Here is a 144,179-nt window from a genome sequence, read left to right as displayed (position 1 = left end):
CAAGAATAAAAAATATTATTTTTTAATTTATAAGTAACATTACTCATTTAAGAATCATGATTTATTTTTAAGCAATTTCATATATTAAGTTATTACACTCCTATAAAAGTTATTATAAATATCATTACTTATTAATAAGATACATTACAAACGTTCTTTATTAAACATGTTCTAATGTTCATAATTATCGTAATTATCTTCCAAAAAAAATTTATCTTAATTATAAAAAATTCTTATCTTATATAAAATATATTCAAACTAATTATAAAAAAAATTCTCTTAATTATTAATTTAATTATAAAATTATTTTACAAAAATTATTCAATTGAAAATATTATGCATTATTTTAACTTTAACTATATATAATATCATTACTTTTAGTTATTATTGCTCGTGAGATATATTTTTTCTCATACAATAGCATACAAAAATTAAACATATTGTTTATTAAGTTGATTTTAACCGTGCATTTGTGAAAAATATTTAAAGAAATCAATTCTTAAAAAAATGTTTAAATTAATATTTAATTATCAAATTACACAATAAAAAATGTTAATGCTAACAATTTAAGTTTTCACTCAACTTTAAAAGTCTAAAAAGCTATTATAAAATGAGAAGTGTTTTTCTTTTTTGTTTCATTATTTATCATCACAATTTTTGGACAATTTAGTATCTCATTCATAAGTATATCAAATTAGTGACGTAACATACAAAATTTTAGTCTCAAATTCAAAATTTTCTTAATATAAACTACATGATAAGTTAATTTTATTCGAGTCATGTAAGATTATTTTTAATTATAACTGCTTATATAAAATTCAAAATTATTAGTTAAATAATCATGTGGCAGTTTACTTATGTAACATGTATCATGCTTTTGAAGTCTAATATATATATAAATAAATAGATAAATAAATAAATAAACATAGAATAAATTATAAATTATAAATTATTGTAACAAAAGTAAAGTAGGGTTGTTGTTCTAGATACTTCATTTCATATCGAAAGGGTTTCTCCAAAAATGAAATCGAGTGAACCACCACCGTCTGATTAAATCAAACGGACCATTCATTCCCACCAAAATTTTCACAACTCTTAAGCGTCGTGCACATTCGCCACTTACCCCTTATCCCTCTCTCGACTCTCACCATGGCCACTGTCCTCAGAACCCCCACTTTCCGGCCACCGCCTCCGCCGCGCGCCGCCAAGTCGCCGAAACCCTCGCGCGTAGCCGTTGCGTCTTTCAGCCAAACCACTGCCTCCAGGAGAGCACCCTCGCCCCTCTCCTCCATGCGGTTCCCTGTCGTCCCCTCTCCGCGGTTCGCCAAGTTCGTTCCCTTCGCCTTCAACGGCGACACCGATTCCCCGCAAGTTCAGGAACCGGAGGTTCAGGTTCTGGTGAGACACACTCTCTCTGCCTAATGCTTTTATCTTTTTTTAATTAATTGTTCATTACCTGAGGAATTGGAACCGTTTTGAATTCAGGTTCTGAATTAAATTTGTGTCGAATTTTAGTGTTCTACGCTTTGTTAGGTAAAATGGATGCATTGAAAAATGGTTATGTTATTGATTTTGTGCTGTAAAATCAAGTGGATGTGAGAGTGTGAGGGGTGTGTTTTAAGATTCTGCATGAATTAGACACATGGCCATTGGCCAATGCACTCCTTATAACGACTTTGCAATTTACATGAGTTAGACACATATGGCCATTGGTCAATTCATTACTTATAATGGCCTTGCAATTGTTCCCCTTGACGTTACTTTTGATGTTGAGGTAGACCTATCTTTTGGGGTTGACTCAATTTTAATCTAAACATGCGGTTTTAACTTGGGGAGTTCTTGAACTCTTGCATGTTGATTTGTTTGGGCCAACTAAAACAAGTAAACAAGTGTTGGAGGAAACAGATATGGTTTGGTTATTGTGGATGACTGCTCAAAGCAATTATCTGCTTCCTTCTAAAGTATATTATCAGTTTAGTCTTGTGGCAAACTTTTGGTTATATTCACATGTGGTCATCTCAGTCGCATGATCTTTCTCCCCTCTCTAACATCTCTCAATTTGATCAAGATTCGAGACCACTTATCTCAGCTTTGCAATCTCGACTTTGACTTGGGGTTCTGCCTTCCATCCCTTCTTGCATTGCAGTTTATAGGGCCGGCCCAATACATAGTTAAGCCTAAAGTAAATCATAAAGTAGAGTTTTTTTTTTTTTTTTTTAATTAATAATAATAAAAAGTTTTAAATATGGGTCTTGAAAAAATTAATTATATTGTATACTTTTTAGAGATGAACCTTTTAGAGTGAGTTTTTTTTTTTTGCACCATTTTAGACTTTAGAGTGAGTTCTTGAGAACACAAAAAGTGGTTTTTCAGTTATAGGCCTTGAAATAATTATATAAATATTAATGCAAAATATTTTTTTTTTTGAAGGGGACCCAAAGCTGGCCCTGCAGTTTACCCAGAACCCTTTCTCTTACTTGCACATTTATGTTTTGTTCTCTATCAAAGGAGTTTCTTGCCTGCTTTTGTGCTCTACGTTCTGTCCTCTGACTCCATTCTTTTTCAGCCACAACCTCTCTATCTTTTATTTTATTTTTATTTTTTTATTTTTAAATTTTCCCTAAAACTCATGACTTGGGTTCTTCTGGCCTTTATTCGAGATATTTTCTCTGCTGTCTTTTATTGTATTCTTTGATTTTTATGCTACATTTGCATTCTGTTATTTTTTTTCATAATTATTTGACTGATTTTAATTGATTTTTAGTGATATTATATTATTATATGTATTAGCTAATTATACTATCATTTATCATATTGTGTTTAAATATATTTTTATATTTTAGGTAGTAAGTATCTTATGATGTGTAATAATCCAACATTTTATGATCTTTCAGCTGTCTCTATATCAAGTAGGATCTCGATTTTGACAACATTGTGCAAATCTCCTGTGACTCCTAATTTAAGAGACATTATATATGTAAAGCCATAGTTAATGTTTTTTACTACTACTTACTCTTTATGATGGAGTCTGTATTTATCATTAAAGGATTTTGGGCTCCATACTACTTTTTTTTTTTTTTTTTTTTTTTTTCTGGTTTAGATTTTCTCCCCCTACTTGTATAACCTTTTCTGAGTATGATTTCACCCTTGATGAATACATATTTATGTTTGCTTTTTGAATTTTGATTGACTCTAATAAAGGAAATAGCAGGGTTCAAGAATATGAAGTTTAAGTATTAGTTCCTTGTCCTATCCCAATTTTCTGATTCACTATTGTAACAGGACCCTTCAGATGGTGCTGTTGATGTAAAGGACAGTGCGAGTGATAATGAGGTTAGTGATGCTGGTGAAACACCTGTTTCACCTTTCTTAGCGTTACTTCAATTGTACAAAGAAGCATTAGCTAATAATGATGAAGTCAAAATTGCTGAGTTGGAATCGTCATTAAAATCTATTGAAGATGATAAAATAGAACTTGAAGGGAAAATAGCTTCTTTATCTGAGGAGTTAACTATAGAAAAGGATCGGATTCTAAGAATTAGTGCCGACTTTGACAATTTTCGGAAGAGGACGGAGAGAGATCGCCTGTCACTAGTCACAAATACTCAGGGTGAAGTTGTGGAGAGTTTGTTGCCTGTATTGGATAATTTTGAGAGAGCAAAGACCCAGATTAAGGTGGAGACAGAGGCAGAGGAGAAAATAAACAACAGCTATCAAAGCATATATAAACAGTTCATTGAAATTCTAACCTCACTTGGAGTTGAACCAGTGGAGACAGTTGGAACACCCTTCGATCCAATGGTAAGTTAATCAGCATTCAGCAATTTCAATTTGTACAATTGTAGTAAAATTCAAGTATATCTAATATTCAAGTAAAAGAATTTTGTTATCATGGAGGTGATGGTGTTCTATTAAAAAATGAAACTAATAAATTCAAGTTTAATTAAAGGTTGGAATTGCACCAAACATTTTATATTACATTGTCTTTGTATAAACAGATATGACGTTTTGTTGTAAACCAACCAGTATATTTGTCAAATTTGTTGGTTGGCATTTTTCTCTCAAGTTTTGTTCAACTTCTGTAATATAATTTATGTTGTCTTTGGATTATTGTAATATTGGTTTTAGATTTTTTTATGTATATACCATGAAAAATATCTTCTTCCTTTTTTTAAAAAATTATTTTTGGTATGGTCCCAACCTTTCATTTCATTTTTTTTATGGCATAATGCTGTGTCATCTATGATTGATGCAGGCACGCAAACCTGTTGGCTCGAAATTCAATCATGTCATTGATGAAGTTTTTCAAACACTTTATCAAGCTTGTTCAGGTTTCCTGAAGACCTTGACACGCTTTTAACCCAAAGCATTTCTTGATTGTTTCGAGCCAACTTGGTGAGTTTAAAACTGCATCACAAAATGTAATGGAAAAAAAAGGCTTCTTCATCACATTGTGTTGGAAAATCTCAGCACATAATCTTAGTTATAGAATTACTTTCTGTTGGTTGCTTGTAAGATACTTTATCTCGAATTTGAGTCAGCTCTACAGCCTTCAATGAATTAATGAAGCACCAGAATCATGAGGTCTTTTTTCTTAAAATGTTATTTAGTAGTTTTTGAAGGTATGGGATATTGATAGTCTTGAGCAGAAGTTTTCCTGATAAATTGCATTTTTATTTTACTTGTAAAAGCTACATGAAGCAATTATGCGTGAAGATTCTGATGAATATGAGGATGGCATCATAATTCAAGAATTCAGAAAGGGTTTTAAACTAGGTGACCGTCTCTTGCGTCCATCAATGGTGAAGGTATCAGCTGGTCCTGGACCAGCAAAGCCTGAACAAGAAGCACCGCAAGAAGAACAAGCCAAAACTGAAAATTCTGAGGACAGTGTAGAGAACGAGGGTGTCACTGAAACAGAGTCTGCTTGAAAGGTCAAAACTTTTGCCTGCTTTCAGTTTTGCTACAGTATATCAATTTGAATCTCCAGGAACATAATGTCTTTTGCCTAGGAAATATTCCACCCACGTTTCCCTTATTGGAAAATTAGTATTATGAGATTTTGAATTATATTTTTAGATTATTATGGCCTTTTATAACTTTCGTAGAGATGGCTAAATTTTCAGAGGTACCATTTTCCTGAATGGAAGAGTAAGTTGCAATTGATCAAGTGCTTAGCACCTGGAATTAGGTTTTTATAATGACATCATTTCTTCATCGTATTGCACATTACAAATGGAAGAATATTTCATAATGTATTCTTTGGTCGGGCAAGATGCATTGCTGCGTTATGTACTCTTCAGTGCTATTCAGATGGTTATTTGATTGTTCTTTGGTTCTTCGCAAACTTTATAAAGATAATATTGCCCATTAGTTTTCCACTTGACATTAATAACCAGGACATATGGGCATTATTATGTTATTATGGAATTTTAGGAGGAAGCATAATGTACTTTTGATTACGTTTTTCACATTAATAGATTATTACTGCGTGTTTGATTTAGTTTTTTTTTAAAAAAAAAAAACAATCGCGTTATTTGTCAGTTTTCTGAGTAAAAGTGGTTATTTCTCTAGATTTAAGTTGAACTAAGCTTTATTAGCTGCTAAGTTATAAGCTATTTGTTTATACCAACGTATTGTTGGTTTTGGATCAAGTCAAATTGAATTATTTTTATGGTTTATGAACATGGTATAATCATTTAAAATTAATAATTAAAGATTAATTTACGTTTGAAAATTGTGATTTTTATTTATTAAATATTATTTTAATATATATAGTGACGGATTCAAAAATTTTAGATAATAAAGATAATATTTATTTATATATTTTATAGTATTAAAAATTTTACATATAATTTTTAAAAGTATAAATATATATTATAATTATTTTTTACAAATTTATATATCTACGATTACGATTAAGGATGAAAATAAATTAGGTCAGATTATGTTATATTATAATTTAGTAGGTTTAAACTTAATTTTTTTTAAATACATGTTTTAAATATGACTTATTTATCTATTATAGATAGTTTTTAAATGTTTGGTTTGAACTACAATCTTAAAAATATATTTTATAATAATTTAATATTAATAAAAATATAAAAGTAAGTATGTTAAATTATATAAAAATTTAATTTAATTTATATATGATATAAACATATTTTTATATCTAATATAATTTTGGATAATAATTTATTTCAAAATATATTTTATAATAAAAATTCTTAATGAAATATAAATTTTTTAATATTTCTTATTTTGAATTTTTTAGTTAACGTATATAATCTTACAATTTTTTATTATTTTGATTTTTTTAATTAATGTATACATAAATAAAAAGTACAAAAGGTAAATATATATGTTGCAAATTTTATTATATCAAAAATTAAACTTTTTAAAAAAATTAATTCGTTATTAAAGAATATTCTTTATCATATGTAAAAATAAATCTCCATCGAAAGTTTAATAAATATGAACAATTCTTTTAAATTTATATTTTATTCATATGATAATTTAAATATATATTTATGTTATTAGAATATAATATTTATTTTGAAAAAAATATATTATTTTTTATAAAAAAAAATGTGTGTAAAATGGTAGGGGAGGCAAGTGTCCCACTTTCTTACACATAGATCCGTCACTGTATATATATGAGGAGTTATAATTATATCGGTATAACTTTTATTAAGTATTACATCGCTTAATAATTTTATATTGAAAGTTCATATCTTTTAGATTATATATACGAAACTTTATATTAATTCAAAATAATTTAATACTTCATTTTTATAAAATAAAATTGATGTAATATATTTATTTTAAAATATACTAAAATATGAATATTTTAATTATTTTTAAGTTATTTACTTTACACGTGTATATTTCAAAATATCTTTCATTTTATCGGTATCAACAACCTAAAATTGCAGCACCCACCTGAAAATTGTATGCCACCAACAACCCAAAAATTCAACATGAAAAGAGTAACCGAATGTACAAACCATATTAAACAATCACACAGTAAATACGCAGATCTTTCCACACCACCATCATTGCATTGGGAAATCCAAGGAAAGCATCCATTTTCATATCAGTACTCGGTAGGCATGAGCATCGGTCGGCCACGGTCGGTTTCGGACCAAAATTCCTAAAATCATCCGAAACCGATTAAGAAAAATCAGGGGTCATTTCCGACCGACGAAGAACTCAGATTTTGGCGGGTTCAATCCGTGCAGGTTACGGGTTCATCGGATGGATTTATCGGTTTGAGAAGCTTCCTCGTCGCCATTCTTTGCCAGTCTCTGTCGCTGCTTCATTTGGGGGAAATCACGGAGTTTCAGATCTCCGCATCACCACCTTCATCAACCAGAACAGGAAGTTTCTCAGCAGCGGTAGCCATGGAAGAAGAAGAAAGAAGCAGAAGAAAGAAGACGAAGTGAAGAAGAAGAATAAAGAACAGTGTGAAGAAGAAGAAGAAAGAAGCAGAAGAAAGAAGATGGAGTGAAAAAGAAGAAGAAAGAAGACGGAACGAAGAAGAAGAAGAAAGAAGACGAAGTAAAAATGGAGAAAATAAACGGTGAAGACGAAGGTGAAGAAGAAGAAGATAAACGGTCGGATTCGGGTACATCGGATGAGAAAATTCCAACACCGAATCCGACCGTTCAAAACCGTTTGAACCCGAAATTTGCTTCAAAAAAAATCCGATATACCTAAGAATCAATCCGCCTCACCCAATCTGATCATCGGTTTGGCCGGTTTCGGATCGGCCGGAAATTTTTGCACAGGCCTAGTACTGGGGACATACTCAGTCACAGATCTCTTGATTATTTGAAAAACTGAAAATATCTTTTATCTAGTATCAACCTAACGTATTATTAAGTCTAAAATAAATTTTAAAGTAAAAATTTAAAATTAATAATATCTTTTAATAAATAATTTTTTTTTTTAAATATAAATCTTAAAAAATAATTATATTTATATATTTTTTGAGATAAATATTTTAAAATGAGATTTTAAAAATAAAAAAGTGATTTAAGTTATAAAACTAAAAAAAAAAAATATAAATGTTAATATAAATTTTTTTTTTAAAAAAAAAGCCTAAAGTGAGAATTTATTTACCTCACCGTGTCTTCACCGCATACAACGACAAAAAAATTGTAAAATCAACTCAAATGAACTCCCACAACTGGAAAACTACTGATGACAATGGCTGCATCACCTTTTACCAATCACTCCCCCCATTAAATTACCCAATAATCATAACCATCTAACTATTTTATATAATAGCATAATTGTAAATTAATTCCATAAAATAATAAATCTATGATATATATTATTTAAAAATAGATGAATCATTTAAGGGATATTTTTATTTGATGCATCATGGATGAAGTACTTATCAAAGTGTTTCATGTTAGAATTTTCTTATAAAATGCTCACATATCACTTACAAGAGAAATACTAGGAATTACTTTCAAATTCACTCTTTTAAACAAATTCTTTTTAATTGATTGAAATTTATTGAGAAAAAAAAGTTGATAGCACACATTCAATTTGGTCCCCACTATATTTAAATGGTTTAATTTAGTTTTCTAATTTAAAAAAATGTTTAATATTATTCTTCTGTTTAAATTGACATTAACAACAATAATAAAAATTGACATAAGGGTAATATTGAACAATATTTGAAAATTAAAGGGTCAAATTAAATCATTTAAAAATAATAAGACCAAATTAAATTTTTATAAATTGAACAATATTTAAAAATTAGAGAATTAAATTGAACAAAAATTTATCTAATATTTTTTTGGTAAAAATAAATTTGAACTTTATTTTATCTATCTAATAATTTATTTTATTAGATAACTTCTTTATTATTTTTTAATTTTAAATACTCAATTTGTTGTTATTCATGATCTCATTAAGGTAAGTAAAAGAAAATTCAAATTTATCTAGACAAAAATATTAGATAAATTTTTATTCAATTTGATCTACTATGTTTAAAATATTCAATTTAGTTCTATTATTTTTAACATGTTCAATTTAGCCCGTTAATTTTCAAAAAAATATTAAATATAGTTTTTATTTTATTTTATTTTATTAATGTTGTTCAGTCAATTTAGATGAAAAAACAACATTAAACATATTTTAAAAATTAAAGAACTAAATTGAACCTTTTAAAAATAATGAAATGAAATGAAATTTTAAAAATAAAATAGAAAAATTAAAAATATAATTTAACTTAGATTCTAACCGATAAAGGAGTCAGAGTGTATATATAAAAGAATTGTGTTTCTAGAGCTCTTCTTACTAACAATTATATAAGTATAATTATTAAAGTTAATTTTTTAAAATGAAGTCTTATATTTAAATTTTATAAATAAAATAATTATTAAAATAACACTGTTAAAATAGCCCGATAAAGATTTATCGGCTACAAAGTTGATAATACACTTTACTAGTATAGTTAAAAAACTAGAACATTGGGCCCATCTTGTCCATCTATCGGGCCTCAGTGATCTGGGCCCCAAGGCCCATTTGTTATATGAAGCTTGTGGCTATTATTTATGATTTATGTGGTTCTGTATATATTCAATTGATTCAACCTCTGATCCCAACCTATAATTTGTTAAGACAAAACAAAGCGTTTCCTGAATTTCTAATTGCCTCTTCCCCATGCTATAATTTGATTCAACGTCCTTCTCTGCACCATTACCTCAAAATGTGAGACATCAAACATGTTTCACGTGTTCATAGCCGAGGGAGGTGTACGTTTACATAATGATGAAGGGGTACAAACTTATTCAATGATGATTTGGAGGACAATTCAAATAATGCTTTGGTCACAGAGGATTTAGGGGATGACGCAAATCTCATGGAAGTGACTATGTCCTTGAGATGGGGAGGTACATGTCTCACAAGTGGAGATGGCCCCATTAACCTTTGGGCTACAATATTATTATATTTTATCTCCTGATTGCTTTAGGGATTTATTTTTCACGACGAACGAAAGGTGAAGAAAGTTCATGTTTGTTTTCGCTGATTTGCACCGAAAGAAAAGCGAAGAAAAGCGGGAGAACGTTCTCGCGAAGTTGTGAAGAAAAGAGATGAAAACCACGTAAGAAATGAGAAAACCCGATAATATCCCTGCCCCAAAGGTTGAAAAGAGATGAAGAATGGAGGCACATAATCGATTATGCATGGCAGATACTCGATTATGGGTTGACATAATACATAACCGATTATAGTGGCATATTTTTGCTTCCAGGCAAGCCCAGAACGGGTCGTTCCAAAATTGGAACGAGCCGTTCCAAACTACTAAAACAAGGGTAATTTAATATCCTAGAACGGGCTGTTCCCAAACTGGAACGGGCCGTTCCAAACTACTAAATTAGCTTAAAAACTCTAATTGAGAACGGGCCGTTCCAAATTGGCTGTTATGAGTAAAAACGATGTTAGAAAATATAATTATAATAATATATTTTGTTATTATTATTTATTATTATAAATATTATTATTATTATTATCATTATTATTAATATTATTATTATTTATTATAATTATTGTGACACCCTTACTACCCCTAGCACATATATAAATAAATCTTGTAAATAAATTAAAGAATAAAATATTCAACGTTGGTAAAATGGTTCACATAAAACCTTCGTAAATAACTAAAATAATTAAAAATAAAATTTAGAAAGTAAAACTTGAGAGTTTACAAATTGCTTTCAAAAGAGAAGTTATAACTCTAAATACATATAAAAATTTATCCTAGAATTCTCTGCCCCGATGTCACAATATCAGAGCACAGTCACAACTCAACGGTTGACATTCTAGATGTCACTCAAAGCTGAATCTTCCTCACCTAAAACATCCACAAATTATACGATGAGAAAAGAAAACATTTATATATAAAACACACAAGGAAATCCACAACATCATTTCATCATAACTGGGAATGTTATTTACAAGCATTTCTATAAATATATCATCATTCTATCAATCATTCATCTTCACATCTCAATTCACAATTATACCAATCCATCACAATCCACACAAATCTTACAATTAACACTATGGCAAGGCAACGTCACATCTGACACAAGTGATACGGGTTAATTGCCTCACTCATCCCACACCATGCCAGGGGCATGCTCGTCCTCGTAGCATCACTTACCCAAGGTTCGTCTCATCCCTGGTCATTAGTGTGAGGAACCACAGTCACATTACGATCCACACAAGTCTTGCAATCAACCCTATGCCAGGGCTGCCATATTTGACATAAGTGATGCATGTTAATTGCCTCACACATCCCACACTATGTCAGGGGCACGCTCGTCCTTAAAGCATCACTACTCAAGGTTCGTCTCATCCCTGGTCATTAGTGTGAGGAACCACAATCACAATCATAATCATATCCACACAACATCTCATCTCATATCTCAATTCCATATGACATACACAATTCCATATCACATACACAACAAATAACTCCAACAAAATAAGGTTTACACACCCCTCAAGCAATTCACATCTAGATCATCAATTCTTATCAATTAACATAACAATAACCTTCATAAATTAATAAAATAATCAATAGAATTATCAATTTAATATAATTTTAACATAAACGGTAAAATCCCCAATTATTTCAAAACCTAACTCACAGACACTTTTCCTACAATTTCGTTTTCTCTCCCAAATCATCATTCTTACAAATTAAATATATATTTCTAATCCTCAATACATACAGAATCTAATGGTATCATTAATTCCTCAAACAGAAATAATCTAATTTTTCCAAAACCTAACTTACAGGAACTTTTCTATAATTTCGTTCTCTCTCCTAGAGCATCATTCTTACATATTAAATATATATTCATAATCCTAAATTCATACAGAATTACATAAGACTAATAATTCTCCAAACAGAAATAATTATAAAATTACTCATAATCCTAAGGGACTCTTCCTCTACCTAATTTCTCCATGTAATTCTACATATAAATAATTCCATTTTCCCCCGTACCTAGATAAACAGTAGTTGAAACTAAAACAGAGATCTCTTGGTCTCTTCCTCTAAGTGCCCCTTAATCTTCAGAGAGTGTAGAAGGGAAAGAAGAGAATGTAGAAGAAAGAAGTCAGAACTGAAAAATATGATTTTAGGAGTGCCAGAGCACTCAATTTTTAGGCATCAGGATTCGCGGAACGGCCCGTTCTGAAATCTCACGTCATGTATAAAATTCACATCCAGAACGGCCCGTTCTAAAACCAGAACGGTCCGTTCTGGGGTTTGCATTAAAACTCTCAACGGTCATAATTTGGAACGGCCTGTTCTGAAACCGGAACGACCCGTTCTCAATAAGGTTTAAAAGCCATTTTTGAAATCTGGAACGGCCCGTTCCAGCTGGGAACGGCCCGTTCCCAACTAAGAATCATAGACAAATTTTATGATTTGGAACGGCCCGTTCCAAATATAGAACGGCCCGTTCCGAGCTACCAAAAGTAGGTCTATTTAGTAATTTGGAACGGCCCGTTCCGGGCTACTCTAAACCACCTTAATTGGGCTCTTGACCTAGTGAAAATTGGGCTCTCAAACAATCTGTGAAAATTGGGCTGTTACAATTATTATCATTATTATTATTATGATTCTTATTATTTTTCTAATATTTATTATTATTATTATTATCATTATTTATTATTTTTTTAATAAATTATACCTATTAATATAATTTTATTGTAATTATTATTATTTACAATAAATAATATTCTACTTATTCTTAATCTAAGGGTAAAAGTGTAAATTATATATTTATCTATTAAATTTTTTATTTTTATCTATCACATCAATCAATTTCTACACAAATTTTCACAAACTTTCCACTCACTTTTCACTATCTTTTCCTTAATCCAAACAACCTCACTTTCCACTCTATTTCTCTTCAAATCTTTCCTTTTTCACTGTCCCAAATTCATCCTCCAATCCGAACACAACCTTAAAAATTTTAATATTATAAGTCAAGAGAGAAAAATTCTCTATGATGGATTCCTCTCATTTTATAAGACTACTGTCAACTGTTCTTAAATTTTATTTGATAGAAACATTATAGATATAAATTAGTTTTTAAAAAATTAATAATATTTGAATAAGGTCCAATATTTTATAAGACACATATCTTACATTTTTTATATCTTATTTAATATAACCGGATAAGATATATAAGTTTATTAATAAGAAAAATAACAAGATCTAATTTTATCTCAAAGATAAGATATATGAATTTTATGTATTAGATATCCTTTATATTGGTTGAATTTGTATTGTTTGTGTGACGACTTTGCATAAACATAAGAAAAAGTGTCCTTTCAATAGCGAAAGGTGATAACCCTTCCAAATCTAAAAAAAAAAAAAGAAGACTAAAGATAAAACTAAATACGCCATTTATTAAGAAAGGATATCTCTATCTCTTTCATATCTCCAGAGAGTGACATATGACACTCCTTAGATAGAGAAAGGTGAAAACTCTTTGAATCTCCAAAAGAATGTATGCCAAAAAATTAAGATTAAAAGCTCATATCTCATTAAAAAAATAATAATAAAATAAGGAATGTGTGCTTCCTTAATTTCTTTATATATGCAAGTAAAGTTTGAATCTAAGGTAACAGTCTTAAGGGTGTTACATTATCAATTTGTTACCTCCCTTTACAAACCAAGTAAAGAATCCATGCTTTTTCTTTTTCTCATTTCTCCTACTTTAAAATTCGTTCCCATGTCTCTTCCAAACACGTTAAAATAAAGAATAAGGTAGCATTTTTTTTTATCAAACTCAAATTATAGAATCTGTTATGGATGTCTAAGTTTTTTTTTCCCTACACATATGGCATTGTGGCTAAGATCCTCACGCATCTCTAGGTGAATTATTTTCGCACGCAACATGTTTTGTCATTGCAGTCTGAATAGACTTTAGTCAAGAAAAATAATCATTATGTTATATATATATATATATATATATATATATATATATTTGGGTTTAATCAGAAAATGAAAATATACATCTGTATACAAAATAATATATATTAATATAAAATTTACTATGTTTTCTAAAAAGTGCATTATTCTATTTTCTCAACATCTAATCTTGGGTATTATTTGTGTGATTAAAATAATTTTATAAGAGTCTCCAACTTTAATTTCTTAAACGGTTGATATTTATTATACATGTGCGGATACGTATAATTTTCTTTTGACTTTCCCAAATATCATTTATCAGTTAGTTTGTATATTTGTGTGTGTGAACATAGTAAAATACTAGTGTTTATTAAATTATATTTTGTGTGTGTGTGAACATAATAAAATATTAGCATTTCTACTTGCTAATGAAATGTAAATATGATGAATTGTTTGATTCTTTATCGAATAATCTTTGTTGGAGATCGTAAGTATAGATAAGATAAGTATTCTCTTCTTAATAATTTATTGGCTTAATTGCGTTTTTATTATTTAAGTATTGTAATTGTGTAATTTTGATCCTTAAAATTTTAATTAGATAATTTTAGTCTATAAAGGATTGCAATTGTGTGATTTTGGTCCTTCAATTTTTAATTAAATAATTTTAGTCCCTCAAATATCATAATTGTGCGATTTTAGTCTTTCTTATTGAAAATTTAATATTTTTAATATATATATATATATAATATTTTAAAATTATACAATTATTTGTCTATTCAAGTTAATGCATATTATAATTTTTTTCGATGTATCAAATGATATATATTTATTTTTAATAAATAAATAAAATTTATATATTATTTTTATAATATTACTGGTAAATTAATATCAATAATATTATTAGTATATTTATAAATAAACTAATAATTTGATAAATATATATTATTATATCTTAATATACTTTTACAAAAATATAAGTATATTAATTAGAAATATACATATCTTTTCTTATATATATATTTTTGTAAAAATATATTAATATATACTAAGTCATATTTATCATATTATTAGTTTATCTATAAATATACTAAAAATATTATTGATATTAATTTATCAATAATATTAAAATACAAATAATATATAAATTTTATTTATTTAGTAGTACATTTGATATATTAACAAAATTTATAATATACGTTAACTTAAATAAGCAAACAATTGTATAATTTTAAAATATTATATATATATATATATATCTATATATATATATATCTATATATATATCTATATATATATATATATTTTTTTTTTTAAAATTACTAAATTTTTAATGAAAAAGACTAAAATCGCACAATTATAATAGTTGAGGGACTAAAACTCTCAATTAAAAATTAAAGGATTAAAATCACACAATTACAATCTTTTAAGGACTAAAATTACTCAATTAAAATCTTAAGGATCAAAATTGCACAATTACAATACTTGAGAGATCAAAAATACAATTAAGCCTAATCTATTTTATACTTAAAGTAAAAATTCAAATCTTAGACATCTTAATAAAGAAACACAAGTTGTTGTTATTTATATCAACCAATATTTGTTTGATATTTTTTTTTTCTTCATAATTTGCTACACTATAATATTTTATCTATTATTTGTTATAATTGATAAATGATCCAGTTTATTAGATAGATTTGGTTCACATTCATTAGTACAATTAATTTTCAACTGTTTTACTTAAGAGTAGTAGTTTTATGTTTTGCATGATTTTTCTATTTAACTTCCTTTTTTTTCTTCTCTTTTTCTACTGCATTCTTGTTTTGGATAAATACATTGATTGAAATGGCTATAGTTATAGTGTTATTCTATCAAATATTTATTATATTTTATCACATCTTATATATATTTGTGTAAATTTTGAGGGGTAATAGAAAAACTTGATACTTGACTTTTGATTTCCTTTAATACTTTAGAAATAAGTGTCACCAAAATCCTAGAAGAATGAGACACTTTCCAGTTCTGAAATGTCAAAACCAGAATATTTCTGCAAATTTAGCAGAAATATTTACAATCTGTTTGATGAGGAAATTTACCTCAGCACTTTAGCAATCTGCATCATCTTCTTTTACTTTAATTTGTCTACTTTTCAATGTGACTGTGAGAGGGAGCTAATTGTTTAAAAAGATATGATCCACATTTACAAAATACATCAGGTACGTGCTAAACCTGATTTTTTCTACACACTATAAAGACCTATTTTCGCTTGAAAGTTGAAGTTTCTTTATGAGTATTCTCATCCACTGAAATATTAGAAGAAGAAAAAGGTCTTTTCTCCTGAAATGAGACCCTGGGTTGTTGTAGAAGAAATGCTTATAGAATAATCTGATAAGAAATTTTTTTATTTATAAGTTTTACTTCAACTTTACAATACTATATAACTAGTCGATTGACCTATAAAAATAAATTTTTACTTTAATTCTAAAAATAAATACAATGAATAAAACCTTGTCGTATGACTCTTTTTCTCAACCTTGTTGTGGTATAGATTTTTCATTAATTCATCAAGTGGATTTTAATGTCTTCCCCACAATTGCATATAGGAAAATGATTTTGCATGCATGGTCACTGTTTCTTTCCTCACATATTTAACCTCTTATATTTGTTTCAAAAAGGAAAAATGGATACTATAATTTAGAATTTAATTAATTTAAATAAACTCACATTATAATTTTTATGTTAATATTTAATTATAAATTATTATATATAATAATGTTGTTAAATTGTATATCTGTTCATGCTTACAACTTGTCGGAAGCCTCTAAACCAAACCAAACCAGAGTCAGCCTCAACAACGTATAAGCTTTTATGGTTGCAGCTACAACGTACGTATAAGTTGATGTGTATGAATTGGTTACACTCATTTAAATGGATATTTTTTCTCTAATCGTGTCCATAATTCCCCTGGTAAGAGAAAGATATACATAAATATTTGAAATGGTTAAAAATGTTTAAGACTCATTCTTATTTTGTGTATATCTCTCTTACTGAAAAATTTTCGATACCAGAGAGAAAACACAACCTTTAATGATGATTGTTTCCTTCCTACTAACCTCGTAGGTGAGATTTGAAGTTCAGTCCACTAACCCAGTTGGTTCACACAATTGAACTGAACAATTTTGAATGATCGGTTGATAATAAAAAGTTATTAAATGGATCTGAATTGCATGATATTTAACTAATTTTCTGTATAATTGAATATTATTAATTTTTCCGTAAATTTAAAAGTTGACTTGAATACATCTTATATAGAAATAAACTATGAACACTATAATCCTCCACTACTTCATAATTTTATTTTAGTTTATATTGACGATTTTATTCGGTGGGTCGTAATCCTCGTCGTCTGTCTTGCCATATTTCAACGAAAACAATTATGGGATCACGTTCTACTACATTAATTTCCACCATATACAGTGGAAGAACAATTTTTTTTTTTTCATTTAGGAAAAAGTGTGTGAATTTTTCATATAAGAGTTACGATAAAAATAAAAATAAAAATGACGTGACTTGTAAAAGTCAAATGCACAAAAAAATTTACCACAAAAAATTAATCAAATATCTAATACTGTTATAATTAGGTACATATAAAAGATTAATCCTAATATTTTTATGCACACGAAAAAAAAAAAGTGATGTCACAAGTGAGGATTAAAATTTCAATTTAACCATTTTGTTTATTTATTTATATTTTGATATTATCAAGTTGAGAATCAACTCTTCTTTTATCACGAATAAAATAACATCATTTTATTCAAGATTATTAATACAATTAGGAACAACCTCAAAAATATAAATATTAGAGTACAATCTTAATGTCCAACTAAGAGCATGAGCGACTCACTTATGAAATTTATCATTTATCTTTGTTAGACACTCAATATTTACATACATATATATACTTCTTCTTATAGGTATGATTTTGGTCATTTTCAAAAGATCTCATATTAATGGAGATTATTTGTATTTTATAAACTTTTATTTCTTCTCATGATCTAATTAATAATATGAGACTTTGTTTGTATCCCCAATATACCTCCTTTCAAATAAAAGACTATGTTTTAATCTCCCCTTTAGTGAAAATCCTTTCATATTCAAGTATTCAATGTTAGTCCTTAAAACTTTAGTCATACTTGTTAATTTTAGATACTTGCACCGTCGTTAACTCACATCAATGAGACATTGACCTCTACATTGTTAGGAAGACTTTTCACACAAGGGATCTCACACTTGGATCCATTGTTTTCCATTGCCAAATACTCATTCGAGACTTTGAGCTAGTCATTGGATCAAAACCATCTTTGTACCACTATAAGACACTTGGGATTCACACACACGTCTCCACATTAGTATGATATTGTCCACTTTAGATTTAAACCTTCATGGTTTTACTTTTGATCATCCCCAAAAGGATTCATAAAAAAGGAAACCATGTGTGTTTTATAAACCTTTTATGGAGAAAAGATAGACATTAAAAAAGGAGTTGAATAATGTCAATAAAAAATTTACAGTTTTTCAAGTAGTGAATTAGTAATGCTAATAGTGAAGAGTGTTAGAGAAAAGGTAGATGAAACACACAATAATTTTATATTGATTTGTCTTAACTACTGAGACTACGTCCAATTTTTAATCCAATTAGATTGAGTTCTACTATCTTAAATAAGATACAAGTATTTTTTTCAACCATCCACTTCTTACTTAAACCTAAGTATTCTTTAAATTGTCTCTTCAAACAATCTATCCAAGTATTCTTTTAATACAAAGTCTCTCTAGGCTTTAATATCGAATATTTTTGTATGAGTTAATCACCTATACTACCAGAGTAAATTTTTTTTACACTGGCAACCAATTATATCTCTTAATTGTGTCATGTCACTGTTAAAGTGACATGACACAATTAAGAGATAATTGGTTGCTAGTATAAAAAAACTTTACACTAGCAGTGTATAGGTGATTAACTCATTTTTTATAGTCAAACCTCTTCATGTTCAAACAACAAGTATTCTTTTACAAGAAAACCTCTTTACCCTCAAACAAATATTCTTTTACAAACAAATCTCTCTAAGTTCAAACCCAATAACTTAGAGTTATTAAGGTTTACAAGTTGTTTTGTCTTCTTACCAGGACGTGATACAACAATAAGTACAAAGAAATTTTACAGAAAGAATGATAAAAAGTCCTAAAAATATTTCTTCAAAATTTCATCAAGAAATAGTCATGAAGCTTCTTATATAGTAACCCAGATGAAGATGACCATTGCAAAATCTTAAGCATTCCTCACAAGCTTACCTAGTCTAGCTTGGTTACAAGTTTCTTGAAGTGAAAAGTGTTTGTTGATGCATTAAATATTTGCATTAATTGCATTTTACCAAATTGTCACTTCTTATTTGATCAAGGAGACCACTTGTTAGCTTTAGGATATTAAACGAACTATCTAAGGTGTGTGTCAACAAAGAGCAAATTTTACATCGACTTTTGTTGACTTTCTTTGTAATTTCAAATATCTGTTTGTCCTTGTTTCTCGTCCAAAGCATGACTTTATTCACTTTAATAGATTTGCGAGTTTTAATGAGTTTCTTAATTTGATTTGTTAAGGAATTAGTTTAGACGTACAATTAGTAGTCATTATTCATTATAAATGCTATGCATATAAGACTTTTTGAAGTTAGATTGTATCCTTCATTTGATGACACATTGTCTGTCTAACATTTTGCGTCTTATGCTTCGTTTGATTTGTATTTTGTAAGAATATGTTGTCTTATAAAAATGTTTTGCTTATCATTAAAACTTGAAAGTTTGAGGGATTTAATATCGTCTTTTTTACTTAACACCTTTGTTTCTTTTCATGATCCAATGATATAAAACTTTGTTTGTATGGAGACTATATGTGCTATAAACCTTTATTTCTCTTCATATTCCAATGATGTGAAACTTTGTTTATATCCTAACAAACCTCCCCTTAAACAAAGGACCATAGTTTAACCTCCTGCTCAACGAATGTGTTTTTTCATCTACAACTATTCAATGGGTGGCCCTTAGGGGATGTTTGATACATGAAAAGTTTTTACTTTCTTGAGAATTTGACATCGAGAATGTTAGCTTTTTGCATTTGGTTTATTATTTAAAAAATAACATTCTTAGGAAACATTATTTATTGGAAATATTTTTGCATGGTTTCGCACAAAATTATTCCTATGGGGAAATGAAAAACTAACTTTTCTAAGGTAAAAATAACATTTTAATATGGTAAAAATGTTAAAATGTCATGTTATTTTATTTACTTATTTAATGCAGTAAAAATCCTTGATACCCGAGTAACATTTAAAAACATTCCTAGAAATATTTATGATTAATCAAATAGAGTTTTATGATTTATAGAAATCATGATTCCCAATATTTATTATGTGAAAAAATTTGTCATATATACCAAATGTCCGATTAAAGCTTTAACCACTCGACATAATAGATCTCACACTAGATACATCGCCTATTATTACCAAATACTTGTCCAAGACTTTAAGTTGGTCACTTCATTGAAAGTATCAACTTTAATACCAACAACATCTAAATTTGACACACACGTCTCAACATTAGTATGTTGTTCACTTTAATTCTAAACTCTCATGATTTTATTTTTGGTTCTCTCAAGAAATTTCATACTAATGGAAACTATGAGTGTTTTATAAATCTTTATTTATTTTTTCATAATTCAATGATACAAGACTTTATTTATATTCCAACAACTTCAATATATAATACAATAAAAATTAATAAAAAAAATAGACTAATGTAAAATTATTTCAGTTTAATTAGTAATATTAAATTTAAATTTGGAATACATAATTATATTAAATATATATTCAAGGGAGAAAACTTTGTTGCTCTATTATAACATTTTATCCAACTTGAAAAATGGTCTCTCGTAAAAAAAAATTTGTAGAAAAAAAAATAAAGATGGAAAATTATTTACATATAAAGGATATATAGTCTGCCACACATAATTAATGAGATTTCTAGTGTTTGGACATTGGAACAACAATGATGAAACCTTTGTAAATTCTAGTGTGTTGTTTTGTTGGAGCTGACACCACAGACGAATCTTTCCTACTCCATTGACTATTGCTTTAAAAGTTCTTAGCTGAAATTACATTCAAAATAGAAAGAAGAAAGCTTTTTCCTTTCCCTTCTCGTTAGTCTCACTCAGTGCTCCTGTGCTCGACCCCTCCATTACCTTACTTTAATTATGAACTTCCTTTTGTTGAATTTCCTTTAATTTTACAAAATATTCTTCTTATTTGTTTTCTTGCAACAGGTCTCTCTCGTGACAGAAACTATTTTCCTTCACATGGTAAGGGTTTCCAAATTTAGTCATTCTTAATTTCTTTTGGATCTTTTAACTTCAATTATGTATGATTTTAGTCAAATAAACTTTTCTCAAATCAAATTAAATCTTATAACTTTTTTTTTCCTTCTAAATATTATATAAATGACGACGGAGATTAATTTAGATTCTCTCGTACATCAATTCTAATTCCTTTATTTTAATAACTTAGTTTTCTTTTATCTCATATACTAAATCTTCACATATTAAATTAATTAATTAATTAATTTACATACTTCAATCTCACATCCTATAAAATTTATGATTTTTTAAAATATTTAATTTTCTAAAATAAACCAAAATGTCACAAGTAGAATTAGAAATGTCACTTTTTAAAGTATACTTTTAAGATTTATTATTTATAATCAATTTTAAAAGTTCCGCATCTCTTTTATAATTTTATTGTACTCTCTTCTTCTCATTCTCCTTTTTTTTTTTTTTTTTTTTTTTATTCTTATGCAATTCTTCTCTTAAAGTGTGATCATTCTCTTTCCTTTTTTTATTCTTATGCAATTCTTCTCTCAAAGTGTGATCATTCTCTTTTATTTTTATTTTTTATTCTTATGCAATTCTTCTCTTAAAGTGTGATCATATTATTCTTTATGACAAAATATCAAACACTTTACAAATATACGTATATATATATATATACGTATGTATAATTTTTAAAATAATTATTATAAAAATCAATAAATTTATTATTACTTCTTTAGGCCATAATTTTTTATCTTTTAGACTTTTTTCATTCCAAAATTTTGGATATTATACATATTTTAAGTGATATTAACTACTTTCTTTACATATATTCTTATTTGACAATTAATATTACTATTCATAATTATCAGTTCTCGTACTTAACATATTTTAATATATTAAATAAAAGTATCTTAAACTTAACATATTAATATTAAATATTTTTTTATAAAGAATATAAAAATATTTTAAACATAAAAATTATGAAGAGAAAAAAATAGTACAATATAATTGTGATTGAATTACTGTTACATTGTGGATAAATTACTATTAAACTCTAAAAATTAAAAAAGAAGATGATTTGGTCCATTCATCGAATAATTATAGAGATGAAAGTTGATCATGAATGACGTAAGACAAAGAGGTTTACACATAGAAAACACAAATATTAAATGTTTAGGAATGGAAACATTGCAAATTGCAGCACGTCTGTTGAAAGCCTTCATATTGGAATGTCACGTTGCCCTGTCATTGTAAGTAGACGACATAAGCATATTAATGTTGTGTAGAACTGAAAGACAAACCTTTGATTCTCTTCCTCTGTCGTCACAAGTCCCATTATTAGTTCTTGCCCTTTTCTTTCTTTCCAAATTTGCCCTTTTCTAGTTCTCCATAACAACCAAATTATTCATCTTCATAACTTTTTAATCTAAGCACTATCATTTCTAGTAGTAAAACTGAGATAATATATGAAGTCTTAAATTTAAATCTTTTTCTAAGACGTTATTGTTAGTGTAAAAGAAACATTATGTGTTTTTTTAAAATTTTAAAAAAATAATAATAATAGAATTATCTGTTAGATGAAAAGGTTTTGAGTGGTACACAAAAAATAGAAAATTATTCTTACATATAGATATAGATAATTTTTAGGGATAATGAAAGTAAATTTTAAAATTTCAAAACAGTCATTGTTAGTTTACCAATCACTTGATATATATCTTATTACGTCTGTCAATGTGTTTGTTTTTCCACGAAACTTTTCCTACATTTTCCAAAACGAAAGGAAAGTGATGTCTGATTGGCATTACTTGGAAACAAGTATCGTAGACACTAAAATATCATGGTTAACAAAAATTTTAAAGAATGAAAATAAAATAATGAATAGAAAGTATATCCTTTCCTTAAAAGAAAATATGTGCCAGGTATTATTAATAATATACTACTTGTTTTCTCACAAAATCATAAAAAAAATAATCACATTCTAATTTATGTAAGTAAAATATTTGTTGATATTTAAATTTACTAGCATTAGGTGGTTTAAATCTTGAAATGCATTGCATTGAAATCTAAGAATGAAGACATTACAGTCAATACTGAAACTTTAGGTATATTAAATACTATATCTGTCAATTTAAACTCAGGAATATCATATATATATATAACACAGAAGAATAGAACATTATATCTTTGTTGATCTTTGTGAACACGCCGTATGCTTTATTGTCTCCTTGTGGCTATCTCATTTGCTTTGATCTCTATCTTCGTCTTCCACGAACTTTTTTATTATTACTTCTTTTCAGATTAAACTGACACATAACTTTGATTTTATTATTACAACAATGATTATAAAAATAAGACTTTATATACATTATCTAAATTTTCTACTATTAACTGGACTATAGTAGGTTTGAGTTAAAGGAGTTGGATCCCTTAAACATGTTTTAATCGTAATATTTATGTGTATGAGAAAAAACATGTTAGGAGAGATCATATCCTTATGTTCACATATATATCTTTTTTTTCTTCTATTTAGTTATATAATAATGACATTAAAATTAAATTAGAAACTTTGTATACATCTAAATCATTTATTATTAGATCAATTTTAGTGATTTTAATATTTACATATTTGAGAAATTAGATGTCTAGAAAAATAAAAATATAATAGAGAAATAATATTTTTTTATAACAAAAATGATACGAATATATTTTATGTGCTATTGCTAAAATTTACAGGAAATTAAAATTTTTTTGTTACTCTTGTCATTTAATTAATCTTGTTAATTAATTATAGTTTTCAATCAATTTTATGTTCTTAAACAAAATGAAGAAAATATTATAAAGGTGTGTTTAGAAAGTATATTTCTATAACACTCAGTGTATGAGTTTTGAAAACAAAAAAGGATAAAAAAAAAAAAAAATTAAGCCTGCCAATGGTGATGTTTGTATTGGCTATGTACCCGGTTAGGGATATAATATAGTATTTTAATTCCTCAACTACTGTTGAAAAGGTTGTAATTGTCCTTCCTGTTAAACTATTTTGCATATTAAGATGTTGAGAAGGTTTAAATATATTTTTAATTTTTTAAATTTAAAATATTATTTTTAATTTTATAATTTATAAAAATTTTGTTCTAGTTTATATGTTTAAGTTTTGTTAAAAAAAATTATCAAATATTATCACATAAAATTTACCTAGTAATGATAAATATATCACATTAAATTCAACTGATATTATATAATTATTTTAGTTTATCACTTTCAAATATTTTATTAGTTACTTAAAGGATTAAAATAATTTTTTTTTAATTATAAAACTAAAAATTAATATTAAATTTAAAGAACTAAAAATAAATTAATATTGAATTTAAAGGAATAAAATCATATTTAAATATAATTAAAATATTTGTCCATACGAGTCCTTTTCTTTCCTCAAAAATAAGGATATTGTAACGTCTTTTATAAAAATAAAAAAAGTGGAGTCTAGTCAAAAGACAAAGTATAGAAGGGTGAGGAAGATAAATTTATTAATAATACAATGTAGCAGGCATGCAGGTTCATGGCTTGTTGTCCCTATGTGTATCATTATGGAACAAATCAGTGTCTAGGACAAAAGCTCTTAACTCTCCGTCCCCTTTCAATTTTTTTTTTAAAAAAATTATAAGCACGATATCTCAAAAGTAATAATAAAAAATAATTTGTGTTCATGGAATATAACCCGCGTCAGTGAAACATTATTTTAACGCTACCTCTTTGGCTCTTTGATCAGTTTAAGTTAATTGTTGGATGTTGATTCATTTATCTTTCTTGTTCATAACTTTTTCTTTCATCGATGCATTAATTTATTGGTGTTGAAGGGACAATGATTAGGTTATTTATATGACCTATTGTAATATGTGAATCATTTGCATCTTATATCAATAAAACATTGGCAGCTCCATAGTAGTAGCAGAAGGAAAATGGGAGAAGAGCTAAAGAAGAAGCTTTTGCATCAGCGGAACAATTCTTTGGTGAGTGATGTTGGAGAAGAAGAGTCACTAGGAAAAAGGGCATGGGAAGAAAGCAAGAAGATGTGGGTGGTAGCAGGTCCTGCCATATTCACAAGGTTTTCAACGTTTGGAATCACTGTGGTTACTCAATCCTTCATTGGTCATATTGGTTCAACTGAACTAGCTGCTTATGCTCTTGTCATCACTGTCTTAGTCAGGTTTGCAAATGGTGTATTGGTAAGTGTTTCTCTACATTTAATCTCTCTCTTTCTTCACTTTCAACTTTTAAAAAACACCTTCCAACTTCAGTTTCAGTTCCAAGATCAAGGTTTCTGGAACCACAATTGTGCTCATATCAGTTATATTTGTGCGCAATTTAAAATCTTCTTTAGTTCTGTTTAGTTGACTAGTTATATCTAGCATGTGAAATATAAAAATTTTCAATTGAAAATTGTAGATTGGTATGGCAAGTGCATTGGAAACTCTTTGTGGACAAGCATATGGGGCAAAAAGATATGACATGCTTGGAGTGTATCTTCAAAGATCTTGGATAGTGTTGTTCATGACCTCAATACTTCTTCTTCCTATTTACATCTTCACCACTCCATTGTTAGAGGCTCTAGGCCAAGAAAAAAGTATTGCTCAAGTAGCAGGAAGCATTTCTCTGTGGGCAATAGGAGTGATATTTTCTTTTTCTGTGTCATTCACCTGCCAAATGTTCCTACAAGCACAGAGTAAGAACAAGATTATAGCCTACCTTGCAGCAGTTTCAATTTCAATTCACGTTTTGCTGTCATGGCTTTTAACTGTTAAGTTCAAGTTTGGGCTCAATGGAGCAATGACATCAACACTCTTGGCATATTGGATTCCAAACTTGGGCCAGCTTTTGTATATCATGAAAAAATGCCCTGACACATGGAAAGGTTTCACATTCTTGGCCTTCAAAGATCTTTGTCCTGTTATCAAGCTTTCAGTCTCTTCTGGAGCTATGTTATGGTAAGAATTTAATCATCAATTTTTAAGACTATAACTTGTGACTTGTGAGTAACCAGGTCCTTTTGCTGTTGCTAAACCAGGATCTCATCCTTAACAATATACCAATTTGTGATTTTTTTTTAACTGTCAAGAGTAAATAAGTTTTGGTTACTGCTTTTTTTAAGTGGTGTCTAATAAATCACTTATCAATTTTCTCAAAGTTTTCAAAGGACACAACTTCTGAGTTGCAGAAAAACCAAGGAAGAGTACAATTACTGTAGAGAAAAAGTATGTCCTCTTTCAATCACAAATTATCATATATAGGACAAATTTGTTAAATTTCATAATAATCACTCTAAAAATCACGTTGAAAATGATTTCTAATAGATTAAAAATATATATTTTTTGTTTCTATAATTCAGTTTTAGTAAAGAAATAGGACTAATATAAAGCTATATATGGTTCCTTTTACAGTCTTGAGATATGGTACAACACAGTTTTGATTCTTCTAACAGGCAACATGAAAAATGCGGAAGTTTCCATTGATGCTCTTGCCATTTGGTAACTACATCTCATTCTTTGTTCTTGCTTTCTTTTTTGGGACCATGCAGTACTATATCTTGTTCTTACTTTTACTTCTAAATTTCGTATTAATCTGTTTTTTTTTTTTTTTAATGAAAGCATTTTATATTTTTGCAGCCTCAACATCAATGGGTGGGAAATGATGGTGGCCCTTGGTTTCTTTGCTGCAGCAGGGTACTTCTTTTTTCACAATCTCATTTAATAGAAAATATCTGAGAAATTAAAAAAGCAATGAAGTTGTGATGTTCTTTTTAAAGATATGGAGATTGATGCAAAGCATAAACTATTTTTCCTTTACAATAAATAAAATAATATAAATCATACAATATTTTTTATTTTTCGTAACAAATAATTCTTACACATTCACCTTTTCTCTTTGTATCATTCTCACCAAGTGTCAATTAGTTTCTAACCATTCATTTTTGTATCAATATTTTCACCCCTCTTTTTCTATCTCCCGTACAACTTGTTGTAAAAAAAGTCAAGAAAAAGATGGTAGACACTAGTAACATGAAGTGAATTCGAAACATAAAATCACATTATATAAAATATATTTTTATTTTATCAATCGATATGACATTTAATATTATAATCTTATTTATTAATATTGTAAAATACTACTTAAAACATTAAAAAATACAAACATAAATAATAAAAAAATTATCACTAAGTCAAATCTTAAATTTATCAAAGGGCACAATTTATAAATTAATCATGTCACTTTCAACATTACAAATTCAACAAAATGTATTCTAATTATTACAGTCGACACCACAACAACACTAATATGAAATCAATATAGTTAACTTTCATGAATGAAAAACCTCACAACGAAACAAATAAAAAACTTGAATTTCATTTGTATACGTTGTCTCTAAATGAATGGGCATATTCCATTTAAAAAGGTATTTTGAATGGGTTACTTATCCTTTTTTTTTTTTTTTATCTTTCATTGGTAGTCCAAATATGATAACACAAAATAATAATAATAATAATAATAATAATAATTATTATTATTATTATTATTAATTAGATGGATCGATTTGATTTGGTTGTTGAAAATTAAAATTTGAAATTTGAATCGAAGTAATTGCATTTCTAACTTTTAAACGTGAACTCATTTGATAATTCAAATTGACCTAAATTTTTTTTTATTTGAATTAAATTCAATTCATTAGATCATCATATTTATAATCACCTCTATTAAATTGTAGTTAATATTTGAAAGAATAAAGTGTAATTTCTTCAAAAATAATTTCTTCCATGAAATGTCGAGGCAAAATAATTTTTTCCATGATATGTTGAGGCTTAATAATTTGCTCTATTGGTTTTAAATATAATATTATCTTTTAATATTGATTTCTAGTCATCATGTTTGAGACTTCAGTATCCCAATTACTTCAACAAAGAAATAGAGAATTAATGATTGGGTGTATTTTGATTATTTTGCAGTGTTCGGGTGGCAAATGAGCTTGGAAGAGGAAGTGCAAAGGCTGCAAAATTTTCCATTCTGATTTCAGTTATCACATCATTTTTCATTGGTTTCATACTATTCTTGGTGTTCCTATTTCTGAGGGAAAAACTTGCCTACATTTTCACAACAAACCCTCATGTGGCTGAAGCAGTCGGCGATTTATCACCTTTGCTCTCAATTTCCATCTTGTTGAACAGTGTTCAACCTGTGCTCTCAGGTATTCTATACTTATTATTATTATTATTATTATTATTACGTCTTTAACTTTTGGGTTCATGCAATGAACAAAACTGACTAGTAATGTTATATTAGTAGAATAAGCACATGCAATGCAATGCAGATGATAACGTTATTTATTTTAGAATCTTATATGAAATGGATATTTCTAATTATTTTAGGAAAATAAAAATATTTCATAATTTTTTTATTTATAATTAAGATTTACATATTCTTGTATACGATATAGGTGTTTCTGTGGGAGCTGGGTGGCAAAGCGTTGTAGCATATGTAAACATAGGATGTTATTACCTTATTGGTATTCCTGTTGGACTGATGCTTGATAAACTTCTCCATTTGCAAGTCAAGGTAATTGATTTATATCTTTTGGAATAATGTATATGTCATCGTATAAATCTTATATCACTGAATCATTTTACATTTAAAGTAATAAAGTTGATAAATCAGGGTCTGTAAGCATGACACAATAATTTCTTGTAGATGCCTTCTCGTATATATATAATAATGTCTTTGACCAAGTGTGCAAATGATGTATATGTCACTTTTGCAGGGTATTTGGATTGGAATGTTGTTTGGAACATTTGTTCAAACCGTGATGCTTATTACAATCACATTTAAAACTGATTGGGACAAACAGGTAATAATTAATCTATTTATAGTGTTGGCACTGTGCTTGTGAAATTGATTTTCCAAGTTTAAGGGAAGATGTTATTAAAATTATATGTGAATGTTACAGGTAGAGATAGCTCGAAATCGTGTTAACAAATGGGCAGTGGTGGAGAACCAAGAATCAAACAATAGATCAAGTGGATCTAGCTAAACGTTATATCTACCATTTCACATTTTATCATCTGTGTAAAACACCATCCCAATCACACTTGGGTAATGCACTATTCCCATCATTGAAATGTATGATTGACATTTTGGTTCACAAAAGAATAAAAGAATTAAAAAAAATCTTTGAAAATGTAAAATGTTATTTATTTTAGTTTAAAATTCCAAAAACAAAAGTGGCTTAAATAATAATATTAATGTATATTTAAATATTAAAATAATAATAAATAATTACTTTAAAGATTTAAACAAAATAATTAGAACTTTCAATGATTAATGTACCGAGGACATGTATTTTAAGAGATTCAACTGGTTTTTTAGTATTGGTTTATTTAAATTTAAAAATATATATTTTCTTTCCTCAAGTAACACTAATTGATCCAGCTAGCTAGTTGTTGAGACTTCGATGGTTCGTATGGCCTCTTGGATTTTTGTGTTGATGATAGTGGGAGTTAGGGATGACAAATAAACTCGTACTCGTATAGGTAATATCTGAACCTGTCCCGATTTTGACGAGGAATATCCGGTTTGATCGGGTACAAGTACGGGTACGGGTAAAACTCGATAAATTAAATCGGTTACGGGTACGGGTATGGGTATATACATACCCGTCCCGTACCCGTACCCGTACCAGATTTAATTACATTAAAAAAATTTAATATTTTATTATGTGTAATTATTTATTATAATATGAAATATTTATAATTTTGTAATTATTAAGAAATCTCTTGATTAAAATATGAGATAAAGAAATAATCTAATTATAATTATAATATAATAGAAAAATAATTTTAAAATATTATATATTTTTTTTGCAAAAAAAATAATTTTTTACGGGTACGAGTACGGGTACGGGTACGGGTACGGGTATACCCGATACCCGATAGAGACAGGAATGAGGATGAAAATCACATACCCGATGGGTACGGGTACGGGAATGATTTTATGTCGCGGAGACGGGGACAGGTATCATAAAACCCGTACTCGACCCGCTCCGTTGTCATCCCTAGTGGGAGTTGAGGTGTTGGTTCAGAGCATTTATGTAGATGGATACCACATGTAAACATGTAAATGTACACTACAAGAAATATTACATAAGCTATAGTAACATACAAACAGTATCATTATAGGTACAATATATGTAGGTATATGTCTATTTGACATATAATTACACACAATTTTAATGTTGATTTTGAATGAAATTTAACAATATATTTTATATGTTACTATAGCCTATACCTACACTTTTTAATAATATATCAACATATATTGTAATTATTGCGTAAATAAAATTAATTTTTAGTGATATATAGTGTCACCAAGGACGGAGCCAAGGGGGGACCTACGGGTGCCACGGCCCCCCCAACAATTTTAATTTTTTTTTATATACATATATATTACTATATGGCACCCCCTATTTTTAATATAAACTCATATGTATAATTAAATGAATAACCCAAATTTATTTTTTTATTCAACTTTTGGACTTCTGGTACGGCCTGCTATGTGGTATCACTTTGGAATTTTTTTTTTTAAAAAAAATGTAGCGCCTCATTTGATCATTCCAATTCTCGGCCCCCCAGTATTGAAATCCTGGCTCCGTCCCTGAGTGTCACTATAAAGTGTGTGTCACTATATGACAATTTTTTTGTAATATTCAAGTTCTCAAATTAGTATATGAATAAACAAAATAATATGTGAAAAAATTGCATGTATATATATAGGTAGGGATGGCAATGGGACCCCATGGGGGCGGGTAATAATAAACTCGTCCCCGCCCCGCTAGATGAAAATTAGCCTCATACCCACCCCATATCCGCGCAAGTATCCATTAGGCGGGTATCCATGAATTTTTTGAATACCCACGGATATCCATGGATATTTATAAATTTTTTAAGAAATTAAAAAATTATATTACAAATAATTTTAAGTTTATATTTAATGTCATTGAAATATTAAAAAAATTCAATGTTAATTTTGAACTTGTATTTAACGTTAATTTTGTTAAAATAATAATAAAAATGCAAGATAATCAATAACTTAAAATACATCAATCTCATAAGTAAGTGAAAGTCTCATGTTACATAGCTACAATTATTCAATCTCATAATTTCAAACGAAAGTAAACAACTAAAAATACATAAATCTTATTGGCCCAATCAAAGATAGAAAATTAATCAAATTACATCCAACATAATTCTATAACATGCTTAACACATGTTGGTAACTTCATCAACCTCACTTTTGTAAGAAAATAAGATGAGAGAGTGTAGTTTTAGAGTTATGTGGTACAAGGATAATTAGGATATTTAAAAAATATTATTAAACGGGTATCCGCGGGTATGGATATCATCATACCCGCCCCTGCCCCGTTTATAAACGGGTAAAAAATTATCCGTCCCCATTATTTGCGGGTATCCAATTAGCCTATCTATTTATTATCCGTAGCGGGTTTTACCCGCAGATACCCGCGAGTGCGAGTATTTTTGCCATCCCTATATATAGGGCTAATTGACCATAGTGGGGTTCTTTTAAAAATATTTTACGCAAATGGGACTGTTTTGTAACTAATTACACCTTTGGGGCTGTTTATAACGGTGTCGCTATGGCCCATAGCGACACCCATGACACGTGGCATTTTTTTTTTGCTTAGGTTGGACTGGAATGAGCTACACCAGTGTCGCTATAAGTTGGGCCAGCACACTTGATGGACTAACAAAAGCAATGTAGCCCATAGCGACACTGTGTAAGAAAAAAATAAAAATAAAAAACGAAAACAATAGAAATATAAAATAAAAATAATAAATTGAGTTATTTATTATATATTTATAAAAATAAAATTAAGTTTTTTAAAAATGTATTTTAAAATTAAATTATGTGACTTTTTTAAAAGAGGCGCTATGGGCCATAGCGACTTGGTGTCGCTATGGGCCATAACGTCAAACATTTTGTATAATTTTTTTTTTGCAAATATTGACGTTTTATTTTTAAATTTTCATTTTTATATTTTTAATTAAAAGTACACAAATAAAATAATTTAAATAAATTTATATTATTATGTTAAATTTAAAAAAACTAGAGAAAAAATAAGTAAATAAAATAAAAACGAAAAAATTGGAAAATAGGTGTCGCGATGTATCATTTTTGTATATTATTTATTTTTTAAATATTAACATTTCATTTTAAAAACGTAATTTTTATATTTTTAATTAAAAATAAATAATTGTGTAGTTTAAAGAAAATTTATTGTTTAAGTGTATTAATAATTTTTTTATATGTAAATTTAAAAAAACTGGGCAAAAAATAAGTAATTAAAAAAAAAAATTAAAAATTAGTGTCGCTGCCCAAAGCGACACCATTTTTGTATATTATTTATTTTTTAAATATTAACATTTCATTTTAAAAACTTAATTTTTATATTTTTAATTAAATAAGTACAGAAATAATCAAATTTAATTAAATTTATATTTTCAGTATTTTGTTTAATATAATTAAATATATATTTTCAGTAATTTGTTAATAAATTTAATTAAAAATAATTGATTGTGTAGTTTAAAGAAAATTTATTGTTTAAGTGTATTAATAATTTTTTTATATGTAAATTTAAAAAAAAAACTGGGCAAAAAATAAGTAATTAAAAAAAAGAAATTAAAAAATTAAATATTAGTGTCGTTATGGGCAGCGACACCTTCTTTGTTTTATTTTTATTTTATAACTAAATAATTACACAGAATCAAATTATAAAATCTAAAATTTAAATAAAATCATTTTTTAAATAAATTACTTAAAATGATATAGCCTATAGCGACTTCACATTAATCACACAAAAAAACAAATATTTAAATATAACTAAATAAATTGCAGAAAATAATAAAAATTAAAAAATCTAAAACACAAAATACCTCGTATGAAGATGAATATATCCCGAAAAAAACACCAACAACCTGAAACAATTAAAATATATTGTTACATACACAATTTTAAAAAAAATATATAAATTATAGAAAAATAAAAAACTAGAAAACAAAACTTACAAAAGCAAATTCGATGGGGGAGAGGAGGGGACCAACAACGAAGGTGAAAATGCTTATATATAGGGTAACTTTTTTTTTTTACTGTGCCAATGCCACGTGTCAATTGAGTTCCTAAACTCACATGCAATCAAACAACCTACATTCTAACTTCTCTCACTTGAAGATTGGCTCCGAACAACCAAGAATTTGAGAAAAATAATTTCCTCCCAAAGCTCCACTCGCGAAATTCAATCCTCCCAAAACCAGCTTTCTAGCCCAAATTTCAAGAAAAGACAGAAGAAGTTAGTGACCTAGAGAAGAAGAAGAATTAACTAGAGAAATTTGGGAGAGAAAGGAGCTCACGGACCCAGATTCCTTCTCTCTAAAACTTTTCTCAATATTTTCTTTTAGAATGAGCTTATGAGCCTCCCTTCTTAGAAAAAAAACCTTATATACTCTCCTCTCTGATGTAACAGCCCAAAATCGCTGGCCAGAGGCCCAATTGAGTGCCCGGAATGGGCCGTTTCAAAAGTGAAACGGGCCGTTCCAGAATAAGAAAAATTCCCAAAATTGGAGAAGCAGAACGGGTCGTTCTGGTTTGGAGAACGGGCCGTTCTGGTTTGGAGAACGGGCCGCTCTGGTGGGAGAACGGGCTGTTCTGCTGGTTTTGAGAACGGGTCGTTCCAGTTGAGAATTTTGCGTAGTTTCGAAGGGTCCAGAACGGCCGTTCCACTTTTGGAACGGGCCGTTCCGGTAGGTGAGCCTGAAATCCTATAAATAGCGCCCATCACCTCTCATTTTCACACATCTCTCATTCTCTCTTCTTATTCTCTACTGTTCTCTCTTCTTTTCCTCTTCTTCTCTCTGAAGACCAAGGGGCATTTAGAGGAGGAGACCAAGAGATTCCTGTTTTAGTTCAACTGTTGTTTATCCAGGTACGGGAAAAAAGAGAATTATTTATATGTAGAGTTACATGAGGGAATCGGGTAGAGGAAGAGCCCTTAAGATTATGATTAATTTTATAATTATTTATGTTTGGAGAATTGTTGGTTTTATGTGATTCTGTATGAATTTAGGATTATGAATATATATTTTATTTGAAAAAATGATGCTCTGGGAGAGAGAACGAAATTATATAAAAGTGTCTGTGAGCTAGGTTTTGGAACAATTGGGGGTTTTACCGTTATGTTGAAATTATATTAAATTGGTAATTCCATTGATTATTATATTAATTTATGAATATAATTGTTATATTACTCGTTAAGAATTGATGATCTAGATGTGAATTGCTTGAGGGGTGTGTAAACCCTTATTTTGTTAGACTTATCTGTTGTGTATATGATATGGAATTGAGCTATGAGATGAGATGTTGTATGGATGTGATTATGATTGTGATCGTGGTGCCTCACATCAATGACTAGGGATGGCACGGCCCCTGGGTAAGTGATGCTACAGGGAGGGCGTGACCCTGGCATGGTGTGGGATGAGTAAGACAATTAACACGTATCACTTATGTCAAATATGACAGCCCTGGCATAGGGTTAATTGCAAGAGATTGTGTGGATTGTGATGTGATTGTGGTTCCTCACATCAATGACTAGGGATGGCACGGCCCCTGGGTAAGTGATGCTACAGGGAGGGCGTGACCCTGGCATGGTGTGGGATGAGTGAGGCAATTAACCCGTATCACTTATGTCAGTTGTGGCGTGGTCTTGGCATAGTATTAATTGTAAGATTTGTGTGGATTGTGATGGATTGATGTAATTGAGATGTGAAGATGTTGAATGATTGATAAATTATATATATATAAATGCTTGTAAATATTTCATTAATGAATAATGATGAGATTATGTTGTGTCTTCCTTATGTACTTTACATATAGATGTTTTCTTTTTTCACCGTGCAATTTATGGATGTTTTAGGTGAGGAAGGTCTGGCTACGAGTGACATCTAGAATGCCAACGGTTGAATTGTGGGGATGCTCTGATATTGTGACATCGGGGCAGAAGATTTTTAGAACATAGGTTTTTATATGGATTTGGAATTGTAATTATTATTTTTAAAAATAATTTGTAAATTCTTGTGTTTCATTTTTATTATTGTGGTTATTGAAGAATAATTTTAAAGATTCTCATGTGAACCCTTTTACCAAAATTGAAAAAGTTTATTTGTAAGTTTTCATTATTATAATATATGTGTTGGGGTAGTAAGGGTGTCACATCTGACATTCACTAAGCTCTGAACCAACATACTATGTTACAAGTAACATCAATTAAATAATATATTAATTTAACATATATACATAATTAGTAGTATATAATAAAAATATTATTTTATTTAAATTTTTATAAAAATATTACATTAACTATATGAATTAAATAATATCTTAACACTTGTATTTGATTTTATTATACTTATATATATTATTTTTATTTTAATATGTAGCTTTAAAAATATTTTATAAAGATAGAAATGAAAATATTTTTTTAAAAAAATATATATAGTTAAATTTAATTTTAGTAAAAATTATAATAATTTTTAAAATAATAATTAAACATATTAAGGGAAAGATTGGTTTTCCAGGTATGATTTCACTGTTAAACATATAAGTGAAAATGTAACATACTTAAATTTTTAAGGAGAAAAATATTTATAAGAAGGAAGGGTGGAGGGGATGTTAGTGTAAAGGATGTTTTAGTAAAATTTTTTTTTTTTTTGATAACAGAAGTCAACGGAACTTTAACAAGAAATTTAAAAAAATAGGTGAAGTGTTATACATTAAAATCTATTGAAGAAGAGGACTTGAAGAAGAGGACTGTAATTTTTAACCTAACAATGGAAGATAGTATAATATTTATATCTCTCAAAAAAAGAGAAATATAATTTACTCGTAATATTAATATTGGTTTATTGTTGTTTATAAATTAATAGTAATTATTATATTCTTTATTATTTTTTAACCGATAATTTAATCAAATGTAACCTATAATAAATTTTTTAATATATATACACATAATAACTAAATATAAATTTAAGTTATCAATGTCAGTTATTTTGTAATGATTTCATATATAATATAAATTTAAGTTATCAATGTCAGTTATTTTGTAATGATTTCATATATAATATAAATTTTGTAGAGTATGAAGACGTGTATTTTTTCTAATATTTAATTTGAAAGATAAATTATAGTTGCCAAAAATATTATTAAAACATCCAATTATTATATAAGTGGATGAGATGTATCATCTAATTTATTATTCTTTTTTTATTCATGTACGACTTTTAGCAAAATTATAATTGTGGTTAAAAATGTTTTTTTTTCCTTAGAATTAGTAATAATTACACTGTATTTACTGTTTTTTATGATTAACTTTTTAATAAAATTCAATCTCTTGATTTTTATTAATATAACAATTAATATATATTAATTTACGTACTAACTAATTACAATTTTCAAATTATTAAATAATTATACTAAACATAATCTATTGTAACTATAATTTTATAAAAAAATTAATATATATATATATAATAATAATAATAATAATTACATATAATTTTAAATTCTAAATTTTAATTATTTTACAATAATTTCGTTTACAATAGAAATTTTGTAAAGTGAAGATGTGCATTTTTTTTTTCTAATTCTTAATTTGAAAGATAAAATATAATTGTCAAAAATATTATTACAACATCCAATTATTACATGAGTGGACTAGATGTCTACATTGTCTAATTTTATTATTATTATTTTATTCATATACTAATTGTAATATTGTATGTTTTTACTAATTTCTCCTACCTCAATTCTTTTTTATTTTGAGGTAAGCAAAGCTAGATTTGTATATCTTGTTGAATTATTCGAGTTGCATGTTGATTAACTTCCATAAATTTGTGGCTGTGTTGGTTGAATTTGATTGAACGATTTAAGTTGGGGTTTTTATTTCTTATGATGCATGTGAAGAGAATATAATGATTTGATCATTATTGCTGCTAAAAATGAGTTGTTGATGTTGTGTAGTTATGTTTTCTTGAAATGCATGTTGGATTTTTTGAGTTTCAGGTACACATTGAGTCAATTTGTGAATATTTAAAAGTGTAAAATTCACATCATCCTAGGTGTGCCTTCATGGCACTAAGCATGACTTAATCAAAGGCCTTCTATTTTACTCACACCGAACATAAGATTGATGATGTCGGGTATGAAGAGAAAGAATTGTCTTCAACTTGGTCATGATAGATGTTCAATTGAATGGTGACATGCGTACGAAGAGAGAATCATCTTTGCTTGAATTGACGTCAGACACCAAAGGAGTGATGTCGAACATGAGTCAGGTAGAGCTCTCTACCTGAAATGAGGTCAAGAGTGGACTTTATCACACCAGGCGAGCATCTAGTTTCCCCATCTCATTCGCACCAAACGCGGGTCAAATAGCACCAGGTGTGGATGATGTAAGGAGTCCTTTGTCTCAATGGCGCCAGGCGCAAAGTGAATGGCATCAGGCATGGACTTCTTTGTGGAAACTTGTCGGTTGAATGATTAAATGGTGAACATGAATAGGTTAATTGAATCTAATACATGTTGTATGATGATTAAGTTGTATGATATGTTGTATATTTATGTATGTTGTTGAATCTTAATACATTGGTGTAGTATAATGTATATAGATGATAAAATAGTTGAAAGTTGAGTTGAGTTAAGATGTATTTTTTCAGTTGAGTAGTTGTGTTGAGAATGCCTAAGACATGATGTTGAAACTTATGTTGATTAACTTAGAACTAGATGAGAGGTTGTTGACTATCCCTGATAAGTGCTATGATTTCATTAAGTTTATGGCCTAATTTGAAGCACTTATATCAATTTTCCTTGCTTTAATCTTCTTTTTAACTCAAAACATATCTAAATTGTTAAGTGATCACATTTTGTCTTTGAATCATGTTTTTAGGTAAGTTACAAGTATTTGATTGTTGTTTTGTAGTTAGGAGAAAACTAGGAAAGAAGAAAGGAAGCCAAGGACAAAGTGGTGAACTCAAAGTAGAAGGAATTTTTTGTTAAGTCTCCAAGCCAAGCCTCAGATCCACGCTTAGCCTCAACTTGGTAGAGAATCACTAGAACAAACTTCAATCCTCAAGCTGAGTGTGGAATTGGCCCTGAGCATGAGAGTCCCAGAACATCATTTCTTTCCAGACCTATCATTCATGCTTAGCGTGGCATCTCACGCTTAGCGTGAATTGTGTTGACATGTAATTATTCACATAAGACAAAATCTTTTATGACCTAAAAAAGAATTTTGAGGACAAAAGTGGGAGGAATCATTCTTGGAGTCTGTGTGGCGACTGGAGAGCTCTAGAACCTTCAAGATCAAGCTTCTTCCTTTCTTCATCATTGTCGCCACCCGCCGAAACGGACCTTGGCATTCGCGACGATGGTCGGACTCTTTTTAAGGTTTTGAAAAGTGGTGGATTGTTAGAACGACTTATTCTCAAACTGAGACCTTGTCGAACTAACAATTTTATTAAAATGGTTCACCAATCCATGTTAACCCCAAGCGGGACCCTCCATGGATTAGTGGTTTTCGTAAAAGGTAGGGTTCTTGGAGTCGCCACCAATGTTTTACTCAAAACATTGGAAAAAGATTTAAGGCAATTGATTTTATAAATCAACCTTGGCCATTACAACCAGAGTTGGGTAAGGGAGTCGGTTACGTGCGGGGAAGGTGTTAGCACCCCACAACGCCCCATTAGGGTTCCCTATGACGGATTATTTTATAAATAACAGTGTAAAATTACTAAATTACCCCTATTTATTAGAAACGATTATAAATTAAATATCTACATGATGACAATATTAAATATGCGACAATCAGAAAGCAATAAAAGAAGGGATTTTAAGAAAAACCTCTTGAAGCGTGCTTTTATATATCTAAACAGATGTTAGGAGGCTTTTTGGCGCTCCCTCCCACTACACACTCGCTCGCTCCTTCCCTAAAAATTAATCTTTACTATGGAAATCAAAAAGATTTCCCTTCGACTAGTTCGAATTCTCAAGCTAAATGCTCAGAACTCAAGAACTTCGTCGGATCGGCTCTCGGAGAGATTCCTAGGGCAGAACACTGCTCAAAAACCCCAGAATACTCAAGGAGAGAGTCCAAGAAGTGTGAAAAAGTGTAGAATGACGTCCAAATGACGTCTTATTTATAGGGGTGAGGCGCAGTACGGCCCCTGGTGTCAATACGGCCCGTATTGAAGTTTTGAACTTCAATACGGCCGTATTGAATTCAATACGGCCGTATTGAGTTTCAAAAACATCAATACGGCCGTATTGGTTTCAGTACGGCCGTATTGCAGTTCAAAAACGCAATACGGGCCGTACTGAGCTCCAAAGAGGCCGTATTGAGCTCCACTCCTCTCACTTTCTTATTTTTAGCTACTCTAAGACCTCTAAACCTACAGATAGTCATCCTATGGTCTTCTAGGAGTCTTTCTGTTGACTTCCCTTCGATCTTTGAGAGTCTTCGAGTCTTATTTCCGACCCGGACAATTTTAGGGGTCTACAGCTGCCCCCCCTTTACTTAGTCAAACGGCTTTTTGGTGTACCGGTTGACAAGTAAAGGAGTTGACCCAATTGTTCGGGGAACAGGCCACCCTTCCGACTTGTAGTGTCTTCAGGTGGGAAAACTGTTGAGTAGCCTCTCCAGGTTGAGTATTAGTCGTCGCCTCTCCAGGCTCGTTGCATACCTCGGTGTTTCTGACAACCTCAGTAGCGTGAGTTTGCCCTCTCCAGGGTCTGCATGCCTCCATGTTTCTGACGATGTTGGCAGCTGCATACCTCCGTGTTTCTGACGACGGGGTAGCTGAGTACCGCCTCTCCAGGCTCGTGCATACCTCGGTGTTTTTGACAACCTCGGTAGCTGCATACCTCCGTGTTTCTGACGACGGGGTAGCTGAGTACCGCCTCTCCAGGCTCGTGCATACCTCGGTGTTTCTGACAACCTCGGTAGCTGCATACCTCCGTGTTTCTGATGACGGGGTAGCTGAGTATTAGTCGTCGCCTCTCCAGGCTCGTGCATACCTCGGTGTTTCTGACAACCTCGGTAGCGTGAGGTTGCCCTCTCCAGGGATTTGTGATGATTTTGTCTCCACAGTCCACGATGCTGCTTCGACGATTGTTTTTGATTTTGATGCCGCTGAGGGCTGGATAACGCAGGGATCCGTCTAGGGGATGTGCAGTTATTTCATAAGTTCTTGTGTCCCAACTTTCCATTGCGTAGTTGGTACCCACTGGGAATTTCTGATTCCTTGGGGATGCAGACACAAAGATGCTCTTTCTGATGTGAGCGGTGCCTTATGATTGGCTGACGTCCTTTCGACGTTGGTGGAGTATCCCGGTTATCCTTATTCGGGTGACTCTTTTTGATTTTCTGGTTTTATTGCCTCTGCGTAGGCTGTTATCCACTGGGGGATTCTGTCGTATGATTTTGACTGGCCTCTTCTGTTAGGCGGATTATCTTGACGTTCGTTATGTGGTTGAATACCAAATTCCGCTTGGGGAATGGGTATTGATCTTTTTGGATTTTCTCTGAAAGAATGTCTCTGAGTAGGCGAATGAGGATTTGAGGACTTTATGTATCCCAGAGTATTATTTAGAAAGCCTCTTCAGGCTTAGCTTCACTCGTCGCTTGAGTTGGAAAGCTATCTTCCACTGAGGAAGTCAGAGTCCTTTGACTCGGATATTCTGTTTGGATGATCATGCTTCCATTGGGGAATTTTGCTGATCTTGCTTTGATAGCTCTTACTGGGGATTCGACCCAAGAGTGCGAGCTGAGAAGTCTCTGGGGAGTATTATTTCGACAAGCCTCTCCAGGCTCAGTTATTCTGTACAATTGGGGAGTATTATTTCGGCAAGCCTCTCCAGGCTCAGTTATTCTGTATGATGAGGGAGTATTATTTCGGCAAGCCTCTCTAGGCTCAGTTATTCTGTATGATGACGGAGTATTATTTCGGCAAGCCTCTCCAGGCTCAGTTATTCTGTACAATTTGTTGATTTTCTGTTCAGCCCAAGAATGCAAGCTGAGATGTTTCTTGGGGAGTATTATTTCGGCAAGCCTCTCCAGGCTCAGTTATTCTGTATGATGCGGGAGTATTATTTCGGCAAGCCTCTCCAGGCTCAATTATTCTGTATATTTGTTGGATTTTCTGAATTTTGCCTTTTTTCGTTGATTTCGGCTTTTTCTGTATTTTTGCTTTTTTTGTTGATTTTTGGCTTTTTCTGTACGGAAGGATCTCAAACACACTCACATATGAAGTATGCAGAGGAATGAAGATGTTGTGATGAATGAGAATGGACCAATACGGGCCGTATTGAATTCAATACGCCCGTATTGGTGTGGATGTTATGGCCAATGCTGCCGTATTCATTTCGGTACGCCCGTATTGAGTTGAAAATTTGTTCATAACCCTGATTTTAGTACGGGTGTACTGAACATGGTACGGGCGCATTGTTTTTTCTGAAGTTTATATTTTTTTGTTTTTTTGTTTTTTTGTTTTTTTGTTTTTTTTGTTTTTTTGTTTGTTTTTTTCAATAAACAGAAAATAAGTGATCTTCCAGTACACCTATCATCTGTATGCATGTATGTGGTATGATGCACCTAATTCTATTTGATTCATCTTTCAAAAGAATTAACCGATGCGTTTCTCTGTTTGGATTTTTGCCATTCCTCTAGACGGGCTGTGCGCTGCCGATTTCTATAACCGAGGAATGATGCGTGTTATATTGAGATTGGTGTCATCAACCCAGTGATTCTTCCATTCCTTTAGAAGACATGTCAACCCTCCTATTGATCACTATATCTCCATGTTTCCACTAGATTATCCTAAAATCGTTTGGGACAAGAGAGAAAAGAAAGGAAAGATATTTTTGTTCTGAAGTTTGTGTTTTAGAGGGGATTTATTTTTTCAAAAATGGTTTTTGTAAGAATGGTTGGCCAAGGTAGGCTTATGTGTTTAGGCTTGTTTGATTAAACACTTATGAAGTTAAGAAAATCTTGTTATTGACGTTGTGATTTGACAACTTAGATAGCTTTCCTTGAACCTTTCTTTTTGAATTCGGTTCATGGTACCATCATGGGTTTCTTTTGTTTTTTGATTGTCCTTATTTTTGCCTAAAACACCATTTTGTGGCATTTTAGCGGACTTTTGTTTTTGTTCATTTTTGCAACCCTAACTTTTGCCTAGGTCACCCTTTCGTGGGATTCCTAGCGGGTCTTTTGCTCTTATTTTTGCGCAGCCCCCTTTTTGGGTTTCCTGCCGAGCTTCTTTTATTTTAAAGGATTTCTTTTTATCCATGATGGCACTTGTCGAGGCCAAGGGAAGGTGCTCCAAGTTGTCACACACACTTCCACATAAAAATGATGTGGGTTTATTATTATTAAGATGATTTTAACCTCATTCATGTTTATTCAAACAGGGTTTAAAATAATGCGGTTTAGAAATTTATTGTAAGCAAGAAGAGAAGCAGTAAGAAATAATAAAGAATGATTTTATTATAATCATAATGGAAACATGTGCCCTATCGAGGCTCGGGGGTCGGGCTGTCCCCGAGGAGTAATCTCTAATAGTCATCAGGTCTATACATCCCTATCGGAAGGAGAAGAGCACTTGATGACGACGACCGGCCTTGACGCTTGTGAACCGGCCTTCCTAAAGATCTGGCTTAAAGAACGTCGAGGAGGATCTTGGTTCCTCTTCGTCCTTTGATCTTTAATAGGGTTGTATCCTAACCCTTGTTTCCCCGGATTATCCTTGATAACGGGTAGCTCGGGAATTCCTTGGGAATCCTTGCCAAGTCCTTGTCCTGGCAAGTATCCGTTCTTGGTGAGCATGGAGGCTACCTTTTTCATTTCTCGGGGAAATGTTTCGACATTGGCAATCTCCAATGCTTGGAAGGCGGTTTCTAAAGCTTCCTCTGCTGCATCCACGTAAGGTATGGTGGATGGCTTACTGATGAGTATGTCATCTTCAGCTTGTACAGTCACCAGCTTGTCACCCACTATGAATTTGACTTTCTGGTGGAGCGTAGAAGGAACAACTTTCGTATCATGAATCCAAGGTCGGCCGAGGAGACAGCTGTATGCGGGAGTAATGTCCATCACTTGAAATTCGACGTTGAAGATGGTGGGTCCAATTTGGATTGGGAGATTGACTTCTCCCACCACTTCTCTTTTAGAACCGCCGAAAGCTCGGACGATCATGTTGCTCGGGCGCATTTGGATTCCCTTGATTGCCACTTGCTCGAGCGTTCTTTTTGGCATCACATTCAAGGAAGATCCATTATCTACCAAGACTTTAGCGATGTGATACTTCTTGCACTTTACAAAGATGTGCAAGGGCTTGTTATGATTTGGTCCCCCAGCGGGGATTTCTTCATCGGTGAAAGTGAGGTGATCATTAGCCGTGATGTGACTAACAATCCCCTCAAACTTGTCTTGGGAGATAGTGTGCGACACATATGCCTCGTTCAAGACTTTCAACAGAGCCTGTCGATGCGGTTCGGAGCTTAGGATCAACGACAATAGGGTAATCTTTGCTGGCGTTCTATGAAGTTGATCCACGATGGAGTACTCGCTCTGTCGGATAAACTTTAACAGCTCATCAGTCTCCTCCTCAGATTCTTTGTTTTCCTCGGTTTTCTCTTCTTTTTCTTTCCCTTTATTCTTGGGAGCTTTATCATGAAGATCTTCGGGAGTGTAGATCCTGCCACTCCTAGTCATGCCCCCAAGTCCAGCGACGTTAGAGATATCGCTGTCGGCAGAAGAATGGATGTCGTATATCCATGGCACAGCCTTATTCGATTCGTAGGGAAAAGGTCTTGGAGCAGTGATCCTTAACGGTGTCGGACCTTCCCCTTTATTCGTCTTGATTACCAACAACGGAGTTGACGTGTGTTCGCTTGGCACGGTTGTTGGCTTACACTTGATAACGAACGGCGTGCGATCCATTCTTTGAACATACGCATCGATTGATCCTTTCTTTTTATTAATGTTTTTTTTTTAATGAATTACTAGGAGGGATGTATGAAATGCAAAACTAGATCCCTCCATGATCTTTGATAAGAATGCATGATATGAGATGATGGCGATGAATATGCATGCATTGTGTTTATTCAACTAAGCATTATCATGTTTTTAGGATGTCCCTAAGATGATGCATGATATTGCTTGGTTTGGATAAATAACCCTTTTTTCTTTTTTTTGGGTATTTTGTTTTTTGTATTTTTTTGGGTGAAAAGGGAAACTACCTATATGAATGTGATGAAGGTAGATGTTAACACCATGTAATGGAAGATTCTTATTCCTATTTATTTTTATTTTAAAAGGGAATGTTGTATGTTTAAAGAATGCAATGTATGCTCAAACAATGTCACATAAACAATGCACAAACAATTCACTCATCCACGAACAGTCACGAGCGAATCACGAGGTAGGGGTATCCTGCAGAAAAGTGCATATTCAAGGAGGTTCTAACTGTTCTCACTGGTCTGAGGCCCCCAATGTGCCCCCATTATAGGGACCCAATTCCTCTCGTCGTAAGTCGATGGAAAGTTCCAACGCACTGTCGGACTTGAGTTCATGGTTATCACCTTGAGTGATGTTTTCCGACAACGGTCTACGGGCACCTATAAACCCATTTGACAACCGGCCGTACTAACATCCACTCCCTATGGCTTTCCACTCATGCCCCCGGGTATAGAGGGAACTGTTGTGTGCAAAGGTTTGTGTGCAGTTTTTATTTCAAACAATTGCGAGAATTTAAACATACAACAGTTATTTAAAGCCAAATAGATAAAGCATGTTATCATACAAGTGAGGGGTAATAAAGTAATTTTAAACTATTATTTTGGAAATAATCCATCACTAAATGGGATTGACTCTCGAGGCTTCCCCAGTGGAGTCGCCATCTGTCGCCACCCGCCGAAACGGACCTTGGCATTCGCGACGATGGTCGGACTCTTTTTAAGGTTTTGAAAAGTGGTGGATTGTTAGAACGACTTATTCTCAAACTGAGACCTTGTCGAACTAACAATTTTATTAAAATGGTTCACCAATCCATGTTAACCCCAAGCAGGACCCTCCATGGATTAGTGGTTTTCGTAAAAGGTAGGGTTCTTGGAGTCGCCACCAATGTTTTACTCAAAACATTGGAAAAAGATTTAAGGCAATTGATTTTATAAATCAACCTTGGCCATTACAACCAGAGTTGGGTAAGGGAGTCGGTTACGTGCGGGGAAGGTGTTAGCACCCCACAACGCCCCATTAGGGTTCCCTATGACGGATTATTTTATAAATAACAGTGTAAAATTACTAAATTACCCCTATTTATTAGAAACGATTATAAATTAAATATCTACATGATGACAATATTAAATATGCGACAATCAGAAAGCAATAAAAGAAGGGATTTTAAGAAAAACCTCTTGAAGCGTGCTTTTATATATCTAAACAGATGTTAGGAGGCTTTTTGGCGCTCCCTCCCACTACACACTCGCTCGCTCCTTCCCTAAAAATTAATCTTTACTACGGAAATCAAAAAGATTTCCCTTCGACTAGTTCGAATTCTCAAGCTAAATGCTCAGAACTCAAGAACTTTGTCGGATCGGCTCTCGGAGAGATTCCTAGGGCAGAACACTGCTCAAAAACCCCAGAATACTCAAGGAGAGAGTCCAAGAAGTGTGAAAAAGTGTAGAATGACGTCCAAATGACGTCTTATTTATAGGGGTGAGGCGCAGTACGGCCCCTGGTGTCAATACGGCCCGTATTGAATTCAATACGGCCGTATTGAGTTTCAAAAACATCAATACGGTCGTATTGGTTTCAGTACGGCCGTATTGCAGTTCAAAAACGCAATACGGGCCGTACTGAGCTCCAAAGAGGCCGTATTGAGCTCCACTCCTCTCACTTTCTTATTTTTAGCTACTCTAAGACCTCTAAACCTACAGATAGTCATCCTATGGTCTTCTAGGAGTCCTTCTGGCTGACTTCCCTTCGATCTTTGAGAGTCTTCGAGTCTTATTTTCGACCCGGACAATTTTAGGGGTCTACAATCATTTTCAGAGTTCTACATGTCTATGTGTAGCTAATCTCACCCTTGTTGGGGTTTGATATAACTGAACCTATTCTCGTGTGTAAACTCTAAGTAATCAATCTCAATTGTTATTTAGTTTTATTGCTCTATTTTTGTGCATAATGCTTGTTATGCCTTGACCACCCTTAACTTGAACTTGAGGTTTTTAAGAGATTGAGAAATGATTTTAAACCTTTGAAATGAAATAGAGCAGCTAATGGTGCTTATTGCTAGAGATAGAGTAAATACCATTAGTCTTTCTTAAGCTATGGTTTTTAAAGCTAGTTTCTTGGTTAAACTATCAAGAGATTGATAATTTAAGTTAGCAACTTAGATGCCAACTTGTAAGAGATTGGGGTTGGTTATTTTTTGGAGTGATTGATAAATTCTGAATGATGACTATTGTGAGTTTAGCGATAAACATGAGAGGAAGGTTTAGTGAAGTCAAACCCCAACATTTATTAATATTGCTTTAGAATCAAGTTTTGCAACCTAAGTGTTTAAAAAAATACCAAAAAGAATTCTTTTTGTTTTCTTACATTATTTATTGCAACAAATCAAACTCTTATTATTTTTCGGTAGCTTAGTTAGTATAACAAGTGAATTTGTAAAGTGTTGCGCAACTCCTTTGGGAGACGATACTCATACTTTCATTGAACTACTTATACGATTTGGTACACTTGTCAAGGGAGATAACAATGCCATTGTGATGATATTGTATTGTTGTTGTGGAAGAACATATGTAAAAGATTTTGATGATGCCAAAGAAATTGTAGAAAACAAGAGGTCAAGTTAAAGCAAGGTGATCAAGAAACAAAGATCTCAAGGTATTTTTTAGATAAGTCTTGTCAACCTAGCTTTATATGTAAAAAGAAATCTTTAGAAATATTGCATAAGATTCTTGGCCATTTAAAATAAAGAATTTCAAGAAAACCCAAATATAATCTTTTTTTATATATAAATACGGTTTTGAAAATAGAAGTTTTCTATATCTTAAGTTTTAATAAGCTAATTATAGTTTTAAGAGTCTGGTAATCAATTACCAGTACATGTAATCGATTACCAGAGGATGACACTCATATGCTCAAAAAATTTACTTATTAAAACGTGCTCTGGTAATCGATTACCATTCCTTGTAATCGATTACCAGAAGATAAAATTTTGAAATTTGAATTTGAATTATACAACGTTCCAAACATTTTGAAATTAAACTGTTGCAATCGATTACCAAGTCTTGTAATCGATTACCAAGTCTTGTAATCGATTACCAGAGCCTATTTTCTGGAAAATTTTAGAAAGTCACAACTCTTCATGAAAAGTCATAACCTAAGAAACAATCATCTATAAATACCAATAATTTTTCAGAGAAAGGTTACGAACTCAATTGTGAAAAATTATCTTTACATATCACTTGGCCAAAATCATTTGCAAATATTATCTAAAGAGTTCTACTAGATCAACAAAGTGTAAAATCCACTCTTCAAAAGAGAGTTGTTCTACTTCATTCATTTCATCTATTGATCTGTAAAGGAGAAAGTGTTGTTCTCCTTGGTGGTCTGTGATTCTCAACACGAGAAAAGGGAATTCCTAGGTATTGGAGAATTTGAGTCTTGTAAAAGTTACAAGCATAGTGAAAAATCTCAAGTGGGAGACTTGAGGACTGGATGTAGGCAAGGTTGGTCGAACCAGTATAAAATCAAGTTTGCAATTCTCTTTCCCTATACTTTTAATTTTGATTGTGAAGTTTTTGCATCATTACGTTCAATTTGTTTATGATATTGAATTGATAAGAAAGAAGTTAGAAAAACTTATAAAGATAAGAAAAATTAGATAACTTAATTCACCCCCCCCCCCCCTCTTAAGTTATACGAGGCTACTTGACTAACAAGTAGTATCAAGAGCACGTTTCTTGTATAAGGCTTAAAAGCTTCAAGATTTGAAATGGCCTCATCAAATTTGTTATAGAAGCCATAGACTTAAACATATGGGATGCTATTGAAAATGGTCCTTTCATTCCCACTATTGTAGTAGGTCATGAAATAAAAAATTTGCCCAAAGATCAATGGAGTGAAGATGATAGAAGAGAGGTTCAATATAACTTAAAAGCCAAAAATATAATCACTTCTGCTTTAGGAATTGATGAATATTTTAGAATTTCAAATTGTAAAAGTGCTAAAGAAATGTGGGATACACTTGAAGAAACACATGAAGGTACTAATGATGTGAAAAGATCTAGGATAAACACTCTCACTCATGAATATGAATTATTTAGAATGAATCAAAATGAAAGCATACAAGACATGCAAAAGAGATTTACACATATAGTTAATCATCTTGCATCTCTAGGAAAAGTGTTTCCTAATGAAGATCTTATTAACAAAGTTTTGAGATGTTTGCGTAGGGAATGGCAACCGAAAGTGACTACAATTGCTGAATCAAAAGATCTGACAACCATGTCTCTTGCCTCATTGTTCGGAAAACTTCAAGAACATGAAATGGAATTAATGAGACTAAATCAAAATGAGGAAAGTGATAAAAGAAAGAAAGGGATAGCACTCAAAACATCATCATCTATTCAAAAAGAAGATGAGAAAGAAGAAAATATTGAGGAAGATGATTTAGAGGATGATGAGGATTTCAGCCTCTTTATAAAGAGATTCAACAAATTTCTTAGAAACAAAGGAAACCGAAAGAGATTCAACTTCAACAATAAAAGAAAAGAAGAAGACTCTTCTTCAACCCCAAAATGTTATGAGTGTAATCAACCAAGACATTTGAGATTAGAATGTCCACTCTACAAAAGAAAGATGGAAAAATCTAATAAGAAAAGTTTCAAAGAAAAGAAGGGGAAGAAAGCCTATATCACTTGGGAAGAAAATGACACAGATTCTACAAGTGACTCTGAAAATGAAGTTGTTAATTTGGGACTTATGGCCAAAGACTATGAAAGCGAAGAAGAGGTAACATCTTCTAACAATGATATCTCAATCTCATTTGATGAACTTCAAGATGCATTCAATGATTTACATAAAGAATCATTTAAACTTGCAAAATTAGTATCATCATAAAAGAAAACAATTTCAAAACTAGAATACGAGATTTCAAAATTAAATAATGAATTAGATAATCTCAAAACTGAAATTAAGATTATTAATTCTAAAAATGAAATTAAAACTAAGTTAGATACTAATAAAGCAAATCATCCATGTTCAACCTGCAATAAATTTAAAGAAGAAATTAGTAATTTAAGAAACACTCTTGCAAAATTTACGAATGGAAGAAATAATTTAGATATAATATTAGGAAAGCAAAAATGTGTGTTTGATAAGACAGGATTAGGATATTATCCTCAAAAACAACAGAAGAAGTACAAAAATTTCTTTGTTCCCACTCAAGTTACTAGTTTTCCTTTAATAACATGTTTTTATTGTGGAAAGAAAGGTCATAATTCCGCAACATGCTATATTAGAAAGAATTTTAACAATCTCAAGAATATGGTGTGGATTCCAAAAGGTTCTTCTGTTAATACTAACATTAAGGATCCAAAGAAAACTTGGGTACCTAAATCAACCCTTTCTTTGTCTTGAAGGATTCCAGCAACCAAACTTGGTACATTGATAGTGGATGTTCCAAGCACATGACAGGAGATGCTTCAAAATTTATTGACCTCACTCCTAAGAGAAGTGAACATGTAACCTATGGAGACAACAACAGAGGAAAAATACTTGGCATTGGAAAAATTGGTACAAATTTCTCAACCTCCATAGAAAATGTTTTACTTGTAGATGGTCTTAAACATAGCCTATTAAGTGTTAGCCAACTTTGTGATAAAAGTTTTTCAGTATCCTTTGATTCACAAAAATGTCTAATTGAACACAAAAATGATAAAAAAGTTAAGATAGTGGGATTTAGAATTAACAATGTATATAAAATAAAAATAGAAAATAATCCTAAACATTCTCAATGCCTTATGAGTAAAAAATGATGAATCTTGGTTATGGCATAAAAGAATTGCTCACATAAACATGGAACACTTAAATAAATTAATCTCAAAAGATTTAGTAATAGGATTACCAAAAATTAAATTTGAGAAAAATAAATTATGTGATGCTTGCCAAAAAGGAAAACAAGTAAAAGTATCTTTCAAACCAAAGAATATAGTTACAACCACAAGACCCTTAGAACTCTTGCATATGGACTTGTTTGGACCTTCTAGAACTATGAGCTTTGGTGGAAGTTACTATGGTCTTGTCTTAGTGGATGATTTCTCTAGGTACACTTGGACCTTATTTCTTGCTAATAAAAGTGATACATTTGGTGTCTTTAGAAAATTTGCTAAACTAATTCAAAATAAGAAAAACCTTAAGATTGTCTCCATTAGAAGTGATCATGGAAAAGAGTTTGAAAATAAATATTTTGATTTATTTTGTGAAGAAAATGGAATTGAACATAACTTTTCTGCACCTAGAACTCCACAACAAAATGGAGTAGTAGAAAGAAAGAATATATCATTAGAAGAATAAGAACAATGCTTAATGATTCAAAACTCCCCAAATATTTTTGGGCAGAAGCTGTCAACACTACATGCTATACTATGAATAGAGCCTTGATTAGACCTATTCTTAAGAAAACTCCTTATGAGTTATTCAATGGAAGAAAACCTAATATTTCACATCTTCATATTTTTGGATGCAAATGTTTTGTACTTAATAATGGAAAAGATAACTTAGGAAAATTTGATGCTAAATCTGATGAGGGGATATTTCTTGGATACTCTCTAAATAGAAAATCATTTAGAATATACAACAAAAGAACTATGACTATTGAGGAATCAATACATGTTGTATTTGATGAAACTAACCTTGTTTGTCCAAGAAGAGATGTTATTAATGAAATTTTAGAAAGCTTTGAAGATACTCATACTAATGAGCAAACTCACAAGGATGACAAAGATAAAGAAAAAGAGGATTCAACAATCCAAGAAGGTCAAACAAACATCAATTCTCAAAGAGAGTGGAGAATCTCAAGAAATCATCCTCTTGAAAATATCATTGGAGATATAACAAAAGGGGTAATTACTAGAAACTCTCTAAAAGAAGCATGCAATAATATGTCTTTTGTTTCTGAAATAGAAGTTAAAAATATTGATGAAACTTTAAATGATGAACATTGGATTAATGCTATGCAAGAAGAATTAAATCAATTTGAGAGAAATCAAGTATGGGATTTGGTAAATAGACCCACTAATCATCCCATTATAGGAACAAAATGGATTTTTAGAAACAAACTTGATGAACATGGTTTAGTCATAAGAAATAAAGCTAGATTAGTTACTAAAGGTTATAATCAAGAAGAAGGTATAGATTATGAAGAAACATATGCACTAGTAGCAAGACTAGAAGCCATTAGGATGTTACTTGCCTATGCATCAATAATGGACTTCAAATTGTACCAAATGGATGTTAAAAGTGCTTTTCTAAATGGTTTTATTCAAGAAGAAGTTTATGTAGAACAACCCCCCGGTTTTGAGAACTCAGAATTTCCAAACCATGTCTTTAAATTGAAAAAGGCTCTTTATGGATTAAAACAAGCTCGTAGGTCATGGTATGAAAGACTTAGTAAATTTCTTTTGGAAAAAGAATTTACAAGGGGAAAAGTTGATACTACTCTCTTTATCAAAATAAAAATGAATGACATCCTTTTAGTCCAAATCTATGTTGATGATATTATTTTTGGAGCTACTAATGACTACTTGTGCAAGGAATTTTCAAATGATATGCAAAGTGAATTTGAAAGGTCCATGATGGGAGAACTAAATTTTTTCCTTAGACTACAAATAAGGCAAACCAAAAATGGAATTTTTATTAATCAAAGCAAATACTGTAAAGAATTGCTCAAAAGGTTTGGAATGGAGAATGCTAAATCAATGGCAACACCAATGAGCACTACTTGCTACCTTGACAAGGATGAAGTGGGAAAATCCATAGACGTAAAGAAATATAGAGGTATGATTGGATCTCTCTTATATTTATCTACAAGTAGACCTAATATTATGTTCAGTGTTTGTTTATGTACAAGATACCAATCTAACCCTAAAGAATCTCATTTGAGTGCTGTTAAAAGAATTATGAGATATCTGTTAGGAACCACAAATCTAGGTCTATGGTATTCTAAAAACATGCCTTTCAATCTAGTAGGCTACTCAGATTCTGATTTTGCTGGGTGTAAAACTGATAGAAAGAGTATTAGTGGAACATGCCATTTCATTGGATCCGCTTTAGTATCATGGCATAGTAAAAAGCAAAATAGTGTTGCTTTATCTACTGCTGAAGCAGAATATATTGCTGCTAGAAGCCGTTGTGCAGAAATTCTATGGATGAAACAACAGCTATCTGATTTTGGTTTATCATTAGATCATGTTCCAATTAAGTGTGATAATACTAGTGCTATCAATCTCTCTAAAAATCTAGTTCTTCATTCTAGAACAAAGCATATTGAGATAAGACATCATTTTCTTAGGGATCATGTTCAAAAAGGAGATTGTGTTCTAGAATTTGTTGAAATAAAGAATCAATTAGCTGATATATTCACAAAGCCCTTACCAAAAGAAAACTTCTTTTCAATTAGACAAGAATTGGGGATTCTAGACTCTTCTCACATTACTTTCTAACTCTATAGTAAAAAGAAAAATTTTAAGGATAATAATCGATTACAAGGACACGTAATCGATTACCAGAAGGAATGAATAAAATTTTTGAAAATTTGAACAATCGTAATCGATTACAGGGTCATGTAATCGATTACCAGAGCGTATTTGTTTGTTCTGGCACACATGTAATCGATTACAAAGTAGTGTAATCGATTACCAGAGCGTGTTTCACTTATCTGGGTAAAGTGTAATCGATTACCATGGAATGTAATCGATTACCAGTAGCAAAAATGCACAAATATGAAAAGGTGTAATCGATTACCATATGCATGTAATCGATTGCACGACGCATATGCACTTATATTGGTGCAGTTTTGTCTTCTTCCTCACAAAAACCTCCCAAAAACCTCCGCGCCCTAACCACTTCAACTCTCTATATCTTCCTCAATTCTTAACGAAATCGAGTCCCGTTTGTTCCATTCTTCATCATTTTTGATTCTCTTCAATTCTATCGATTTCATTTTTCAAAACAATCACTCAAATGGCAGAATCATCAAAACGTCATAAGGGTTCTTCATGTTCAACCACCTCCGGCCGCCGACAACAGCCTCCCTCCGACGACGCCCCTGCAACTACGAATCCCAATCCTTACTCTGGACGTGCTCTCGCTCTGTTCTCCACAAACGAACAACGAGATAGGTACTACCAGTTATTTTCTGAGCGAAATATTGTTGATCCCAAGTATATCAGTATTGATTTTTTTGAGGGTGAATCATTTGAGTGTTATACGATTTTTAAAAATTCTGGGTTGGTGGATTTTATGTCTATGAAGAACCCTGTTTATCCAGAATTAGTCAGGGTCTTTTACAGTAATTTGGAAATCAAGAATGGGGTTCTTCATAGCGAGGTTAAAAAAATTCCAATAGTGATAAATCAGTCTCTGTTCTGTGATTTATCAAAATTAAAAGATCAGGGTACACTGTTTGAGAGAACAATTTCGGATACATGGAAACCAGAATATTCCCATCCCAATGCCCGAAGTATGATTTGTGTGGGGATGCTGACATGACTGGATGATTATTGGCTGGATCAATAAAATTTGATTATCGCATCATGCATTATATAATTGTTCGGGTATTGCTTCCCCGCACGACTAACCTTGCACAGGCTTCAGAGGAGGACTTAATCTTGATATGGGCTCTAATCACTGGTCGGGGGTTTAGCTGGGCTCATCTAATTAGGAGTCATATGAAAAAGGCCTTGCGGGTTAATGCTTCTCTTCCATACCCACATTTTGTAATTACTATTTTGGAACATTTTATTGTTCCTCTGGAAGATGAAACATGGGTTCCAGTTAAGAGGTTCTTTGAGATTGGGGCATCTGCAATTGCTTCTTTTGGGTACAAGAAAACACTGGAAAACACCTGGGTCAGGAAGCGGGATTTTCAAGCAGTTGACACTGATGATAGAACTCTGTCACCACCTCCTCAAGATCCTTCATCAGCACTTCTCTCGGATGTTCTCAATGAAATTAGAGATCTCCGTTTTTATATTGGTGAACATTTTGATTCTCTTGACACTCGCATGACTCGTTTTGAGGAGGAAGTAAAATCTCTTAGACGCCCTTCCGAGTAGCCAGTTGACTGTGATTCTGATAGTTTTTCTTTTAGTTTATCTTATGTTTTGGGCTATTTTTAATCAATTTCTGAACTTTTTGATTAGTCTGTTCTAGGATATTTTGGACTTTGACTATTTTGCTATTGGGACATATTTGTTTTAACTTCTGTTCTAAATGGTGTTTGTTTATCTCATTCTATATTTTCTTTTTTATGTTGTCTCATTCCTTTTGATGTTGCCAAAGGGGGAGAGGAAAGGAAAGAAGAAAAAGGGATAATTTATTTTGGTCTTGATAAAAAAATTGGATATTTTGGTCTTGATCAAAAATTGGATATTTTGATTTGAACAATTTTGATCACTACAACTGTCTATTTAAATACAAATATTTTTATAAAATAAAATTAACATCAAACAATGATTTATTAAGGGGGAGACTAAGGGGGAGTGATCGATATACACTGTTTTATGTTTCTTTCCATTTACAGTATGTTGTCATCATCAAAAAGGGGGAGAATGTGGAAGAACGTATGTAAAAGATTTTGATGATGCCAAAGAAATTATAGAAAACAAGAGGTAAATTTAAAGCAAGGTGATCAAGAAACAAAAATCTCAAAGTATTTTTTAGATAAGTCTTGTCAACCTAACTTTATATGTAAAAAGAAATCTTTAGAAATATTGCATAAGATTCTTGGCCATTTAAAATAAATAATTTCAAGAAAACCCAAATATAATCTTTTTTTATATATATATAAATAAGGTTTTGAAAATAGAAGTTTTCTATATCTTAAGTTTTAATAAGCTAATTATAGTTTTAAGAGTCTGGTAATCAATTACCAGTATATGTAATCGATTACCAAAGGATGACACTCATATGCTCAAAAAATTTACTTATTAAAACGTGCTCTAGTAATCGATTACCATTCCTTGTAATCGATTACCAGAAGATAAAATTTCAAAATTTGAATTTGAATTATACAACGTTCCAAACATTTTGAAATTAAACCGTTGTAATCGATTACCAAGTCTTGTAATCGATTACCAGAGCCTATTTTCTGGAAAATTTTAGAAAGTCACAACTCTTCATGAAAAGTCATAACCTAAGAAACAATCATCTATAAATACCAATAATTTTTCAGAGAAAGGTTACGAACTCAATTGTGAAAAATTATCTTTCCATATCACTTGGCCAAAATCATTTGCAAATATTATCTAAAGAGTTCTACTAGATCAACAAAGTGTAAAATCCACTCTTCAAAAGAGAGTTGTTCTACTTCATTCATTTCATCTATTGATCTGTAAAGGAGAAAGTGTTGTTCTCCTTGGTGGTCTGTGATTCTCAACACGAGGAAAAGGAATTCCTAGGTGTTGGAGAATTTGAGTCTTGTAAAAGTTACAAGCATAGTGAAAAATCTCAAGTGGGAGACTTGAGGACTGAATGTAGGCAAGGTTGGCCGAACCAATATAAAATCAAGTTTGCAATTCTCTTTCCCTATACTTTTAATTTTGATTGTGAAGTTTTTGCATCATTACGTTCAATTTGTTTATGATATTGAATTTATAAGAAAGAAGTTAGAAAAACTTATAAAGAGAAGAAAAATTAGATAACTTAATTCACCCCCTCTCTTAAGTTATACGAGGCTACTTGACTAACAGTTGTGCTTCGAGAGCCTAGTTTGTTGAAAACCTTTCTTGAAAAGTTGACCCTTAAAGTGGATAGTTGAGTCTTCTCTAAGACCTTAGTTGATGTAGTATGTGGGTCTGATCAAGGCATACTAACTATAAGTAACCACTATTGATCCATAATTGGGTAAGGTTGAGGCATATGTGTATAAAGTGACCAAATTAGAGTAAGTACAAGGTCAGGGGCCAAAATCTTTAACTAAGTACTAGAAGAGAATAGTATTTAGAGGGTAGTTAATGGACTAATCCCATAGGTGACTTAGTTATGCTAGATAATGTCATGATAAGCTAACACCCAAGTTGTTATACCCCAATAGGAATACTAAACTTCATAGTTTAATTGGCAACTTATGAGAAATCATGTTGTTATGACATTTTATCTAAATTGATTGTTGATCTAGTTGGATTGAAAAGATCAAGTTGCTGGTTCGATAAGGTCAAGCCACTTAAGTTGTTCACCTGTGTTGTAGGAGATCTCCAAATTGAAATGTGTGCCGACACTTATAATTAATTTGTTTTAAATGTGGTTGAGTTTTTCAATTATGAGATGCAAATATTATGTTGTAGTGTTGTTCGAGTTGAAAATTTCAGTGGTTTATATGAAATGTTGAAGTTTATATGCTTTCCAGCTATTTGAAAGATGTTGAATTACATTGTTGAGTTATTATGAGTTAAGCACTATGTTATATTGCATTGACAAGTTGCAAGTTGATATTATGTTGAGGTGAAATAAGTTATTTTAAATTATATGTTGATTATGTTGATTCCTTTTAAAACTTCAGCTTACTCTTGCATGTTTCCATGTGGGTGAATTGCAATAATCATATTTGATATAGAAGCAAAGTGATAGGTTATTGTTGGAGTTTTGTTGAGGCCATGTTGGTGATGGGTGTTGGTATTCCATTGGGGTTAGTTTTTCTTCTTGTTATATTTAATTATAATTCTAACCACGGACTCAAAACGCGGCAAGTATACCGATCATACAAGTAGTAAATCAAAGATCGTATCCATAGGGACTAGATAAGGTAAAATAAGAATTTAATGACTATTAGTGACTAAAGAATGATTCCAAATTTTTTTGTAGTTTGTGATGCATGTAAAGTAAATATTATAGATTATTGTAAAACTAAATTTAGAAAATAGTTTGTATGTGTGGAAGGGATAAGAAATGATATTGTGAATTTGTGAGGGTTAGATGTCACCGAACTACACTCTTATGAATTACTTGTTCTCTTATTGCATACATTGTTTAGTCAACTCACAAGTATACTCAAACCTAATCCCTTAGAGAAAGAGCCTAGGAACATATATTGAACGTCAATATCCCTTGAGTATCCAATGTATGAACCTGCATTACTAATTAGGATTTGAGACTACTAATGGGCCAAACTCCATTCCTAGATACATTTTCCACTAGGTATTTTGTTTCAGAGCTAGTTTCAAAGGATATTTTCTAATACCCAATGGACCCTATATTAAACACTAGGAGATCAACCCATAATAAGCATTAATAATAGAAACATAATACAATAATGAATGAAATAAGCATATATCATTAATAGGATAAAGATTACGCAAGAGTTTAGTTGATTACATCTAACTCCACAAAAATTGGGCAGAACCACTCAAAACAATGAGGGCAAATCAAAAATAGAGATGGAAGAGAAGATAGAAGAACCGAAGGAAAGATCCACACACAGCATGGTCCCAAGCACCAGGAATCCCTTCCACAACTCCTAGAAGTCGCTCTCTATGTGAATGAGGAAGAAAACCTCGAAAATGTGTTCAAATACAAGCTGGACGAGTCAGGATAGGGTTTACACGCCCGACGCGTTATACTTCGCGTCCGACGCAGTGTTCTCCAGAGAGTGGTTATTCTCTACCTCAAATCATGCCCAACGTAGATACTTATGTGCCTGGCGCAATAATGAAATGCAGAGAATGTTGCTCTCTACCTTGTGCAAGCCTGTAACAGCCCAAAATCACTAGGCTAGAGGCCCAATTGATTGCCCGGAATGGGCCGTTTCAAAAGTGAAACGGGTCGTTCCGGAAGGAGAAAAATGCCCAAAATTGGAGAAGCAGAACAGGCCGTTCTGGTGAGAGAACGGGCTGTTCTGTTGGGATTGAGAACGGGCCGTTCCAGTTGAGAATTTTGCGTAGTTTCGAGGGGTCTAGAACAGCCGTTCCACTTCTGGAACGGGTCGTTCCGGTAGGTGAGCCTGAAATCCTATAAATAGCGCCCCTCACCTGTCATTTTCACACATCTTTCATTTTCTCTTCCTATTATCTTCTGTTCTCTCTTCTTTTCCTCTTCTTCTCTCTAAAGACCAAGGGGCACTTAGAGGAGGAGACCAAGAGATCCCTGTTTTAGTTTAACTGCTGTTTATCCAGGTACGGGAGAAAATTGGATTATTTGTATGCAAAGTTACATGAGGGAATTGGGTAGATGAGGATTATGAATAATTTTATAATTATTTCTGTTTGGAGAATTATTGGTCTTATGTGATTCTGTATGTATTTAGGACTATGAATATATGATTAATTTGTAAAAATGATGCTTTGGGAGAGAGAACGAAATTATAGAAAAGTGCTTGTAGGTTAGGTTTTGGAAAAATTGGATTATATCTGTTTAAGGAATTGATGATCCCATTAGATTCTGTATGTGTTGAGGATTAGAAATATATATTTAATTTGTAAGAATGATTATCTGAGAGGGAGAACGAAACTGTAGAAAAGTGCCTATGAGCTAGGTTTTGGAACAATTGGGGGTTTTACCGTTATGTTGAAATTATATTAAATTGGTAATTCCGTTGATTATTATATTAATTTATGAATGTTATTCTTATATTACTTGTTAAAAATTGATGATCTAGATGTGTAATTCCGTTAATTATTATATTAATTTATGAATGTTATATTACTTGATAAGAAGTGATGATCTAGATGTGAAATGCTTGAGGGGTGTGTAAACCCTTATTTTGTTAGATTTATCTATTGTGTATATGGAATTGAGCTATGAAATGAGATGTTGTATGGATGTGATTATGATTGTGATTGTGGTGCCTCACATCAATGACTAGGGATGGCACGACCTCTGGGTAAGTGATGCTACAGGGAGGGCGTGACCCTGGCATGGTGTGGGATGAGTAAGACGATTAACATGTATCACTTATGTCAAATATGGCAGCCCTGGCATAGGGTTAATTGCAAGAGATTTTGTGGATTGTGATGTGATTGTGGTTCCTCACATCAATGACTAGGGATGGCACGACCCCTGGGTAAGTGATGCTACAGGGAGGGCGTGACCCTGGCATGGTGTGGGATGAGTGAGGCAATTAACCCGTATCACTTATGTCAGTTGTGACGTGGCCTTGGCATAGTGTTAATTGTAAGATTTATGTGGATTGTGATGAATTGATTGTGATGTGATTGTGATGTGATTGTGGTTCCTCGCACTAATGACCAGGGATGATACGAACCTTGGGTAAGTAATGCTACAAGGACGAGCGTACCCCTGACATGGTGTGGGATGTGTGAGGTAATTAATACTTATGTTGGGGGTGGCACGACCTTGGGCAAGAGATGCTATAGGCGTGACCTTGTCATAGGGTTGATGGCAAGATTTGTGATGATTGTGGTGATTGCGAATTGTGACGTGATGATGATGCACGATTGATAAAATTATGATACATTGAAATGTTTATGAATATTTCGTTGAGTATCAAGTTATAATGAGATGATATGTTATGTGTTTGTATGTACTTTACATATAGATGTTTTCTTTTCTCACCGTACAATTTTGTGGATATTTTAGGTGAGGAAGATCCGGCTACGAGTGACATCTAGAATGCCAACAATTAAATTAGGGGTATGCTCTGATATTGTGACATCGGGGTAGAGGACTTTTAGAACAGAATTTTTATATGGATTTGGAATTGTAAATATCATTTTGAAAACAATTTGTAAACTCTTGTGTTTCATTTTCTAAATCTTTATTATTGTGGTTATTGAAGAATGATTTTTGAAGTTTCTCATGTGAACCCTTTTACTTTTTTTAAACATTTATTTGTAAAGTTACAGTATATGTGTTGGGGTAGTAAGGGTGTCACAAAGCCCGATGCAGATACTCTTGTGCCTGGCGTAGTTACTTTCTCCTACTAGGGATGGCAACGGGGCGGGGCGGGTACGGGTTTCATGATACCCATCCCCGTCCCCGCGAGCCAAACTCATACCCGTCCCCGTACCCGTACCCGTCGGGTATGTGATTTTCATCCCCGTCCCCGTCCCCGTCGGGTATCGGGTATACCCGTACCCGTACCCGTCAAATTTTTTATTTTATTATTTTTTAAAATATAATATTTTTAAATTATTTTTTAATTATATTATAATTATAATTAGATTATTTCTCTATCTCATATTATAATAAATAATTACACATAAAAAATACTAAAATTCTTTAATATAATTAAATTAAAAGTGAGTATTTAATTAAAAATGGGAACGAGGACGGGTATGGGTACGGGTACGGGGCGGGTAAGTACATACCCGTACCTGTACCCGTACCTGATTTAATATATCGGGTTTTACCCGTACCCGTACTCGGTCAAACCGGGTATTTCCCGTCAAAGTCAGGATGGGTTCGGGTATTACCCGCGGGTACGGGTATATTTGCCATCCCTATCTCCTACTCCTTAGCTCTTTCAAATTCCAATCCCATGGGTCTTCAACCTCAACTCTTCTACTCAATACCTACACAAAAATGAGGTGTACCAAGGTATTGTTAAATGATTTTTGGGTTAGCTATATCTGCACAAAAATTAAATCAAAAGAGAACAATTATATTGCAAGACTAAATGAAGAAATTCAAATTGTTTAATAATTTATATCAAAAAGTAAGTAGAAATGAGACTTAACAATGAGGATGTTGATTTTTGGGCTACTTTAGAGTAGCTAATATGGTAGTTGTTAGTTGTTGATTGACCATAAATCTAGGGTTCTATATTATATTTTTTGAATTACTGTACATACATATATGTGTACTTATATAGTGTTTCAATTGTTGATAGAAATTATTGAATATGTAAATATTATTACTTGTACATCCAGGAACTAATGTATTTTAATCTTAGGTAGATGTATATATGTTTTTCTTCTAATTATAGTAAAATTGTTAAGTGTAAAGATCATGAAGAGTCGTTACACTAATTTTAGCAACATTATAATCGTAATTAATTTTATCCTTATAATTAGTAATAATTATACTATATTTACCATTTTTTATGTTAAACTTTATTATCAAATTCAATCTCTTATTTTTTTATTAATATAATATATATAAGTACTAATTAATTGCAATTTCAAATTATTAAATACTTATCATAATTATTAATGCTTAAACATAATTTTACTAAATACAGTCTATTGCAATTATAATTTTATAAAAAATTGATATTATTTTAGTTACTAAAAAAATAAATCTATATCTAGTTTTGTCAAAAATAATTAATTAAAGAAATTTAAATTCAAATAATATGATATATGGGAGAAGAAAAATAGAAATAAAAGAAAAAATAATAATTGAGGCATTTGAAAAAATCTCATGTACAATTTTTCTATAAATAAATACAACATTTGAGTATCAATCATATTTGGTTTACAATATATCAACAAATCTAATTCTACATTAAGAAATTCTCTTTCATTCCTTTTTCTACAAAATTAGCTATTTTACATTATCAAATAATTAGAATTCATGTTCAACACAACAACAACAACAACAATAATAATAATAATAATAATAATAACTAATAACATTAACAATAATAATAATAAAAATTACCTATGTATTTTTTTTATACAATTTCCAAACTTCTCACTTTTCATTCGTCAACAATGGTTTAAATTTCATAAATTCATATGTGATAAGATAATGAGAAGAAATAAGAAAATGTATCTTCATGATGATAAATGCAATGTAGGATAAGAATTGAATAATATACGAGTGAGAAATTTTGTACCTATTCATAGTGCAATTCACATAGCTAGAGTCAATACGAAGTTGGTGTCCTTAATTGACATTAATGTCATTAAATTTACTAAATGCTAATAAATTGGTTTTATAATTAATAGAAAACATTTTAAATTTTAAAAGGTCAAAAAGTTATAGAAAAAAGTGGGTTCGAGCTACGTAATTTTTTAGTAGACTATTTTATTTTTAATAATATATAGATATAGATATGTTAACATTCAACATTCAAATTAAAAATTTTATACAAGTAAAAATTATTTATTTCTTTCTAAATATAAACAAAAACTTTAATACAAGTTTTTTTTTTCTTTTTTATCCTTCGAAATTACATTGATGACACCAAGGTTCCATGTAACACTATGAGTTTTAGGATTGTTTATTTAATTTTATTAATTAAGTAATTTATATGATTTTTTTAACTTTAAGTATTAATGAATTCTTATGAGTTTAGTTGTTTAAGAGTAGGGATGACACATAAACCTATACCCGTGGGTAGGAATGGCAACGGGACGGGGTGGGTACGAGTTTCATGATACCCGTCCCCGTCCCCGCGAGTCAAACCCATCCCTGTCCTCGTACCCGTACCCGTCGGGTATATGATTTTTATCCACATCCCTGACCCCGTCGAGTATTGGGTATACCCGTATCCGTACCCGTACCCGTCAATTTTTTTATTTTTTATTTTTGTAAAAAAATGATATTTTAAAATTATTTTTTATTATATTATAATTATAATTAGGTTATTTCTCTCTCATATTATAATAAATAATCATACATAAAAAAAATATTAAAATTCTTTAATATAATCAAATTAAAAGTGGGTATTAAATTAAAAATGGGAACGGGGACGGGTACGGGTACGGGTAAGTACATACCCGTACCCGTACCCATTCCCGGTTTAATATATCGGGTTTTACCCATATTCATACCCGTACCCTGTCAAACCGGGTATTCCCCGTCAATGTCGAGACGGGTACGAGTATATTTGTCATCCCTACCCGTGGGTAATACTCGAACCCGTCCCGAATTTGACAGGTAAAATCTGGTTTGACCGGGTAATGGTAAAATCTGATATATTAAATCGGGTACAGGTACAGATACGAATATATACGTACTTGCTGTGACACCCTCTACCCCAACATACATATACAGTAATTATAAAAAATATAAAAAAAATTTCATCATTAAAAATGAAATTTCCAGCCACGTAAGGGTAAAGAGTTCACATTCATAAACTTAATCCAAATAACATGCCGGTAAAATTACAAAGAAATAAAACTGAATTTTCTAAAATAATTTAATAAGAACATCTTTAAACTAATTCTATCTATGTCCCGATGTCACATGTCCTATCAGAGCAAAACCCAACATAGAAGCCTAAGCTTCATCACCAACATCCTCAGCCTCACGCTGATGATCACCTGTATAACAGTCAAAATAGAACAACACGAGAAAAGGGAGTGAGAAACATCTCACTCTGGCTCACAGTGTAGAAATATACACCGAATAGCCAAACACAAACAAAATAAGTATAACATAGATAAATTAATAATAACATCACACTCATCCAAGACATAAACCATCACTTTATCATATAACATTAAGAATGCATATGCATGGACACGGACTACATATTATCATGCATGTTGCGCCAGTAAAACATCACATGGCATATTGCCGCTAGCAATACACAAAGAGTAGTCTAGGAGTACATGCCGGGTCACACCCTCTGCGCACTCTCACTAGAAGGATATACTACCATAGTCTCGTCGGGATAGCTAAGCCGCGCAAGATACATCCCATGAACACAATGGGCGAGACTGGGACTTCCAAACCGAGCTATCCCCAAGGACTAATCCCCAAAGCTTTTACACTAGGGGGCCTTCTCTGGCGGTGTATTCCATATCGTACCCTTAAAACACTTATGCAAATGATGCATGTCATTCAAGACTCTATGCATTCTCATATCTCATTATCATTTCTCATTCCCATATCACATTATCATGTCTCAATATCACTTTTCACATCATCTCATCATATTCACATAGTCATCACTTTTCACATCATCTCATCATATTCACATAATCATCATTTTTCACATCATCTCATCATATTCACATAGTGTCTACAGAACACTCAAAATCATATCAAAACTGATATATTTTCAAAAATAAACACATATTTATACATCTCATTCAACAAGGAATACATCAGAACAATCAGAAAGCAAAACAGAAAATATTCATATTTTGCCTGTTTCTCATAGGGTTCCCACAGGAACCCACGGAGCACTCTAATTCATATCAAAACTTGTTTATTTTCAAGATTATATACATATTTACACTCAGCAAATATCAAGAAACACAACAGAAAACTCAGAAGGTAAAACAGAAAACATTTAAAATTTGCCTCTTACAATTATCAATGCATTCCCTTAGGGTTTCCCATAGGAACCCATAGAAATCTCAATTCATACGATTAATTACATATAAGAAAACAATAGGCAAAACAGATACAATTGGGAAAAACCCTTCATACATAAGCATACAATAAATGCAACAAACACAGGATTGGGGGCCAATCCCACTACCCAGCATACAATCCCACACCCAGAGCGAGGTTTCTCACTCCCCCCTTACCTGGATGAGCAGAAGACGGATGGTCTTGGTGTGATCTAAGATCGTTCCTGAATACTCTTCCTTAGAGGTCTTTGTTTCTCCTCTCTTTTTTTTTCTAACCCCTCAGAATGCAAATGAGGCAGATAGGGTTAACACTACCTGATTCCTTTCTTAAAATTAATCTATTGGGTTGGGTCAACCCAACCCATTTTCCTTCTCTTCTAACCCACTTCTCTTTCTCCTCAAAATAATTAAATAAAATAAATACATGTATATTATAAAATATTTTTCCTCTATAATAATAATATATTTCTGACCCAAAATATAATAATAAATTTCAATAAAAAAATATCATATAAAATCAACCTTCTCTTAAAACATATAAATATTTATTTAAAAATACTTATTTAATAAGTACAAAATAATTGTCCAAAATAATAATTATTTAAAACGTACAAAATAATATTTCTATATAATTATTAAAATAATTATGATCAAATACCATATAATAATAATAATAACAATAACCTTTTTGAAAACTGGGGTGTTACACTTGCCACGTTCTCGTCCCTGTCTCCATCTCCATCCCTGATTTAATACCCGTTCCCGATTTAATTGTGGTAATGAATTTTAATATTTAATATGTGTGATTATTTATTATGATGTGAAATATTTGTAATTGTTTAATTATTAAGAAGTCTCTTGTTTAAAATATGAAATAGACAAACAACATAATTATAATTGTAATATAATGAAAACATAATTTGAAAATATTGTGTATTTTTTTTTTTGCAAAAAAAATTTAATTTTTGACGGGTACGGGCACGTGTATACTTGATATCCGATGGGGACAGAGATAAGAAGAAAATTATATACTCGATGGGTATGGGTACGGGGATGAAGATGGGTTTGAGCCACGGGGACGGGGAGGAGGACGGGTATCATGAAACTTATTGTACCCGACCTACCCCATATTGCCATCCCTATTTAATAGTTGTTAAGTTAAGGTCAAAGTTGACTAAGTTTAGGGGAAGGTATATAAGTTTTCTTAAGACTTGAACTTTATAAGTTCATTTTCTTAAGAAAATTATAGAAAAGTTCTATAGTCATTAAGATTTCTTTCCTTTTGTTGACTTCAGAAAGTGTTTAGATCATTCCCTTGGAGTTAGATTGAGTAGTTGTTTTGTGATTCAAAGTTTTAGGAGTTGAAAATCAAAGGGAGAAGTTGTTGTATGAGATGTTTGGGAATCTCAAGTTTCTTCCTTTCTTCTTATTCTTTGGAAGATTTGAGGTAAGGGAAGTTTGTAAAGTTGATCTTGTTGTGTTGTATATGTTGATCATTACATGAATTCATCAATTTTGTGAATATATGTTGAATTGAGAAGTGAAACTCTTAGGTTTTAGGTTTTTTTTTGAATGTGTTGAGGAGAAAGTGATGATTTGAACTATTGGTTTGTTGTATGTTGAGATTTTTGATGTATCTCAATTGGTTATAATGTATATATATGGTATTATGGATTGCATGCTGGTTTGGGGATGATTTTCAGGTGATTGGAGCCAAATCATGGTTTTTCCAAGTGTAAAAATTGTAGTCTTCTCGTCGGGCATAACTTCATGACACTAGTATAGATGAGCTAAAGGCTCTCTGTCTCATTAACATCGGGCATGGGAAGACAACACCAGGTGTGGACATTAGGAGTGAGCAGATCTCACTGAGCGTGGATGTGTTGAATATGTACAAGTTATTTATTGTTGTATATTATGTTGTGAATGTATGGATAACATATTGTTGAGTAATGCTTTGCTGAGTTATGCAAATGGCATGTTGTTGTAGAAAGTTATGTTGTGAAAGCTTGAAGCATATATGGAATTGTGTTATGGTTATAGACCTAAGACTAGAGGATAAGGGTTTTTTTTAAAAGATGAAATATCCCATTGTACATTGATATATGTTGTGGTGCTCTAGGAGCTCAGTTGTTAAAAAACCCATCTTGATTATAGTTGTCTTTTGAAGTGGAGTGTGGAATCTCCTTTAGGTCCTTATTTAATATCATATGGGGGCTAGGTCGAACCATAATAGTTTAGAAGTGACCAATCGAGTAAGGTACAAAGTTAGGGGCTAAAATCCTTAACTAAGTACTGAAAAGGTGCGCAATATTTGAAAGGTAATTGGCAGGCTAATTCTACATAGACTTATTTATGCACGCTAAGGTTGTGTTAGACTCACACCCAAGTCATTCTACTCCTGACAAGGATATTGAACTTTCCTAGTTTAGGTGATGAAATCCTAAAAATCGCGTTGTGTTGTGTATTGATATCCAAAGTTGTTATTGATATAGCAAGCCTAAAAAATGGTGTTGTTAAGTTGGTTTGGTAGGGTCAAGTCACTTAGATCGCTTACCCTTATTGTAAGAGATATCTTTGTTGAAATGTGATATGACACATTATGTTATTGTGTTGCTATATGTTGTTACGTTGTATTTTGTTGTAAGTTGATATGTTGTTTAATTGTTATTTTGATTAAACTGTTAATCATGTGGTATGTAGAAATGAAAGTTGTTAAGTTGTTATGCTAATAATAAGTTGTTGAACTACGTTGTGAGTTGATATGCAATTGAGTTAAGAATTATGTGTTGATTGAGTTGTTAATATAGTTAGTGAAATACTTTCTATATTATACGTTGATTTCTTGATTTCAAACTTACCCTTGCATTTTCGTTGTTGTTGAATTGGAAATGATCATATCAATATGGGAGCAGGGTAGAACTAGGCTGGAGGGTGAGTAACATTTTGAAGGACATGTTAGAGATGATGATATTGTTTGGGATGTGGTGTGGAGTAACATTCAAGGCTATTGGACCTAAGAATTAGCGTGGTATGGAGCTTGCGATTGCTTAGAGCTCGGTAAATACTTTCTTTCTCTACTTCATCTCTTTTGCTTGGAGTTGAGGTAAGAGGAACTAGAACTTATTTGTGGTTGATTTGTTAGAGTTGTATGTTTGTAATGGTTGCTAATTGGTTAAAATAGATGTAGTTATGTTGTTGGATCACATGATTTGAAGCTGATTATGGAACTTTGGTGTTCTTAGTTTTTCAAGAGAAAATTCGGTGAGATCGGTGGAAATATTTTGTTGCATGTGTTATTTATTGATTGAAATGAGTTGCGGATGATGCATATGTATATTGTGTTACATTGCATGTTGGTATCTTCTGGTTTTTAAATGGATTTAAGCCAAATTCATGATCTACGAGTGTAGAAATCACTATCATGTCATGAGCGCCTTATTGATGTCGGGCATGGTTTCAACCAAGGATACTTTATCTTGCTCATGTCGGGTGCAAGATTGGTGGAATTGGGCATGAGGCGAGAGAATTTTATTGGGTTGAACTAGCATTGGGCATGCTTTGAATTGTGTCAGGTGTGAGGTGAGAAAATTGACTATGCTGAGATTAGTATTGAGTGCCAAAAGAATAACATAAAGCACAAGGAGAAAGAATCGTTTATGCCTAGAATGGGGTTGGACGTGGAACTTTGTCATGCTAAGTGTGAGGGCCTATGGGTCTTTACCTAATCCATTCCAAGCATAGGTTAAATGACATTTAGTGTGGGCAAGGCAAAAAACTCCCTACCTCAATGATGTTAGATGCAAAGTATGCGGTGTTGGGCACAATTTACTTTGAAAAATCTTGTTGTTTGATTTGTGATATGGTGAACATGGATAGTTTAGGTGAATCTATTGCATGTTGTATATTGATTGGTGATAATGTTCTATGTATATTGGGATAATATATATATATATATATATATATATATATATATATAGATGAATTTAAATGTTGATGCATGGTTGATGTGTGATGTTGAGAATGCTACATGTATTTAGGCATATTGATCGACTTAGGACCAGAAGGGAGATTGTTTTTGAAAGTTGGATATCCCATTATATGGTGCTCTACGAACCCAATTGTTGAAAGACTCTCCTTCAGTAGTTGTTATCTTTTAGAGTAAATGGTTGAGTTTTCTCTAAGACCTTAGTTGATGTGATATGTGAGACAAGTCAAGGCATATCAACTATAAATAACCACAATATAGGGGGCATGTCGAGCTATATTGCTTATAAGTGACCATTATTGATCCATATGTGAGCAAGGTCAAGACATATGTATATAAAAAGACCAACTAAGTAAAGTATAAGGTTGAGGGCTTAGTCTCTAACTGAGTACTAGAGGGACGTAATATTTGGACAATCAATGGGCTAATTCCATAGAGGACTTAATGTTGTAAGCTAATATCTTGATAGACTCATACTCAAATTGTTCTACCCAAACAGGAATATTAGACTTCATAATTTAAATGACATAATCTAAGAAACCATGTAAAAATGTCGTGTTAGTTCGATAGGGTCAAACTACTTAGATTGCTCACCTTGTTGTTGAAGATCTTTATAGGTGAATGCGTGACAATACATTAGTTGAGATGTATGCATATGATGCAATGTGGTTTGGTGTTGTTCATATGCTTTGGTGATTATATTATTGGATGGCATGGTTGTGATGTAAGCTTAATATGCTTGAGTTGCTTGTCTTTCAATCTTGTTTATGCCATGTTGGGGGTGTTTTATGTTGATTATATGTTGTGAACCATGAAGTGTTTTATTGCTGGTTTGGCATTGGTGATTAGTATAGTTGTCTTTACTTCTATACTTGTTATTTGTATACTCTTTTGAAATCTAGCTTACTCTTGCATATTTCCTAGTGATTGGACTGTGATGATCATGTTTACATGAGAATAGGGTAAGGTTATCTAGAAGCAGGTTGGAGATTTGGTTAGCCATGTTATTTGCAGTGTAGCCCTTGGCTACTTTTGTTCATTTTGTTATAGTTGTTTGACTTTGACTTAGGGTCATATATTATAGTTTTGGATTATTGTATATACATGTACACTTATATAGTTTTCAATTACCTTTGCAAAATTTTATTGTCCTATATATGTATATAGTTTACTATGATGTTTTCCAAGATATATAATCATGTGCAGTGACGGATCCAGAAATTTTAAGTAGTGGGGGCAATATTTAAATACATAAATTTGTCAAAATATAAAATAAAATTTCTATAAAGATAAATACATATCATAATTATTCTCTACGAGTTTTCATAGTTTGAAAACATTGAATGATTTGCTCATTTTCAATACTATCAAAATCCTCTATCTCTATATAAGTAACTAAACAATCATTTAACCATTCATCTCCCATACGATTGCGCATCCGATTCTTGATGATATTCATAGCAGAAAAAGCTCTTTCAACTGATGCAGTTGCCACTGGTAGTATCAAGGCTAGCTCTAAAAGCAAATATACCAATGGATATACAACATGTTTTCTTGTCTCCACAAGCTTCATAGAAAGATCACCAATCCCTTCTAATTTTGAAAAAGCACTGTCAAAACATACATCTATGAAATAATTTTCAAGTTGATTATCTAATGCCAAAAGTTCAATTGGAGAAAATTCAGAAGAATAAAATTTAGCAAAACGAATCAACTTCTCCTTGTCAAATGCAGAAAATGAATCTCTTGGATTTAAACATGCTACACAAAGAAGCAACTCAGTATTTTCTTCTGTGAAATGATTGTTTAACTCTTGAAGTTGTTGATCAATCACTTGAAAAAATAATTCAACTTGAAAATGATGTAGATTAGAAACTTTCTCTACCCTACGCCTTGACCTTCCTTGTGTTTGAAAAGTGTCATTCATATTTAGAACCACAATGTTATGGTTTTCACAAAATGATGAAACATTATTGAGCAAAGAAGACCAACCATCATCTTTCATTGCTTGTAACCTTTGTTTGGACACTGAAACTAATTTCATAACATTTACAATATCTCGATCACTTCTTTGCAATGCTTGAGATAACTCATGAGTAATCCCTAAAATATTTTTCATCAAGTGTAAGGTGAAAACAAATTCAAAAGTTTGCATAGAATTCAATAAAGCACATGTTTCGCCTTTTTGTGCTAAACTCATGCCATCTTCCTCAACTATTTCAAGCACATCAATCGTGGAAGGGAACAAGGAAAGTAGACTAAGTAATGTATCATAATGCGAGCTCCATCTAGTATCTCCCGCCTTTTTTATTGTAGTTTCTTGATTCAAGCTACGCCCACTAAAGATTTCTCCTTTTTGCAATGCTTATTTCACCTTTGCAATTTGACTTTCTCGAAGAATATCTCGGCGCTTACATGATGCTCCAACAACATTAGAAATATTAGCAACCAAGTTAAAAAATAATGCAACTCCAACATGTTTTTTTGCCACTGTAACAAGAGCTAATTGAAGTTGATGGGCAAAACAATGAATATAAAATGCGGAACAATTCTCTTTTAATATCAAGCTTTTGAGACAATTAAATTCACCTTGCATATTACTTTCTCCATCATATCCTTGTCCACGCAACCTTGATAAACTTAATCCATATTTTGAAAACAATGACTCCACAGCTATTTTCAATGATAAAGCATTAGTATTAGAAACATGAACAAGACCAAGAAAACGCTCTATAACTTGTCCCTTTTTATTAACATAACGTAAAATCACAACCATTTGCTCTTTCACTGAGATATCTCGAGATTCATCAATCAAAATAGGAAAAAAATTATCTCCTAGATCATCAAGTATAGCTTTAGTAGTTTCACTAACAGTAGATCTAACAATATCTTTTTGTATTTTAGGAGCTATCAACTTAAGATTTCCATGAGCATTTTTTATCACTTTATGAATAACTTCATTGTGGTCAGCAAGAAAATCTAAAAGTTCAAGAAAATTTTCCTTATTACTTGATGACATTGACTCATCATTACCACGAAAAGTTAATCCTTGGCGTAATAAGAATCGAATGCAATCAACTATTGCAGTCAAATGAATTCGATATTCCTTTTTAGTTTGATCAGACTGCTTACACATTGCAACTTCAATATGTTGCTTTTGTTTCATCAAAGATTGACAATTCCTCCATGCTTGATTATGAAAACTATTTGGACCTCCAACATGAACTTTAAATCTCTCACTTTTTTTCCAATTTGTAAAACCTTCTATTATGAATACATCACCACTACCTTTATGTTCCCCAACATGTGATCTCATAAGAAAAATATAAACAATATGCTGCATCCTCCTTTTGACTATATTCTAACCAACTTCCATATTTTAAATACCAATCCAGATTAAATTTACGAATGGTATCTCCAAATTGTCTTTGTGGAAAATTTATCTCTTTTGGTTGACAAGGACCCTTTGCAAATAATATCTTCTAACATCATCTCTATCACTTGGATGATAATCTGAAATTTTTGGCCTTAAACAAGGATCATCAAGAAGCCTTTCCAAATCACATTCTAAAAATCTTTTTTTGGTTAGTGAACCCAATTTGACTTCTTTTTCAACATGTATTTGAGGAGAAGATGGTTGCTCTGAAGATGATTTTCTTTTAAAATACATTTCCATTACAACTAAAAGCAATATAATTTTAATTAATATAATGTTCATAACATACAATGTTTCTTCTAAACATAAAAATAGAATGAGTAAATCAAAATCAAAATACTAAATTTCTCATTGAAAATAAAAAAATTAATTCAAATAAAGCAATATAAAAATAATAACTTTAAATACACTAACCTCAAAGACCACTTTAAATGGATAGTTTAGCTATTCAAACAAGAAGGAGTATAGATGAAAGAAGAAGTTTATTTCTTTTCTTCCAATTTCACTCTTCTACACTTTAAAATATGTTAGAGGTAGAAGAGAACCTCAAAATATAAAAAATTAGAAAAAATAAAAATAAAACAAAAAAAAAGATATAAAATATCTAAAAAGAGGTTAATAACAACTTATGATTTTTTTAAAAACTTAAATCACATATATTATTTAATTTATAATTTTTTTCATCTTGATTTACAATTTAAATGCATAATATTTTTTTAAAACATGTAATTTGTTGTTAATTATTATAACATACTAAAATATTTTTAAAAAAATTTCCTTTCTCATATAAAGATAACTGTAACGAAACTTAAATTCAGTTTTACTTTTATAATTTTTTTAGTTTTTTTTTTATTTTTTAGTTTTTAAATTTTAAATGAAGATAATATAATATTATATATATTATTAAAAAAAACTAAAAAATTAGTGGGGGCCACAAATTAATGCATCCGTTCCCGTAACAAAATTTAAATTCAGTTTTAATTTTAATTTTTTTAGTTTTTATTTAACTTTTTTGTTTTTAAATTTTAAATAAAGACAATATAATATTTTATATTATTAAAAAACAAAATTGAAAAGTTAGTGGGGCAACTGCCCCCACAAGCTCCAACGTGCGTCCGTCATTGATCATGTGAACCTTAGGTAGGTGTTGTATTTCTATTGTAGTAGGTAATTTCATCAAGTGTAGGACCATAACGGATTGTTACACTTATATTTATGTTTTTGGTTGTTGAGTTATGTACACATACACACACATGGGTGAAGGGAGGGGGGACTAGAGGGGCCATGGTCCCCCATTTTTTTTTTAATGTACCAACATTACTTTTAAAAAAAATTTCCCCCACTTAAATTTATATAAAAAAATATATTATAGATTGATGCATGACAACTTTCATGTTAATTTACACTTGGGAGAAGAAAAAGAGAGAAATATATGTGAGACATGATATATAATGTGATAGAAAGAAAGATAAAAAAGTATAAGTGATAATAAACTATTTATGATATTAGAATATTTACATATAATAGGTAGGTGTTGTATTTCAATATATAGATAGAAGGTAGTTTTATTAAGTCTAGGGACCATAGCAAATTGTTACACTTATATTTATGTTTTTGGTTGTTGAGTTATGTACACATATACACACATGGGTCGAGGAGGGAGGGTGGACTCGAGGGGCCATGGTCCCCCCCATTTTTTCAAAATGTACCAACATTACTTTAATAAACATTTGCCTCACTAAAATTTATTTAAAAATATATTACAGATTGATAAATGAAAACTTTCATTTTAGTTGACACTTAGGAAAAAAACAAGAAAGAAATATATGTGAGACATGATATATAATGTGATAGAAAGAAAGATAAAAATAAAAGGATAAGTGATAATAAACTATTTATGATATTAAAATATTTACATATAATAGGTAGGTGTTGTATTTCTATAGATAATTAGTGATTTTATTAAGTGTAAGGACCATAGCATATTGTTATATTTATATTTATGTTTTCGGTTGTTGAGTTATGTACACATTTACACACATGGGTGGAGGGAGGGTGGACTAGAGGGACCATGGTCCCTCCATTTTTTTAAAATGTACTAATTTTTAAAAAAAAAATTTGCCCTGCTAAAATTTATATAAAAAAGGATTATAGATAAATAAATGAAAACTTTCATGTTAGTTTACACTTAGGAAAAGAAAAAAGAGAGAAATATATGTGATGAGACATGATATATAAAGTGATAGAAAGAAAGATAAAAAAAATATGATATTAGTTAAAATTTATATTAATTCAAAATCATATCTCAAAATTGAAAATAATCATTATTTTATATAAATGTAAAAGATAAAAGACTAAAATAAATATTTTAATAAATAAAAAACTAAAATAAATTTTAATTAAAATAAATACCAAAATATAATTTAACTTATAAGTTAATTAAAAAAAATATCTGCATACTTTTGGATTGCTTTCTTTCTTACTTTTACTATACCGAGAAACATATATAATAATTAAAAAAAAAAATGGTCAATTTATTTAGCAATTAATTAATTAATTGGGCGTAAACTATTGTAAAAGTTTTAGACATTGACTTTTTTTATTTCATGCCAATTTTCTAATTTCCAAATATTGATCAATTTTAATTGATATTAATTAATTAATATTGACTAATCTTTCTATCAATAAAGCAACCGTAAAATAAATTGACAAATTTGTGAGAATATTTACGATTGTAGGTTTTGTGGAAAAAAAATGGAAAGAAAATTGTTGGAAAGGATTTAATTTTGATTGTGGCTTATATTCTTAATTGTTCACTAAAAGTTATCATATTTGTGCAGTTTTATAAGTTTAAAAAGTTACATTAATTAAATAATCTACTAAGGTGAATCTGTAGGTGTAGATTTGGATTTCTCTATAAAAAAAATGTGTAGATATGGATACTTCACAAATTTTTTATACAAAATTTTAACTTCATATTACATTATTGTTATTATATATATTTTGGTAGAATAGAGAGTCTTTATGTGTTTATATATTTTATCTCAATACAAAAAATGAGGGAGAAAAAAAGTTAAGATAAAAATAATAATCAATTATATTATAAAAAATAAAATAGTCTAATCAAAATATGTATATAAAAGAAAATAATTACTTTTATTAGTAGTATATATATTTTAAAAAAGTTAAATTAACTATATTTATGAAATAGAAAAAAAAAACTTTTTTAAAACAGACATTATATTGAACTTATTATTATTATTTTTAAATAAAGTTCTATACATATAATCAGAATTAGACTCTGGTCAATTCGAAAGATCTATAAAGTAACAAACATATGATTGAGAAAGTTATTTATATTTTAACATTTAAATTTAAGAAATTCAAACACACCAATAAAATAAAAAAAATAATAAAATGCAATAACATGTGTCGTAAGAACATGTACTTAAAATTATTATTTATTCTTTTTCTTAATATTACATTTTATAAATTTTAAAATATTAAATAACTAAAAATATGCTTAATGAAATACTAGTAGTTGTAAAAAAGGAAAATAATACTAATTTCAAAAATAAAAAACACTTATTTCAGAAATTTTTATTTAAGTTATTATTTATTAGTATCCTTAATGTAACAATCTGTCTTAATTCCTACGACAAATAATTAATAGTGAAAAATAATTAATAATTTAAAATTTGTATATATACAAATACGTGGACATGTACTCTATCTCGTGCATATAAAGGCAAAACAATATGTAAATATATACGATATAAATATAATAATTCTGTAAATGTAAATTATACAATTTAAATTGTCAATTAAGCAGCTCCTATATAATATACTACTCTATGATAGCATCCAAAATATAAACAACTCTGTTATCCTCATGATAATCACCTTAACTGCAACACGTAATACTTATCTATTTTCTACTCTCATACCATATATAATTTATGCAGTCTAAATCACATGAAAAAATATAAAGATAAGCTAGAATTTAAAGCATCAATATATACAACAAGAATTTTAAGCAACCATATTTTTCAAATTTCAAGATAAAATTAATTTACATATGTATATTTGTTATGAAGAAAAAATGAAAAATATTATAATAGAAAATATTAAAATTATTGCACGAAAAAACATACATTTGATGATTTGTATAAAATAATTTTAAACGGTTATTATAAAAAAAACAAAGTTATATAATAGGAATTTAAACAAAATATATAAAAATAAGATAAATTTATTATTAATTATAATAATAATTTTTAATATTGAATTTAACAACTTGGATGATTTTCGTAAATCGAAAAATTCCGTCTTTAAATGTGTGATGATTTTTCTCGGAAACTTGATGGTATTTATTTAGTATGAATGATGTGGGTTTCCCTTTTGTCGTTTTGGTAATAGCAATGAATGAAGTGGGCTTACCTTTTGTCGTTTTGGTAATAGAGAGTAGGTCGAGTAGAGGTGGCCAAAATGAAAAACGCCATCCAGTAGAGGTTAGGCCGCCATTTCTCTTCCACGTCATGAATGATCTCACTCCCTCAACTGCGCGCCCCAACATCATTCTTCAATTGGACACACTAATACACTTTTTTCTTTTTTTCCTTCAGGATGATCGATAATGGTGACTAATCTTCTCGCTACGTAAGAGACACCCTAAAAAATAAAATAGTTGATCCTAAGATTTAATGCAGCTATATATATAAGGCAGAATTCAAATCCCTAACTTTACTTAAACATGAATCAACCCCTATCGCTGAACACAAACTTAGAGTTGATCACACTAATACACTAACACTAACAACACGTCTCACGTTAAACTTAACCCTAACAATTTCGCCATACATTCGGTGTCCTATGATTTGGTCCACATAACTTTTTGCTTCGCTCACCATTAAACTCACCCACTTTATTTATACTCCAACTCTTGTTCCATGTTTTAATCGCATTTCTCTTTCTCTTTCTCTTCTCAACACAACGCGTCCTAGCTTCCTTCGAGGCGAACCATGGAGGCACCACACCTTAGGCAGAAGCTGTTGAGCAAAGAGAAAGAGCAAGAACAAGGGTTATCTTTGGCGAAGAGGGTTTGGAGGGAGAGCAAGGCCATGTGGATTGTGGCAGCACCAGCCATATTCACAAGGTTCACCACCTTTGGTATGAATGTTATAAGCCAAGCATTCATTGGCCATATTGGCTCAACGGAACTCGCAGCTTTCGCTCTCGTTTACACCGTTCTCATTAGGTTCGCCAATGGTATTCTGGTACTGTTTTTGTCTTTGCTATGCCTTTTCACTTTTTCGACCATCTTTCTCTCTCTTTCTTTTGCTCTTTCCTCGTCTCTTTTCTCATTTTAAATTAAAACACGTCATGTTCTTTCATATCTCTCTTTCTTTCTGTGTTTCATCAATTGAAAGTTATATATTTTCCTACTTATTAGTTTTTGGTTAATCAAAAACCAAATCTTTCGGTGGTGTACAATGGATTTTTTTTTGACTGGTTAAACTTGGGTTATAAGAGAAACATAGATTGTAATGGCAATTACTAGAATACAATAAGGGGGTGTTTGGTATACCCAAGTTTTAAGTTTATCAGGAATCGCCTAGAATGTTAGCTTATTATTTGCGGACATTGCTATCGCATGATTTTAAATTATGTTTTTTTTGTGGGTGTGTGTGTGTGATACCATGATATTATCGTTTATCTATGGTTTAGTGTACATATATAAAATTTTCAATGAAACTGTAATGGTTTTTGTGTTACAATTGCAATTACAATGTAATGACTGGAATTGTAGTTAGGAATGGCTACTGCGTTGTCAACACTTTGTGGACAAGCGTACGGTGCAAAGGAGTATGGCATGATGGGAGTGTATCTTCAAAGATCGTGGGTAGTTTTGTTCGGAACTGCGCTCAATCTGCTTCCCTTGTTTATATTCACAAGCCCAATTTTGATGCTCTTGGGCCAAGATGAGCGCATAGCACATGAGGCAGGAATCATTTCTCTTTGGTCGATTCCTGTGATGTTTGCTTTCATCATCTCCTTCACATGCCAGACATTCCTGCAGTCTCAAAGCAAGAATGTCATAATTGCATTCTTGGCATCTTTTGCGATCGTCGTTCATGTGTCTCTCTCCTGGCTTTTGACAGTCAAGTACCATTTTGGGATTCCTGGTGCAATGATTTCAACATGTTTGGCATATTGGCTTCCCAACATTGGTCAATTGATATTTGCCACATGTGGTTGGTGCCCTGAAACATGGAAAGGTTACTCATTTTTGGCATTCAGAGACCTCTGGCCTGTTGTCAAGATGTCCCTTTCAGCTGGTACCATGTTATGGTGAGACTTCAGTATTATTCTCTATCAACAAGTGGGATAAGTTTTTTGCAAATTCAATGATTGTTGAATTTTTCAGCGGTTTTGGATTCCTTGTAGTTGGGATCAGAACCATTGGATGAATATCAGATGATTCATATTCTTAGTAGTCAGCCTTGAAATTTTAGCATCCGAGATTTGAATCATCTGAACTTCGTTCAATTTTGGGATTGCTTGATGTTTTCTCTTTTTCCATTGATGTGATTTTTTATACTAAAAGTAAAAGGGTGTGAAAATAAATATGTCAATGGAACAGTTCCCTAGAGGATCTAGATTGTTACTATGTGTCTTCCTAACTTGATGCTGTTGTGTATTTTACAGTCTTGAGCTCTGGTACAACACAATATTGGTTCTTTTGACCGGTAACATGAAGAATGCAGAGGTTGAAATTGATGCTCTATCTATATGGTAAGTAATCCCTCTGCACTGGAACATTTTTTCATTGAAATTTGAATGTTGTGTTTCTATTGTATGTTTTGTATTAGCTTCATGTGTTATGGTGGACTTTTTCTAGATGATTTTTTTTTTTTCAGTCTCAACATCAATGGATGGGAAATGATGATATCACTTGGTTTCATGGCTGCAGCAAGGTAATTTTATGGTAGTCAGTTGTCACTGCTTTTGTTATTTTATTTTATTTTTCAACTATTGTATATTTAACCTGAAAATTTGACTTTTTAAACTTTGTTTTGCAGCGTTCGAGTAGCAAATGAACTTGGAAAAGGAAGTGCCAAAGCTGCAAAGTTCTCCATTGTTGTGACAGTGCTCACATCCTTGATCATCGGATTCACTCTGTTTTTATTCTTCTTATTTTTTAGGGAAAGACTTGCTTATATATTTACCTCAGACAAAGATGTGGCCTTGGCTGTTGGGGATTTGTCTCCTTTGTTATCAGTCTCTATATTACTAAATAGTGTTCAACCTGTACTCTCTGGTATTATTATTTACACCATTTGCTCCCTCTGACTTGAATTGATTTAAGATTTGAATCCTGTTGTTTTTACATTATGTGATTTTCAACAGGAGTGGCTATTGGAGCAGGGTGGCAAAGCATTGTAGCATATGTGAATCTGGGGTGTTATTACGTCATAGGTATTCCTGTAGGTCTTGTACTTGGTAAATTTTTGGGTTTGCAAGTCAAGGTGAGTACCCTTTCATATTCTGTTGCTTTTAAATTGTAGATCATCTTCTATCTTTATGCTGCTTGATCTATTGAACAAACTTTTTTTCAACTTTTCTAGGGAATCTGGATTGGAATGTTGTTTGGAACGTTGATTCAAACTATAGTGCTAACTGTAATCACCTACAAAACTAACTGGGACGAGCAGGTATGAATTTCACTCGGGGCTAGTATATAGTTCTCAAAAAGTACTTATAGGAGAAGTAAATAAGGAATTCTCCTTAGTTTTAGTTTGTGAGAGAATTTTGATTCATTTTATTTTCTTATTTTTCTCTCTAACTGCTTTTTACATATGTTTATCCAAACAAATCTTTATTTACCTGTTACCATAAGATGGCTTCTAATTACTACATTGTCTTGCATACTAATTACATTTTATTAAACATGATCATATCATTCTGTGCAGGTGGTCATTGCTCAGCATCGTGTTAACAGGTGGTCGAAGCTTGACAGTTCTGATCATGAAAATGAAGGGGGAACAAATTATGTTAATTAGTTTCAGTGTCATCATTTGTGTAACATATGTTGTTATACATCTAAGAGGTTGATAGCAATTATATGGATATTTATGAATCAAAATTCTTAAGCCAAAACTGGTGGGTATCTTTCACAGTTTTGCTCAATTTTTGTAACATGTCCCATAGTTTTTCTTGTACTCGATACTGGACTCAGTTAATGGATGTTTACATGCAAGGCATCATGTATTGTTACATGTTCTTGGGTCTTAATTTTAAAATTTTCAAATTAGTGGATTTGTTGCGATTTGAATATCACGCGGAGGTTTAGAATTAGTTGGTTAAAAACTAGGTGAGAATTCAATCACATGTTTATAAAATAACCAGAGTACATTCTACTCTCAGCCTCGATTGAAGATTAAAGTCGTATTTGATTACTATTTCTGAGCAATGGTTTATTTTTAAAAACAACTTTAAATAATTTGATTTTTACGAATTGGATAACAATAACAGCTAAGAAATTCAAAAAATTATTTGGTTTTGAAGGTAGCAATTTGGTAAATAAATAATTTCTTTAGTGAAAATTTTGCAATGAATTTTTCAATCATTGCCAATGCTTGATTTGCTTCTCTTGCTTCACTATCCTTCCGGTCAAAATCAACAATCGGAGAAGTTATTGGGTGTTTCTGAATTGCACCGTTATCTAATTTGTTTCTACATGCAATATCTTTTTTTCTTCATAAATTAAAATACTTAAATACATGCATATATACAGTGTGTTTGGGAGAAGTGATTTAATAGTGATCGAATAAGAAAGTGAAAGATTATTAAATAATTAAAAAAAATATTTGACAAAAAGGATTTAAATGGATTTCATTATACTCTTATAAATGAATTTGTGTAGAGTTTTCTAAAAAACTATTTGGACAAAACTACCATTATACCATTATTTGAATATATATTTGAAAATAAATAATAAATAATAAAAATTTAATTGTTTAAATAATTTACTTTTACATAAAAATTTAATAATATAAATTAAAATTTTAAAATACTAATTTTTCTCTATTCTCACTTAATTCTTTTATATAAAATAACTACAAAGTTTATACTATTGTTTTTAATTATTTTAAATAGAAATTGATTGATTCTTCTTACTCCACCAGACTAATGCAGTAGCTGGTAGAATAAGACCATGAGGAATGATACATTTGTAACGAGCATAAGGTTAAGGAAGGGAACCATTCCTCAAAAGCCAGCCCAAGAGGTTGGAGAACCTCTCGCCTTATAAGGCCTCCCTGGTAAGGAGATCTCCCCGATGTGGGACTTGTTACATTACCACCCCCTTCGAAAGCCAGCGTCCTCGATGGCTGCACTCCACGGTACTTCACTCACCGATATTTCACTCGGCCTTTGTCGATTAGAACCCTCCGGTAGTTAGAACCCTCTGTGGGTAGCCCTTCTCGAGTTGGCTGACTCTCAATGAAAGCACCATTATAACAAGCATAAGGTTAAGGAGGGGAACCATCCCCCAAAAACCGGCCCAAGAGGTTAGAGAACCTCCCGCCTTATAAGGCCTCCTTGGTAAGGAGACCTCCCTGATGTAGGACTTGTTACAACCAGTGTTTTAAAACCCGGACCGACCCGGCCGGTCGGACCGGTTGGACCGGGAACCGGTGGTCCAGCCGGTCCGAATCTGAAGTTGGATCGGTTATGCAGTCGACCCGTTTCAAACCGGATTGAACCGGTCAATTTTCCGGTTCAACCGGTGAACCGGTGGGTCAAACCAGTTCAACCACTTTTTTTTTTTAAAATTTTTTTTAAGAGATCATAAATTACAAAAATAATAATGAAAATTGAATCTCTTAATGAAAAAGCAAGGAGTCTTATTAAATATAACAATGACTACTTGTTCTAATATATTTGTTTACAATATATACAACTTAAATAACTTTTATAGAATATTATTAATTTTAAATTATATATTTAATAATTCAATATCTATGTAAATATTACATATATTATTTTGTGATATTAATTGCAAGCATATTATATATGTACATATTATTTATATTTTTAATTTGTATTAATATACCGTTTAACATGTAATTTTTTTATGTATTTTTTTATAAAATAAAAATAATTTTTTTTTAAATAAGATAGAAAAATTTAAATTTAAAATAAGATATGAATTTATTAAAATTTATCAGTATAAATATATTTAATATGAATATTTTTTAATATAAATAAATAAAAATCGAGTCATGCGGTTCAACCAATCACCTACCGGTTCAACTTTTGACCTACTAACCCAATACCTTAACCGATTCAATGACCAGTCCGATTTTTAAAACTATGGTTACAACATCCTTCTTCGGAAGCTGTATCATTTTTCCAAGATTATAGATAAGTTTCCCAAAGTACACGGCATCTTGCAGCTAGCTAGGTACGACCAATTAAAGCTTGTCCTAAACAGTGTCAGAGTTTTCTTGTCCTAGACTGTGTTTAGTTGTTTTCCCACCTCCAATGATGTTCATCCTTTTACCTTGTGTCATGTTTATTATGTATCACGTACCTGCATGCTTCGTGATTCTCGCATGTTCTCTAATCTCCATCCTTGGTTTTGTGCTCCATTGATTGTGTAATCCATTTTATAATAATGCTTGCCCTTTTTATGGCTTTGTGTTTCATCGGTCTACGCCACAAGAATTCTCTAGTGTTGCCAATCCTGTTCGGATATATGACATTTCTAATTTAAGTGCTATGTTATTTGCTCTTAGATTCAGTATTCTTTATGTTCCAAAAAAGTATTAAAAATAAGATTCAGTATTATATTTTTATCATGTTACATTAGGCTTGTTCTCCCAAAAGGGTGCTTTCGGTTTAGCAATGCTATTCTCTGTGCTTTGGCTTGTCCTTTCAACTTGTATTCTGCATCTTTGCCTTTAGCTTGTATTTGGTTTAGAGAAAATAAATAAATGAGAAATAAAATGAAGAGAAATTAAGAAATAGGTAAAAAAAAAAATAGAAATTTAGTTATTTGATTGAAGAGAAATATGTAAAAAATGTGTGAAAAATAAGATATATATATATAAAAAAAAGGAGGAGATAGTGAAATAAATAAATAAGAAAATGAGACCTATCATCTTTTAATTTCTCTCCTCTATATATTTTTCCAACTAAATAATCTTTCTTATTTTCATTTTCTTATTTTTCTCTTTTCATCCTATTTATTCTCTACTAAATGAGCGGTAATATTTGATAACTATTTTTTTTCATTAATGGGAATTATGCTTTTTTTTAATATATTTTTTTATTAAATATGTTTGGCATGTCTAAGATATTTTAGAAAATAAGAGACATGATTATAAATAAAAACTCCCTTCATAGAAATTTTGTATTCCCATGTCCTTCCATGAAAAATATTTAGTGAAAAACTTAATTAATTAATGACTATTAAGAATATATTATTTTTAGAATTCTCATACAAAAAATAAAAATTTAACATTCCCAACTAGATCCGTGAAAAACTTAAAAGAATCATGTGCTAAAGAAAGCCTTGAAAGGTCTGACATTATGGACTCATGAATGAGTAGAGGAATAAATTTAAATTCTAGTACTCTAATTTTGGGACAATATAAAAATGTAACTATGATGGATTATGATAACTATAACAATAATAATTGGACATGGTATTAGTTCTACGCTTTGATTGTGCTATTTAAATTTAAATTCCTTTTAGATTCATTGGAATATCACGTAAAACAAAATGGTTTGATCGTGACATTTCTATTATTAGTAAAATCTCAGTTTTTAATTACAAATAAGAGAGAATATTTAAATAATAAAAATATAAAATTTTGGTGATAGAAATTTTTACCTTTGTATTTTTACCTTTGTATTTAGTGATCGAATGAAATTTTGTCGCTAAAAAATCAAAATTTATAATTTAGCGACCGAAATAACGACCGAATTTAATTCCGTCGCTAAATTTAACTACTGTTTAACGACCAAATTCAATTTCGTCACTAATTTTAACTACTATTTAGTGACCGAATTAAATTTCGTCGCTAAAAAAATCAAAATTTATAATTTAGCGACCAAAATAGCGATCGAATTCAATTCTATCGCTAAATTTAACTACTATTTAGCGATCGAATTAAATTCCGTCGCTAAAAAAAATCAAAATTTATAATTTAGCGACCGAAATAGCGACCGAATTTAATTCCGTCGCTAAAAAAATCAAAAAAAAATTATTTAGCGATCGATTTTCTAGCGACGACTTATTTTGGTCGCTAAATCGGTCGCTATTTGATTTTTCATAATCGGTCGCTAAATAGCGACTTATAAATTTCGGTCGCTATTTTGCAATTTTTTAGTAGTTTAGTTGAAACACGTGATAACACATATAGTTGTTGTGATATGCATATGATATGTTGATTTAATTATGTTGTTCATATGCAGTGTTGATTTGTGATGAAATATATTGATGTGCTGAAAATTGAGTTGCTAATGTTGTGTTGTTCAAGTTGACCTTCTATTGTAGTAGATGTAGTTGTCAAGTTGATAGAATTGAATATGTTAAAATGTTGATGCTAAAAATTATGAGTTGAGTTGACAAATCTTGTTATACATGCTAATACTTTAAATTCTAGTTTACTCTTACGTATTTTCATGTGTTTAGACTAGGAATGGCAAAAATACCCGCACTCGCGGGTATCTGTGAATAAAATCCGCTACGGATAATAAATGGATAGGCTAATTGGGTACCCGCGGATAATGGGGACAGATAATTTTTTACCCATTTATAAATGGGGCGGGGGCGGGTAAGATGATATCCATACCCGCGGGTACCCGTTTAATAATATTTCTTAAATATCCTAATTATCTTTGTATCACATAACCCTAAAACTACACTCTCTCGTCTTATTTTCTTACAAAAGTGAGGTTGATGAATAAGTTACCAACATGTGTTAAGCATGTTATAAAATTATGTTGGATGTAATTTGATTAATTTTCTATCTTTGATTGGACCAATAAGATTTATGTATTTTAAGTTGTTTACTTCCGTTTGAAATTATGAGATTGAATTATTGTAGCTTTGTTATGAGACTTTCACTTACTTGTGAGATTGATGTATTTTAAATTATTGATTATCTTGCATTTTTATTATTATTTCAACAAAATTAACGTTAAATACAAGTTCAAAATTAATATTGAATTTTTATTTTAAATATTTTAATGACCTTAAATATAAACTTAAAATTATTTGTAATATAATTTTTTTAATTTCTTAAAAAATTTATAAATATTCATGGATACACTAGTAGAAAATAAGCATATTACGTCACCCCTTTTACGTCGGAAATACGAAAATCCGACGTAAAAAAAATGCGGTGGCATTTTTGTAATTTTTGCGAACTTTTTTACGTCGCACCTGGTAAGGTCCGACGTAAAAAGTCCAATCTACGTCGCACCTGGGAAGGTCAGACGTAAAAAGTCCAATTTACGTCGCACCCTACCAGGTCCGACGTAAAAAAGACGCAAATTTGAATAAGAGAGCGCGAGGCACACCGCGCGCATTCACTTTTCATCACTTTTCATTTTTTTCTCTGTAAACCCTCTCCCTCTTCTTTGTTACTGAATCGTTTTCTTGTTTTTTGCAGAGGGATGAACTCTTTGTTACTCATTTGCACATTGTTGCTGCTCCTCAGGTATGAAACAAGGTTTCGTTAGCACTTTTCTACTTAGCATTGCTACTCTGGTTATCTATTTTATTCGATTTTTTGGTTGTTTTATTTGTGTAGGTAGTGGACGTTTTTGTTGTTGTTATTCTACGAAGCAGAATGGCCTGTTCTGCAAGCAGAACGGCTGTTCTGCTTGGAGAACGGGCCGTTCTCCAAGCAGAACGGGCCGTTCTGCCTGCGTTCTTAAGTTTTTTTTTTGTTTTTTTACGACTTTTTTACGTCGGGTTTCGTAATTTCCGACGTAAATTTACGTCGGATTTGAAGCCCCGACGTAAAATTTACGTCTCCCGCTTCTACGTCGGTACGTTTTCTGACGTAAAAAGCCTAAAATATCCGACGTAGTACACTTCTTTTGTACTTGTGATATCCATGGATATCCGTAGATATTCAAGAAATTCATGGATACCCGCTTAATGGATACTCGCGCGGATATGGGATGAGTATGAAACCAATTTTCATCCAGCAGGGTAGGAGCAGATTTACTATTACCCACCCTCATAAGGTCTCATTATCATTCCTAATTTAGACTATAATAATTATACTTAATATCATAGTAGAATAAGAATAGACTAAGATATTGTGTAGTAAAGATGATCTAATGATTATATATAAGAATTACTTAAACGACAACTTAAATTATATGATTTACTTTTATTAAAATATTATATTTATGTATATTTGTGTAATTACTTTATCTTTATATACATATTTTCATATATGTAAATAAATAATTTTAAATTAGTAATTATTCTGCGCTAATAAATGTACCGTCTAGTATAAGCAATACAGCGGATCATCATTACTCATCCTACCGTATGTACCTTTCATAACTCAACGCCTTAATTATCTGAATACCGAATAGGTGACTTGTCACCAGAGACATGAGGAACACGGCACTAAATGGAATTAATGCAGTTTCAACTTCTACTTAAAAGGTAAAAATAAAAAATAAAAAATAAAAAATTGTAGGTTCTTGAGGATCCACGTATCAGTATGCTAATCATTGCCCTTTTATTTTTATTTTTATTTTCCTTCACGAGATAGAAATTTCTTTGAGTAAATATTGTGTATTATAAAAAATCATATCTTGTACATACATAGTACATTACAGACACAAATCAGTCACAAACATATAATTAAGGTTTTTTTTTTAAATATTATTTTACTTGCGTAATGTTAGATTAAAAAGTATTATTTTTCAAATAACTTAAAAGGAAACATTTAAAATAGAATCTAATCACAATTTATGAATAATATATTTTTTCATATAATCATCCAACTATAGACTATCATATATGATAAAAAAAAATACATAAACTCAAATATTGTGGTAAAATACATAAATTCAATTTTTGTAATATATATACTCTTTATTTATATTATATTATATATATATATATATATTTTGGTCATTTCCTTTCCATGATATACATATGATCTTTATAAAAATATTTTTTTTTAAAAACAATAATGATATATGAACATGATATGATTTGATAAGAAAGAGATTAAAAAAAATGTTTAATTTCAATCAAATCACACCTAAAGATAAACTATGATTAGTGAAGTGTCCAGCATTTTTCTTTAGGATTATAGGTCTCATGTGTCTATTCATATTTCATAATTGAAAAATAGGTCTCATGTGTCTATTCATGTTTCATAATTGAAAAATGTTAGACCGTTGGAAAGGACTATTTAAAAATCTTGTTAATATATAAAATATTAATTTAAATTATAAAAATATTAAATTAAATAATTATTTTATAATAAATTTATTATAAAATAAATATTTTAATATTTTAAATCATATTTCGAATATTAAATCAGAAAATGTATCATTACTGTTATAATTTCAAATTCAATGAAGAGAAACCCCTTATTTTCAAATGATTTGGTTTAGCAGGTACAAACATGATATGATTTAATAAAAAGGAAAGAGATTAAAAATATGTTATTTCAATCAAATCGTTTTCAAATCACACCTAAATCCATGCTTCATAATTTCGAATTCAATGAAGGGAAATCCCTCATTTTAAAATGGTTTCGGTTAGCAGGTACAAACCTGAGTTCATTTCCTTGTTGGGAGAAGTGTGGATATATAGAGAGAGGGGAAAAAAAGTTCATTTGTGGTTAGTGCTATGGTGTTCCATGTAATAGAGTGTGGCCTTCTAACATGAAGTATTATAGGTTAAAGGTCATTTATGAGGTACCAAAATTACTGGTAATATCAAATTTTTTAATTTGTTTAAAATTGTAAAATAGTCCTTATATTATATACGGAGGAACTGTGGAGGTGCGGTGGCGACGGAGGCACGGTGGCAGCGGAGGTGTCGTCTCCTTTTACGATGATGGCAACGGAGGTGTGACCTCCTTCGTGCAGTAGCAGCAGAGGCGCAACCTCCTTCGCGTGGTGGCAGTGCGGAGGCGTGGGCTCCTCAAGCGATGTCAATGGAAGCGCGACTTCGTTCGTGCGGTAGCAGCGGAAGCGCGACTTTGTTCGCGCGGTAGCAAGGGAGGCGCGAGCTCCTCCTCCTCCTTCGCAGGATAGTGTGAATCTATGCAAGTGGGATATCACAGATCATCTACTTGTATCTCAAAGATGTTATGATGGGGAAACATCTATCAGGAATGTGAGGCTACCATGGTCAACTGTAACACTTTGACGGTACCCTTATAGACATCTCCTAGTGAGGTGGTTTAAGAGATCATTGCTGTGGAGTGGTCCCTACCTTATTTGAGGGAGTGATCCCGTTCTATATATTACTCTTAGGTTATTTTTTATACTCTGATGATGAGGAACTTGATACTTATATACATATAGAGTTAGGAGCATACATTTCATGAATTTTAATTGATGAATATGATGTATTGTGATTGATGGAATGATGGTGATAAATGGAATGTAATATGTTAACTTTTATTTATTTATTAATATTGAATGGGAAGACTTGATGAAAATGTATACAATTTAATTATTATATGAATTGTGTGTATGACTATTCTTATACTTCGTATATGTTATATGTTGTGATATTTATGTTCTTTAATCATAGAGACCTTTTAGTATTAAGCATGAAATTGCAATTGAAACTATATATCATTTTACTTTCATATAGACCAATCAACGGAAAGTTGTTATACTTTCTTATTAAACAAAAAAAAAAATTGTGTCTCCCGTGGTTGAATTTAAAACTGTATTATTTTTAATTGCTTTTAAATTTTATAATATTATTATGTGTTTACGTGGTGAACTTGGAGTAGATAATATTGGAGATCCCAACGAAGCCATACTAATATAAGAGAGAAGATAGCAGTAACCACTTGCAAATACTCTAACATGAAAGTCATTGTGTATTTCAACAAATTAAAACTATTGTAAAGCAAGGAGCATGTCCATGTACCTAAGGATGATACCGTTTATAAATGGTTTAGGGTGTGACGTAAAATGCAAAAAGTTAATTAGTTCACGTTCTACTTTGTTAGAACATTGCATACATAGTATTTGATAAATAAGGTCCAGACACAGAAAGTGTGGGTTAATCGATTTCATGGGTATCTCGAATGAAGTTTCGGTAAAAGCCTTGACACACCTAGGTTAGTAAACCAATGAATCGACGAGAATTAAATGGGATAGGTGATGATCGGAAAAGGGTACTCTAACTAGGGTTTTTGACCCTAGGATATTTACGTGTAACAATAGCTTCCCAAGTCGAGGTAAAGTTAGAGATTTACACTGATTTCCTCTTCCTCCTCCTCTTGAAACCTTTATGACAATTAGGGGTGATCATCGGTCGGATACGGTCGGTTTTGGTTCAATATAATCTAAACCGATATAACCTACAAATTACATTATTTAAACCTGAACCCGATCACATTATTTATTGGTTTAGATAAATTTTAATTTAAGCGGGTTTCGGTTTGAACGGGTGTTTTTTTACAGGTAAGAGTGTAATAGACTTTAAACTATTTAATTGGTTCAAATAAAGTTTTTTGCATATCAACAGAAAAAATTAAAGATGCCCAACATCTACTAATTGAAACTCCAAACATATTATAATTATTTTTAAAATACTAAAATAAATAACATAAAAATAACTAATAAAGTCATCATTACATTCATATCATGCATCCACTACAACTGTCAAGTATTAATTACTGAACTACATGCCCAATTGAATAGATTATTGGGCTAAAAAAACAACATTTTTTTGAATGCCCAATTGAATATATTAATAGGCCAAAAAACAATAGTTTTTGAAGGAAAATAAGACACACAATAGATCCCTCAACAACAAAATACATAATATCTATATTTGGCTTAACATAGTAATAGGAAGAAAAATGCTAGCAATCCCAAATCATGCACAACAATGTTCAAGACATCCTTTGTACTTTGTAGAGCAAGCTTGGTGTCTCTAGAAAACCTATTATAGTAACATGGTTTAAGTTAAAATGAAAAAATTGAAGTAAATTAGTCACATTTTTAAAAGATTGAAGAAATGAATTAGGTTATGGTAGAATATGGGCACTTACGGTAAAGATTTTGGTAGAAATACAACCTTCTAAGACTACCATTCATTGAAAGATAGATATGAATTCATCTACACATATCTGCACAAAAATGAACACCAATTCACTTATAGATATATGCACAAAAATTGATGGACTCCTTCCACCAAGGGGATGAACAAACATCAATGGTGAAGAGGAGCTCCTTGCCAAGGCCAAGATAGTGACCTTAGAGGGTGGACGTTCCTTCAAGGGTGATGCTAAGTGATGGTGGGCGTGAAAGGTGGAGTATTGGGCAAATAGGAGAAAGGTTGGGAGAATGGTGTTTTGGGTGTTCTAGTTGGCTCTCTTCACTAAGTGGAGGTGAAGGCCATTCAAGGTATCCCTAAACTCACTCTAAGGAAGAGATAAGAGAGGTAGGCCGAATTGACCTAGTGACTAAGGAGAGGATTTGAGGCAAAAATGCTCACTCAAATTCATATAATCCAAAGTATTTACATGATGCATAGCCTAGGGTATTTATAGGAGTGGGAGACATCTAGGGTTGCATTTGGAGAGTAAATGGACGAAATTCATAAGCCAAATGCACACCAAATGAAATGCAAATGAACCCTAGATGAAACTTGGTGGCCAATGATGGAATCTTTGGGATTAGTTAGGCTATATCTAGGTGCATGATAAGACCATGCAACCTTTGCCCTCCACTTGGGCCTAAGCCTTTTTAACACCAAAAATAGGTCCAAGAGCCACAAAAAATATGTCTAGGTTTTGTTCCCACCCTAATCAAATACCTTAGCCCAAAAATAAAATCCTATGAGCTAAAGCACCCCATAATACAAGGGTAAAATGGAAAATACAAAAGAAAATAAATCCTATGACTAAAATACCCCAAAATACAAGGGTAAAATTGGAAATACAAGTAAAATAGATCCTATGTCTAAGATACCCCAAAGTACAAGGGTAAAAGTGGAAAATCAAAGACAAGGGCAAAATAGGAATAAAAATAAATGCTATGCTAATAAAAACTTAAGAGCTAAGGTCCAAAAGAGGCATCACTCCTCCTATGGTTTTTCAACACTAACCCATTCCTTTTGCTTCCTTCAATACATCACCTCTTGGACTTCTTGGCCTTAGTGCTATTCCATCAAAAATGAACAATTATACAATAATTATATTGTATATAGAGATAAATTATTAGGAAGTTATAATTCAATTGTTATGTGAACAATTGTATAAATAACTTGTAGTATATATATATATATATATATATATATATATATATATAATAAAATAAAAGAGAGTACAAACAGAATAGTAAACCAATGGGACATGGAAAACACAAAGCTTAATAAGATCCAAGAATGCTGTAATCATGCAAATTGGCAAGACATGTTTCTTACAAGTTGTAACGCCCAATTTATATAATAATTATATATTTTCTTATATAATATTTACGCAACTATATCATTAACAATATTTTTTTTTAAAGATAAAAGATAAAGATAAAGAATATTTTGTGAATTTATTACATGACATATCGTTCTAAAATATTTACAATAATGTATTATTTTACACAATATTTCTTTCTTCCACTTCTATTACAATATTTACATTGATAGTAAAAAAAAATTACAATTGAAATAATATTGTTGACAATTAAAATTATAACAAATCCATCAAATAGTCTCCATATCCCAATTTCTTTCAAGTAGAACGGCGGTAATAACAACTGCAAAATAATCTGGAATCCCAAGCAGATCCATCTATTTTATAATATATTTAATTGTAAAAAAGCAAAATATATTTTAAGAACAATATCCAATAAATAAAATAATTCAAAAAAATATAAAAAATTATTTATAATCAATATTAAACATATATATATATATATATATATATATATAATATATACAGATCATATATTAGATTTTCATGATACAATAAAATTTGAATTATACTTGTAGTGACTAGTCAGGATAAATAAGCATCATCATAATATCAACCAATAAAAGAATATTTCACCTTAACCAACAATAGGATATTTCACCTTCATTTCTTACTCATTTAAATTCCCAAGGTCAAACCTCCAACTACAAATAATTCAAACTTTATCTTCTATGGCCATAGAACAATATTTATCTTCATAAATACGTGAAGAAATAATAATAATATGAGTCAAAGAGACTTTAACAAAACTATATCATAGTTGATTATAAATATATTTACAATAAATATATTTACGTAAAAAGAATATATTAATAGTACCAATAACATAAATAAAAATGACAATCATTATAAAATAATGAAACAATATAAAATATGAACACTTTAATAATTATTATAGAAAAAAATAATCAAAGGTTAAGCAAATAAATGAGGTTAGGGACACCCCACTAAATAAATATACATAAAAAATAACATAAATAAATAAACATAGTAGTATATAAAATTTTAAAGAGATAAAGTTTTCCTCCCCCTTACCTGGATAAACAAGAGCTAAAACTTGAGCAGAACCTCCCCCTCTGGATTCCCTCTTTCTTTCCCTCTCTTTCTCTCTATCTCTCTCTCTCTCTCTCTAAGATTTTACTATTTCACTCAATTATATAATTTTCACTCCTGATGCCCCTATTTATAGGCATTCTGACGCACCCGGAACGACCCGTACTGAATTCGGAACGGACCGTTCCGATACCTTCAAATGTAGGCAAATTTTTCAACTGGAACGGCCCGTTCTAAAATCGGAACGGCCCGTTTCCAAAAAGCAGAACGGCCCGTTCTAAAATTAGAACTGCCCGTTCTGGGTTTCTTTTTAACACACATTGACCATAAGCAGAACGGTCCGTTTCTAACTTCACTTTCTAGGCATTTTTAGGATTCCAGAACGACCCATTTCCCTTTTAGAACGGCCCGTTCTGGAAAAACCCACACAGGCCTTTTTACAAATTTGGAACGGCCCGTTCCGGGCCAACAAACACAAGCCTTTTCAGAAATTTGGAATGGCCCGTTCTGAGCCCAAAATATTATTTTATTATTTTTAATTATAAAATCCCGTTAATAATTCCATAAATATTTAAAATACATAATAATCATTCATTAAAATCTCTAAAATATTCTATATAAAAGAACCCTTTTTTATTAATTAATAACTATATAAAAAAATAATTTTCATAAATATAAAGTATAAAATTTGGGATGTTACACAAGTAAAAAGGGTAATAGTCAAGAAAAAATTCAATAAAAAACTTTAATAAATAGACAACAATATAGTAATGTGATAAATTAGTAAGGAAATACTTTTGAAAACTAACCAAATTGAGATAAGCAATTTAGAAGGATCTATTATGCATTTTGAGAAGTGCAATGATACCACCCAAATGATGATTCTCTGCCAATTATTTGCTAACACATTAAGTCGTCATTATATAATATGGTACATATCTTGAAAATGAAAGAATAAAAAATTTCTTACCAAAAAATGTAATTGAGTAGTACTGTTATACCAAAAAAACAATAATGACTCCATATATCTTTAGTGGATACAGACCAAAATAAGAAAAAAATAACGCCAAGGGACCTATATAGAATAACAAAATAACAAACAAGTATATAAGTAAATATTTAACTAAAATAAAAAAGCAAGAAAATAACAAAATAAATAAATGAATATACTTTCAGCAAGTAATCACTGGCTTTGATTGAGATGATGATCCAACTCCACCATTTTCAATCCCAACCCTTGATGCTACAACTCCAGCTCCTTGGGATCTAGTAGTTCCCATTTGAAATTCTTAGGAACTTGGTAGCAAAAAACTAAAAATTAAAAAATAATAAAATAAAAATATTATAAATGATAGTGGGAAAAGAATAAATGTTACCTATTACAATATTTTCAGAGCTTTCTAATTCTTCAACTGGATTAACCTCTTTAAATTGCAACAAACAAGGTCTCAACCAATTTTGGCAGCAGATTAATGCCTCAGCCATTTCTAGGTTGAGGGAGCTTCTAAAGGTATCTAACACTCTTCCACCAGTGTTGAATACGCTTTCAGATGCCACTATTGACACAAGGGTGGCAAAAACATCTTTGGCCATATTTGACAATATTGGGAGGCGAGATGAATTTTGTTTCTGTAACGACTCGCCATGGTCTCTACACTTAGTGGAATCGCACTACTACTAGTGAACTAAGGAAAATATTAAATTGGATAACTCATACATACAGGTATAGATAAGAATAAAAATAACCAAATTCTTTAAATACAAAATAAAATGCCATATATGTACAGTCATCCCAAAAAATAATATTCCCTAGTGCCGGTCAAACAGACAAAAATCGCTACCCAAAATGGTAACCCTAACACGAGGATCAAACTCCCCGTCTCGCAGCGGTCACCTCGACTCCAAGCTAGCCCTGACCTGCTCCCATACCAAGTATGATCATCGCAGTTCCACCACATGGAAACAGAAGGGTAAGCTAGAATTCACAAATGAATCATAATAATCTATACTACACAATCGTATTCATAGAGTCACACCATACACTCTATCCAATACTACTCATGCATAAAATACAATCCACCAATCATGAAGTCAAACACTACACTTCATCATATTAATAATCATGCAATAAATGCATCTCATGACAGATATCAATGCATATCAATCATCTAATGCGTTGTCACGCATACACCTAGGAGATCTCCACAACAATAGAGCTGTATAAGTGACATTCCATCCTACCGAAACCACCCCAACCGTTTTCACGCCCAATGCGCCCGCTCGGTCACAGCTAAACAGGATATATAATCCTCCCTCGGGTTTACTCGGATGATGTCACTTACACAATTGGAAGTCCAGATCCACCGTCAGGTATAGCACAGCTGGGTACGGGCTTACCACGACCTTGACATGCATTAACCAAGTCAATTGTGGAGTTCGCCCACCGACTATCCGCAAGGATCCACGCACCTTCCCGAGTACTTGGTTAAGGGAATAACCCTCGACCTCATACCCTACTCCAACACTAGCTAAGGACTTAGAGGAGACTCACCCAACCCAGTGGCCTATCTGAGCACCACTCTCCCAAATCCAGTGGGCTCCCAGAGCACCACTCTCATATATCAGTGGCCTATCCAAGCACCACTCTCAAGAGACTCTATGTGAGCTCTTCCAGTTCGAAAATATTTTTCCTCTCCTCAAGTCCTAGGCTAGACTCATGCCATAGGCATCACATGCAATCATGCATCATACATCATAATGGTCTGCCCACCATCATGATCAACAATCATACACATATCATAAGACATCACATGCAATAATGCATCATACATCATAATGGTCTGCCTACCATTATGATCAACAGTCATACTCATATGAACATATACACATGTCATATCATATTCAAACATTCATACGTATCATCACAAAGCATACATATGAATCACACCTCATCATACATCATATATCATACATACATGATCTAAAACTTCAACTTTAAACATGCATAAACATCAATTCATTCATAAACTTATTCACGCTCGGCGTAGCCTGAGCTCGCCCAGCCTAATCCCAGCCTGAGAGTCCCAAGACTCATCCACGCCTAGCGCATTCAACCTGCACCCGGCCTAAATTCCAGTAACAGAGTTCACAAACTCTCATCCACACCAACAAATCCAGCCACATGCAAACACAAAATACAATGCATAGGCTCCATACAACTTAAATAAACCTAGAATCAACATGCACCCATCTGATGCATCAAATTCACCAGAAACCCCATTTTGTCCAAGACTTTGAACAATTAGAGAATTTCTCCGATCCAGCCATGGATCCTCAACTTTCATGCATCAATTGAGTTTCTAAACTCACATGCAACTTAAATAACAAACATTCTAGCTTCCCTTACCTGAAGGTTGGCTAAGAATGGCCAACAACTGTGACGAAAAAGAATTCCTTTCCAAAACTCAACCCGGAACTTCAATCCTCCCAAAGCAAGCTTTCTAATCTGAATTTCAAGAAAAGTCAGAAGGAGTTAGTGATTTAGAGGAGAAAAAGAGTCAAACAGAGAAATTTGGGAGAGAAAGGAGCTCACTGACCCAGAGACCTTCTCTCTAAAACTTCTCTCTAAAAACTCCAAAACTCCTGAAGGCCCCCAACCCCCTATTTATAGACTTTCGGATTGGCCCAGAACGGCCCGTACCGAGTTCGGAACGGCCCGTTCCGAACTCCCAAATCACGCACAAAATTCACGCCTAGAACGGCCCGTTCTGAAATCAGAACGGCCCATTCCGGGACTCATCCGGAACGGCCCGTTCTCCCTCCAGAACGGCCCGTTCGCCTTCCCGGAACGGCCCGTTCTCAACTACAATATGTAGTTCAATTCAGTAGCTTGGAACGGCCCGTTCCAGTTTGGGAACGGCCCGTTCTGGGCTACTAAATCAACCTTTTTTTTTTTTTTTTTAACAATGTTACAGTTTCCACCGTAAAAGTAACTCAAAATTATCATCAGCATCAACATTTGCCTCATCCAAATAAGTCTTAAGCTCATTTTTTTGGTCAAGATAACTTTTTTCTTTCAAATGTGCCTTAAAGGCATATTTCCTAGCCATATGACAAGGAATTTCAATAGGATTTGTTATTCCTCCAGTTGAACAATTACCAAATTGTTCAACACCTGACTGTGTTTGTTTATGATGTTGCTCATGGGTAGCAACATACCAATTATACATCCTTGTTAGATTTTGTTTGATAGAAGTAGAGAGGTTATTTGCAAACTGATGGTCATACTTATACATGTCATTAAAGGACCATTCCACATACTTAAACTTATATTGAGGGTCCAAGATGACACCAAAATACAACAATTGATTAGTATTCAATGCATTGCCCCAATACTTGTCATATTTTCTTCTCATTTCCCAACCTCTAGTTTGAAAATCAGAATTATTCTCCATACAAGCCTTTTCAATCTCACAAGATATTGTTGCTAATTGATGGAATGCTATGTGGATGGTCACATGTAAAGATGATGAAAAAATTTTGGTGGCCTCATAAAATATTTTAAGAAATTTAACAAAATCTCTTGCTTTATCCCAATGTTTAGCAGTAAGAGGTCCAACAAGTCCAAAATAGTCCAAATAACTTGAGTCCTCAAACTCAAGCTTTTCAAAGGCAAGCTGAAATTTTTCTGCTGCTTATAACATGATGTAAGTAGAATTCCATCTCGTCGGAACATCAAGGAAAACTAGATTACGAGATGAAATACCAGCAAAATCAATGCATTCTTTAAACTTGGCTTGCCTTTGAGGCGAAGACCTCACAAACCTTACTACATTGCGGATGCTAGCAATTGAATCTGTCAACTCTCTTAAACCATCATTTACTACTAAGTTCAAAATGTGAGCACAACATCGCATGTGGAAAAACTCTCCATCAAGAACTAACCCACCCATGTTTTTAAAAATTTCTTCAAGTAAGAAACAACCACATTATTTGCAGTTGCATTATCAAGTGTGATTGTGCATATATTTCTTAGACCCCATTCCTTCAAGGCCTCCTCAATCTATTTTCCTATAGTTTCCCCTTTATGGTTTGCCACTAAAGAGAAACTTATGATTCTCTTTTGGTATTTCCACTCATTGTCTATAAAATGGGTAGTGAGGGCTAAATAATTTAGATTTTGAATAGAGGTCCAACAATCACTAGTCAAAGCAACCCTACTACAATTAGACTTAAAGAATGCCTTCAACCTTAATTTTTCATCTAAATATAGTTGAAAGCAATCTCGAGCCACTGTATGCCTTGAAACAACAATAAATTGGGGTTGTAATTGTTTGCACAGATATTTAAAACCTTCTCCTTAAACTACCTTAAATGGTTGTTCATCTACAATGACAAAGTTAGCTAAAGCTTTCCTACAAGCCTCAACATTGAACCTATGGCTAGCTGGTACTAAATTAGATTTTTCCCCACTCTTTCCAAGGCCAAAGGTAAGCACTGTTTGACTAGGATTGTGACAAAGAGATCCAACATATTTTTGACATTTTGTAAGATGGTGGAGCATATTAGATGTGCCATATATTTTGGGATCACATAAATACCTGTGGTTATAGTATTTACAAGCTGTTATGGGTTCTTTAACTTCAGTTTCAGGCAATACTATAAAGTGTTCCCACACAATTAATGTCTTGCGTGGGCCATTAGCATTGGGTTTCCTCTTCTTAGATTTTGATGGAAGAGGATGACTTGAGTTAAGTCCTGCAACTTTGGTTGGAGCTGCAGTATGAGCTTGAGGGGGATTATTAGTTTCAACAGTAGCTTGAATTAGATTATCAGTCGTAGTTGGCAGGTTCTAACAAGACTGCTCCATCACTAATTTAATGAAGAAGTCTTGGTCAATAACTTCCAACTACAATTTTTTTTTATTAAATTGTTATAGTGAATTCTTTATTTAGTGTTAAAATTGTATGACTTTTATCAAATTAATTTATGAAAAAGACTCCATGAGAAGTAGGGAATGATTAAACTTATTAGACAATATACATATAAAAAAATAACATCTACACATAAGTAGAACTGAAATAATAGTAGAACATGCAGAAAAAAGGATCATAGTCCTATCAAATGAAATAACAATTAAGCATGCAAAATAAGGGAACATTATGCTATAAGTTAAATCACAAAATAGTTAACAAGTATAACTGCACTACAGGCTAGATCACAAAATATAAAATCACTATATGCAAAAGAAATGCTAATATAATTAAATATTCTTAAAAGTTAAATTTATGAAATGCTAAAAATAATTACCTTTTCTTCTTAACTTTTTAATAGCTCGTTTATGAGACTGTTTCACTGGATTAGCCCTTCCTTATCCTCTGTGCCTATGGAGGAAAGACAAAGAACATATGGTTAGCTTCAAAAACTCATTATCAAAAACCAAAAATAAAAAAAGCTCAAAAGGTTCTAATCATGTTTCATGATTCTCGCTAACTCAACTATTACCGACTTACCGTAATGTAGTGTTATTCTCAAAAGGTATGGCTCTACTCTCATGTGCAATAGATTTCAACCACCAAAACCGACCTAATAACATTCAAAGTAAATAAACCAGAAACACGATTCAACATCAAAAGTGCAATTATTTAAAGATACAAAGTTAGAAACAAGCAATCAAACATGTTCTTGCTCAACAAAAAATACCTTTTCGTTTTTGAGTGAGATACTAAGACGAGGTCATGACTTGCTACATCTTATCAGTGAAGCAATCTAAAATCGCATGGACTCACTGAGCCATTGAAGGATAACGATTCTGTGAAACGAAGTAGAGCGAAACTCTCGAGCTCTCGGGATGGAAAGGAAGCGGTGCGGCACTAGGGTTTCAGAACAAATGAATTAAGGAAAGGTTATTAGGTTAAGAAGTTACTAAATTTGGGCTGGGTCTCAATTCATTATTATTTTGGGCTCGAAATTTCGTTGGGCTTTTTTGTTTGCACGGTCGGGTTTGGTTTTTTATGAGTCAAAAAACTCAAACCGAGCCCGACCAAAATTACCCATTTTAACCCATTTTTTTAACCCGTTTAAACTAAAAATCCATTTGAACCCACCCATTTTTATTCTTTTTTTTTTTTTTGGTTCTTTCGGTTACGGGTCAGTATGGGAATGCTGCTCACCCCTAATGACAACATTCATAAAGGTTTTTCTATTCTTTTTCAGAGAAATTCCTACCTTGTACCTCAAATATCTTTTAGGGCTAAGCAAGGGAAGCTTATTGGTAGGGTTGCCAAGTGGCTTGGTTTGTAGGATGACCATCCACGACCACTTGAAGCAAAGGCTCATCGTAGTAAACACAACGGTTGTTTTCATCATCAATGTGAGTTTATGTGGAAGATTCTATCTCAGCTCAAGGTGATGGAAGAGCCTAAACATATTTGGATGTTGTCTGAGCTTTTGGAAAATGGAAAATGCTTCAATTCATTAGTTTAATAATAATGTAAACCTGTCATATATAATCATGTTAATTATAATAATTAAATATAATAATATTATTTTATGAATTAAAAATGGAAAATGACGAAATATTTTAGGCAAAAAAAATAAAATAGTAATGTCACATGACAAAAACTTCTATTTATAATATATAAATTGATAGTTGATTTGGATGTATATATAACACTAACACCAGACAAAATATTACAATAAATTAATAAATCCGCAGTTAGATTTACTAATTTTGAATTTAAAGAAATAAATCTCGAAGGACCATGAAACTAATTATCTGAGGTAATTGTTTCATGATCAGGGTCCACTTTCGACCACTTATTAATACGATTACGAGCTATAGTTACCTGCAAGTGACATAATTCATCCAGTCATATATATAACTATAATATTTTCTTAGAGAATCTAGAACTAAGAAATAATAAGAGGTAATGAATCAAATACCTGCTCATCCCAATTAGTTTTGTAGGTGATTATAATTAGCATCAAAGTTTGAATAAATGTTCCAAACAACATTCCGATCCATATACCCTACAAAAGAAGGGAAAAAAAATTGTCCAATTAATAGATGAATCACTCAAACACTGACCAAAATCAACTTGGGAATGAGAAGAGTACCAACCTTGACTTGCAAATGGAAAACATTACCAAGCACAACTCCTACAGGGATACCTATGATGTAATAACACCCTATGTTCACATATGCTACAATGCTTTGCCACCCTGCTCCAATAGCAACTCCTGTTGAAATCAATTTAAGGATCAATACTTTGCTTGTCATATGAAAAATACCAAGACTCAGTCTTAAACCAATTTAAGGACCAAATGTGTTGTTTAAAATTTACCTGAGAGTACAGGTTGGACACTATTTAGTAGAATAGAAATTGCCAACAAAGGTGACAAATCTCCAACAGCATTAGCGACATCTTTATTTGAGGTAAATATGTAAGCAAGTCTTTCTCTAAAAAATAAGAAAAATAAGAAGAGAACGAATCCAATTGCAAAAGATGTAAGCACTGTCACAACTATCGAGAATTTTGCAGCTTTGGAGCTTCCTTTTCCAAGCTCATTTGCCACTCGAACACTGTAAATGAGGAAAGATAACGTTAAGATTCCATGGTAAACGAACAACAAATGAAAAGTTACTAGATTTGTGTATGTGCACATGTGCGTTTGTAATTCATATAATACAAATAAAAAATAATGTGATTACCTCACAGCAGCCATGAAACCAAGTGATATCATCATTTCCCATCCATTGATGTTGAGGCTGTAAAAGAATGAAATTTGATCTTCAGCAACCAAAGAGGAATTTTTTCTATGTATTAGGCCAATACAACTATGTGACACAAGTGGATACAATACATAAATTTGTGCATAATAACAATTTTTTTTAATACATACTTTATTATTGATTTAAATCCATAGAAACTAAGGAAATAATTACCGTATTACTCAAAATGTCATGAATATAAATAAATTTCATCTTGTAATAATTATAATGCTTACAAAACACACAAAAAGGAGTGTGTTGTTAGTACTGCTCAAATTCTAAAAATGGAATGTGAGAAAACAGTAAAAAAATACCATATAGATAAAGCATCAATTTGGACCTCTGCATTTTTCATGTTGCCCGTTAAAAGAACCAATATTGTGTTGTACCAGAGCTCAAGACTGTGAAATATAGCATAGCTTCAAGTTAGCACTACAACACAAATGGTATTTAGCAATATTTGAAAAATGTTACTTAATTATGTATAAATGTTGCTAATTTGTTTTAGCAACATATTATCAAATGTTGTATATAGTCCATGTTGTAAAGACTTTTAATAACATTTTTGCATAATTAGGTAACATTTTTTAAATGTTACCAAAGTAGTATTTTTGTAACATTTTAATAATTTTTTGTAACATTTTAATGATGTTACCAATATTTTGTTAATCTTATAAAATAAAAATTAATTTTAATTTAAATATTACTATCAATTATTATATTTTTATGTTTCCTAAACTTCTAAGAGTTCCTTAAGTTTTTAGGAAAATACATTTTTAGTTAGTCACCACTAATTATATATAGAATATCAAATTTTATTTATCTTAAATATAACTATATAAATATATATACTCTTCATAAATCATTAATCTATTCGATGTGGGACTTTAATTATGAGTTACAATTAGATATAAGAGAAATATACTTTTTTTTTACTCGATGTGGGACTTTGATTTTAAAAGCAATTATAGTAACATTTTTCAAAAAAATGTTGCAAAATAACTTATGTAAAAAAAATTTATTCGATATGGGACTTTGATTTTGAAAACAATTAAAAAGAATAATATTGAAATAAAAAATGTTACTCTATCTATAATGACATTTTTCAAAAAAGTGTTACAAAATAATATTTATTTAATATATAGTAACATTTTAACAAATATAAACAAGAAAATGTTGCTAAAAGATTAAAATCTAGTATACAAATATATAACTACATTTATGATTATTTATCTTAAGAATAAATTGCATAAATAGAAATCTAGATGATCAAAACTTTTGTGTTCTACAATAGTCATGAAGAAAATTCAAATTTATCTGGCTATCATGACATTTCTAAAGAGCTCAATCAATTAGCTGATAAAGAAAAAAGCTCACCATAACATGACACCAGATGAAAGGGAAAGCTTGACAACAGGCCAAAGATCTTTGAACGCTAAAAATGAGAAACCTTTCCATGTATCAGAGCACCAACCACATGTAATAAAAATTAGTTGACCAATATTAGGAATCCAGAATGCCAAACTCATTGAAGTCATTGCACCAGCAATTTCGAACTTGAATTTTATTGTCAATAGCCAAGAGAGGAACAAATGAATAATTATTGAGAAACCGGCCAAGAATGCAATGATGGTATTCTTGCTTTGAGATTGCAGAAACATCTGGCAAGTGAACGAGACAATAAAAGCAAATAAAATAGGAATTGACCAACTAGAAATGATTCCTGCCATTTGTGCTATACTTTCATCTTGGCCTAACAACATCAAAATTGGACTTGTGAAGATGAATAGCGGAAGAAGACAGGTTGCAGTTAAGAACAAAACTATCCATGATTTTTGAAGATACACTCCCATCATGCCATATTCTTTAGCACCGTATGCTTGTCCGCAAAGTGTTGACAGTGCACTAGCCATTCCCAACTAGATTTGTAATTAAATAAACACACAAACAATTGTGTTATTACTATATCATTTTTTTATTATTATTGTAATTGCAAAAACAAAGTGGAGCCAATATATGTTTGGAAAGCATATTTTGAATATTGTCATAGCATGCCACAAGCTTCACTACTCATTTCATTTGGAGCCAATTTAATGTATTTCTTTCTTGCAACTCCTTATTCATTACCCATTAAAATCACTACTATAACCCCAATATAGATTAATACAAACCAAAAACAAAATTCAGGAAATCTTTAATTTACTCATTGATGAAGTATGAGAGGACAAAGGTCTCTATTTTTTCTTAATCACATTATATAAAGATCCTTTCTGAAATTGGAAAGGGTCGTTTAGATTCTTTTGATAGATGTTTACCATTATCAATCAAATCAATTATATTTCATATTATAACTATATTCAAAGTCAAACTAAACGATGATTTTCTAATTAATAAGTTGATAATATATTTTTTTACATCAACAATGCACAGAAATAAAATTCAATAAATAAGTATTTATCTATAAAAGTAGATAATTAATGATAAAGATAACATTATCATTATCATACAAGTCATTTTATATGGTTGTTATAAATAAGTATTCATTTATAAAAGTAGATAATTAGAGATACAAATAACATTATCATGCAATCCATTTTATATTGTTGTTGTTATGTGTGGGTTGACCGTAGATAATTAGTGATAATAATAACATTATCATGCAAGTCATTTTATATGTTGATATGTGTGTGCGTTTGTGAAAGGTATTACGATATAACATTAGTTGTGTGTGTATGAAAACTATTAGTTAAAATAAAATATTGGAGAGTAAGCCTTGTATTTATCAACATAAATTTATTGAGGACACAATACCTTTTTTAAAATGGAAACTTTCACCTAATAAAAAGTAATAATAAAATAATACTTGTACAACAAATTATATAACAAATATACAACATCATTTTTTATGTCTATCTTTTTTCATTATATTATTTATTATGCTTATTAATAACAGATAGATAAAAACAATGTTATATATATTGTTATACTGTGTATAATTACTAAAAGAAAAAAACAATATTATTTCATATTAAATTATTCATAAAGTAGTGTATTATAGCCTTTTTTATTTTTTTTTACCAGATTCCACGTATCTTTAAAAGACGTGAAGTCAAACATAGGTTTCGAAAAATTGTAGTTTACTTTTTTCTCTCTCTCTCGCACCTTTAATCTTTATTTGCACTCTCTATATACATTGTTATGAATTGTTGCGGATATATATATATATATATATATATATATATATATATATATATATATATATATATATATATATATATTTTAAGGGAGTTGTAGTGTATATAATTACTCACAATAATATTATTTTATATTAAGTTCTTCTTAAAAAAATTTATTTGACCTTTTTATTCCTAGTTCATCTCTTTAAACGTTATAAAAATTATTATATATAATTTATAAAAAGTACCACTATAAATATAATATATTTATTTGATATATAATTATACATAATTTTAATGATAATTAATGATATATTTTATATATTATTATAATTTATATTTATATTTTTTAATAATATACTAATATATATTATATTTATTGAATGTGTAAAAGTAATTTTTAATAATATATATTAAGTTCCTATAAAATATATTTCGTTGTATGATAATTTTATTGTAAGTAAAATAAGTTAAGTCAAGTATAATTTTCTTATAATTGTAGCTTTTCCCTCTCACACCCCCTCTCTACTCTTTCTCATTCTCTCTATGTCTTTTAGAGTGTTTGAATGAAAAAAAAACAGTTGAAAAATAGGATAAATGACAATAAAAAGAAAGAAATAAATTGAATACAAACAGTGGAAAAAGTAGAAATAAGAGTATTCAATTTAAGAATTTTGAAGAAAAAAAAATCAAAATTTAAATAATAATTGATTGTAGGACCACCGTGTGTACCCTAACTTTCTGTTTTTCCTTCATTATATTTCACTCCTACCGTCCTACGTACCAAACATGTCTCAAAAGTCGAAACCCATCTCTTCTCCTCACCCTATTTCTATGCTATTTTACTTGATACCAAAGGAACCACTAGTCAACTCTTATGAACCGCTAAGCATTTTCTACTAATTTATTTCTTAAAAAGGTCTTATTTTTAAATTCTAACTTCAAAAAAATCATTTATCTAAAAAAATGGAATCGAACTAAACACACTTTAATTTGTCTAACATTTTAAAACTAATTAGTGTTTTAGATTGCACAATGGACAAAATAATTTCTTATATCGATATAATTAAAATTTATAATAAATAAAATATTGATGAACATATGAGCTGTATTTTAAATTTACAATAAATGATTTATATTGTGATGATTCTTTTTTCAGAAATAACTCCTGCAAATATTGTTATTTAAGGAATAACTCCAAAAAAAAATTCTAATTCAACATTTAAGAATTCAGATTTATAATATAATTATAAGTATGAGAAAAATATAGTTATAATTTTCAAAGATTTTATTTTGATGGATAAAACTGGGAAGAGGGAAGGGAACTTCACAATTTAGAGAAAACTAAAAAGTGACATAGGTAAACTCCTTTCCAAGGGATATTTTTTTACAGGAATGAAGCAAAAGACCTCTCTCTGAAGAGTATCTTTGAATATTAATTGATATAATTTTCAAAGATAGTACAAGATTTTTGTAACACAGAGATCTAATTTTGGATGAAGATTTGGCTAATAATATAGATAATGGAAGGAGAGTGAATAAAAACATACCAGAATACCATTGGCGAACCTAACGAGAACAGTGAAGACAAGAGCAAAGCCAGCGAGTTCCCTTGAACCAATATGACCAATAAATGCTTGGCTTATAACATTGAGACCAAAGGTGGAGAATCTACTGAAAATGCCTGGTGCTGCCACCACCCACATCACCTTGCTCTCGTTCCACACCCTCTTCACTAGTGTTAGTTCCTCCTCTTCTTCTTCTAATGCACTCTTCAGCAGCTTCTGCTTCAGTTCTCCCTCCATCTTTCTGATTTGGCTAAAGAGGTTGTGCTAACTAAAACAATGGCAGTGAAATGTTTCTTTTATATCAAAGTGTTGGCGTGACATGAATGTCACAGGTTACTCTGGTTGCATGACAGCTTCGGCACAAGCGAACAAACTGATATAATGAGAGAGAGACTTATTATCAAACATCTCATTTGAAGTAACAATATTAATTGTGGTCCTAATAAATTTTAGGTTAAAACCTTTATTTGATTCTTTATAATAATTTTTTTATTTTAATTTAATCTCATTTTAATTTTTTGTTTTAATTTAGTCTCCAATAATTTAAATTATTGTAATTTGGGACTTATATCCAAATGATTTAAATGGAGTTAACTATTGGTCACGTGGATGCTAGGTGGATGTCATGTAGATGCATGCCAAATTTCTTGAATACACCTGGAATCAGAACGACCCGTTCTAGGTACAAAATTAACATACCAAGAGTGCTACCAGAACGGGCCGTTCTGGTTCTAGAATAATCGATAACTATAGTTCACGGTTGTGAATCGTGTAAGGAAAAAGACCTAAGATACAGAGCATTTCAAACACTAGATTTGGTAATATATATTGTCAATGGGGATTGATAACTTCAAATGCTAAACATTTGGGCTATACAGTGTATCATTAAGGACGATGCAGTGTATCACTAAGGACAATGGTAGCAGGTTTTATTTCATTGTTAGTCAAACTAGAGTGAACCACTTACTACCAAATTGACACTATACAGTCAAGGATGAAATGAAACGATGTTTCCCCTTGAAGTCATTGACGATGTACCCCAACAATAACAACCTGTTCTTGAGGAGGTACAACCTGAATTTTTGTGGTTTAGGGTTTCCCTCTAACGTTACCCAGATGATTTCCTTTCTCAGTAATTTCTTTGAACTTTTTTAGTATATGTTATATTCTGAATTTTTGTTTTCAGTTTCTGAACCATGTTTCTGTCTTTGAATTTATGATATGTTATGAATTTTTATTTTCAATTTTTGAATCACATTGCGGCATTTTGGGCAACGCATGCATGAAGTTGGCATTCTGGAACGGGTTGTTCTGAATCCAGAACGGCCCGCTCTGGTTTCAGAACAGCTCATTCTGATGCAATCATGGTGTGCTAAATTTGCATTTGGAATGACCTGTTCTAGTTGCAAAATTAACACATAACATGTGCAAGCAGAACGGGTCGTTCTGGTTTCAGAACAAGCCGTTTTAGTTTCAGAACGGGCCGTTTTGGTTTCAGGTGTATTCATGAAATTTAGCATCCACCTGACTAACAGTTAACTCCATTTAAATCATTTAGACGGAAGTCCCAGATTGCAATAATTTAAATTATTAGAGACTAAATTAAAACCAAAAATTAAAATGAGACTAATAAATTGAAATAAAAAAATATTATAAGGGACCAAATAAGAATTTTAACCTAAATTTTATGCTGACACTGGAACATGGCGACGTGCAACTATTCTATACATATAAATCCATTTTCTTTTTAAATACCCTAATACATTTTTGGGGGGGATAAAGAGATCATAAATACATCATGGTAAGGCAATGGGCAAAATGTAACGACCCGGCTGGTCACTACACACTACACTGTACATAGAGCTGTCAAAGTGGGCCGGGACCCGTGGGCCAACCCGGCCCACCTTGAAAACGGGCCGGGCCGGGCCAAAAAAAATTGAAGTTTTATAGTAAGTGGGTATATTTCAACCCGGCCCACTTTGACCCGGCCCACCCGGGCTAAACCCGTGGTGGGCCGGGTGGCCCACCAACCCACCATTTTTTTTTCAATAAAAATTTGAATATAATTTGTAGTTTATTTTGTATGATGATATATTGAAAATTTTTATTTTAAACTTTTATCATGATTTATATTTAATTTTGTATGATGAATTATGACTTATAACTATTAATGATGTTAATTTTATGACTATTATGTTAATTTATAATTAATTTAAAATTTTGAATTTTGTTAATATTTTTTTTTTAATTTTTGGTGGGCTGGCCCGTATAACCCACCAACCCGTGGTGGGCCGGGCCGGGCCAAATTTTTTTTGAAAAAATTACAAGTGGGCCGGGTTGGGTTGGCTCGTTTTTAAAGTGGGACAAGGTGGGCCGGCCCACATGGGCCGGGTTGGCCCGTTTTGACAGCTCTAACTGTACACTTGAAACCGGACAGAAAAGAACAAGTGTATACATATAGTGTCTAGAATATACATATATACATGTCCAAGTCTGACTAGATTCAAAATGTACAAGAATACATCCGAAACTACTACACCAAGTAGCTGAAACAACAAGCATCAACAAGGATTAGCTCCGCCTGCCAGCTGCAAACTCACTACTAGCCACCAACCTATCCCTGCTCTGCTCCCATACATAGTATGATCATCGCAGTCCAAACCACATGGAAACAACAAAGGTAAGCTAGTGAAAGGAAATAACATAATATATAAATATGTAATTAAATAATAAGAAAAATATAACTATAGTTTTCCGCACATCAACCAGCTCAACAACATTAACTCAATATACCACAACATTCAGCAATAACAGCCCACATCTCACATCATCAGTATACCACTCATTGATTTTACAACATAATCAGAAAGCACACAATGCGTCGTCACGCATATCAACTCGGAGATCTCCTTCCACACCTCAGCCTTTCGGCCTACAGACCTCAGCCTTTTGGCCCACACAGCCATTCGGCCTACACACCTCAGCCTTTTGGCCCACACAGCCATTCGGCCTACACACCTCAGCCTTTTGGCCCACACAGCCATTCGGCCTACATACCTCAGCCTTTTGGCCCACACAGCCATTCGGCCTACACACCTCAGCCTTTTGGCCCACACAGCCATTATCAACACACAGTACAACACAACAAATCAATCTCACAACAATATACAACTGATACAGCTCAACATATCAACTTACGACAGTATACAACTGGTACAATACAACATATCAACGTACAATAATTTACAACTGATACAACTCAACATAGCAACTTACAACAATTTACAACTGGCACAACTCAACATCAACAAGCAGCGTTATCCACAAGTCATCAAATTATAATCAACAGCTTTTACTTGAACTGAACATAAATAACCTCTAACATCCATTAATGAAGTCACATCTCCGCGCCCAGCGCACTCGTGGTTGCGCCCAACACAGTGCAACCAGAGAGCACCAGGGGGCCAGCGCGCCCAGCGCAAGCACGCCCACGCCTGGCGGAACCCATCCAGAGAGCTCAAGGCTCACTCGCACCTGGCACAATACCAATTGCGCCCGGCACCCACAAGGCAGAGACTCCCAAGGAGTCTCACGCCCAACGCGACAAGGGCCGCGCTCAGCGCAGTACACCAATATCAGAATCCCGCATAGCTAGGTAGTATACAACACAACTTACTACTCACAACTCAGCTCAACAGTCTATAGTACAACAATATTTTGATTCAACATGAAAATCATCCATGTCAGCCCAACTCAGCACGACAATATAAATCTATTACATCGTGGTGTTACCTCATTAATAGCATACACGACATACAACATATTCTACACATAATACAGATCATCCACCTTGTTTATAACTCATCTATCTTGTCAAATTACCCACCCAAACAACACCAATCAACCTAAGTACTTAGAACAACTTTCAACCTAACCAAATCACGAAATGTGGAATGGCAACCTTCACAGAAAATAGAACATTAGGAGTTATACTACTCATACCACACTCATCACTATCTCATATGAAAGATAAGAAGATTTACTACAACTCTCTTGAAGACACCAAGTCCTAATTCCTTCATCTACCTTGTTAAAACTGATAAAAACCGCAACAGCTATAAGTAATGCTGGCAGCTTAACCCCTCTTCACTAAAACGGCCATATCTGGAGTTCTAAAACTCCTTTTTGAGTGATTCCAGCGCCATTGGAAAGCTAACATCCAAGGCTACAACTTTCATGAATACTCTAAAGTCAAATTCTGAAAATCAAATTCGCGCTCGGCGAATTAAAAGCGAGCCCGGCGCAATTCTCAACCAGAGACTTTCAGGGGTCTATTGCGCCCGGCGTGGTTCTCCCCGAGCCCGGCGCGTTTCACTCAGGGATTCCCCCTTTGAACTCACGCCCGGCGCGAAGAACTGCGCCCGGCTCAAATTCAAATAGGAACCCTCCCCAGTTCGAAAATTTCACCCAAAACCTGCAAAATCAACACCCCAGGCACATGCAATCGGTCCAAAACATCACATTTTCATCATACAACCCAAAAATACCAACTTTTTCAACATGCAACCACAAACAAGGAAAGATCACCAAATTTTCACCAAACCCCGGAAAATCCCGAAACCCCATCTTCAGCAATTTCAGCCAAAAACTATCAATTATCCAACAACAAATGATTTTCTAGACTCAGTTACAGCCAAAAACAGCGAGAATCTAGCTTCTCTTACCTCAGAGGAGAAGTTCCAAGCTTCCGGGAAGGAGAAAGGAGAAAACGAATGGAGAAAATGATGAACGGAGGAGGAAGAGTCCGCGCTTCAGCTTCATTCCCGCACCTTTACACAGCTCCTACGGCTACCAAAATAAAAGAATGAACAAGTCCAAGTGAGTGGGAGAGAAAGAATGAGAGGAAGAAGGAAGGCTACTAGTGAAATGTTGAGAGGGAGAGAGGGGAAAGACTGAGGGTCTCACACAAAAAAAAGTAAAATAAAATGAGGTATGTTATAGAATTTCAACTTGTGTATTTTATTATATATTTTACGGTTTTTTTTTAAGTTAATTAAACAGGAATCCTTTTACGTAATAAAGATTAAAAATAGTTTTTATTTTAACTAAAATAAGTTTTATTTACATGTATGTTAGTGTATATGTAAGAAATGATAATTTACAATAATAATATCTACTTAAAAAAATCTTAATAATTAAGGTAAAAGGGCATGGAATGGGTGGATAGCATGCTGATACGTGGATACTCAAGAACCTACAATTTTTTCTGCCTCATCAAAAAATTAAAAAAAAAGGAACCAACAATTTTTTCTACCTTTTGATTAGGAGAGAAGCTAAAATGGACACCTGATCTTCTGAACTTACGATGAACTCAGAAGCGTCAAAAGTACTGATTTATCGTTTTTTTAACGTATTTTCTTTATAGAAGGGTAGGTAGGTTATATTAAAGTTATAATTATTAATTTAGATAAATTACTTATTTTCTTCTTTTATCAATGCTTAAAAAGAAATTTAACCAAATATGACTTAAAAGCTTTTCATGAAAACTCTTAAAAATAATTAGCTTATTAAACAAAATTTGAGAAAACAAAAGCTTTTAATTAAATTATAGGAGCGGGAAGTAATGTGTTTTCTCAACTTAAACGAAACTTATTCACAGTTCAGTCGTTCTTTGTATTCCAATTCTACTTAAAATATATATATTTTTTTCACTTTTCACTTATTTTCCAATTTTAGTTTTTGTCGTATTCTCTATAAAATAGATCTCGCATATTTAAATTAATTTTTATTAATTTATTGTATGGATTAATTTGTTTTAAATTAATTGTTTAAAGAAATAAAAATTTTGATTATTTTAATTTGTATTATATGAAATAGAAGAATATTACTAAACTGAAAAATAATATAGTAAAAGAAAATAAACAATTTCACAGTCAAGTTATAAAATTTTAAACAAAAAACAAAAAGCAAAATAGACAATATAATGACATTATCTACTTCAATCTTAATAAATCATTTATCATATTATCAATTTACCAAGTTTTTTTTAAGAAAAAAACATTTTAATTAATCAATAATCAATGACATGGATGTTAATTTTTTAAAAAAAGGATATCGATCATTTTCCTATTGTGATATATATGTTTCCTATATAAAGAAATAATGTAATTACAAAACCTAAGTCATTGGTTTAAGTGTTGTTAAATTCGATCTCCTTAAAAAAGTCTTATATTATAATTTTGTAGATAAAAAAATATGATTAAAATAAGATATTTCATCCAAAGTGACTTAACATGGCTGTTAAAAAAAAATAAAAATACTGCAATTAGTGTTTCTATTTACATCATGCAGATCCCACAACTCAGGTAGTGCATACAGAAGGAAAGAAGTGTCCTAAATCATGTGACTTACCCAGTCATGATGGGTGTATTTAGTCATATGTTTCAAAATATTAAAATGTGTATTGTTTACTCACTATATTTTAATTCTTTAACAATATTTTTTTTTTGTTTATATTTGTTAAAATGTTACTATATATTAAACAAATAGGTTATTTTGCAATACTTTTTTTAAAAAATGTCATTATAAATAGAGTAGCATTTTTATTTCAATATTATTATTTTTAATTATTTTCAAAATCAAAGTCTCATATCGAGTAAAAAAAATTTCATATAAGATTTTGCAACATTTTTTTTAAATGTTGCTATAATTGCTTCTAAAATCAAAGTCCCACATCGAGTAAAAAAAATATATTTCTCTTATTTCTAATTGTTACCCATTAATTAAAGTCTCACATCGAATAGATTAATGACTCATAAAGAATATATATAACCATATAGTTATACTTAAGATAAATAAAATTTGATATTTTATATATAATTAGTAGTAACTAATTAAGTATGCGGCATAAAAATATAATAATTGATAGTAATATATCTAAATTAAAATTAATTATCATTTTATAAAATTAACAAAATATTGGCAACATCATTAAAATGTTACAAAAATACTACTTTGCTAACATTTAAAATTTTTTGCCTAATTATATAAAAATGTTATTAAAATTCTTTAGTAACATGGACTATATACAACATTTAATAATATGTTGCTAAAGTAAATTAGTAACATTTATACGTAATTAAGTAACATTTTTCAAATGTTGCTAAAACCTATTTGTGTTGTAGTGACTTCCTCAATGCATAAAATTTAAAATCAATAAGATTATTATTTTAAGGTAAAAATGAGTTCAATTGAATTCAACTTTTATTCAAACATTCGAAAATGTTATCACTAGTGCATAACCTAAAGCTGGAGGGAAAACATATGAAGATGAAGAGAGCAACTAAAATCCCTGAAATAATCATTCCCTATGCAACCTCGAACGTAAGGAAATGAAAATGAAAGACTCAAATTGGGGGAGATGAAGGTAATAATCCACAACCTAAAGCTTTCGGGGAATTAATTAAAGGACTACACACAATGGAAGCTTTGGTCCCACGTGACTTTTCTTATATGGACACAAAAGGTAGAGGAATGGCTGGTCTGATAAAAACTTTAAGACACAAAGGGCCTACGTACCCTTTATCCCATTAGTTCAATATTACTTGTTTATTCGTTGTGAAAAATCCCTATCAAATCACGATCTCACATTCAATATGAAAACATGATCCCTGAATAGTATAAAGATATATATATGCCCCTTGGGTCATATCATCCCTTACTTTTTCCCATATATATGGCAATGTTAATACTTATTAATATCTTTGCGTAAGGAAAGCCACAAAGGATGAGGCCTTGCACCATCCTCCTTGGTGAAGACCTACGAACCTTCTTCAAGAGAAAACAGAAAAAGATCAATCTTAATAAATCTGAACTCTCGTCGAACTGTACATGGTCTCATAATAAATGAGTTTGAGATGCTTCTCGATGCAAAGAATAAGAAGAGTCACTACAGAAATTTGTGCTTAATCATCCACCATAGTGTGTACTGTCTAGATAAGAAAACCAAAATATTCCAGTTTATCAGGCTAGGGCGAAAAGAGAAGGTGTTATCTACATATATTGTGAGGAGATATTAATCCACAATGTCCCTACTGTACGTAGTGAAAAAGAACAATCAATATGTACTAGTGTACTACTTCTCAACTGGGTGGTAGAATTACAAATTCAAGAAGACTCGGGTTTCACTGATATTGCTTTGTAATATGCTTGCTTTGCCTTGGGAGAATTGAAGGACAAGGATTTTGGAGCTCGCATGACAATATCACGCGTATCCACAAAAGTCATACATAGAAATGAGGACCCAACGTACAAATGGGTAGCTGTAGCTTTGGGGGAGAACTAACTAAAAACAACTATGTGTTAAACACGATGCTAGGACTAGCAGAACCTCTAGTTGTTAATTTCATAATTGGAAGCAGAAACAAAACTTGCACGTTTTGCTAGAAGAATGCACACTATTTGCAGCTTATTATTGTTATAGGTTGCAACTGCAGTGACTCTAACATCGATATATGTCACGTGACACGTTGCTGTCTATTTTTGAGTTAAAAAAAAATTACATGATATAAGGGCTAATGTGTTTATCAATGACGTCCCACTAATTACTCTAGAGCAGAGAATTGCTTCAAAACAGGTAATATATTTACCAAAAAGCACTCTTTTATATATACTCTATATATATATATATATATATATATATATATATATATATAAAAGAGTCAAAGTCTTATCGTTCATCACTAGTACACAATTAATATACACATTTTACATCGGATATTTTAAGGGTTTTTATGTCAGAAAAACTTCCGACGTTGAAGCGGAGACGTAAATTTACGTCGGGACGCGAAAACCAACGTAAATTTACGTCGGACATGCCAAGGTCCGACGTAAAAAAATCATAAAAAATTAAAAAAAAAAAAAAAAAAAAAAAAAAAAAAAAAACGAGTGCAAGCAAAACGAGTCGTTCTGCTTGATAGACTCATGAGTGGGTTCTCCAAACCCGGACTTGGTCACTTCCTTCTCCAGCTTCAAACATTATTACGAAAAAAACATCCTAGAAAACACACTTGATAGAAGATGCTACCTCATAGAACCTCCCAGAAAAGCCCATGACCAATGCAACCCTCCGAAGAAGAAAAACATCATCACACGAAGAAAAACAGAATAAGGTACAGATGAGGAGGACAACCACGATTTGAGGAGGAGGCGGAGGGATGAGGAAGAAAAACAAAAGAAGGTGCACAACGCGCGGGAGAAGGAAACCATGAAGTTTTTGAAATCTAGCTAGTGCGCGCACACCTTCTTTTAAGCAGGCTGTGGGTTATTTACGTCGGCCCTAATTGGGTCTGACGTAAATTTTAACATCTACGTCGGACACAATGCATAGCCGACGTAGATGTTAAAATTTATGTCGAACCCTTGGAGGTCCGACGTAAATACTTTAACAAAATTACAAAACGTGCCACCACATTTTTATTACGTCGAGTGTTTGTATATCCGACATAAAATGAGTAACGTAATATCCTAATTGCATACATGATGTAATGGTCCTAGCTAGATGCCAACAACTTTTAATTGTGAATAGAGCCATTGTGTACATAAAAATTACAAGCATAAAAATAACCTCACTCTTTAGTTTCTTTAACACTTTTATTAATGGATGAGTTTTATTAAAAATTGACGATTAATTTTGATGATCTTACGTCTCATTTAGTTTAACAAGTCTCTGATTTAAAAGTGAAACTTAAAGAAAATTCTAATAAATTTTGGTCAATAATAAGAATTGCTTGACTCAACTTATTTTTAACTTAATTTTTACTTATAAATAAAAATTGAGTCAAACATATTTGTATAAAAGACTTTAAAAAAAGTAAGCAGCTTATAATTTGCGAAGAAATAATAAAAAGAATGAACTTTTGGCAAAGCTAACTCAAGGTGCTTAAGTATAATTTTTTTTTTTGGTAATAATTCTCCCCTTCGAGTGCCACCGATTGCTATTTGCATCTTATTTTATTTTATTTTGTCACAAATTATGGTTTCTCTTTATTTTATTTTATTAATTTCTTCAAACAATTGTTTTTTATTTAATTTTTTCCACTTATTTTGATTGTTAATTAATTTTTGTTTGAGAAAAGATTATATATATATATATATATATATATATATATATTGCATGACGTGTTTATTATTTTATTGAGAGTTTTGACAAATACAATACTTTTGAATATTTTTAATGTAATTTAATATTACTGAATTTTGTCTAGATAATTTATCATTACTTTAAAAATATTATTGAACACTGTATAATGACTTAAATATTTTATCATTTATAATTTAAATTTAAAATTTTTAGTTGATTATCTTTAACACAACTTTCTTAGTTTGAAAATTGAACATCTTAAGTATGAAATTTACAGGTCCAAACATTTATGGATAGTCTAATAACGTTCTCGGAACGGGTGGGTTGATAAGTCCAACCACAAGAATTGCTAAAATAGACTTTGGTACCATCTTATAATGTGGAATTGAGACTAACTCAATTGTAACACTATGAAAATAAGCCTTATTAATATATTATATGTTGTCTAATTGTTGGATTATTGTGTGTTGTGTTGTTTTAGAGCTTTAAGGATCAAGGTTCCTTGAGAGTTAAGTTGGTTTTGTAGTGATTTTAGTTAAAGTCAAGTTGACCAAGTTTAAAGAATAGTATATAAAGTTTTTCTTAAGAAGTGAACCTTATAAGTTCATATTTTTATAAAGTTTTAGAGAGAAGTTAGAGAGAGACTTTGAAACCTGAGAGAGATCCTTCTCCTTCTAACCCTACAAAACCTTTTTTAATCCTTCTCTAAGCTGAGTAGTAGAGGAAGATTAGAGATTCAAGCTTCAGGAGTTGCGAATCTCAAGTTGAGAAAGTCGTATGATGACCTTGGAAAACTCTCATTTATCCTTCCTTTCTTTGATTTCTAACAATTCGAGGTAAAGGAAGTTTGTGATTGATTATTGTTGAGTTGTAATGCTTAATGTTTTTTGGATTCATAAATTAGTGGCTTTTTTATTAAATTGAGAAGATATGATGAGCTGTCTTTGGTTTTGGTTCCTTGAAGGTGTTTTGATTGAATTCAATGATTCTTAAGATGAGGTGAATGCATGTTATATTTTATGCTAAATATGGGACACATATGGTATATATGTGATGAAGGTTGCATTGCATGCTATTTTGGCTTAATGAATTGCAAATTTGAGCCAAATTGAGGATTTTGCCAAGTTTAGAAATCTTCATGGTGTCGGATGTGACTTGAGTTAGGAGCTTTTTGTCCTAATGATGTTGAACACATGATTGGTAGTGTTGGGCGTGGGTTAGTGAGGAGTTCTTTGACTTAATTAGTCATGTCATGCATGGAATGACAGGTATCGGGTTTGATTACTTAAAGAGCTCTCTAACTTGGTGACATTGGATCCAAGATGAGTGGCCCTAAGCATGATCAAGACAAAGGCTCTCTTCCTAGACGACATTGGACATCGGACGTGAGTTAGGTACAAACTCTTTATTTAGATAAGCTCGGACATAGGTTTATCTATGCCAAGCTTGATTGACACAGGGGCTTAATTTCTTCCTCATCCATCCTAGGTGTAGGTGGATTGACGTTGTGCATGAGCAATTTAAAGGCTCTTTGCCTCCATGACGCCTAGGTATTGGGAGGATGGCATCAGGTGTGATTTATTGAAATAAAATTTGATGTTCTAAGTTGTCTAAGTGTTGAGGTATGATGTTTCACTTTCATAATGAGGTTGTATGATTATAGTTCATTATGCATTGATCTAGAATGATGTATAATAATTTTTTAAGTTGTTTAAGTTGGTAGTTAATTATTGCTGGAAGTTGATTAAGTTGCAAGATGTTGTTTTAAGTTGTATGTAGTAAGTTGATTTAAGTTGTTAAGTTGTATAGGCATGTGGTGCTAAAATACATGTCTAAGTTAAGATACATAAAAACTAAGGGAGAGTAGTAAATTAATTTATTTTAAAAATTAAAATATTTCATTGTGTGGATATAAGTTGTGGTGCTATGAAAGCCCATTTTATAAAACCCTTCAATAAATAAGTTGGCTTTTGAATGAAAAGTTATTTTAAGTTGTCTCTTCTATGTTTTATATGAGAACAATATGGGGGCCAGATCAAGCGATATAGATCATAAAATAACCAAATGTTGAACCGTATGGGAGGTAGGTTGAGTCATACATATATAAAGTGACCAAAATGAGTAAGGCATGAAGCCAATGGTAAAATCCTTAACTGATTGATGGAAAGGTGCATAGTATTTAGAGGGTAGTTGACAAGTTAATCTCATGTAAGACTTAGATATGCATGATAAGACTGTGGTAGGCTCATACTCAAGTTGTTCTTTCCTAAAAGTAGTACTAGGCTTTTCTAATTTAAATGATGAAACCTGAAAAATCAGTTTGAGTTGTTTATCAGGTGCTTAGCGGGCCTAAAGTTGTAATTACTTGACTTGATTGTAATAGGTCAAATGTAGTGATTTGGTAGGATCAAGTTACTTAAACTACGCACCTTTGTTGTAATAGATCTCCATAAGTTGATAATGATACATTAGTTGTTTAAATTTGTTTATGTTGAGAATGTTTTTCATGTTTGTAAATTGTATTTGATGATTGATCAAAGTTATAAACGATGATAATTAAGTTGATGTTGTGTTATGAACCATCTTGATGTTGTTTAAGTTGTTTGTGTTGAATAAGTTATAAATTCATTACTTAATGTTATGTTGATTCTTTTACAAGCTTACCCTTTTTTCCTTGTAGTTTGATTGTAATGGTCATATTTGGTATGAGAGTAAGATAAGATTAGCTCCAATTGCTGGCTTGTGGGTGGATGGTCATGTTGGAGTTGACTAGTTTTGTACATATTACTCTGAGTATGATTGTGTATAGACGCTTGACCGACGATTGGTTTATGTTTTCAGTACTTATTTATTTCAATGTATATTGTTATATGTACAAGGTATATATGTAACCCTATGTGAGACTTTATGTTTTCTAGTCTTATAAGCAAGAACTATTTTAAGTTCTCTACACCCTATATTGTACAAATATGCACACATATGTAGAACAATAGTTTTATGAATGGATTCTCTATTATTTGAATTTGGTTATTACCATATAAAGCTTTTCTATCATATTCATAAATAACAACACTAATCTAGGAAACAAATAAACTAATATATGAAAGCATATCAAGGAGATACCCCATCTTGATATATTGTAGTCTAAAAAATATTTACAAAGTAATTACAAAGATATATTCCATATATTCCACTAGTTACCAAGATATTCCACTAATATATACATATATTTATTATATGAATATTCAAGTGATTGTTGCATGATAGTCCTAATATATTTGATTATTTTATATTTTTTTGTTTTGTTATAACTGTAATATATTAAGTGTAATGAATTGTCGGGTCATTATATTAATCTTATAAAATTGACTTATAAGACAAAGGTTGCCTCCCACTTATAAAGTCTTTGTTTTCCTTATCTATAGTTAATATGAAACTTGATTTTTTTTTACAATACATCCTTCATGTATAGCACTATTTGACTTAGTACTTAGACAAATCGTGGGTAACTTTTATAAAAGAATAGATGAGACTTTGATTTTTCTATATACAGCTAGCTTCTCACACCTAATTGACTTAATGTGTGTATTAATGGTGGGTGACCCTTTTAATGATCTAGGATAGGTGATAATTAAATTTTTTTCCAATATTCATATTATATATATTATAAATAAATTATCATTAAAATAAAAAGTAATTAATTAAAAAATTTTAAAATTTTAAAAATTAAACTTTCAATATTTTTATTTTATTTTACTATTACAATAATAATTTTACATAATATTTTGCAAAACATTATTAAATTATTTTTTTGCTGATATTATATATATTATTTACAAATCATCATTAAAATAAAAAAAATTAGTTAATTAATTAATTTTAAAATTAATCTTTCAATATTTTTATTTTTTCAATAATTATTAAAATAATTTTAAACATGAATACATTTTTATTAAATAAGATAACTAATTTTATATAAACTTGAAGTTTTTTTTTAAATGCCAAATAACTTGTGATTTAAAAGGAACCTTTAAACTAAAAAACAATATAATTCAACAAACAACATCTACTTACTTTTTAAAATTCTTTTTTTAACTTTAACTTAAAAGTATTTTTTAAGTGAAGAAATAAAATTGGACCAAATATACTCTAAATATATTGCTACAAGAATAGACTGTATGGAAGATGAATACATACGAGTCATAAATGAATTATATTTTCACCTTTATTTATCCAATTAGAAAACAAATCTATCATCCCAACTTAGTAAGACGTGTTGTTTTTCTAAAGTGACCCTTTCACAATTTTAAGATCAATGATATGTCGTTTCTTACGTTAAATGTTGATTTAGAAAATGTGCTAGACGTGGAAGAAGAGGGACACTACATTTGAGAACATTTATTCTTTTACAAAATGGACTTTCATTAATTGTAACTGACATCTTATTTATCACACATTTTTTATGAAGATATTTATCACACATTTAAATATAATTTACCCTTAATAAAATTTTATTAACTATTTAATTGACGTTAGTTCACTCAAATACTATATAGTATTTTTTTTAATGTTACAAAAAAATACTACATAATTAACATATAGAGAGATAAAATTTTTAAAAAAACATAAAATAAGTAATATAATATAATAAAAGAGATAAAAAAAATAACTATTATTATTATTTAAGTATTTAAAAAATAAAAATTCAAGAATCATTATTAATTGACCCGCACAGTTCCTTTCTTCAGCAAATAGCATCCAAAGAAAATTTGAATTATGTGTTTGTGTTGTATATGAATAAAAAGACAACATGGCCACATGCAGCACACAAATCATAAAAAAATAATTGAAGTCTATTATCTATGTCTTGGTTTTTACTCTCAAAGAGGATCTGAATCATCTGATTGTCGCTTTCTAATCCGTGATACGTACATACGCGACTTTCGAATTAATAGTCATGTCAGTGAAAAAGACAATAATCTATCATAGAAAAAAATGAATCTGTTTTGGGTTTTTATATTTTGGTTAAATTAATTAATGTTGTTTAGTAAATTATTTTAAAAATGATTAGGTTCTAAATTTAAAAAGAAAATATAATTAGTTTTAATCTCCTAGTTTTATTGTATTTAAGTTCCTAACATTAGTTTATACACCAACTTAATCTTGTAAGAAATGAGAACTTGTGACAACTTTAAAAATCTTATGAAATTAATTATAAAAAATTTACATTTTTCGTTTAATGAAAGACCTAATTACATTTTTAATTTATAAATTTATTTAAAACTCTCAAATAATCAGTGATTTACTATACAACTTAACCTTGTGTTAATTAATCCTTTATTATAAACTTCTTTTTAGTTTTTATTTTTTAAAATAAATTAAATTAATTCTTAATTATAAAAAGGGTGATTTTTATTCTTCCCACTAACTCCTAACATAACAAATAATATCAATTAATCTAAATTTATACTTACATAGAAAAGTGTTATATCTATATCATTAATAAATAATATTATCTTACTTGGTGTATATAAGTTTTGGATAATTTTCTCATTATAATCTCACCTATCGAATTATACCAGTCAAACTACTCTATTTAATTTTTCTTAATTTTTAAAAAATTACTCTTAAGAATACACTTAGTCAAAAATTTATTATTAATTATGTTTTATTTTTAAAAACTACGCAACGACACTTAATGTCATTTTTTACCTTGATATTTTAATAACTTCCATCAGTTTTCATTTTATTCATATAAACTTTATTTTATCCTTAATTAAATCATCCATCTGTTTGTTTATTTATTTATTTATTCTTATATAAAACTAATTATTATTGTTATTATTCTTTAACTTTTTTTCTCCCTTTAGCATAACTGTTTTTCTTTATTTTTATTTTAAAATGTACATAAGTACAATGTGTTTCTAGCTCACTGTTTGCTATAAAGAAAAATTGTGATTTGTGACGGTATCCAGGTTAAAAATCTACATTAACAATATTTTTGAATATAAAACTTGAATCTCAAAATAATTTAAACTTTGGCATGATGTGAGTGGTGAGTTGTCACTACTCCAAAGAAATAAGTCATTAACCGAAACCAATTGAACATCATGCATGGGAGCACACGTTTCTATTTTGTTGAGCTGTAAAATTCAAAAGAAGAACCTTTCATTTTGTTTTCTATATATTTTTCTTAGGTTCACTTAAGAAATGAAGTATCATAGAATAGACACCCAATCGAATTTTTGCCACAATTATATAAGCGTCAAGAGTACAGATTAAACTTAAGAAAGAAAGTAAAATGTTCATAGTTGTATCTCAAACTTTGGTAACGTGACTAACATCTTTGATGTTAAATATTAATTAAATTTAATTACATAAATTAATATGAAAACTTTGGAATTCGGGACAGGTGGTTACTAAGCATCCATCCAAAAATTTGAGAGCAACAAATTAAAAAGGTTAAAACACACGCATATTAGTATTTAGTTTGAAAAATACACTTATTATATATTTATTATATATATATATATATTATGTCTAAATATATAAATTATATTTTAAATTTATAATAAATAATTTATATTATATTACAAGTGTATAACGAGTTAATTTGTCTTGACCCAGCATTTATAACATTCTAATTTTTCATAATAAATAAATTATTTTTAATAGAAAAGTTATATTATAAACTTGATTAGTTAATTATTTAAGTTTATAATTTAAATAATATTTTTATTAATTAAATAAAATAATAAGGGAAGTGGTAGATTAAAGAGTGTCATGTTGGACTTTGAACCTAACACGAAGGCTTATTAAAATGAAATAAAATAAAGGAGATTAGATTATTATATGACTTCTAAAAAATCTAAAGCACTCGTAAAAAGGCCTAAAGAAGACAACTAGGGAATGTGCAAATTAGTAGTTAGAGCTACGAAAAGCACATTGAATCGTGAGATTATCAAATTCACGAGCATATATGAGAGATAAAGATAGAAAGACAATTTCTAAATCTCTTAGGCTGCTTGTTTAAATTGTATGGATGCATATGAATTTAATTTAGAATCTATTGTTATTTTGTTTTATGAACCATTAATTTACTTAGATTAAATCTATTTGGCGATGAGCTTATGTATTCCAAAGGTTTAGGTATTACATGTGTATATGAATTTGGAGGTTTTTGGGTTTAATTGGATAAACTTTGATGAATTGGTGATGTAGTGATATTATTGAAATATAATGTTTAATTTTTGGATAATTATACAAATATTAGATAATTTTATGTTTTGATGCAAAATAAAAAAGGAGAGGCCAAGAATTGTGTGCATGGTCGTGCTTGAAGGAAACACATTTGGGCATGGCTGAAATTGAGGGAACCACAACCCTACTTAATAAAGCACACCCATGTTTATTTTATGCAATGAATCCTTTTAAAATTTTGAATTAACTTTTTATGTCTTTATAAAAGTTGTAGCATTAAATGTTAGCTTTTCAGTGACGCTAGTATCACTAAAAAAGGAGGTCTAGTGTCATCAAATCAATAAATAAAGGTCAAATTATCATAATTAGGTTAAAATACTGCATTTTTATAACTTTTTAAAAATAGTAGATAGTAAAATTAAATCTTGAAGTCAACATAAAAGTTGTAGATAATTATATTTGTTTTATAATAAAATTAAGATAAGCTTGATAACATAGATACATCTCTAGATAATGCGTTTAGATACATGACATTGTTAAGTCAGACGAAGCAATTCCTAACAAGGTTTTGAATATGAAAAATATAAGATCGGGAAAAACTAAAGCATGAAGCATGGTCGAGCAAAACAAAGACTAGACGGCAACGAATACCAAATGAAGATATGTCAAGAACAATCTAGAGCGCAACATAAGAAATCAGAAACAAGAGCAAAACTAGACCAAGATAATGTTGGCTCAACACCAAATAAATATCAAATGAAGCTCAATGGTCAACCACATAAAGGTCAACAAAACAATCATCAGTCGTTGGATAACACAAGATGAAGAAACAGTCCAAACAGAATAAAAGTCATTCACTTTCAAGACTGATCAGACGAGAAAACAAAGTCAAAGTCTAACTCTTAGACGCAGACTCAAATTTTCAGACGCAAACGAAGCATGTTGAAAAAGCATCTGAAGTCCACTAGTCACAACGAAGAAGATCATGTATCACCTCCATTCATAAGAAAAGCACACGAAGTTATCAAAGATATGAAAAGAAAGAAGAAAAATTCAAGAGCACGAATTCACAAGTCAAAGCTTCCTGTGTCAGAACAAGTACACCTACTTTTCAGAGAAAGGCAACGCCTCCGCAGCTACAATGACGAAAAAAAGACAAACATACCTAGGTCATGATTGAATTAAAAAATAAAAAGGGAACAAATTATGCAAAGGACTTCACGTAACACAGATTTAGCAAGAAAAGTATTTAATGCAAAATCAAACGCATTAAATGAAAAAGATCTGTGTAGTCATGAACGAGCGATCATCTACACCAACGGAAAGCTCTGCCTCAACGGACACATTCAAATTCAAACAACAGGCAGATTTATCACAAGGCTATAAATATCAAGACTTGAGAAAAAAGTGGGAGAAGAGAAGAAACAAGCAATAAGAAAATACAAGCATCAAAACAATCTCACCTCTCTTCTTGTTCAAAGTTGAATATCCGTATAAAACCAAGATAGTTTATCTTAGTGAGTGTAGAAACTACCTTATCCTCTATGTGAGAGTTACATACACACTCTAAACACATTCTTGTAAAAACTAAGGTTGAATACCTTAATTAGTGAGTGTAGAAACCATTTTATCATCTCTGTGAGAGTCACATACACACTCAAAACATCTATCGTCTGTAAAGCCTGAAGAGGCTAGCAAAAGAATAATTGGAGAACCAGAAGTAGTTTAAGAATACTAGCGTCAGCAAGTAAAGTTGACGAACCAGGAGTGGTTGAGAATACTTGGGCAACCAGAAGTGGTTTAAGAATACTAGCGTCAGCAAGTGAAGTTGACAAACCAGAACGAGTGAACCAGTATAAAAATTTTGTGCACTATTATTTAATCTAGAAATGCAGTTTCACTTATATTATTTTTTTTTACTAAGAAACTTCGTCCAAAACTATCCTTTCTATAAACAATATCTAGACGAAGTTATATTTGTTTGACAAAGGAAACCATTTTCGAATAGACGATAGATCTTCAGATGCAAGTTTTCTTTACACTTGAAATACTATTTTCTGACGGAAAGTAGCACCTATGAGAAAATGTTTTTAAAATCCTTCGTTTACACACACACATTCAACCCCCCATTCTATGTGTCTTTCATCTAACTTCAGACATCATATAAGCTTAAGAAAAAAGAGAAAGTTTATGAGTTGAAATGGTGAGTTATTTTATTTTTTAAGTATTTAATCTTAAGACTTTATGCCTAAGGATAATATGAAATGTAGATGTTTGACTTGAGAATGATATGTATAATATTTGAGACATTGATGAATAATGTTATAATGATATAATATGTATGAAATGAATGATGATGAGATATAATATTGAGATATACGATGATGATGCATAATGTGATGAGGGGTGACAAAATGGGCTGTGACTCGCGGGCCGAGCCCTTCATTCTAACCCACCAAATCCGCCAATCCATTAAGCTAAATAATAGGCCACTACTAGAATTTTTTCTATTACCTAAAGATTTTCCTAGGAATTTTTCATTAAAATTTGTAGGAAATAAGTTTTTTGCGAATTTTTCTACAAATTTATTTTCGCAACTAATACCTTCGTGGATAATTGTTTCTTGCCAATTTCAAAATTCGTAAAAAAAATTCTTATGATTTTTGCTATAAAAAAAATCTATAGAAAACTTTCTTGCAAAAAAAATGGCAGCAAACTTTATTGTGGAAAAAGAATTCTTAAAAAATTTGCAAAAAATATTCTACAAATTTTAAAATTCACAAAATTTTTGCAAGAAATTTTCCACGAAATTTAAAATTTGCAAGTAAATTTCTTGCAAAATTAAAATTTCCCAAGTAAATTTTCTGCAAAATTAAAATTTTGTAAGTAAATTTTCTGCAAAATTTCAAATTCGCAAGTAAATTTCCTAGGAAAAATCGCAGGTAATTTTTTATATTTTTTTTAATATTATGATGCCCTGCAAGTTCACAATTCTTATAACTTTCACATTTTAATTTTATGATGCCCTGCAAATAAATTCACGTTTTGGCCACCAAAGAAAAAAATAGTCACTCGTGGCAGCAAGTGCTGATATGGGTAATTTGTACACTTCAATTAACCTTTTCACTTCTTCCATAACAGAATCAAGTTCATACTTACCACCATAGATATCAAGTTCCTTTAGGCCTTAATTTCAAGCATACTGCATAGTTCATTCAATACAAGAATTTGTTTTGATAATCATACTCAAAGCCCTTAACTCATTAACCATTTTACCAAAAAGTTAAGAGTTGGACAATTGCTATAACACTAACAGTACAAGTTACAATTAAATAGATTTTGACTATAAAGCATATTGCATAAATATCAATCATTGGAAAAAAAAACATAGTTGTGTTCTGGATATAGGATGCGTAAAAATTGTGTTGATTAATAGCACTTGGCTCTATCAATTTATTGAATATTTGCCAGTTTCATAACACCTAGCATGATTTAAGCCTTTCAAAGATGTAGGAATACCTTGTGTTGAGCTTACACAAGCAGGGAAATTGTTTTTATCAGCTAAACTGCTTAATTCACTACCCTTAGAAGCTACAGATTCGGTTACAGGAGGGAGGGGGGCCTTATCCACATCATCTATGTTGTTTGGAAATTTACGTATATTTGGTGGCTTTGACTGCAAGGGGAATGACATTGTTCTTCCAGCAACACCAACTTCTTTTCTAGAATCAACTACAGGCTCTGACCTTGTGCTAGTTCTGGGAACAATTACCAGTATAATATCTGATTTATTGATGAGTGGAACACTAGATGTTGTATGAGATTTCAAAGAACTCCTTTTCTGAGATGTTGTATTAAGAACTGTTGTTGAACCAACAGGTGCTGTTTTTGGACCAGAGTTCAAATTGATCCTTTGAGGAGTACTTGGTGCACTTCCTGTGGCTTCATGCAATCATAAGTCACATAGTGAGAAAGTAAGGATATTAATGGAGAATAGGACCCAAATGGGTCCAGATACAATAAAGTTTAGACAAACAATTCAATCAAAACAAATGCAAAACAATAAAATAAAAAATTGAAAAAAGAGGAAGGATATATAGATGCCACACATTTTCCCTCCTTTAAGGGGTCTGAATCTTGAGAAACTGACAACCTTCCAAGAGACCTTGTTTCCTTTATTAATTGATCTGGATTTTGAGAAACAGATAGCCTAGCCTTAGCAGTGATCTCATTCAGTACAGTCATATTTCCACTTGAAGATTTAGTTTCTGAATGGCCATTTAGATGGTTCACATTATTAGGTGCATATGGTTCTATATGTTGGACAAGATATCAGAAATGTAAAAAAGGCACATTAGTATTAAATACAACCACTCTGTAAGTAGCAAAAAATTCTCTTGAAGACAAATGCATTTACCGAGATGTCCACAACCCAGACTCCGACACAGCTTTGATTGTATGAGCAGCCAAGAAGTTTTCCTTCATGAATGTTAAGATCTGACTCTAGACCAACCCACATCCACCATATCATGGCATCTAATAGGTTCCCAAGAGAAAACCTAAACACAGACTTTCAGCCTCCCATCAGGACTAAAAGTAAGAGAACGCACTCCAGTTGTCTAAACTTTCAGCCTTTGGAGAAGCTGTGAACCGAGTAATTTACTTACACAAAAGTTTGAATAAGTTTAACACACACTAACAACCATATATATATATATAACAGAATCAAGCCCGAATGTAATGGCATCATCAGCATTGGATTATAAAATGAATATTCCAACAAATAAAAACCATTAACTTATTTATGCATTGATTTATTCTTTTTCAGCAACACTTGAATGGGATATACGATCCTCCTCGAACAACAACTTTAATTTAGATGGTGACAGTGAATGGAGCAGTGAATACCCCACTGATTTCAGTTCATGTGGTTTCAGTGAAAGAGGGAATTGAATCATGTATACAAACTTATTCAAACTTTTAATTCCATGCCCTCTACAATCCCAACAAAAGAGCACCCACGAAAATAACACCCCAGGATCCTCACCAACAGTAGTATGATATATAAATGATATATATATATATATATATATATATATATATATATATATATATATATATATTATATAACTAGCTGTAATCCAAATTATCCAATGATTAAAATTTATTTATTAATGGATGAGACATTACTCTACTTTAATTTTAATGGAGAAGGGATCAAATATGGGTAACTTTCTTACTTTTAAATTAGTTCAGAGAAAGTGCTGGTAAGATTTTATGATCTGACCACTTTTGAACAGCATCCAAAATGAACAGTAATCTCCACTTTTGATGCATTAATCTATACTTGACTCTCTTCAGTTCCAGTTTTCACTAAACAGTGTCACTCACATATGTAATGTCTTTGTGTGGATAAAAATGGTTCAACATATGCAATAGCAGACACAAAAATTGCACCCTTCTCTGTTTTTTCCAATAAAGAGCAGTGCAAGTGTGTCAACACTAGATGTTTGTAATTAGACCAAGCTTCTTTAAAAATATAAATTAAACCAATATTAGCCAGATAATCTTTAATTATATGTGCAGTATTATATATCTAATTGCTTTCGGGTTTTTTGCCTATTCAAGCAAGGTATAATTTATTCCAATTGTTGGTATGAGCAATGCTAAACCACACAAATCAGAATGCTCCCCTTTCCCTATGATTAGTACAAGGAATTCTAGAGATCTAGAATGCACAATTGCGTATATGGGCAAAGATTAGATATACAGGTAAAGATATAAGCAGAAAAAAAAAGATTTAGCAGCTTTCTCACCTAATTCTACACAGAGATAGCTCTTTTTACAGGACCTAGTTAACCTTGTCTAAATTTTCATAAATACATTAATTACTCCATAAAGTGCAAGAAATCAATCATGCATTAAAATGAGAGACAAACAGAAACACGTGATTAAATAGATAGACATCGCAATAACAACAAGCACACACTCCTCTCCCTTGTTTATGCTTTGTTCAGTCACTCCTCTCCCTACATTCACACTTTCACATGCTATCAAATCCTAGCTAGCTCTTAACAAACAAAAATGTGGTTTAAAATAAGGTATGCAATCAATAAACGAGACACATATCCAACCAACATCTTACCTCCAGCCAACATCTGCTTTTACATTTTTCAGATTACAAGCATTGTCTTCTATCTCATTGAGTTGGTACTTCAAATCTACATTCAAAAGCACACAAAAAATGAAGTGTTGTGCGGTGAGAAAAATTAGGAAAAGGAGAGAAAACAAAAACCCTAACAGATGTTATGCGGAACGAGAAAAGAAAATGTTCTGCAAGTGGGACTCCGATAAGCTTCAAATGTAATAGAACTGGTTATGATCGTATTTCCTCAGAACGCGAATCAGGTTCTCCGTCACGAAAACGGTGTCGTCGTCGCCCATCACGAACCACCGCACGTCCTTCAGCCCCAGCCGCAGCGTCTCCGAATATTTTTTTTTGTAATAAATATTTTTGTAATAAAATTTGCAAGAATTTTTTACGAATTTAAAATTATAAAAATATTTACAATAATTTATTACAAATTTATATTTGCAAGAATTTTTGTAATAATTTTCTACAAATATTTTTTCGCATGAAAATTATTGGGTAAATGACATATTTCTAGTAGTGGGCTGACCCACCACAAATGATTAATATTAATTAATTATCTGTCCACTTTAGAATTTCATCTAAAACTCATATTCCATACTTGAAAATTCAATAATCAAATGTTACTAAAAAGAACCAAATTTATTATTTTACTGCTCTGTATACTATTTTTTTTTCATTTTTATATTGAATTCATCACATTATCTCGTTTCGTATTTCTCTCATATTATTATGTTGGGCAATAGAACTACTATAATTTTGTTGCAATATTATTTTCTCATCATTGTCATACATAATTATGTTTGTTTAATATTTCAGTCAGAGTTAATGAGTATATTGAATAGAAGGAAGATGTTTTTTTTTAATCTCGTACATTATTATGTGTTAAAAACTCAAATCTCTATTGACTTTTTTTTATTATAATATTGGAAATTTATAATTTTTTATTCATCATAATTATATTAACGACACTAAAATTTAAATTTAAGATCTTTTATATATTATTCTAACTCTCAATCACTAAATCGATCTTAATAATTATGAAAATTTTATATTTAAACAAATTTAAGTAGAATAAAACATAAAATGTGAAACTCATAACCATAATGCATCATTTTAAAATTGATAATACACTTTATTTTGTTTTTATGTTTAGACACTTCCTCTGTTCTACAGTATTAATTAATTACAATTTTAACATTTAAAAAATATTTCAAAACAAATAGTATTATTTTTACTTTTTAATGTAATTTTTTAATTTACTTCTTTATAAATTATTTAATCATCATAATTAAAAATAATATATTTATTAGAAAAGTAAATTATTTTAATAAAATTGTGAAAAAAACATACATCCATCCTATGCATAAAAACTTTAAATTGCACTAAAAGAGTGCATTAAACTGCCGGTTCTCCCTAGAAAGATTGAAACCATGCTCTCCTTATGCAGTGGGTAGCCCTCCCAACAAATTAAATGCTATTTATATAATCCCCTCTATCTTGAAAAAAAAAATGATCTTTTATGGAATAATTTTATTTTCTATACATTACGCTTAAGATGATTTTAATTTTATACAATTTTTTAGCATTATGAATAATTAATTTTGAACATTAAAAAATAATAATGTTTTAGCAGGTATCTCAATTTTGAAATTCATCATCTAAAATTTGTATTCCATATTTGAAATCTCATCGGTCATTTGTAATAATACTAATTTTCCTTTCAATCTTTCCATATCATTAATTCATCTTATTTTTAACACTTTTCTCATATTTTTTTTGTCCCTTTTTGTTATAAAACAAATTATATACTTTTTTAATTGAAATATTTATGTTATTTTACATATTCATTTCTTTTTTCTACTCCCTAAAATCATCTTTGTAATATTGAGAAGATTAGGAGTTCGAATATTATTAGCAATTTATCATTGTAATTTCTAATAATAAATAAAATATTTATTTTCTTTCCTTTACCTTTTACACAACTTAAATCTTTTATAATTAAATTACCAATTTTAACTAATTTTCTTATTCGTCTGTTGTTATTTGAAAATTACTTGCAACCCCAATGCTTGCATCAACAAGGAGACTATAGGTGTGATCCTACATGCATGGAGGATTAAGAACTAGTATATAGTGGAGGAGTCTTGGAGTGGTTAAAAAGTTAAAATCTTCTATAATTAAGAGTGAGAACACGGATCAGTTAAGTAGAGTTTGTGAAAATTTTGAACCTAAAAACAGTTTGGTTAGATTTGTTGGAATACAAAATGGAAGAAAAACACATAGGGAAAAAGTAAAATCATAAAAATTGCAAAAACATGGCTAAGTTATCTCTAAAGTTAATTAATTAGACATCGAAAATAATTATATAAATAAAAATGAAAATTAAAAATAATTAAATATTATGTATTTTTACATTTTAATATGGTGACATGTAACATTTTAGGTGTCCAGAATTCATTTTTAAATTTGAGTAATTATTTTTGAATATTTTATTTTTTCAAACACTTTCTTTAAATTTCACTTTGTGTTACATCAAATTATTTATCATATCTATATATATATATATTTTTTTTTTTTCATTTTTATCTCTCTAAATTTAGGTGTTATATAAAACTAGTATTTTAGTTTGTATATTTCATAGACTAAGTATTTATTATATATAATTTAAATTTATAATAAATTATATATACAAATAAATACTATATTGAATATATAAATTATATTTAAAATTTAATATAAATGAATATTTTTAAACATTGATGTTATATTTATATTTTAGACAAATAATTTATACTGTATTACAAGTTTTTTTTAATTATTGATAATTTTAAATAATTAAATTTAATTCATAAATAAATATGATAAATAAAAAAATTAAATTAGAAAAGTTAAGAGAATCTCAAAAAATAAAAAAATAGTTCTAAAAATATTCTCACGTAAGATAATAATTCGCATTTAATATATGAGTTGATTTTGAATGTATAAATATTTTTGAATTTGTAAACATGGAACCTCACTCAATTTCTTCAAGGTCATATATATTGAGATTGATTCAACTTGTTATTATAATCTAACTCGATATTTTCTTATTTGTGTATGTTTTGACACCTTTTTACCCCGAATAATTATATAGTTTAATATAAAAACATTTATGATAATAATTCTTTCATCTCAATACTTTGTAAAAAGATTTGTAATATATATTTTTTCACAACTTTAATAAATAAAAGAGAATATAAAGAAAATAATGTATGAGTTGAAATAAAGCACAAACACCTAATAGAATAAATTCCAATAGTAAAACATAAGGAAATAAAATTTAAAACAACTTCAATTTATTACTAAAACTAAAACTATACCTTGATGTCACACTAATCAGAGCAAAATCCCCAAATAAATAAAGTTCTAAGCTTCTCATCCATCAAATACATCTTCCTATATCTGATTTATTTCTACAAATGACGATCAACCAAATACAAGCAACACAAATATAGGGAGTGAGAAGATATCTCATCCATACACAACATATAAAGCATAAGGATAGACACACACATCTACAACATCAATAACATCTCACACACATATAAGCATCCTTCTATACATCCAGAACAACCATTGTCATACATTTATTCTCCATCCATAATCAATAAGTCACACAATTTAACTTAATTATAAATTAAGAATCATGCAATGAATGTTCCTAACTCTATATGTATGTGGTATCAATCTCCTCCTCGTCATCAAGAATATAGAATAGCCTAGGAGTTATGGAATGGGACCACCCCATCCAATAGTGTAGGGACCATTCATCAACAGTGATCCCCCCAAACCACCTTAACCAAGGGATGTCTATTAGGGTCCTGTCAAAGTATTACAGTTGGTCATGATAGCCTTACATTCTCATTAGAGGTTTCCCTACCATAATACCTTCAGGACATAGATAAATGACCTATGATATATCTTACCTATATAGACTCGCACTATCTTGCGAACAAAACATTTATGCATGAACTTAATACACGCATCACTGTAGACCCCTAAAATTGTCCGGGTCGGAAATAAGACTCGAAGACTCTCAAAGATCAAAGGAAAGTCAGCCAGAAGGACTCCCAGAAGACCATAGGATGACTATCTGTAGGTTTAGAGGTCTTAGAGTAGCCAAAAATAAGAAAGTGGGAGGTTTGGAGCTCAATACGGCCTCCTTGGAGTTCAGTATGGCCGTACTGCACATTTGGTACTACAATACGGCCGTACTGAAACCAATACGGCCGTATTGAAGTTTCTGTATTTCAATACGGCCGTACTGAATTCAATACGGCCGTATTGAAGTACAAAAACTCAATACGGGCCGTATTGAACCCAGGGGCCGTACTGCGCCTCATCCCTATAAATAGGACGTCATTTGGACGTCATTCCACACTTTTCCACACAGTTTTGACTCCCTCCTTGAGTATTCTGGGGTTTTTGAGCAGTGTTCTGCCCTAGAAATCTCTCTGGGAGTCGATCCGACGAAGTTCTGGAATTCCGAGCATTTAGCTTGGAGATTCGAACTTAGTCGAAGGGAAATCTTTTGGATTTCCATAGTCAAAAATTATTTTTAGGAAGGAGCGAGCGAGCTTGTAGAGGGAGGGAGTGCCAAAAAGCCTCCTAGACTTCATTGATATATAAAAAGCACGCTTCAAGAGGTTTCTTTTCTAAAAATCCCTTCTTTTACCGCTTTCTGATTGTTGCATATTTAAATTTATCATCATGTAGATATTTAATTTACAATCGCTTATAATAAATAGGGGTAATTTAGTAATTTTGCGCTATTATTTAATAAATAATCCGTCATAGGGAACCCTAATGGGGCGCTGTGGGGGTGCTAACACCTTCCCCACACGTAACCGACTCCCTTACCCAACTCTGGTTGTAATGGCCAAAGTTGATTTATAAAATCAATTGCCTTAAATCTTTTTCCAATGTTTTGAGTAAAATATTGGTGGCGACTCCAAGAACCCTAATTTTTGCGAAAACCACTAATCCATAGAGGGTCCCGCTTGGGATTAATATGGATTGGTGAATCATTTAATAAAATTGGTAGCTCGACAAGGTCTCAGTTTGAGAATAAGTCGTTCTATCAATCCACCACTTTTCAAAACTTTAAAAAGAGTCCAACCATCGTCGCGATTGCCAAGGTCCGTTTCGGCGGGTGGCGACAGATGGCGACTCCACTGGGGAAGCCTCGAGAGTCAATCTCATTTAGTGATGGATTCTTTTCAAAATAATAGTTTAAAATTACTTTATTACCCCTTACTTGTATGATAACATGCTTTATCTATTTGGCTTTAATAACTGTTGTATTTTTAAATTCTCGCAATTGTTTGAAATACAAACTGCACACGAACCTTTGCACACAACAGTTCCCTCTATACCCGGGGGCATGAGTGGTAAGCCATAGGGAGTGGATGTTAGTACGGCCGGTTGTCGAATGGGTCTATAGATGCCCGTAGACCGTTGTCGGAAAGCATCACTCAAGGTGATAACCATGAACTCAAGTCCGACAGTGCGTTGGAGCTTTCCATCGACTTACGACGAGAGGAATTGGGTCCCTATAATGGGGGCACCTTGGGGGCCTCAGACCAGTGAGAACAGTTAGAACCTCCTTGAATATGCACTTTTCTGCAAGATACCCCTACCTCGTGACTGTTCGTGGATGAGTGAATTGTTTGTGCATTGTTTATGTGACATTGTTTGAGCATACATTGCATTTCTTTAAACATACAACATTCCTTTTTAAAATAAGAATAAATAGGAATAAGAATCTTCCATTACATGGTGTTAACATCTACCTTCATCACATTCATATAGGTAGTTTCCCTTTTCACCCAAAAAAATACAAAAAACAAAATACCCAAAAAAAAAAAAGAAGAAAAAAAAGGGTTATTTATCCAAACCAAGCAATATCATGCATCATTTTAGGAATATCCCGAAAACATGATAATGCTTAGTTAAATAAACACTATGCATGCATATTCAACATCACCATTTCATATCATGCATTTTATTGTAGATTATGGAGGGATCTAGGGGAATACAAGGGCAATTGAAGAAAGTGGACTTCTTATTGTACCGTGCCGAGAGGTTGGATCACCTCTGTTCCTTGATGCCGCGAGAGGCTCGTTTGGAGTTCGAAAAATCTTATGGACGAGTCCTCGACTTGATGAAGATTTGTGTGGATCCAGCTTTTCTGAGAGCATTGGTCCATTTTTGGAGTCTCGATCTGCATTGTTTCGAGTTCCCTCAGTTTGACTTAGTTCCTACTCTCGAGGAGTACGAGCTCATGCTTCGATGGCCCAAATCAGCCGGGGTCTATATCTTCCATGAAAATCATGTGGCCGTAGAGAGGGTCGCAACTCAAGTCAAACTGCCATCACGATCATCTGCTTTAGTGGGGAACGGCAGTATCAGGGGTTGGAAGCTTGCTATGATTGAAGACCACCTTTCCTCCTTGGCTGATGAGGGAGATTGGTTAGCTTTCAACAAGACTCTAGCGTTAGCCGTGTTTGGGACGATCTTATTCCCCTTTCACGCTAACACAGTGGACCACGCTGCCATGGACGCTTTCTTCGCTTGGGACGTACACATGAAGAGTCCCGTGCCTGCCATTCTTGCTGACACCTTGCTTTCTGTCAACCTATCTCAGCAGAAGCAAGGGAAGACTATTCGATGCTGCACCTCTTTGTTGTATGTGTGGGGCATCACACACTTCTATGCTTCTAGTCACATGGGGACCTTGCCCGATCTGCTGAGGAGTTTTTCGAAGATCCCCGTATGCCGCCGATATGCTTCCAAGTGGAAGGAAGAGATGGAACAGTGGAGTATTGAGCACTTCACGTGGGTTTGTCCTTGGTTCCGTCCAAGTAATGTATTGACAAGATGCGGCAGTTATCCAAGCATACCATTGATGGGCCTCAGAGGTTGCATAGCCTACTCACCTAGATTGGTTATGAGACAACTAATGAGGACTCAAATTATTCCTACTAAAGAGGAGCTTGGAGGGTTGTGTTTCTCCTTTGATTCCGAGCATCAGAGGGATATGCACGCTGTCATTAGAGCGTGGGAGAAACCAATCTATGAGGGAGATCGAGAGCTTGGAAAGCCTCGGGTATCCGCCTCCACCGACTACGAGATATGGAGGATCGAGAGGGGGGTGTCTCAACCATCCACCTCTTGCGCAACCGCAACCACAAGGAGGTTAATGCAAGAACAAGTCGACGCCTTGACCAAGAAGCTGGAAATTATGGGAGCTCAAATGAGAGTTCTTGAAGAGAAAAATGAAGAATCCAGTTTCGTCATCGATGGTCTACAAAGGCAATGCAAGAAGAAGGACCACGAGATAGAGCGGCTCAAGGATGAGTGTGTTAACCTCAATGAGGAGGCTACTCGGGCATCCAAAATGCCAAAGGTTGAACCGAGTAGTCAACTCCAAGAAGTCAACACAAAAGTAGCACGCCTTGAAGCCGAGCATGCAAAGCAGGCACAGTTGATCAAGGACATGCAAGACGATCTGCTTTTGACTCGATCCGACGCACAACAATGGCGGGAAGTTGCTCAACAACAAACTGCAAGCCTTTCCGATTTCCGCAAGAAGGAAAAGGAGGGACTAGCACAGATGGCTAGACTCCAAGAGGAGAAGGATCGAGCCGAAGATGAGCTTAATGAGCTGCAGGCCATGATCAACTATCATATTCAAAAGGCGAAGGACGCTCAGAAGATCAGTGATGATATGAGCCAAGCGGTCCATACGCAAGTTGAAGCAATGGCACGCCATGTAGAGGAAGCCGAAGACGAATGGAGGAGAAAAATGAACCCGCCTGTGGGTTTTTATCGGCTTTTCTCATATTGTAAAAAATTGCTTCAAAGCATTGTATGATAAGTTGTACACTTTCTATGATCAATAAAATCGAGCTTTGATTTATGAAATCTCTCAATTGCCTTTGCATTTCATAGTCATTCATTTGCATACATCTCTCCAAGTAATTTATTAATAAACATTAATAAAAAGAAAGAATTAATCGATGCGTATGTTCAGAATGGATCGCACGCCATTGGTAATTAAATGCAAACCAACAACCGCGCCAAGCGAGCATACGTCAACTCCGTTGTTGGTAATCAAGACAAACAAAGGGGAATGTCCGACGCCGTTAAGGATCATCGCTCCAAGGCCTTTTCCCTACGAATCAAATAAGGCTGTGCCATGGATATACGACATCCATTCTTCTGCCGACAGCGATATTTCCAACATCGCTGGACTTGGGGGCATGACTAGGAGTGGCAGGATCTACACTCCCGAAGATCTTCATGATAAAGCCCCCAAGAATAAAGAAAAAGAAGAAAAGAAAACCGAGGAAAAAGAATCCGAGGAGGAGACAGACGACCTGTTAAAGTTTATCCGACAAAGTGAGTACTCCATCGTGGATCAACTTCATAGGACGCCAGCAAAGATTACGCTGTTGTCGTTGATCCTAAGCTCCGAACCGCATCGGCAAGCTCTGTTGAAAGTTTTGAACGAGGCATATGTGTCGCATACCATCTCCCAAGACAAGTTTGAGGGGATTGTTAGTCACATCACGGCTAATGATCACCTCACTTTCACCGATGAAGAGATCCCCGCCGAGGGACCAAATCACAACAAGCCCTTGCACATCTCTGTAAAGTGCAAGGAGTATCACATCGCAAAAGTCTTGGTAGACAACGAATCTTCCTTGAATGTGATGCCCAAAAGAACGCTTGATCAAGTGGCAATCAAGGGAGTCCAAATGCGCTCGAGCAACATGATCGTTCGAGCCTTCGACGGTTCTAAAAGAGAAGTGGTGGGAGAAATCAATCTTCCAATCCAAATTGGACCCACTATCTTTAATGTCGAATTCCAAGTGATGGACATTACTCCTGCATACAGCTGTCTCCTCGGCCGACCTTGGATTCATGATGCGAAAGCTGTTCCTTCTACGCTCCACCAGAAAGTCAAGTTCATAGTAGATGACAAGCTGGTGACTGTACAAGCTGAAGATGACATACTCATCAGCAAGCCATCTGCCATACCTTATGTGGATGCAGCTGAGGAAGCTTTAGAAACCGCCTTCCAAGCATTGGAGATTGCCAATGTTGAAACGTTTCCCCGAGAAATGAAGAAGGTAGCCCATATGCTCACCAAGAATGGATACTTGCCTGGACAAGGACTTCGCAAGGATTCCCAAGGAATTCCCGAGCTACCCGTTATCAAGGATAATCCGGGGAAACAAGGGTTAGGATACAACCCTAATAAAGATCAAAGGACGAAGAGGAACCAAGATCCTTCTCGACGTTCTTTAAGCCAGATCTTTAGGAAGGCCGATTCACAAGCGTCAAGGCCGGTCGTCGTCATCAAGTGTTCTTCTCCTTCTGATAGGGATGTATAGACCTGATGACTATTAGAGATTACTCCTCGGGGACAGCCCGACCCCCGAGCCTCGATAGGGCACATGTTTCCATTATGATTATAATAAAATCATTCTTTATTCTTTCTTATTGCTTCTTTTCTTGCTTGCAATAAATCTCTAGACCATATTATTTTTAACCCTGTTTGAATAAGCATGAATAAGGTTAAAATTGTCTTAATAAGAATAAACCCACATCATTTTTATGTGGAAGTGTGCGTGACAACTTAGAGCACCTTTCCTTGGCCTCGACAAGTGCCATCATGGATAAAAAGAAATCTTTTAAAATAAAAGAAAGCTCGGCAGGAAACCCAAAAAGGGGGCTGCGCAAAAATAAGAGCAAAAGACCCGCTAGGAATCCCACGAAAGGGTGACCTAGGCAAAAGTTAGGGTTGCAAAAATGAACAAAAAACAAAAGTCCGCTAAGACGCCACAAAAGGGTGTTTTAGGCAAAAATAAGGACAATCAAAAAACGAAAATAAATCCATGATGGTACCATGAACTGAATTCAAAAAGAAAGGTTCAAGGGAAGCTATCTAAGTTGTCAAATCACAACGTCAATAACAAGATTTGATTAACTTCATAAATGCTTAAACAAACAAGCCTAGACACAATAAGCCTACCTTGGCCAGCCATTCTTACAAAAACCATTTTTTCAAAATGAAAATAAAAACCCCTCTAAAACACAAACTTTCAAAAGATATATACCTTTCCTTTCTTTTCTCTCTTGTCCCAAGCGATTTTAGGATAATCTAGTGGAAACATGGAGATATAGTGGTCAATAGGAGGGTTGACATATCTTCTAAAGGAAGGGAAGAATCACTTGGTTGATAACACCAAATCTCAATATAATACGCATCGTTCCTCGGTTATAGAAGTCGGCAGCGCACAGTCCGTCTTGAGGAATGGCAGAATCCAAACAAAAACGCACCGGTTAATTCTTTTGAAAGATAAATCAAATAGAATTAGGTGCATCATACATCATACATGCATACAGATGATAGGTGTAATGGAAGTTCACTTATTCTCTGTTTATCTAAAAAAAAAATTAAAAAATTAAAATTAAAATTAAAATTAAAATTAAAATTCAATACGGGCCGTATTCCTTTCAATACGGGCGTATTGAAGCTAGGGTTAAGGCAGCCCTTCAGCTTCAATACGGGCGTATTGAGCCCAATACGCCCGTATTGACCTTAACGGTCACACCAATATGGGCGTATTGAGTTCAATACGGCCCGTATTGGTTCCCTGATTTGCACACCAACGGCCAAGTCAGTACGGCCGTATTGAATTCAATACGGGCCGTACTGACGTAAATTCTTCTATAAATAGCCCATTTTTTTCCCTCATTTCTGCACAGCATTCTTCATTCCTCTGTCTGTATTCTCTGTGAGTGAGCTCAAGGTCTTCTAAAATTCAAAGACATGGCCGAATCTTCAAGGAAAAGGCAAAGGGTCCCCGCCCAAAGAGAAATGACCGCAAAGCATCAAGAGAGGCTGGAGCTCTTCAAAACTTTTGTCTTCAAGCCGTCGCGGGTGTTAGACTTGAATATCCTCCAAGCGATGGAGTGGGATGTCGAGGTCCTAGGCTACATCAACGCCATAGGATGGGGGTTCCTCCTTAACCCTCATGCCAAGATCTTCCCGACAGCGACAAAGGAGTTCTTGGCTACCGTCGGCGTCACTAAGTCGACAAACAGCTTCGGAGAGACAGTCTACTCAGTAGACTTCTGGATGAACGGGGGGTACCGTTCTTTGTCATTGGACGAGTTCAATGTCCAAGCCGGCTTTTTCTCACGACAGGATCAGTTGGAGTATAGGGATGCCGTGTGCGAGTGTCCGGATGGTCTGACCCCGAATGAGATGTGGAGAGAGATTACGGGTCAGTCGGACTATCACGCTGGAGTGAAAGGCACTCGGCTCCCTACCGCGCTTCGAATCTGCCACAAACTGATCACCGGCTCCATTCATGCAAGGCAAAAGAGCCCAGAGTCGGTGACACGGCAGGACCTGCTGGCTTTATATTGCATGGCCACTGGACAGAAGGCCAACCCCGGATTCTTCTTCCTTGAGCACATCAAGAATCTAGGGGTAAGAGAGGGAGGCGAAGCCCGACGAGGTTACATCCTGGTCTCCACACTTATTTCGACACTCGCCGAGGCTTGGGGATGTCCCGACGGCATAGATGCGGGGAATTTGGCGCCTAAGTCCATTGGTGCTTCCACCTTAATCAACATGAAGATGATTGCCAAGGTGGGAAGGCAATACGAGCGGGCCACCAACGAGTTCAGTGAGCTCTTTGCAGACATTCAGCTCCCGGGAGATGAGGACCCGCAGCATGAGGCCGGCACCTCCCAGCACGACAGGGCCTACTTCGATGCCCGCTTCGATGCATTACAGCAGAGCATCGACAGTCGATTTGATGCCACTCAGCATAGCATCAGTGCCTTGCAGCAGAGTTTTGATGCTCGCTTTGATGCTCATCAGCAGGGTATCGAGGCCCTCAGACAGGGGTTTGACAGCCTGTCCGTCTGGATGCATCGCCGCTTCCCGGACCCGCCACAGGACCCGCCGGCAGAGGAGTGAAGACCGGCTACTCTTTTCTTGCTTTTCGTGCATTTGTTTGATTGGGCTTAGCCCCATTTCTTAATTTTCTTTGTACAAATTCATTTTTAGTAATGAAATTTGCCACTTTTGAATTCAAATTCTTTAGCATTTTTTATTTCTGTACAGCAAAAGCCAAAATTAACAAAAAAGGCAAAATACAGCAAAAGCCAAAATTAACAAAAAGGCAAGACACAGAAAAAGCCAAAAACATCGATAAAAGGCAAACATAAAGATCCCCAATTGTACAGAATAATTGAGCCTGGAGAGGCTTGCCGAAATAATACTCTCTCAGAATAATTGAGCCTGGAGAGGCTTGCCGAAACAATACTCCCTCTTAGAATAATTGAGCCTGGAGAGGCTCGCCGAAATAATACTCTCACAGAATAACTGAGCCTGGAGAGGCTCTCAAAAATAATACTCCCCAGAGAAACCTCAGCTTAAGCTCATGGAACAAATCTCCAGCGAGAGCTATCAAAGCAAGATCGTCAAAATCCCCAATGGAAGCGCGATCATCCAAGCAAAATATTCAGTCAAAGGACTTGAAACTTCCTCAGTGGAAGATAGCTCTCTGACTCAAGCGCTGAGTGAGGCTAAGCCTGCAGAGGCTTCCTAAATAATACTCTGGGATACATAAGATCCCCAAATCCCCAGTCGCCTACTCAAGAGGCACCCCTACAAAAGGAGAAAAATAAAAAAAATATATATCAATAAATATTCCCCAAGCAGAATTCGGCATCCAGCCAAACACCGAACATCAAGATGATTTGCCTAACAGAAGAGGCCAGTCAAGAATTGAATGACAGAATCCCCCAGCGGATAACAGCCTACACAGAGGCTACAAAAATCAGAAAATCAAAAGAGACACCCGAATAAGGACAACTGGGATACTCCACTTACGTCAAAAGGACGTCAGCCAAACATAAGGCATCGCTCAACTCAGAGAAAGAGCATCTGTGTCTACACCCCAAGGAGTCAGAAATTCCCCATGGGTACCAACTAAGCAATGCAAGTTGGGGCACAAAAACCTATGAATGACTGCACATCCCCTAGACGGATCCCTGCGTTATCCAGCCCTCAGCGGCACAAAATCAGAAAAACAAACCGTCGAAGCAGCATTGTGGACTGTGGAGACAAACTTATCTCAAAACCCTGGAGAGGGCAAACTCAGCTGCCCATGTTGAGAGGCAAAACCCTGGAGAGGGCAAACTCAGCTGCCCATATTGAGAGGCAAAACCCTGTAGAGGGCAAACTCAGCTGCCCATGTTGAGAGGCAAAACCCTGGAGAGGGCAAACTCAGCTGCCCATGTTGAGAGGCAAAACCCTGGAGAGGGCAAACTCAGCTGCCCATGTTGAGAGGCAAAACCCTGGAGAGGGCAAACTCAACTGCCTCATGTTGAGAGGCAGGGCCTGGAGAGGCGATACTCAACTGCCTCATGTTGAGAGGCAGGGCCTGGAGAGGCGATACTCAACTGCCTCATGTTGAGAGGCAGGGCCTGGAGAGGCGATACTCAACTGACTCATGTTGAGAGGCAGGGCCTGGAGAGGCGGTACTCAGCTACCGAGGTTGTCAGAAACACTGAGGTATGCATGAGCCTGGAGAGGCGACGACTAATACTCAACCTGGAGAGGCTACTCAACAATTTTCCACCGGAAGACGCTACAAGTCAGAAGGATGGCACATCACCCGGACAATTGGGTCAACTCCTTTACTTGTCAGCCGGTACACCAAAAGGCCGTCCGACTAAGTAAAGGGGGGGCAGCTGTAGACCCCTAAAATTGTCCGGGTCGGAAATAAGACTCGAAGACTCTCAAAGATCAAAGGAAAGTCAGCCAGAAGGACTCCCAGAAGACCATAGGATGACTATCTGTAGG

The 144,179-nt window shown here is 32.0% G+C and overlaps 6 protein-coding genes, 1 long non-coding RNA gene and 2 pseudogenes across 11 annotated transcripts; 3 read left to right on the top strand and 6 right to left on the bottom strand.

The window, feature by feature from the left end:
• The first annotated feature begins 1,072 nt into the window (after positions 1–1,072).
• Positions 1,073–5,331, top strand: EMB1241 (Co-chaperone GrpE family protein). 3 transcript variants are annotated; one of them, XM_020362833.3, is made up of 4 exons: positions 1,082–1,398; positions 3,283–3,801; positions 4,692–4,934; positions 5,127–5,331. In XM_020362833.3, exons 1-3 carry the CDS (start codon positions 1,150–1,152, stop codon positions 4,929–4,931), a joined length of 1,008 nt encoding a protein of 335 aa, XP_020218422.2. In that variant the 5' UTR covers positions 1,082–1,149; the 3' UTR covers positions 4,932–4,934; positions 5,127–5,331. The 3 variants fall into 3 exon arrangements, with proteins under 3 accessions (XP_029127939.2, XP_020218422.2, XP_020218421.2); XM_029272106.2 differs by lacking the exon at positions 5,127–5,331 and having other exon boundaries at positions 1,073–1,398; positions 4,256–4,729; XM_020362832.3 differs by having other exon boundaries at positions 1,085–1,398; positions 4,692–5,331.
• A 19,592-nt stretch (positions 5,332–24,923) lies between these two features.
• LOC109802105 (protein DETOXIFICATION 21) lies at positions 24,924–29,599 on the top strand. The gene is made up of 8 exons (XM_020363319.3): positions 24,924–25,594; positions 25,815–26,353; positions 26,807–26,893; positions 27,032–27,088; positions 28,367–28,605; positions 28,855–28,973; positions 29,176–29,262; positions 29,362–29,599. Exons 1-8 carry the CDS (start codon positions 25,328–25,330, stop codon positions 29,443–29,445), a joined length of 1,479 nt encoding a protein of 492 aa, XP_020218908.1. The 5' UTR covers positions 24,924–25,327; the 3' UTR covers positions 29,446–29,599.
• A 39,666-nt stretch (positions 29,600–69,265) lies between these two features.
• On the bottom strand, positions 69,266–72,694 carry LOC145957017 (uncharacterized; annotated as a pseudogene).
• On the bottom strand, positions 70,325–71,218 carry LOC145957141 (uncharacterized). The gene has a single exon (XM_083073356.1). The coding sequence runs from the start codon at positions 71,216–71,218 to the stop codon at positions 70,325–70,327; it is 894 nt and encodes a 297-aa protein (XP_082929482.1).
• A 4,627-nt stretch (positions 72,695–77,321) lies between the features above and the next one.
• LOC109803071 (protein DETOXIFICATION 21) lies at positions 77,322–80,733 on the top strand. The gene is made up of 8 exons (XM_083072186.1): positions 77,322–77,730; positions 78,264–78,805; positions 79,163–79,249; positions 79,375–79,431; positions 79,537–79,775; positions 79,865–79,983; positions 80,083–80,169; positions 80,428–80,733. Exons 1-8 carry the CDS (start codon positions 77,476–77,478, stop codon positions 80,515–80,517), a joined length of 1,476 nt encoding a protein of 491 aa, XP_082928312.1. The 5' UTR covers positions 77,322–77,475; the 3' UTR covers positions 80,518–80,733.
• Positions 80,734–94,036: 13,303 nt separating this feature from the next.
• LOC109802454 (uncharacterized) lies at positions 94,037–99,818 on the bottom strand. Its single transcript, XR_002240102.3, has 4 exons — positions 99,744–99,818; positions 99,541–99,614; positions 94,202–94,519; positions 94,037–94,117 (listed from the first exon to the last, which is right to left on the bottom strand). It is a non-coding gene; the product is annotated as an uncharacterized LOC109802454 (long non-coding RNA).
• Positions 94,958–99,413, bottom strand: LOC145956688 (zinc finger BED domain-containing protein RICESLEEPER 1-like; annotated as a pseudogene). The gene is made up of 2 exons (XR_014432927.1): positions 96,638–99,413; positions 94,958–95,148 (listed from the first exon to the last, which is right to left on the bottom strand). The product of XR_014432927.1 is annotated as a zinc finger BED domain-containing protein RICESLEEPER 1-like (transcript).
• A 522-nt stretch (positions 99,819–100,340) lies between the features above and the next one.
• Positions 100,341–107,126, bottom strand: LOC109802497 (protein DETOXIFICATION 21). 2 transcript variants are annotated; one of them, XM_020363891.3, is made up of 8 exons: positions 106,731–107,124; positions 103,382–103,923; positions 102,319–102,405; positions 101,945–102,001; positions 101,577–101,815; positions 101,354–101,472; positions 101,176–101,262; positions 100,341–101,078 (listed from the first exon to the last, which is right to left on the bottom strand). In XM_020363891.3, exons 1-8 carry the CDS (start codon positions 106,983–106,985, stop codon positions 101,001–101,003), a joined length of 1,464 nt encoding a protein of 487 aa, XP_020219480.1. In that variant the 5' UTR covers positions 106,986–107,124; the 3' UTR covers positions 100,341–101,000. The 2 variants fall into 2 exon arrangements, with proteins under 2 accessions (XP_020219480.1, XP_020219481.1); XM_020363892.3 differs by lacking the exon at positions 102,319–102,405 and having other exon boundaries at positions 106,731–107,126.
• A 20,396-nt stretch (positions 107,127–127,522) lies between these two features.
• Positions 127,523–130,592, bottom strand: LOC145956687 (katanin p80 WD40 repeat-containing subunit B1 homolog KTN80.3-like). Its single transcript, XM_083072185.1, has 4 exons — positions 130,391–130,592; positions 130,235–130,310; positions 128,199–128,732; positions 127,523–128,031 (listed from the first exon to the last, which is right to left on the bottom strand). Exons 3-4 carry the CDS (start codon positions 128,332–128,334, stop codon positions 127,538–127,540), a joined length of 630 nt encoding a protein of 209 aa, XP_082928311.1. The 5' UTR covers positions 128,335–128,732; positions 130,235–130,310; positions 130,391–130,592; the 3' UTR covers positions 127,523–127,537.
• Positions 130,593–144,179: the final 13,587 nt, after the last annotated feature.

This window comes from Cajanus cajan, chromosome 4 (genome assembly GCF_000230855.2).
Source record: "Cajanus cajan strain Asha chromosome 4, NIPB_CcT2T_4, whole genome shotgun sequence".
NCBI classification, from domain to species: Eukaryota; Viridiplantae; Streptophyta; class Magnoliopsida; order Fabales; family Fabaceae; genus Cajanus; species Cajanus cajan.
The sequence above is the reverse complement of the archived record's forward strand: the minus strand, read 5'-3'. Positions and strand labels throughout refer to the sequence as shown.

Coding starts and splice junctions, on each gene's coding strand:
- EMB1241 (XM_020362833.3), top strand. CDS start 1,150: ATGGCCACTGTCCTCAGAACCCCCACTTTCCGGCCACCGCCTCCGCCG. Junction 1,399..3,282: donor AACCGGAGGTTCAGGTTCTG/GTGAGACACACT, acceptor CTATTGTAACAG/GACCCTTCAGATGGTGCTGT. Junction 3,802..4,691: donor GAACACCCTTCGATCCAATG/GTAAGTTAATCA, acceptor TACTTGTAAAAG/CTACATGAAGCAATTATGCG.
- LOC109802105 (XM_020363319.3), top strand. CDS start 25,328: ATGGGAGAAGAGCTAAAGAAGAAGCTTTTGCATCAGCGGAACAATTCT. Junction 26,894..27,031: donor ATTGATGCTCTTGCCATTTG/GTAACTACATCT, acceptor ATATTTTTGCAG/CCTCAACATCAATGGGTGGG. Junction 29,263..29,361: donor AAACTGATTGGGACAAACAG/GTAATAATTAAT, acceptor TGAATGTTACAG/GTAGAGATAGCTCGAAATCG.
- LOC145957141 (XM_083073356.1), bottom strand. CDS start 71,218: ATGAGTTTAGCACAAAAAGGCGAAACATGTGCTTTATTGAATTCTATG.
- LOC109803071 (XM_083072186.1), top strand. CDS start 77,476: ATGGAGGCACCACACCTTAGGCAGAAGCTGTTGAGCAAAGAGAAAGAG. Junction 77,731..78,263: donor GGTTCGCCAATGGTATTCTG/GTACTGTTTTTG, acceptor CTGGAATTGTAG/TTAGGAATGGCTACTGCGTT. Junction 79,432..79,536: donor GGTTTCATGGCTGCAGCAAG/GTAATTTTATGG, acceptor TTTGTTTTGCAG/CGTTCGAGTAGCAAATGAAC.
- LOC109802497 (XM_020363891.3), bottom strand. CDS start 106,985: ATGGAGGGAGAACTGAAGCAGAAGCTGCTGAAGAGTGCATTAGAAGAA. Junction 102,002..102,318: donor ATTGATGCTTTATCTATATG/GTATTTTTTTAC, acceptor ATTCTTTTACAG/CCTCAACATCAATGGATGGG. Junction 101,473..101,576: donor TGTCCAACCTGTACTCTCAG/GTAAATTTTAAA, acceptor TGATTTCAACAG/GAGTTGCTATTGGAGCAGGG.
- LOC145956687 (XM_083072185.1), bottom strand. CDS start 128,334: ATGACTGTACTGAATGAGATCACTGCTAAGGCTAGGCTATCTGTTTCT. Junction 128,032..128,198: donor CCCCTTAAAGGAGGGAAAAT/GTGTGGCATCTA, acceptor GATTGCATGAAG/CCACAGGAAGTGCACCAAGT.